General features: G+C 43.7%; 10 protein-coding genes and 2 non-coding genes across 16 annotated transcripts in view; 6 read left to right on the top strand and 6 right to left on the bottom strand.

The window, feature by feature from the left end:
• The window catches only part of cacng2a (calcium channel, voltage-dependent, gamma subunit 2a), a 53,720-nt gene extending 11,953 nt beyond the window's left edge, over positions 1-41,767 (top strand). Inside the window, exons 2-4 of the mRNA XM_071907602.1 lie at positions 22,192-22,275; positions 39,748-39,888; positions 41,232-41,767. Coding sequence (XP_071763703.1) covers positions 22,192-22,275; positions 39,748-39,888; positions 41,232-41,767 — 761 coding nt within the window. The remainder of the gene's footprint in view (positions 1-22,191; positions 22,276-39,747; positions 39,889-41,231) is intronic.
• A 10,019-nt stretch (positions 41,768-51,786) lies between these two features.
• rpl3 (ribosomal protein L3) lies at positions 51,787-56,049 on the bottom strand. Its single transcript, XM_071907588.2, has 10 exons — positions 56,018-56,049; positions 55,146-55,338; positions 54,714-54,882; positions 54,189-54,324; positions 53,765-53,951; positions 53,417-53,577; positions 53,215-53,316; positions 53,012-53,107; positions 52,491-52,610; positions 51,787-51,926 (listed from the first exon to the last, which is right to left on the bottom strand). Exons 1-10 carry the CDS (start codon positions 56,018-56,020, stop codon positions 51,882-51,884), a joined length of 1,212 nt encoding a protein of 403 aa, XP_071763689.1. The 5' UTR covers positions 56,021-56,049; the 3' UTR covers positions 51,787-51,881.
• Positions 52,018-52,149, bottom strand: LOC139918293 (small nucleolar RNA SNORA54). The gene has a single exon (XR_011784959.1). It is a non-coding gene; the product is annotated as a small nucleolar RNA SNORA54 (small nucleolar RNA).
• Positions 54,035-54,129, bottom strand: LOC139918294 (small nucleolar RNA U83B). Its single transcript, XR_011784960.1, has one exon. It is a non-coding gene; the product is annotated as a small nucleolar RNA U83B (small nucleolar RNA).
• A 1,047-nt stretch (positions 56,050-57,096) lies between the features above and the next one.
• slc25a39 (solute carrier family 25 member 39) lies at positions 57,097-66,419 on the bottom strand. Of its 3 annotated transcripts, none has more exons than XM_071907599.2 (12): positions 66,292-66,419; positions 63,997-64,102; positions 63,748-63,807; positions 63,320-63,370; positions 62,246-62,355; positions 62,062-62,129; positions 61,481-61,605; positions 61,136-61,309; positions 60,293-60,402; positions 59,613-59,694; positions 59,020-59,100; positions 57,097-58,919 (listed from the first exon to the last, which is right to left on the bottom strand). In XM_071907599.2, exons 2-12 carry the CDS (start codon positions 64,091-64,093, stop codon positions 58,801-58,803), a joined length of 1,077 nt encoding a protein of 358 aa, XP_071763700.1. In that variant the 5' UTR covers positions 64,094-64,102; positions 66,292-66,419; the 3' UTR covers positions 57,097-58,800. The 3 variants fall into 3 exon arrangements, with proteins under 3 accessions (XP_071763700.1, XP_078141028.1, XP_071763701.1); XM_078284902.1 differs by having other exon boundaries at positions 63,997-64,098; positions 66,292-66,410; XM_071907600.2 differs by lacking the exon at positions 63,320-63,370.
• A 514-nt stretch (positions 66,420-66,933) lies between these two features.
• grna (granulin a) lies at positions 66,934-76,595 on the top strand. The gene is made up of 14 exons (XM_071907594.2): positions 66,934-66,986; positions 67,807-67,947; positions 68,469-68,606; positions 69,199-69,327; positions 70,089-70,170; positions 70,259-70,365; positions 71,038-71,191; positions 71,297-71,428; positions 71,632-71,729; positions 71,880-72,116; positions 73,030-73,398; positions 73,890-74,126; positions 74,314-74,571; positions 75,539-76,595. The coding sequence occupies exons 2-14, from the start codon at positions 67,807-67,809 to the stop codon at positions 75,680-75,682; spliced, it is 2,226 nt and encodes a 741-aa protein (XP_071763695.2). The 5' UTR covers positions 66,934-66,986; the 3' UTR covers positions 75,683-76,595.
• Positions 76,596-77,739: 1,144 nt separating this feature from the next.
• On the top strand, positions 77,740-85,265 carry rundc1 (RUN domain containing 1). Its single transcript, XM_071907601.2, has 5 exons — positions 77,740-78,717; positions 80,214-80,372; positions 81,234-81,432; positions 81,540-81,632; positions 81,914-85,265. Exons 1-5 carry the CDS (start codon positions 78,325-78,327, stop codon positions 82,774-82,776), a joined length of 1,707 nt encoding a protein of 568 aa, XP_071763702.2. The 5' UTR covers positions 77,740-78,324; the 3' UTR covers positions 82,777-85,265.
• Positions 85,266-85,469: 204 nt separating this feature from the next.
• Positions 85,470-88,918, top strand: rpl27 (ribosomal protein L27). The gene is made up of 5 exons (XM_071907598.2): positions 85,470-85,543; positions 86,105-86,187; positions 86,521-86,690; positions 88,087-88,197; positions 88,828-88,918. The coding sequence occupies exons 2-5, from the start codon at positions 86,107-86,109 to the stop codon at positions 88,874-88,876; spliced, it is 411 nt and encodes a 136-aa protein (XP_071763699.1). The 5' UTR covers positions 85,470-85,543; positions 86,105-86,106; the 3' UTR covers positions 88,877-88,918.
• Positions 88,919-89,938: 1,020 nt separating this feature from the next.
• Positions 89,939-96,895, top strand: ifi35 (interferon-induced protein 35). The gene is made up of 10 exons (XM_071907603.2): positions 89,939-89,993; positions 90,327-90,356; positions 91,067-91,147; positions 92,025-92,183; positions 93,168-93,284; positions 93,397-93,541; positions 94,188-94,297; positions 94,396-94,579; positions 94,999-95,108; positions 96,151-96,895. The coding sequence occupies exons 2-10, from the start codon at positions 90,342-90,344 to the stop codon at positions 96,361-96,363; spliced, it is 1,134 nt and encodes a 377-aa protein (XP_071763704.2). The 5' UTR covers positions 89,939-89,993; positions 90,327-90,341; the 3' UTR covers positions 96,364-96,895.
• Positions 96,896-97,360: 465 nt separating this feature from the next.
• On the bottom strand, positions 97,361-118,377 carry bcat2 (branched chain amino-acid transaminase 2, mitochondrial). 3 transcript variants are annotated; one of them, XM_071907614.2, is made up of 18 exons: positions 118,018-118,377; positions 117,896-117,934; positions 117,554-117,651; positions 116,850-116,916; positions 116,647-116,738; positions 115,839-115,943; positions 115,680-115,747; positions 115,235-115,331; positions 110,716-110,787; positions 110,032-110,232; positions 109,378-109,488; positions 108,652-108,771; positions 108,268-108,431; positions 105,651-105,793; positions 104,809-104,894; positions 100,540-100,680; positions 99,811-99,885; positions 97,361-99,316 (listed from the first exon to the last, which is right to left on the bottom strand). In XM_071907614.2, the coding sequence occupies exons 1-18, from the start codon at positions 118,097-118,099 to the stop codon at positions 99,275-99,277; spliced, it is 1,803 nt and encodes a 600-aa protein (XP_071763715.1). In that variant the 5' UTR covers positions 118,100-118,377; the 3' UTR covers positions 97,361-99,274. The 3 variants fall into 3 exon arrangements, with proteins under 3 accessions (XP_071763715.1, XP_071763716.1, XP_071763717.1); XM_071907615.2 differs by lacking the exons at positions 115,235-115,331; positions 115,680-115,747; positions 115,839-115,943; ... (3 more) ...; positions 117,896-117,934; positions 118,018-118,377 and adding an exon at positions 112,117-112,439; XM_071907616.2 differs by lacking the exons at positions 97,361-99,316; positions 99,811-99,885; positions 100,540-100,680; ... (5 more) ...; positions 110,032-110,232; positions 110,716-110,787 and adding an exon at positions 112,677-113,038.
• A 2,830-nt stretch (positions 118,378-121,207) lies between these two features.
• On the top strand, positions 121,208-125,463 carry kcna7 (potassium voltage-gated channel, shaker-related subfamily, member 7). Its single transcript, XM_071907618.2, has 2 exons — positions 121,208-121,936; positions 124,525-125,463. Exons 1-2 carry the CDS (start codon positions 121,208-121,210, stop codon positions 125,461-125,463), a joined length of 1,668 nt encoding a protein of 555 aa, XP_071763719.2.
• An 11,481-nt stretch (positions 125,464-136,944) lies between these two features.
• Positions 136,945-141,695, bottom strand: part of slc1a9 (solute carrier family 1 member 9) — an 11,611-nt gene continuing 6,860 nt past the window's right edge. The window contains exons 6-10 of the mRNA XM_071907587.2: positions 141,296-141,529; positions 140,215-140,409; positions 138,747-138,881; positions 138,078-138,519; positions 136,945-137,127 (exon numbers count right to left, since the gene is read on the bottom strand). Of these exons, the coding sequence (XP_071763688.2) occupies positions 136,945-137,127; positions 138,078-138,519; positions 138,747-138,881; positions 140,215-140,409; positions 141,296-141,529 (1,189 nt within the window). The remainder of the gene's footprint in view (positions 137,128-138,077; positions 138,520-138,746; positions 138,882-140,214; positions 140,410-141,295; positions 141,530-141,695) is intronic.

The raw sequence follows: 141,695 nt of genomic DNA, 5'->3' as shown, positions 1-141,695 counted from the left end.
ATCATCGCTACATATTGATGTAGCCGAGGATAAGGTGTTGCTAAGTCCACTGAGGAGGATGATGCAATTTCCAATCGAGCATGCCGCCTTTGTCCTCCTCCTCTACTGTTGTGCGTGTGTGTGTGTGAGTGTGTGTGAGTGTGAGTGTGTGTGTGTGCGCACGTTCATTGCCTCTGTCTTTCTGAGTGCAGTAAGGAACAGGATGAATTTTTAATGAGGAGCAGCGTGGCTTCCCTTTGCTTTCTCAGATCACTTTCCAGGACAGGGAGTCTCTCATGATCATAGCAGCATGCACAGAGGCACACACACACACACACACACACACCAGCACACACACACACACACGCACATTTTCGCTTGCAAACGAGTGCAGACGTCATGCAGACCTGAGCCACACATGCATGTATTTATTTTTTTTTCTCCCAATGCCGTGGATTTGAGCGAGCCTGACAGCGGCGGTGCTGTGACCTTTCCCCAGCCTTACAGTTGTGTATGTGGAATATTGTGTGTATGTAATGTGTCATCACGCCGTTACGTCACCTCCGTGACGGGCGAACGCTGCGCCTGTCTTTAGGATGACAGCATGAACAACTCGTGAAAATGAATCTTTTATTTACCCACAGTGTTCCTCATACCGCTCGCTCCGGGGGAACCGGGCTGCTGGCGGACAAGGAGTCAGAACTCACCGCCGTCCGACTGCTGGACGAAACAAACAGGAAACAACTCACTAGTGGGGTTCACACTCACACACTCACACCCAAACCGTGTTTATTAGGGACGGGACGATATACCGAAACTTCAGTGTATTGCAATACACAAATGTGACAAAACGTATCGTGGGGCAGAAAAAATAATCAAGATATTAGCTCCATTTTTAAACTTGCCCATCACAATTTCACAAGCTCTCCATCTAAATTATCTGCACTTTGTAATGACATTTTAAAATTGTTGTTTACATTCTAGCAAGCCAATGCCATCGCTAGAAAGATGTGTGGCTAAGAAATAAACAGTCACACTTGTCGTTGAACTTTTATTGATTAAATATTATCGTGGTTGTATCAAATGGTGAACCCCATATTGCATATCGAATCGTAACGTGAGATAAGCAGAGGCCAGTTTGACCTCCATAGTCCACAGCCTGTAAAGTGGTGAGAATTAGCAACACAGTCTCACAACATTTTGTGAACTGAGCACAAACTCTGAAACGCAGATTACTGTTGCGGACACGAATAATGTGAAGATTTACGTTCCTCCACCACAAAACGATTATGTGACAATAGCACGGATTGGACAGCTTATTTCACCTGTTCAGCATGTGAAAAGTTTAGCTAAGGGATACGTTTAGGCAAGTCAACTAAAACAGTTTAAGGTTAAGGTGAGGTTTTAGTCATGGTTAAATAACAGAAACTTTAGCTGAAAATAAAAACTTCACTCACCGTAGAAAACTCCTTGTCATGATTTGGGAATTGAACCAGAGTTGAAGGTAAATCTCTCCGCCCATCCGCACCCAGACCTTCGTTTCCACTGCACTATTTCACTGTCAAGCTACTTCCTGTTTCTAGTCGTGTCTTCTTCACGTTATTTGCATTTGAAGACACCGTGCTCATTTCACCAAACTCCATGAGTCCAGCCTGGATTTAGTCAGTTTGTAGTGTCTGATGCTACAGCAGCAGACATGAAGAAAGACTGGCAGCATTTCTCACATCTTTGCTGTAATCCACAAGTTTCTGGACCTGCCAGTGTGCTTCTGTGGCTTTTCCAGCTCTCATCATGCAGCACGGGTTTGATGAAACACTGTAGCTGTCAGGCAGTTCTGTTTTATGGATCCTTTCAATAGATTTTTCAGCACAGAAAGTCCATAATAAAGAATAATTGGTCATTTTCTTGTACTTAGATTGTCGGCTATAATGTAATCGGCGGTGGGAGCGGTGACGACTGGTATGACATTCCTGTGGTTTGTTTGTTGATCTTTGTGAAGCCAGGTCAAAGAAACAAATACCAGCAGGGGCGTTGGTTATCCAAACCCCTGGAAGACTTCAGCTTTTTATTTTTTTAAGATTACTTTTTGGGCGTTTTTGCCTTTATTTGACAGTTGAAAGTAGAGACAGACAGGAAAGACTGGGAGGGAGAGAGGGATGACCCGGGTCGGATTCGAACACAGGACATCGTGTTTTCATGACGCGCGCCAGTCACCAGGACGCCCAAGACTTCAGCTTATTGAGAAAAATTGAAATTCCTGTATGACAAGTAAAAGTTCACACTGTAATGTTCCAAAATCCTGTAACATTCTAACATGTAAAACCACTACAAACTGAAGATAAGGCAAAAAGGAAACAATAATTGTTGAATTTTTGCATCTCCACACGTCTTGATTGTCTCGCCCATTTGGTGAACCCGTCAGTTTGCACGGCTGAGGCACAAATACATCTGTCGCACAAAATATATTCATTCCATCGACCATCACCACCACTGTACTTGCCCTTGAAATGTCACCTGACAAAATGGGCACTTGCTGATCACTGTACATATTTCATTTCTCTTATTAAGTATATGGAGTCTGGCGGGGGGCAGAGGGGGGATGTGGAATGTTAATTTGCGAACAGCGAATGTAGGTCGTACTCTTTTCCAAAACGTCATCTGTCAAAAATATGCAGAGAGGGAGAGAGAGACGGGCCAGTCACCGGAAACGCTAACCAGATCGAGGCTTAATTAAAATGATTACTCAACAGAATTAAGCGCCGATCATCACACGGCCTGTCATCTTGCCCCCCCCCATGCCTCCTTTCCTCTCCTTCCTTTATTTATTTTGTTATTTTTTTCTTATTTGAAGCCACCAGTAACAATATTAAATTTCTGTACAGGCTGCGTGGGGATTTAGTTGAAGAGAAAAGACAAGAGCGAAGGATGGTGAAGAGGAATCAAAAGAGGTGGCGAGGAATTGGCGGAGCTTTATCTGAGAGAACCGGCGGTTTTGTCTTATATCGGCCCGTGAAAAGAGGGCGGGGGGGGTGAGAGGGGGGGGTGCAAGGGGAGTTGGGGGGGGGGGGTACAAACACATAACCCGGCAGCATTTACATAGATGTAATGAAACAAGGAAAGGGATGAATACATGCCTCCATCCATCTGGCCGTCTTGCCCGCCTTTAACTGCCCTTCCTCCCTTCCTGCCCGCCTCCCCGCGCCTCGCTCCTCGCCGCTGCAGCAGGGCAAGAGATGACATGTGGACACTCAGTGAATTGCCAATCGCCACCGAGAGGAAGGGGGTGGGGGGCGGGGGGGGGGGAGAGAGAGAGAAAGAGAGAGAGAGAGAGAGAGAGAGAGAGAGAGAGAGAGAGACTGAGGGGAGGTGGTTTGACGCATCCAGACTGCAACCATTGGCTTTTTTTTTTTTCCTACATTAAAGATTAGAAAAAAAAGAACTGCAGAGAAGCACTACACTGAATACTGGATGTATCCCCCCCCCCCCCACCCCACCCCACCCCACCCCCAAACCACCCCCCGCTCCCCCATACACCCCCCCCCCCCCCCCCCTCGCCTGCTCTCTCTCCCTAACATATAGACACACCGACTCTCTCACCCTCTCTCTCTCTCTCCCTTCTCCTCCTCCTCTCTCTCCAAGTCTCACTTTCTCTCTCACACCCGTTTGCTCCTCTCTGACTCTCTCACACACTACCTCTCCCTCTCTCTCTCTCTCTCTCTCTCTCTCTCTTCATCTCTCTCTCTCTCCCTCTCTCTCTCTCTCTCTCACATACTTTCAGCTCAGGAAGAGAAATCAATAGCCACAAATTAATCATTCTGCCTCGGGCGGTCCAAGAGAGAGGGGGGAGGGGAGGAGTGGGGGCGCCAGAGAGTGGGGCGTTTAGAGAGCTACAGAAAGGTATTAAGAGCGATTTCTCGAGACGTTAAGAATTTGGGGATTTTGGGACCACACACACACACACACACACACACACACACACGTCTCCACACTGTTGGAGGAGAGTATCTTGAAACACTGCGATTGGTGTTTTGAAACTAGGAAAAGCAGCAACAAAGCTGTGAACTGGTGTTTGGGGGCATTAAAGGGATAGCAGAGGAAACCCAAATACTTAATACTACATACATGTATTCTGCATTGGCTTCTTTTGGAAACTTGTTCTTTATTTCTTAGCAAGTAGGCTACATATGACCAAGTACACAGTTCATTCCACCTTACTTTTAGGTCATTAAGCCACATTAAGCTGCCATATTTAATGGATTTCGGGCAATTTACCACATTATTATGTAATTACAAGTATTTCTGCTTTATACCCAGTGTTTTCCTTAAGTAATTAGGATAAGAAGTCCCCAGTATTTATTTCAGATTTTTCTTCATCAGTTCAAATCTATGTTTAAAACTCAGAAGTAAAGAAATCAGAGTTTAATTTAGTGGGTTTTTTTTCAGGCTCACTGGTAGAGCCTTAGTCTTCTTCTTCTGTGGTGACCAGCAATATACATAAGAGAGTTTCCCAAGAAAACTGCTTGGTGGCAGCTCAGTTGTCACCACGTTTTGTGTTTTCAAGGCACTTTGCTTTTACAGCGCACAATTTGGTATATTTTAAGAAGACGGTTCAGACTTCATAAAAGAGAAGTGAATATGTTCAGATATGTTATAGGCCCTCATTTCGATTTGGATTTGTATTGGGCATAAAGCAGCTGTCTCTCAGTGCCACAGTTTGTCTCTCCTGCTGATCCGAGCGACAGCACGGCACCTTGGAGAACGACTGCAACTTGCAAAGATGGAGAAGGTGACTTTGACGGGATGAATCTTCCGGGGATGAGGCTGCGTTTTCTGATTCCTAGCCCTTTATCGCCGCTTTAAAAAAAAACGAAGCTCATTCTTGGTGGGAAAGCTCAAATGTCCGTTTCTCCACAAAGTCCACAAAGTCAGTCTGCCATTCGCTGTCGATGAAGTGGCTCCAGGCCGTACGTTTTGATGACATCAGAGTCTCTGGCTCGGAGAGAGAGAGAGAGAGAGAGAGAGAGAGAGAGAGGGAGAGACGTTCACGATCACAGCTATTGATTAGACTGTCCGAAGCCGTAGCAATCATGTGAATTTGTAAATTGAGCAGCGTTTCCCACTTGAGAGACATCCAATAGTATCAGGGACGGCACAAGATTTGTAATGTGGGTATGAGATATTGTGTTTACAGTAAACCAGCATTAGTCACTCACACAGGCTTATTTCCCCCAAGCTGCCTGAACTCCTGCCTTCATAAATTCATCACTACCCAGAATGTAACTGCATTTACCTCAGTTCACCTTATTGGAAATAGCTGCTCTCGGTCTGGCGCGCCTTTCGGTGGGTTTTGTCTTTTTTTTTGCAAAGACTTTGTTATCTCTCCTCAATAACCTTATCTCGCAAACTATTCAAGTGTTGCTGAGGTATGCGGTTTTTCGGGAACAAGAGGACGGTGATGGAATTATTTAAATTCAATGAGACCTCTATTCAAATCATTTTTTGACACAAGAGTATTAAGTGCTTAGGCAGAGCAGAACGCACCGGGCATAAACACCGATACACGTGTTCATGCAAGTGTGCATGCAGCAATACATAAGGGATCTCTCTCTTTTTCTCTCTCTCTCTCTCTCTCACACACACACACACACACAAACACAAATACACACAACTACTTGCTGTAATCACTATCTTTCGTCATATTTATAGAGTTTCCAGCCTCATGCTTTTTAGGAAATTACACTGATTTTTCTCCTCGAATTCTCCTAAGATGTAGGATCCTAAGATGCTAGGATCCTGTAGGATCCTAAGATGCTATCCTAAGATTCTCCTAAGATGTAGGATCAAAATGAGAAGGGAAGGCATTATTAGGATTATGTTTTTGTGTTGTTAAGTCTGTTTAGGCCTTTATTCGTTTTTTAGATAATTTAGTGCGTAGGCAACATTGTTCAGCGTATGTGTTTGATATCTGAAGTTATGTCACTTGAAGGTTTGGTCTTGCCTGTGTACAGCCAGCAGTTTTAGTGAGGATATGTCACATGGCAGTGGTTTCAAATGCTAAAAAAAACAAAATAACAAAACACAAAACAAACCAAAAAAAAAACGCCTCTCAAGATGTAAGTCAATCAGCTGAAAATTTCCACAACTAGACCTTAAGCCTGCGTTAAAAAAGGGAGTATGTTCCCCATCTGCCAGTTCTCACTCCACTCAAAACGACAAGTACTTCATTTGCCTGAGGAAACGCCTCTCTCTCTCTTTCTCTCTCTCTCTCTCTCTCTCTCTCTCTCTCGCTCTCTCTCCCTCACACACACACACATGCAGACACAGTGGTGGTGGGAGTGATCTTTTACCAGACGCTTTTGAGAAAGGAAAAGGAGACGAGGGCATTGTACAAGAGAAGTGGGGGGTGTAGATTAATATCATATGCTAGGAGAAAGGGATATCAGAGACCAGGCGAAAGCAAAGAGAGCAGAGACACAAGGAAAACCTTACGGACAGTTCCAGTTATGAGCTTGAGGTACCATATGTGCTTAAATGCTGAATAAAATACCACCGCAGGTGAAGAGTAACTAAGTATTTTACTCGACTGCTGTACTTCGGTACATTATTTTAGAGTTGGAGCCAGCCTGCTGACAGATGAGGCAAACAGAGCCGACATCAGCGGACCAAAACCTCTTCAACGTGACCTTCAGAGGGCAAAGCATTAAAGAAATACACCAAGTTTTGGAGAGATTGGCCCGTTGGTCAACAAATCATCCATGTGTCCCCGGTAGATCATTGGTGCTCCATGCTAACACTTTAGCATTCACCATGTTGAGTGATAGCAGCTACTAGCATTATCCAAAGAAAGAAGACTGACCTTTTTAGTAATAAAAAGTTGGTTATCATTATATGGCCGGTTGTCTCATATATTCTAACAATGAGTTAACTCAATGCAGCTGATGTAGCCAGGTTTATTTTTGAAACAGGGAAAATAGTCCCTTGTAATTCAAAACTGTTTGTTATCTTTCATATTTTGTGTAAATTTGATCAATATCCAACACAAACTGCCAGATTTAGCTGCTTATCATTTAGGATTACTTACCATTTAGCTGTAGCGCTGCTACAAGTTCTCATTTTCTCACTTTTGAGATAATGCTAGTCGCCTAATCACTCTACATAGTGTCTGCTAAAGTGTTAGCATGGAGGCCCAGAGCCAAAGATCTACCAGGGACACATGGATGATTTGAGTGTCTATGTTCTCATTGCTTAACGGGTAGTCAAATAAAATCAAGTCCAAGGCACTCACATGACTTACAAAGCCTTGGTTTCATTAGGGCTCATTCATGAAAATCCTCCTCGCTGTGACCCACATGTTACGGCTACCGAAGCTTTCATCTGGGTAAGTTGACTAACAGGCCAATCTCCCAAAAACTTGGGCTATTACTTTCAGGACTAAATTCTCCCAAGCAATGAAATCATAGAATGCCATGTAGAATGCATACTTTTATTTTATTTTTTTATACTGTTACAATCACTTGTAATATACAATACCAAGTAGAATTTCTAATGCAGGACTTACTTTTATGAGAGAATATTCTATTGGGGTGTTTCTGCCCTTACTTAACCACTATAACAGATTTGTTTATTTCTTCCGTCTCTGAGCCCATAAAGGATACAAAGCTCATTCTTGAAATTTAGAAATCTTGCTCAAGACCCTTTAACATGCAGTTACGATGTAGCTCTCCATCTCTCTGGAGGAGTTGGCAGCACGCCGCTCCTTTGCGAGATCTCCTTCAGAGGATGTGATGTAATTGAGCCATTTCCAGATGATGATGACTTATTGTTCCATGTGTTATTAGCGAGGGATGGAATACAAAACATCCTATTTCACTGCCACGAAAGACTGACATATGAACATAGAGTGAGTCATAATCACGGCGAATGTAGCCAACTGTAAAACTGTATATCTCTCACTCCCCCACTCAGAGAATATGATTACGGCTCTAATATTCAGGAGTGTTTCAACAATGGATGGATGGATGGATGGATGGGTGGATGGATGGATGGATGGATGCCCTGCATAATATTTCCAGCCCTTATCATCTGTCCTAGATAGACATCATTCTAACCGAGACCTCGGCACGGAGGCTCTTCTCAAGCCTTCCTTGTTATGGAAATCATTTGGTTTTATTCCATCAAATAGCCGCTGTGCGCTCTACACCCGTAATGAGCTAAGCACCTAAACGCCTCTCCTTCCTTGTGCGGCGTCTCCCGACACTGAGCTGTGTGTTATCCAACCCCGAAGCCGTCCGCAGGAGCAATATCAACAGCGACCACAAATCAGCGTAGCGTGGCGTGGCGATAGTCCTATCAGGTAGAGAGAGGCTTGGCTCTGGGAGCGGTGTGGGTATAACCTGATACGCTGTTGGTACTGCTGCTGGCAGAGGCCCGACTGAGCCCGAGGTACAGTGGGAATGTACTGTAAGACTTCCTGACACGGCTGGAGAGAAGAGCAAATGCTATACGACTATACGTACTCTAGTACTATACATTTACAATTTATGGCTAACTAGGGTTTGACCAACATGGGGTTTTCAAGACACATAGGGCTAGTGATGATTTTGGATTTGAAGCTGCCCAAAACTCATATTTTGTGCCGATATTCACTATTTCACTGTTTTTGGGTTTTTTTTCACTGTGTTTTTTGTTTTTTTTTGGGGGGGGGGGGGGGATTTTTGGGGGGAGCATTTTTTTTAGAAAGGGGAGAGAGACAGGAGAGACCGGGGTAGAGAGAGAGGGGGATGACATGCGACAAAGGTTTCTAAAATTTGACTGTTTTCATGCCAAACAATGCCAAAAAATAAATGACTTAAGTGTTTCCACCACAAATGTATCCATGGCAAGGTGGAAAAGCCTCCAAAACCACATTTAGACCTGTGACACTTCCATTGAAACTCAGGATAATCATAATTAAATCACAGTATTCATGCATACTTGTGTGGCATCCAATCAAAAAAATGGATCAAAAATGTATCAATGCTAAATAAAATATATAATCAATCAAACTGCATCATATCCATCATATGAGAGGTGAACGACACTGACTGGCTGATATATGTTTTTTAATAAAAGGCCAATATCAGCCTGATACATCGCCAAATGGATGAATGTGAAGGCTGAATGATACTTCACCAATATTGCAGAAATTGCAGAAGTTCATATTGTTTTCGATTAATCGTTCAGCTCTACTATACAGCTGAGGACTAAACATTTGTGCATTTGGTGACTTTCATGCCTGTGTGCGATGGCAAAGCGCTGTGTGGGCGGCCGGCCGGATATACAGCATATTTGGGTCGAGCGCGTGTCGCTGGGAGCGCTGCTGAAGTGTGTTTAACAGGCCGGGAGGGCGACCAGGACCCCAAAGTCCCACAAGCACCAGAGTGAGTCACCCTGCACTATAAGCCCATGGACCTAATCATGTCTCAGGACTCACACACACACACACACACACACACACACACAGGCGTTTCAGCACAGAAACACATACAGTTCAGAGACTGTACACACAAGTCTGCAGCATGCAAACATACTAACAAACAGACCATGGACATACACATACATGCACACACACAAACACACTCAAAGATATCATATGACCATGCTGTCTATGGAAATATTGTTGTGACACCCTTGTAGCAACTGATAAAGTAATAACAAAACGTTATCAAATGTCTAAGTAAGTCAGAGAAGTAATAAAGCCTGATATTGTATTATCTTTTCCTCATAATGTGATACATTATTATATGAACCAGGAAATGCACAGGTTTTATAACATTTCTGACCCATTCAGAGAGACATTTTATCACATTTTGACAGGTTATTGCATTATCCAGCAGTTATTACATGATCACAGGTTTGTACTGTATTGTTGCGGTTGTGTTCCTCCTGGTTTTATGTTAGAAGCAATATTGCTGCACTGATGCAGCCCGCAGAGCGGCGATGCTGTGTGTAATATACAAGCAGCAAGGTGGACAGATTGTTCGACCGCCCTGACAGCAGACCGACCCCACACTTCCTGCTGCTGCATTACCCAGCATGCTCTGCTCTCTCTCTCTCTCTCTCTCTGTGCCTTGTCCTCTTTCTCTCTCAGTGTCTCTCCGCCTCTCTCTCCATTTACATCCAGGCTTTTAATTGACACTCTTATCCAAAGTGACTTCCACTGACTGAGCAGGGAGGGCTCAGCGTCTTGGTGAAGGACACTTTGATATGATGCATGCATGTTGCAGGGATTGAACGGGTGACAGTTTCCTCCAGCTACACTGACACCCAGTTCAGTTCAGTTCAGTTCAGTTCAGTTCAGTTCAGTTCAATTCATTATTTACATTTTTCCCCAATAGCACCTACTGTCCATAACAGTATGTTGGAAAATTCCTTTAAAATTACACCTAAAATATAGAAATCCCCCCCCTCCATCTCTATCAAGCCATATACTATATATGCCCGCTCCCCCCCCCCCTCTCTCTCTCTCTCTCCCCCTCTCTCTCTCCATTGCTATATTCTTGCAGCTCTCTATCATTGCTTCTCTGCCTCTGTCTCACTGTGTGTGGGTCACTGCTCATACAGTAATCTTTATAATCTAGTGAAACAGCTGCATCGACCGCCTTTGATTTGTGATCTTTTATAGTCGCTAGTAAAAGTAACCCCCCCCCCTCTCCCCAGATCTATCCTCAAGTGTTCCCACTGTTATTAATGGTGGTTGGGAATCCAATTGATTTAAATAAGAGTGCGGCACGCTCATAAGATCAATGGGCAGCTGTTTTAAGAGGGAATTTATGATGCCCAGCCACTGTCCCACTGTGCTCACTGTGCAGATTTTGCGCTGATACCATGAGCTCACTTCCAGGGCCCGTGATGTAAATCATATGAAAAGGGCGGCGGAGGGGTCAAATCATTTATGTTTTCATCACAGAGCATGAGCACCAGCTACAGCTTCATCACCAGCAGAGGCTGCAGGGGAACAATCCACCATGCAGATGCCACAGTGATGCTGCCAGTTTACTGAACTGAACTGAACTGAACTGACCTGAGCGTGATGTTTTCCAGGCTGTGGATGTAAACCAACCTGAAGCTCTGAGGCCGTGATCAGATAGGACGCTTTGTTCTCCAAACACAACGCATCGCTAGAAACACAGAGCAAGAGGTCAAAGGGCGTTATAAAGTCTTATCTTAACTTATCATATGACAGCAACTTGCAAACTATCTAGTTAGCATTAGCTAGCTAACCTGAAGTAACAAAGGGGATAACATTGTTGTTGAAAATAAAAATAATAAGAACTTTGTTTGTGTAGCACTTTTCTAAAAAACAGTGTTTACAAAGTGCTTTACATACAATACATCCCAAAGAGACAGTGATGTAAAAGTACCACAATTAAATAAATAAAATAAAGTTGAATAAAAAAAGAATAAAAAAAATAGGAATAAAGGGTAATACAAGAGAAACACGGATACAACTAGAAAACAGAGATAAAACAGATGGAACTTTACATAAGTGTTTGCCAAAGCACATGAATGCCCAGACAATACAAGTTGTCCCCAAAAGAGACAGTAATAAATAAATAAATAAATAAAAAAACAAGTAATAAAATGAGAAACACAATTACAAAATGAAAGATAAAATGGAGATACAAGTATAATGGACAAGAGAAAGTTAGTGATTTGCTCTGCTGACGGTTGAACTTACTTCAACCGTCTGAAAGTATTAGTTTGCATGCTGTATCCCGTACGGGAGATTGGAGAGAAAATTCAAATTCCTATTTATTGATAACATCTCCAACAGTTAGTGTCCCTTTGGTGCGTGATGCAGAGTGAAAAGTCTGTTTCATTTTGTGTCTTTACTGTTCCTCCTCATACCAAATGAGGATGAAACTGGAATCCCCAGATCCATTTGGTTGAGGCTGTGGTGGGTAAGCCAGGGGTGAGGCAACAGGGTGCAGAATACATATATTTACCTGTGTAAATAAAAATAATAAATAAAAGTTGAGATGATGTTTATAGTCGTCCATGGCTGCTACCTGCATCGTTTTGTGAAATCAGGACATAAATATTTTTCTGGCATCAGTTCAAAACAGTTTATAAAGCTGTTTTTATTATGAATCTTTACTGTGCCTAAATATCATATTGTGAAAGGATTCACGTTGAACTTAGCCGCCTCCTGCATGACGCCGTCTGTCAGATGCATGCTGGGTAGCTCAGTTTGGACAGAAAAATACAAACTATTAAGGATCGCTTCCCAGTAAGATTTGTTTTTCCACTGTAAAGGGTGTTTGTCCGGCTACAGTCAGTGTGTTGTATTGTAAAGTATGCTGGATGAAGCTTCTCAAATCCATGCCAGTCCATTAATTCAGGGCTAAAGGATTAAGCTGGGTTTGTTTGAGTGTGGCGCTGTGCTGCAGGCAGGAGTCGGCCCGGTCCTGCAGAGAGGACGGTTTAGGTCCTATAGCGGCGTGGCGAGCGGGCCTAACGGTTAGTTTAGCCCCGTCCTGGAGCTCTGTCTCCTGCCCACGGAAACAAATACTGTACAAACTATTACTGCTGATCCTTCTTCTTCATTCTCTTTGTCTCCTCACCCTGGACAGCAGTTTTTTTTAGAAAGCCCCAAAGTCGCTATTGACTGTATGTTCCTTTCTCTATCTCTCTCTTTGTCTCTCTCTCTCTCTCTCTCTCTCTCTCTCTCTCTCAGTTCTTCAACTCTCTCTCCTAAATGTGTTGGAGGTGAGAAATGAATGAGGAGTAACCCCCAAAAAAGTTTATTCTCACCTGGGATGAACATTATTGTAGTTGTTCGATATTTAATTATTCTGCCAGCTCCGCCATTCTACTCAGGTCTGGAAATGACTAAGGCAGAGGACACACTACAAGACTTTTATTCTGATTATTGCCACGATTTGGCCGTCATGACTGATTTTCAAGATCAGACCGGGTTGGTGCTAGTTTTGGCCGGTCGTACAGATGATTTTGTAGAGTGTTAGGGTTCAGGACCTAATCTCTTGCCTCCTGATCTGATTATTTCAAACATATTTGAGTATTAGAACTTGAATGAGTCTTGACGTGCTCCTGTAGTGTGAACTGGTCCAGTGAGTCAACTGACCAGTCCAAGTTGTTCCACCTCCATGTTTATTTTGTTGTCATGTTGTAGAGCCAAGAGCTTGTGTTTTCTCCACATTTGGGGGGTTTGTGTGGCATTAGGACACGGGTAGTGTGTGCACCCGGTGTTCAGCTCGTCATTAAGTGTGTGTTCCCAAAATCCAACTTGTCGTCAAGTGTGTGCGCCTCTACTGTCGAAAAATATCTAGTGGTTGATGTCCAGTCTGTTCAGTGGTGTAGTGTGTCGCCATACCAAACCTTCAATATGAACATGTAACTGTACGCTCACACAGGATTTGCATTTGAATCCTTTCACACCAGGCTTGGCAGCAGCACCTGTTCTCATTGGTCAGTGTTATTGATCACAAACCAGTGAGCATTTATACTAGTTACTACTTTACTTGTACTTTTCAGTTCTAGACAGGGGAAACAAACACTTGGCCAGTCTTCCTTGTCCCCCTTAAAGCTGATTGGCTTTCTCTTTACTGTATCAGGGGATTTTCTGACTCAAGATTTCAACTGGAGTGAATGTCTGTGCCACCTGAAGCAAAACTGCATCCATCTCGCTCCATTCGCCTTGTTCTATTGACTTTCTTTTCTTGGTTGGTCGTTGTAAGAATTACATCGTCACTATGGAGAATGAATGCCATACTGATACTTAATTTTATCGTGTCCATAGACCATGAGGCTGATCGCACATCCGGCTGTTATCCTATTAGGCCGTGGGCTAATAAATATAAAGGCTCAGAGCAAAGGATCGCAAATAGATGCAAACAAGTGTTCCCCTGCAGCGCTGATTACTTGATTGTGTTTGGTGTAGGTGAGCTGTTGTTGCGGTTGCTGTTATTAGTGAGAGGTGTTTACTTGGACTTGTGTTCTGGGAATGCCTTTCCTCTGTGGGCGCTGAGGGACTCTTCTGAGAATTGGATGGCTTTTGCCTCGTCTGACCAGAAGGCAGTGACGCACTCCACTTAGACACCGGTGACTCACCGGCTCCCTGTTCCTGGATCTGTGAAATCTCATCCCTCCCCTTCCTCGCAGTCCCTGCCCTGCCCCGTGACCTCGCCTCTGCCGGCGTGTCCACGCGTCTCGGCTCGGGTCACATCGCCGGTCCGCAGGCAGGAGAAATCCCTCCCACTCCCTCTGACTTCCCCGAAGCCCTCTGCCAGCGCGCAGGAGGTGTTGCTCGTCTCGTCTTTCTTCGTAATATTACAGCAGGTACTTGATACCGTGCAGAAGCAGGGGTGAAGGAGAGCTGTTGCGAAAAGAATCGAAAGCATAGGTGGGAGAACTTTTTGAGAGGTGGGAAACGGAGAAACAGAGCAGGGGAGCAAACGTAGGAAAACAAAGAGACTATAAATAAAGAGCGGGTTGAGTGTCAGGAAGCTGAGAAGAGAGGAGTCAAAGAAGCAGTGGGGGGAAACGAATATGATGGAGAGGGTCTGGCCTCCCCGCAGGATCCCGGCTCCTTTGGTAGCGGATCACAGGAGATCTCTGCCTCCCTTCCCGGATTTTACTTCCGTCAAACACACAATCGTCAGGAATAAACAGACCCGCGCAGCGCTGCCACAGGCCGCCGTGCCCGCTCTCCGCCTCTCAGCTCACGGCCAGCTGAGAGAGAGAGAGAGAGATGTAGATGTGGCGAGCGGCGCGTTTCACATCAGAAACAGCGGGCGTCCCACAGCCGAGGGCAGAGAGGAGCGGCTTTTGTTGGACTCGCGTTTCGGAGCCGAGCCGCGGGAGGTCAAATGACTGTCCAACATCTGTCAGTCATCCTCCAACGAGCCGAACCTGACGGCACCTCGCTGCCTCCATTAGTCTGCCTCCCACATCACCTACAGCTAGAGCTGCTGCGTTACCTGCCAGCTTCACCGGGGCCCGGAAGATGCATCTTTATATGGAAAAATGCTAATATTGCGTTCTTCTCGCTCCCTGGCGTTCTCTTTCACTCTGCATTTACATTTACAGATATGACGCGGCTACATTCGCCCGAATAAGCTCTCGCACGCACACACACACACACATATACCTGTATTGCTCTAGCACTGACATGGAAAAAGGCATGTTTTCACACCCTGAGATGCCTTAGTACATCTGTGCTTTATATGTGTGTGTATGAGACAGAGAGAGAGAGAGAGAGAGAGAGAGAGCGAGAGAGACGGCATGCATGGGCCTCCCTGCCTTAGCGGGGTCATTATCAAGATGAATATAGTGATTATAAGGACGAATAAGGTGTGATTATGAAGATGAATAAGGCGATTAGGGCTCTTGTCCCCGCTGCTCGGGCTGCTGTTCATTAGGAGGGAGAAGATGTCAGTGTGTAACATGCGTGAACCCATTACCTTTTCATCCGCGAGGGATACACACACACACACCCACACACACACATACATACATACACATCAGACCAAGGGAGACCATTTGTGTTCACTAGTGCGGTTAAATGACCTATGTGTGTGATATATGTCTTTCCTCTGGTGTTCAGTGGTATGATCCCCCCTCCACGTTTCTACCAGTCAAAAGTTTGGACACACGCATGTTTCTTTATTTTTACTATTTTCCACATGTTAGAATAATAGTAAAGACATCAAAACTATGAAATAACACAAGTGGAATTATGCAGTGACCAAAAAAGTGTTAAACAAATCAAAACTATCTTATATTTTAGATTCTTTAAAGTAGCCACCCTTTGCCTTGATGGAAAGGCAAAGGCTCTGGAAAGAAATTCATACATAGGCATTAACTTCACTATTTATATTTGTCTTAGAAACTAATTTCAAGCATTTAAGCATATCAAAATGGCTTTAAGATGATGAAAAACATAGTGCATTCAATCAGGTGTGTCCAAACTTTTGACTGGTAGTGTATTTGACCCAAAAGGACACACACATACCTGACTATGTTTGCAGGTTGCTATGTGGGACTCCCTGCTAGCTCCTGGGCTGCTGTGCTGCTACTGTAGCGTCTGACTAATGCGAGCGCCGTGTCACTGAAGCCGCCGCTGTGTGTCCAGGGGTTAAAGACACCTCACCGGCTCCGGCCATGTGATCTTCCCCCTCGCAGGGACCCAGATAACTATATCCATGGCAACCGAAGCGAACGGTTCTGATGTCCACATGGCAACGGCTGCCGTAGGGACCGAGGAGGGAGGTGGGAGGAGGGGGAGGAGGAGGGAGGGAGGGAGGGGGAGAGGGGGAGAGGGGGAGGGGGGGGGGGGAGTTGTTCTGGATGCTGACGCACTCGGTGGCTGCCTGGAAAGTTTTTTGAGAACGCCGCCCACCGGCACATCAGAAGTGGGCACTCTCGGGCTTGAATCCGGTGCGAAGCCACGCTTACTCTCTCTCTCTCTCTCTCTCACTCTCTTTATCTCTCTCTCTCTTAAACAGCACCTCCTACTCAGTCGAGAGTCCTTCTGACCCCCCTCCCCCTCCCCCCTCCCATCATACACCTCCTCCGTGTTTGTGTCTCATCAAACCTTTGTCTCTGTCTGTAGAGCTGTGGCAACTGTGATTGTGTTTGATTACCGCTGGAGGGTTTAGTGTGTGGGCAGGTCCGACCCGGATGTCTGTCTCCTTGGGCAGCCGGTATGGATTGACCGGTTCTCCTTGCTTCCTTCCTGCTCTTTTCCTCTCTGCAGAGAAGATTTGAATGCAGGTACAATCTGATGATAGCCAATGCAAATATAATGCACTGCAGGAAACGTCCATGTTAGCAGGTCACTTATTCTCATATTCAACCTTCAAATCTTAATTTTCTTAAACCAAGAGAAAAATAACTCCACTTGTTTCCAATACAGTTTCACTTGTTTCAGGAATTTTCTAGAAAGTAAAAAAAAAAGGCAGATCAATGCATTACTATCAAGAAAATGACACTAGATTCTACAAAATTCTGGAAACAAGTTGATTTGCTTTGGAAACAAATGAAATTATCGAACCCCATTGGCAAATTTTTTCACTTGTTTTGATTAAATGACTTGTTAAGATGGAGATTTTTTTGCAGTGTGGGGAAAGAGGAGGAAGGTTTGCCCTGGACCCTTGAATGTGCTTGTGATGCTAGGTTATGCATACAGAAACATCTGAGGCACAGTAAGAGTGTGACACGACAGTGACAATAACGATGCCTAACAGGGGCAATAATAGCAGATTTCAAATGAGTTAGAGAAAAAGTCTTAAGGGGGGGGATGGCAATTGAACGCTCCCAATTATCTCCAATAATCCCTCAGTAATCTCTGGATGTGTGTGAATAGAAATTTTGTAAAAAAAAAAAGAAAAATGTGCTGGAAATCAAACATTGCAATTAAATAAAACTCTAAAAAATGATTATGCTTCAGTCAGTCTGCCTCTGTTGGACCTACCTGGCAGCTCCTAGGTTCGTTGCATGGCCTCTTCCATCAACTGGGCAGTGAGAGAGAAGAGTGTGTGTGTGTGTGTGTGTGTGTGTGTGTGTGTGGGGTGCAGTGAAGAGGAGAATAATAGAGCGGGAGTCAAGGAGAGAGAGAGGGGCTGTAGTCGGTGTGAGAGAGCAACAGCAGCCTCAAAACCTGCAGAAAATCCTCAGCAGCCCCGGCCACAAAATCCTCTTGCTGCTTGAGGAAAGAGGGATAGAAAGACAATGAAGGTGTTTTTTTTTTTCCTCTCTTCCTATCTTGTAGCGATGACCAGGAGGCAGGGGTTGTGTTTGCGGTATCAATAGCATGGGGAAAAATCCTCTCAGCAGCACGATAGACCTCTTTTAACCGGTCAACACCCGAAACCTCGGAGTGCTTTCACATTACGCAAAGCGTTGCCTGGGCTGGAGCCGGTCCAGAACCGCCGTAGCCCCCGTGTGTGTGAACATCAGCCTGGGAAGCTTCACAGTGCGGAGCGCTCTCTCTAAAAAAACAAGAATAACGAACAACACGATGACGTCAGAGGCCCAGGAATAGATTCTCCTTGTGGTAATGTGGCTCGCCGCTGACCAGATAAACCTCAGTCCCTACGGAAGAGTATTAGGGCCATTGTAGGTGATTTTTTTTTTTTTTTTAATCACAGCTGGGGGGAGGGGAGGTAATATTATGAGAAAAAACTCTGAAATTCTGAGATTAAAGTCAGAAATTTATAAGAAAAAAAAAATCTCAGAATTAGAGAGAGAATCAGAGTTTTTTCTCACAAGTTTCGGAGGGTTTTTTCTCGCAAATGTCTAGCCCTAATAGACCGCCCGTAAGACCCGGAGCCTCCCTGAGTTGGGCAACTATAAATCTACCCCCCCCCCCCCCCTCTCTTTGCCACAACAACCCCTCCACTCCATCCCACTCCGCTGTTGAGTGGTTCTCCGTCTCGCTGGGCTCGGTGGTAATGAAGTGCTTTATGGCTGCGGAGGACAGGAGGGGACGCAGGGGGCGTGAGGTGAACCCATAGCTCATTCCCACTGTAGGGGGGCATGGTGGCCGGCGGTGACTGTGGTGATTGAGTAAGTCTGGAGATTAACACCCCCCCCCCCCCCCCCACCTCCCCAAAAAGAGGCCGGGGGGCGCTCAGTGATGGGTCAATCCCAGCAGGGGAATCCCGGATAACACTGCTCCGTCTTTTAATGATAGCAGCTCTGCACATGATTAGCGCTTGATTTATACCGTTCAGTCAGGCTGAGTGGGCTACAGTTACCGGCTGGATGGCAACCTGAGACTGCTACCTACTCGAAGGTTGGAGGAGAGGGGGGGGGGGGGGGGTTGTCATTTTTTTCTTTTGCTCTGTTAAAGCGTGGGCGTGTGAAGCCCTGTGAGACTGTAACTGTGATTAAGGTTTACACAAATAAACTTGACTTGACTTACTGCCCTTAAAGTCACAGTGAAATGCAAAATGACTTTTTCACCTTGTTAGCTAATTCTCCCTCTCATAACGGACACCTATTTATGCCTCAAAATGTACAAAACTTTTACTTTCTTGTATTTTTATATTAAAATCCTATTAGTTTTCGTTCCTGGAAAGCATACAGGTGGGCGTACATGACCCCGCCCCCCCCTGCTTCCCATCTGCAACTTTACAACTTTCAGCGTGACATGAGCAGCATCATGGTATAGCGGCGTATTTTTGTTTGTTCACCCTCAAAAACCCTGTTTCCATGGTTGTGTCCCGGTGGCTGGAATTCATTCATTTTGAAGAATTCAGAATTTGTGTCAAGATGATGCACAAAGCAGTTTTTAACACTTTTGAACACTTTTGAACAGTCCCTCCCCGCGTTATGTCCCGCCCCAACATCCTGTTTCAACCGGGAATAATATGTCGAATTACGGAAGCGAGGCACCATCGAAATGCTGTTTCCTTGTGACTTTAAAAACAGAGCCAGCCTCTTGCACTTGCTCAGTGAATACAGGTGTTTCTAGGTGTTGCGACCCAGCACACACCTGAGCCTCAGGCAGCACCTCTCCATCCAGCAGTGTCTCCCCCTGCCGAGGCTCTTAATGTCCAGGCGGGTCTCTCCGTCCCGCCGCCCCGCGCTCACACTCTCGTGGGGAGGTCTCAGAAATGAAAATGCCATTATAAAACATTTACCAGCCTGCTGAGTTTACATGTCTTACAAGAAAAGGACCGTTTGGAGCGGTTAAGTGTCACATAAATCTTTCAGCGCGCTAATTGAAGTGGTTCCCCCAATAGGCCGCTCTCCACAGCTGCTATTACAAATCGCACAACTGCGGACGGGACGGGCCAGCTGCAAACCAAATCTACACCCACACGGTAACGCTGTTAAGACACACACACGGCGCTCTGTGGGCTGCTGCTGCTGCTAGTTTGTTCAGACATCTCCGCTGGGAGCGCGCTATGTAGTCATATGTAAACACAAGTCATCTTTCAGTGAAATTATGCTCCAAGTGAAAGGCACAAGTGCGCTCTCCCCACCCTCTAAACGCCTCTTATTTAAAGTTTATTTAACCGGGCAAGTTGACGAAGAACACGCTGTTATTTCCAGCAGCAACCTGGGGGAGTAGCTGCACCTATCTATGCACCGGCTCACATCTGAAAGCCGGAGCGCTGCAGTCTGGTGCCGCCGGCTGGTCGGGCGTCTCCACTGAAGCAAGCTGAGGATTAGGCGCCTTGAGCTTTTCGCTGCCATGGTAGTTAAGGGTGGGGGGAGAGCACTTTCCAACGTCCAGCTGATTGGAACAAGCCCAACTCTGACCTTCAGTCTGCCGCTGAAAGAGGAACTTTATGTCGTATATCAAAAGCATCGAGTTCAAAACTGTGCAGGTCCATTGAACTTTGGAGGGCTTTTTCATGGCTCAGCAATTACCGGGGCCTAAACTGTGACACTCAAACTTGATGTATTCCACCTCCCACTCCATCTTCTCCCTCTGTCCTTCAAAATCTCTCTCTGTTCCCTGCCCGTCCTATATTTATCTCTCTTTCTTTCCCATTACGTTCTCTTTCTCCCTGCTTCTCTCTGTCTCTCCCTCCCTCTCCCTTTCCTTAATTGCCACAGAGCTTGTTGATGGAAATCAATAAGTGTTTTTTGATTATGGGCCAGAACTGAGAAGGTGAGAGGAAGGAGTGGACACACACACACACACACACACACACACGTACACACACACACGCACACACACACAGTCAGTCAGTCAGCACATTGGACTCTGTCCACCAAGGATTAGTGGGTATTTCATGCTGAGGTTCCCACACTCGCCCACCTCCACTGCTGAAAAAACCCTCCTGTTTGCCATCCAATTCTCTGGCTCTAAACTCAATGACATTGAGACAATCAAAACAAAGATTTTCCCCCTCTAAATACAGCTATCCTGAGCCGAGTCTGCTGCCAGCCGGCAGGAAGCCCCGACACAAACACTGTGCACAGGAGGGAGAGCCGATCCACGACTCTTTGATCGCTCTTTCTTCAGATGACACTCTCTCTAATGTCTGACTGGTCATCACCGGGGGGTCCCTCTCTCTCTCCGTTGCATGCGATCCGTTCACAAAGTAATGACCGCACCCCACCGTTCCCATCATGCCTCGCTGCCAAGACCCCCCCCGGCAACACCTGGCGCCACGGTAACAAACACCTGTTCACCTAATTAGAGGGACACTGGAGGGAGACGAGATGAAGAAGTTAATGAAACGCTAATCTGGTCCAATCACACGCCCAGGCATCTGCCTCCTCGTTGCGGCAGCCGGCCGCCGTAATGGCCGCCTTATGGGGGCGCCTCCCCCGCCATGTGACCTTCAGTGACCTCATCAACGCCAAAACTCCTTTGAGGGTCCACGGCTAGAGGAGAGGAGACAGGAGGACGTGGGAGGGATGAGAGGCAGAGGAGAGAGAAGCCAGCAGGCTGCTTCCTGGACGGACAGAGTGGTCGGACAGCAAGGTGTCAGCCAAATGAATGAGCATTAAGAGATGAGGTTCCCATCGCACAGCAGTTGGAGCGGCTCCAGGTCTCACCAGCTGCGCCGCTCTTGTTTACAAGCCGCCACCTGCTGCTGAAGAAGCCTGGTGCTCAGGCCTTTCTGAAGAGCTTCCTCTGGTCTGTATGAGCAACATAACCAGGCCAGCGCTCGCATCACTGCCTGTCATGTGGGGCTGAAGGCAAATGCTGATGTTTTGAAACTGCCAATAGCCACTTTTTCAATATTCAATATCTTTGAATTTGACCGTTTGACTGTTTGACCGAAAAAAAAAAATTCAAAAACTGTATTTAGTGTTCCTCAATTTATTCTAAGCAGGGTAGGAAAGCCTCTGAAACAGCATTTAGACCATGGGACACCAAAACTCTCCATTGAAACCCAGGATAATAAAACATATTCATGTGTGTATGGAATCCAATCAAAATATTGCATCAGAATCAATTCAGGTCAAGGGCTTCCAATACATACCTACCTTCCAATATAACCAATACTACAATAAATATGTAATCAAACTGCATTATATCCATCATATTGAGGGTGGACGACACTGACTGGACGATATTGAACTTGGCCTGCATGAGTGTGACTGGGTTAGGAAGGTCTGTCAATACCTGTGATCAGGGTTGGAGAACTTGGAGAAGTTCACCTGATATCGTCTGTTTCCGTCTTCTGCAGCCTCTTCTCTGAGCTTCTGTGAACTCTGTTTCTGTTTTCTCCCCAACAGGAAACTTCAAAGGGATGTGTAAACAGATAGACCACTTTCCTGAAGACACGGATTACGAAGCGGACCCCTCTGAGTACTTCTTACGTGAGTAGCTTCTTTCCCCGATTACCACATAGACAAAACACATGACGGCTGTGGTGTGTGTGTGACGTTGAATTGGTGATCTATTGCCGCTCTAGTGTGTCAAAGTCTATTTTGTAGAAAATAACCTTAAGGAAAAATCACATTAGACAAATCTCCCCCATGCTCACTTGACATTTACTCAGAATATTTTGAGTTTTGGTTTTGTCCCACTTTCCTCCCTCTCAGACTCGAGCGCGGTGCCAGTAAGCGCTGTTGGCCCGCGTGTCACTGCCGTCTCTGAGCTGTAGCCCGCTTTTAGCGAGCGCCTGGCCAGGCCGAGCCCTGCCAAGCAGCTCGTCTGTTTTTACTGCTTGGCTGTGTGTAACATAACGTGCAGTGTTACAGTCGGCTGTGTACCCTGTAAACACAGCCCATTGATTTCTGCTCTCTTTTCCTCTGTGCAAGCAAGACAGAGATGGTTGTCAAAGTAGCTCGCCTGCTAATCCTAAGAATCACAACAATGACTCGGAGCTCAGGATGTAGTATGAGTGTCGCTAACTCCAGATAATATCTACTTCATTGTTTTTGCATGGTTTTCATTAATTCTGCATCAATGGCAAACTGTCAAAATAACTGTTTGGTAAAAAAATTAAAAAAAAGGCAATAGTGCTGTATTACTATATTATATAGTTCTTAATGGCTTTGCTGAGGTTATTTCTGAATGACAGAATTCACTCCACAGTCAAGAAGTCCAGTCCATTTTGATGATTTCTAATCAAATTTACTAGCAACACCTTGTGCCAAAAAGACATTACTCCTTTGTTACTGCAGACAAACACTCAGCTAACCCTGAGTGGAAACTTGGAAGATTTTTACTTATATATTACTCAGATTATTCAGAGAGCAGAAAACTTTTGATTGCTGGTTAGAGGCTGAACAGCAGTCTTGCTGGATTTGTTTACCTTTCTATGGTTACAGTTCTGTTACAGTGTAGCCATGCATGCTAGCTAAAGATGTTTCTATGGTTACAGTTCTGTTACAGTGTAGCCTGCAGATGCTAGCTAAAGATGTTTCTATGGTTACAGTTCTGTTACAGTGTAGCCTGCGGATGCTAGCTAAAGATGTTTGTAGGTGACAGTAGCCTACTGCTTAACTAGTTTTTGGCAAAAGCTTTTAAATTACTTTAAAATCATTTTAAATCAGTGTTTTGTGTCAGATGATAATGTGTTTGGTAAGCAGCCGTGTAATAAGCAGGATCATGTACAGGAGCCTCCGCTTCATGTCGGGGTTTTGATTCACCCTTTGTCAGCTTGCTGTACATTATCCCTTACATAATAGCAGTTTAGTGCTATAATAACAGTACCAATACCAAACTATTATAATAACCATATGTATAATAACAGTTGTGCTAAATTACAGTAATACAGAAACTTTAAATCACTGGTAGTCTACAGCTGACAGTGGACTATTGCCAGCGGCGGTCATTGGTGCAAGACACTCATTCTGCCATTTATTATTATAAAATATATATTTTTTGGCATATTGGATTAAGAGCATGGCACATTAGCATTAACTGATCTGTCATGCCTCATAAACACACCATTGTCTCAAGTCCCTCTTGACCCATGGTGTAGTGACCCCCCCACCCCCCACACACACACACACACACACACACTCGCTGCAGCCTGCAGTGGTTTGAATCTAGAAGTCAGAGTGTGTCCATCTCCTCGTCTCCATCAGGACGGACAGTAATTGAGGCCTCTCAGAGCGCCGAGCAGTGCGTGCCAGTGCTGGAGATTAAGCCCGGCCAATTAGGCTGTTTGACTTAGCGCTCTGAGCGGTTGTTCCCGTCCGTATGTGCCAGAGAGAACGGTTATGATAACAGCTCTGGTAATGATTCTAACGATGCCGGAGCCTTAGCGAAGGCAGATCGCTCTCGACGCGGCGTCTCTCTCGCTGGGGATGACAGGGTCGCGGGGCAGAGGGCGGCGCGCGGACCCTCGGCCCGTACGACGAGTGCGCGGGCCCGTGCGGCACGAGCGTGTTAACCTCTTCCCAGACTGTGATTGGAGGAGAAGGCCGCAGTGCTCCCAGTGGCTTGCCAATTAGGACACTCACATCCATAAATATTTCAGCCTCCTTCCTATATAGGTCAGGCCTCTCTCTATCATTCTCTCTCTCTCTCGCTCGCTCTCTGCCTCTCTTTCCCCTCACACCCGTAATATTTTGTGTCAGGAGTTGTACAGTACCTAATGTGAAGATTGTAATGGAGAAAGTGAGCCACGCTGATTCAGGGCAGTAAGCGCCTCTGTCTCTTATACTTGCGTGTTGCTTTTCCTGCATGGTTGTGTGTGTGTGTAAGTACTGTAGAGTATGGAGGAGGTCGTAGGGGACGAAGTATAAGGCCGGGTGTCATCTGTGTAATCTGTAGCGTCTGCCCTCAGTGTTACACCAGGTAATGCATTTACACATGAATCCATTTTCGTTTTAGCGGACACACACACACACACACACCTGGTATTTCCATAATGAGGAGTTTCACGGCGCCTCCGGCTGGCTGGAGACGGAGGAGAGCCGCCTGCCTCTCACACCGAGGAGAGGGGGAGAGAGAGAGGGAGAGGGGGGGGATAGTTATGCAATAGAAATGATGTCACTCCAGGTGAAAGCCGGGCCGGAAGTGACGTCACCGGGGAGCTCGCACTCCAAAATTGGGGGTGGGGGGACACACCGGTGATGTCATCATAGCGGGAGATATTGGGCGCTTTGGTTGCTGAGCAAAAAAAAAAAATGGGGAAGCGTTTTCACTAAAGCTGACTATACTGCACCGAATGCACCCCCGCCCCATCACACACACACACACACACACACACACACACAAACCGACATTGATACACTGTCCTTATGCACACGCGCACACACACACACACACACACACACGCCACATATCAGTAGCTGCTTGGCTGTGTGTGTGTCTGTGCCGTGAGTCCTCAGCTTCTCCCAATAGCAAGGCAGTTCGCAGATCCACACAGGGTTATATAAGCCAGCTGAGGCACACTAAAAGCGCCAGTGGGTTTTTAGATCATGCCGTGTCGGAGCTCCCATCATCCACTGCTCTACTGGGCGCTAAGCAGCTGAGAGAGGAGAGAGAGAGAGAGAGAGAGAGAGAGAGGGGAAGAAAACGCCCAGTTATGCAAGCTACTAATACACTAGAAGCTGAAACGCATCTATTCACTGTAACAGAGATGGGTGTGTGTCAGTGTGCGTGTGTCAGTGTGTGTGTGTGCGTGTGTGTGTGTGTGTGTGTGTGTGTATGTGTAGGCGTGCAGGCGCCCATGGGGGTATGCCAGGGTAAGAAATGAACTTTTTTTTTTTTTCACAGGGCATTTTTTTTGCCCTCTTGATCTGATTTTTAGGGGCATTTCGATGACGTCGTTTCCCTTCTCTGTCCCGAACCAGTCCATCTCCATTGTTGATTTTTTTATTGATGCAGTGGTTTGTGTGGGGTCGGCATTTTCTTCTACCGCTGGCTGCGTGGCGACAACATCTTCTCCTGCTTCAGGCTGTGTGCTCGGTCGTTTTCTGATCAAAAACCGCTCTGATTTTCTTTCCCACAACACACTGGGAAGAATGGCCCGGTCACAGGCTCCCATGAATCTCCTACGGTGGCCCACGGGGGACAGTACCTGCATTCACATGTGAACATTTCACACCTCAACAGAAAAAAGATGAAAAAAAGGGGTATTCCTAATTATCGGGGGGCACTTTTTGCCCCACTTCACAGCCGTTCTCTGAACTTTGAAGGGCATTTTCCTTCATTTCTGATCCTGGTGTTTTGCCTGCGTTGATCTGAGAGTATCCACTGACATTGATGACAGAAGCGCAGGCCTGTCGCTGTTGGAGGATCACAGTCTGTGTCACCCTGGGGCCTGGCTGCAGACTGGACGCTGTACTGAACGGGCTTTGGCCTCGCCCGATAAAATCAATGGGTCTGGGGCAGGGACACGCGGGGGCTTGTGGGGCAGCGGGGGGCGGGGCGGAGCAGGGGGGTGAGATCGCTGGTTTGTCGCCCGGCATGGAGTCTCCAGTACCAGCCTGTATCTGAAGTTAGAGGGGGGGGGGGGGCGGGGGATGTGGTTGAAATGGCCTGAGTGGAGCCGTGGAGCTGAAGCGTAACACCAGAGGGCTTTAATGTGATCACATGACCTCAGAGGGCTTGACATAACCTGTTAGCACCGGGTGACAAGGTTGACGTTAATCTATGAACGTTTTAAATCCACTGCCCCAGTATTTTCCTTTGCAGGTGTCCCGGTCGGTCGAGATGCCATTGAGAGAGACTTGAATTGCAGCGGTAGCCTAGGCAACAAATAAGGAATCCATCGACTGATACATAAAACACACAGCACACAGACACGGCCAATAAATTAAAAGCCAATCATTTTTGTCCTGGTTGACCGAGTGAGTGCTAGCACTCTAACTTTATATCTTATTAACGGGGAATATAGAGGCGATGCAGCTTGTAAAACACAGAGGTGACAGAATGTGTCCTCGTATTAAAGTGAGATTAGAGTCTGCAGGACGAGCCGCAGTGTTTGACTGGGACCAGGATGTCATTAAAAGAGAGCGTCGCCCTCTCAGGTGTGTTTCTCTACATGACACACACCATACAGCTACAGGCTCAGGAGCAATAAACACCAGCGTTTCCCCTGCAGGTATTCATCGATGCTTGGCTACCACAGCAAGACAATTCCCAGTAGAGGGACAATTTTGACATTTTGTGAGCTCAGAATTATAAGGTTCTATCTGGGTAGAGATATTGAGCATCAAAGATTTGACAAAACTATTATGTATTTTCTATTTTTTTATGTCGGACCCCAAAAGGTTCTTTACAAAAAAGTGCATAAAGTAACATTCAAAGATCATGAATATGTAGATAACTCAAAATTTTGATTAAAAGGACAAAAAGGTCAGATAGAACCTCGTCATTCTGAGCTCACAAGTTGGTGCTTTTTTTTTAATAAATATCAAAATAAGTTTTGGTATTGCAAGCTAGAAACAAAACTGGACCCATGTGCAACCAAAACCAAATGACCCCCAGCCACTACTGCTGCACAAAGCTATAGGGGAAACAACTGCTGTACATAATATACAGCTGGATAGTTGAATTCTCTCTGGGAAACAGCACGGAGCTGCGCTTTGTGCTTCGTGTGCCTATTTCTAGGTCACAGACAATCAAAGGTTGTATTCCAGTGACACTGTGCATATTTGAGAAAGGCACAAAGGATTTTTTTTGGCTGATTTACTCTTTGGTTTTTCACTGTAGAGGAAGATCAAAACGCTTCTTGTGCAGTGTAACCAGATACAGTTGTAAGCGTCCTAGAGACGTGCGTGATTTTACCCTCTGTGACCGGGCCAGCGCTTTTATGGCAAAGCTAAAAAATACAGCGCTGGACTCGGCCTGCGGTGCGATGTGTGTCTGTGTGCAGATGTAACGGAGCGCAATGATAACACCAAGGCTGGATTGATAGATTGGTTTGCCGCAGGGGTGGAGCTTGCCTTTCATGCGTATGGGTGCAAGCTAAGTTATGATCTCTGTCTACTCAACCATGTTATAGGTCTAAAAGGGCAAAAATAATAGCTTATCAGCAAACTGAAATTACAGTTACAATTCACAGCTATTATAATACAGAAAATCCAATGCTAATACCCAGTGAGCTGTCAAAACAACAACAGGAGCGTTTAGACGGAATTTGGTGTATTTATTTGCCAGTTCACATTAAAAGAGCCTCAACATCACAACATCTTTTTTTCCAAATCTGCCTTATTGCACCAACCATACAAATTCATTCTTCTAGATTTCGTCTAGATTTTGTGTTGATAAAGGTTATGAGAGTGAATTAGCAATGGAAGATAGTTGATGATTGTTCATAATATGTTTATTCAACTTGAGTCATTTTTACCAGTATTACTATTCCAAGCGATTCCCCCAGAATTGTATTGTTGTCAGGGTGGAAAAGCCTCTGAAACAGCTTTTAAACCATCATGTTAATATTAAAATCATATTCCTCATATTCCTGGGGGACGACACTGACTGGCCGATATCTGATTTTTATTAAAAAGTCAGTATCGTCTGAATCACAGTCTTTAGCACTTTCTGAATTTGCATGGCGATTCATAGCAGACACAATCCTATTTTAGGCATTTCCAGATTACATCAATCTGCTTTGCTGCTGTGATTGGTCAAAGATTTTGATAACTGACACCAACAAATCGGTTGGGACGAGAAATTTCCTCAGTGAAGTCGTGGATAGGCTTGACCAGACCGCTATGAATCGTCATGCAAATTCAAAAAGTGCTAAAGACTGCGATTCATGGGAGCCGGACACCAGGCAAGACCATGTTGACTTTTTAATAAAAATCAGATATCGGCCAGTCAATGTCGTCCCCCGCTGATATGATGGAGGTGAGGAATATGATTTTACTCAACAGCTTCAGGGGGGGTCAGTCTGTCAGTCTGTAAAACCTGCAGTGAAACCCGCCTCGCCTCGCCTCGCCCCAAGGAGCTGCTAACACACCTAACAGAATTTCATAAGCTTTCAGTGGAGTTTTAATATTAACATGACGGTTTAAATGCTGCTTCAGAGGCTTTTCCACCCTGACAAGAATACAATTCTGCGGGAAAGTCTGAATCCTTGTCTTATTTTTTGACTATTTGCAGCTTCAGTCCAAAAATATCAGTAATATCAGGCCTTCAAAAACCCATATCAGTCGAACCCTGGATACAGAAATGACTAAACCTGCACCTTACAATATGTAGAGCACTCTAATGATGTGTGATATGATATGATATGATATGATATGATATGATATGATATGATATGATATGTTGTCCTGTTGTTGCGGTCAGGCGGTAGTGCTGTTGTTGTTGTTGCTGTCATTCTAGTTGTCTATTTGTCTGAATTGCTGTACGGCACACGTCAAATTTCCGAAAGGACCAATAAATATCTATCTATGTAATACCTGTGCTAAGGCGGATGAGTGTGTTGGTGTGTGTTGGTGTGTGTTGGTGTGTGTTGGTGTGTGTCGCCGGCCACGCGAAGCTGCGGCAGCTAGTGGAGAGCAGGGCACAGCGCTGTCACGCAGACGGGCCGGCTTGATCTATGGGGACATCAGCAGTGGAGTGGAGGGTAATTACAGTAATTGAAATGCGGTCTGCGGGGGGAACTTTAATTGTCTGAGCGGGCCTGTCATGTGAAGTGACTTCAGTGTGAGGGAATTCTTTCACAAAGTGTTCCACTGACCCGTCTGTGTGCTGCGTGAGTGTGTGTGTGTGTGTGTGTGTGTGTGTGTTGATGTGAGGGAAATGGGGGGCAGTGGTGCCGTGTGATATGTTATGTTAATATGACAGGACAGTTTTCAGTGGCAGGACTGCTGCGCTGTTCTCTAATGGGAGCTGTGTGTGTGTATATATGCAAGGATTAGCCATTTACACCTTTACATGTACAGGCTGGGGTTTATGTTTGTGTGTGTGTGGGCGGATGGATAAATGAGTAGCGTGTGTAAAGTGTGGGTTGGTGTCAGATCCTAGCCTAGCCAATGGTTTCAATCACTTCCCCTTAGACTCTAGGGATGGGACAATATATCGAAATTCAATATATCGCAATATAAAAATGTGACAATACGTATCGTGGGGCAGAAAAATGAATCGTGGTATTAGCTCCATTTTATTCTGCAGTAGTAATCACAGATGAGACGCTTGACCATCACAATTTCACAAGCTCTCCATCCAAATTATATTATCTGCACTTTGTAATGACATTTTTAAATGGTTGTTTACATTCTAGCAAGACAATGCCATCGCTAGAAAGATTTATGGCTCAGAAATAAACATAATTCTGCACAGTCAGACTTTGTTGTAACTGAACTTTTATTTATCACATCGTATCGTGGTTGTCGAATCGTGAACCCCATATTGCGTATCGAATCGTGTCATGAGATAAACATATCGTCCCATCTCTAATAGACTGATATTGAGAGATTTATTATCAGCGATGAACGTAAGCTGGTGAAAACTGAGTCTGAGTTTGAGTCCTCTTCCCGTTTTTCTAGTGATTTTTCCTCCCTAGCTTCCACGGATATCACAGCAGCCATATTATTTCTGGGTATACACTAAACATCATAATATGAGTCTTTACCTTGAGTATAGAAACTGGCGTTAAATAGGCTTTTTCTGGCCTTGAAGTTCTTAAAAGATGATTACCTGATTTGGACAAATCAATGTAGGCTCAGGTACTGAGTCTAGAAAGTTTTTGAGTGGGAGAATATTTCCAAGGTATCTTGTTTTTTAGGTGTAAAATTAGGTGTAAATTTTGAACATTTTGACCAAAAAGGCCTAATTAGAAATGTAGAAACCTGCAGAGAAATTGCCATCTTCACCATGAGCCTAAAACCTGGGGAAACAGCGGCCATTCTCAACAGTGAATGGTTGAATAGCTTAAATCAATAATTCTTGTATAGAGGTAGATTGTAAGGTAAATGTTTTGAATCGTGTCACACTTAACAGTAGGTTTATGCAGTTGTACCGCATGATTTGGAGTATTCCCAGGTGGATCAGTAGATTTTTATATTGAACTTCTACGAACATGAACCTTTAACATCAGTCTGGCCTTGAATATCTAATCTAAAATGACGGGAAAAGGAACGCAAAGTGGAAATTATCCCCCAGACAAGATGATAGAAATGGTCAAAATGGGTGAAAAAATCACCAAACTAGCACCATTATTTACTAAGAAACACCAAATAACTCACTATAGGGCTGTTGAGAGGCTTGGGGGCAAATTAAATATTTCTTACCATTTTTTCCCCCACATCAGCTATTTACACATAATAACACCAGCACCGATTTGAATAGATGATGCGATCTATCTCAGGTGTATGAATGCCAGTCAGGACGCAGAAACAGACGGGGAAGAAGAGAAGGAAATCATCCCCGGTATTTATTTTCCAATCAGTTCAAAGTCAAACTGTATTTTGTCTTTACGGTGCGTTGTCGGGACACATAAGCCCTTAGATACGGGGCTGAGCGCTGTGTAAGCATCCTTGCACATTTTGAATTTTACACACCAACGCTAATTTCCTCTGTATATGCGCGTTATGTTTCACACTGCTTACCTTTAAAACAGGGCTTGTCCACTCTGTAGCCATTCCCACTGTTTTGTTTTTTTCTAGAGCAGTGTTGGATCTGATGCCAGGGCTGCTGGGTACTGTGTGTGTGTGTGTGTGTGTGTGTGTGTGTGGGGTGGGGTGTCGGGGGTAACAAGCCTCTTGGTCAGGACGAGGACGGAGCAAGGGCTCAGTATTGGGGAGGACGAGGCGGAGGAGCCGGCGTGGAGGGGATTAATAAGCGTTTGTAGTATTAAATCAATGTGCCTGGGAGCTGAGGCACCTGATTAGCATGACCCCGTCCTGCACATCAGCACATTCAGGGCTGGGGGAGGCTGATTAAGAGCCAATGCTAATTTCCTCTCAACCCTGTCAATGAAAGAGAGAGAGAGAGAAAGCAAGAGAGAGAGGAAGAGAGAGGAGAAAGGGAAAGAAGGAGAGAAGGTTCAAAGAGACGCCTTTGTGAGGAGAACGCTGTGCATATTTATTCTCGTGTCTCTGTGTGTGTGTGTGTGTTTGTAGTGTCAATGTGAATACTCATGCCTTAGCACTAACTCAGCCCAAATTTGATCTTGTAGTTTTTGTCAATATAATGGAGAGCAAAGATCTTGCAAAAATCATCAGAAATGTATTTTGAAAAAAAAATCACATCAGGGGAGAATTCACGACCAATGTTCCCTCTGAGCTGATCGTTTAGTTGCCTACAGTATGTCTAATAATTTATCACATTGACCAAATAATGAGTGTGTGTGTGTGTGTGTGTGTGTGTGTGTGTGTGTGTGTGTGTGTGTGTTTCTGGGATATTAAACTGACTGCTGTTCAGTGTGATCCTCCATTGTGTGGTGTGTTAATGCATGAAAGTGATCAGCTGCATCCTTTGAGGCGGCTCAGTTGCACCCAGACTCAAGCTGAGCGAGATTCAGGTCGCAAACACGCGGCGGCGATGAGGACCGGCTTAAAGGTTTTGGGTGTCGAGTCTCATTAAGCTGTGTTTGTGTAAGAGCGTTGTCAGCCAATAGCGTTGAAGAGTGCCAGTGCCTCGGACACCGGCGCCGAGCTGCAGTCGTGCCAATCGATACAGTAACACAGCATCCTGCGTCTCTGCGAGCGGGCTGGCACGCATACTGGCAGGACAGCGGGGCCGGGCGGCACTAATGAGCCTCCATCACTCATTACCACACAGCGCCCGTCCCGTCCCGGTGCAGCCACCGGCAGGCCGGGGCGCAGGGAGACACCCACATGTGTGTCCGTCTGCACGCGCTCATACACACCTGGGAGAGGTGGTAGAAGTACACAGATTCCTTCCTCAAGTAAAAGTGCAAATACTCCTCTAAAAATATACTCTGGTAAAAGTTGAAGTACCATTTGAAATTCTATTCTTAAATTTACTTAAAGCAATATTCCACTTGGTTTTAACATGGGGGTTATCTGGCTCCTGACCGCCATGAAAACCAGAATATAAACTACTCAAGATCAGATGCAGCTGGACGAGTTTGTAGCATCCTGATTTTTACTTCCCATTCATTTGAATGAGGCCAAGAAAATAGACTGAAAACTGACATTTAACACGTTTGTGAACAGATTCAACAACAGATCCCGCTACTGCGATTTTCAACTGACTGTGGGTCCAACGTTTTAGAACAGAATCTTACTTAAGTACAGTAACGAAATATTTTCACTTTGTTACTTCCCATCTGGGGAAAAAAAGACAGAGTGGACACAGTGTTACTGTGGCTAATCAATGGCAAGGATAGGGCTAGTGTGTGTGTCCAGACTGGTAGACTCAGCTCATTCCCAGCATTTGGCTAAAAAAAAACTGCAGCAATATATGACTTGTTACTTTTCCATTACTCATCTTCTCTTATTTTCCAAAATCAGGGTAACTCAATCGCCTCGCCTCTTTGTCTCTATGCGAATGATCAGGGAAACCAAATAGCAGCGATATCCAGTGTTCTTGCTCAATAAAATCAAAGTAGTGAGAAAGTACTTCTGTTTGGAGAAAGTAAACTACTACTGCAAAACTATCGTGATCATCACAAGGCGAACAACCACTGATGTAAATAAAAATCAGCTATATTTTCAAAAAAGCTTGAATTTGAAGTTTGTTCGTTTTTTATTATTATTGCATCCAATACCGACAGACGGTTAGGGCACACCATGTGCCACCAACTTACAGATAGCATTAGTTTATGCTTTTCTTTCCCTTTTTCATATAACTCAGTGGTTCTCAAACTAGGGGTCGGGACCCCCCAGAGGGTCTTAAGATAATTTTGGGGGGTCATTATCATGTGTCATTTTTCTGATTTTTCTCTAATTTTTACGTTTTTCTTGTGAAATACTGAATAGTTTTCAGCCTCTAGGCCTTCTCTCATAGTCAAATGAAACAAGGGAAATATTTTTTTGGGTAAACTGTTCACCAGTCTTCATATGCAGCCTGTGACGGGGTCTGAGACTATAGGCATGGCTTTGTTTTAACCACTGATATAACTTACAGTACATCAGTTTGGTGCTACTTCCTATGATGAACACTGTGAATTTAACTCATCAAGATGTCTCTCAGCCTAAAAATGCAGGTAAACTCTTTTCTGCAAATAAAAAGGAGGGAAAACTGAGACTAGGTGTGTTCCCTGGGTGTTTAGAGCTTAACTGGGTGCTGGGTGGCACGGGGGACGCGGGTGTCGTGGGGGGAAGAAGAAGAAGAAGAAGAAGAAGAAGAAGATGCGGCGCTCTTTGTGACGGTGACCTCGACCCAAATCAAAACGCCGACCTTGGTGCTAATCACAGGCCTCCCAAGCGCATCCCTGATTAGCGGCGAGCCTTTGATGCGGGCCGCGGCGAGGACTTCAGAAACACGAGACGCCGTGGAGGTCGCCGCTGTCGTTAGCTATTAGCAGGGAGGTCAAAGCTTTCATTTGGACGGGGTCGTCGTTCTCCGGCAGCAGATTGACAGCTTTTTACCAGACAGGAGAGCCGCTGCAGCGCTCTCCCAGGACCGCGGCCGTCCCAGCAGCCCTCCGTCAGAATAATGTCATCCTGGCTGAGATAACAGCCGCTCTCCGGCCCTCCGTACGCTGTGCGAACCGTTTTAGTGACTTCTTCTGTTCTATAGGCCGTCAGTTTGAAAAGATGATGATTATGAGGATGGTGATGATGATAATTCAATTTCCAGCATACAGCACAGTATACATACACACATACAGTAATCACACACTACAGGACTTAAGGTTCAAGCAATATGGATTTTTGAAGGCCAATACTAGACACTATTTTGTGAAGATATTTTGTGCCAATATTCAATATCTTTAAATTTGACTATTTTCACACCAAAAAATGACAAAGATTCAGTGTTTACACCCAGAATTGTGTTCTTGTCAGGGTGGAAAAGCCTCTGAAGCAGCATTTAGACCATCATGACACACTAAAACTCTCCATTGAAATCCAGGATATATTAAATTCTTTTGCGGTTAGCAGTTTCTTAACGGCAGGGGGACGCGCCACACCTCTTCAATAGCAGGGGAAACTCTGGGACACATAAGGCCTTTAAATGAAGAATTAAGTTTGGGTTTGTTAAGGTTTGATGTCAGGTTTTCCAGACTGTTTTTCTGTAGCTGTGGTCAGGGAGGAAGCTCCATCATATCATCTGATATTTAATAAAAGGCCAATATCGGCCTGATATATCAGCAAACCGATACATCTGTCTAGCCCCATACAGGACGCCTGAACATGGCGTATCATAGCCCGGTCCTTTTCCCTGCGCTAACCTCTCCACACAGAGCCTCGTCCCTGTCTATCTGTCAGCCTGTCAGTCTCCCCTCCCCCCGGGGGGCCGCTGCCACGCTTAAACATCCCTCCGGGCAGGATCCAAAACTCTGACAGGGCCTCAGCCGCATCCTTAAAAGATGGAAAGTGAAGACGTGAAACCTCCCGGTATTTGGTATAAGGAAGGATCGGTTTTTAAATGGGTGGACTCTCAGATAGGAGCCGGAGCCGGCCCTCGCCGCCTTGGGGCAAAGCGATCGCCCCGTCTCTCCCTTCGACGACTCCCGTCTCCCGGCCCTCACCGCGGGAAACGAGACGCGGCTATCTGAGTCTCGTACGTACGCTATGTGAACGCTGACAGACTCGATATTAGGAGTAGAGCAGAGTGCGTTCTGCCGTGAAAAATCTGCAGGGACTTCAGCCTTTTCTTCCGAGGTGGAGCGCGGCTATAGCCAAACCCAGGGGCACTTTGGCGCAGCGAACTGCAGCCCGATCCCGGGGAAGGCACGATGCATGCTGGGAGGTCACTGTGAAGGTCACTGCACTTTGGAGTGCGCTGCTAAGCATGGATGTTAACACAGAGAAAATGTATAGGGCTGGAGAAGCCACTCGCGATCCTCGCAGCCATGCAAACTCTCGCTCAGGTCTCTCGCCCTGGAAAGCTCCTCCATCAGAAGTCTGATCGTTGCTTTCAAGATTTCACTTTCAAGATCCACTGCTCTGCAGACCTGAAGGGGTTTTGCCATATAGAGATGCACTGCTGTACAGTTCAGTACACAGTTCTTATATCTTTCACTTGGATTTGAAGGCGGCTTGAAGTGGGGTTCAAGCAATATGGGTTTTTCAAGGCTGATACAGATACATACAGTATATTTTTGTATTAAAGCTGCCAGTAGCTGATGTTTTATGCCAATATTCAGTATCTTTAAATCACTTTTGGGCCAAAAAAATTCAGTGTTTCCCCCAGAATTGTATCCCTGTCAGGGTGTAAAAGCCTCTGAATCAGCATTTAGACCATCATGGGACACTAAAACTCTCCATTGAAACCCAAGAAAATGAAAGTATTTTAGGGTTAACAGCTCTAATGACCCAAGCCTCCTATTCAATGTTAGGGCAAACTCCAGTAAGAAAAATGAAACATGAAGAATTCATTTACAAAAAAAACATAATTAAACAATTCAATAACATGCAAGGAAAATAGTTATGTTACTCTGTTAAGGGAGGAACAGACCGTGACTTGGCGATATCTGATATTTAATAAAAAGCCAATATCAGCCCAGTGTATCAGCAAACTGATAACCCTAGTTTTAAGTCATATGTTTGAAATTAAACATGGTTTTTACTGCTAAACCCTCACGATCTGGACGATTGAACATGTTAAATCGTTTTTTTTTCACCCCTCTCTCTGTGGGCTGCATTAGCGAGCAGCCAGGCCTTTTTCCTGAGGTTTCTTCAACTTTCATGTCACCTTGAGCTCCTGCGCTATTAAACACCCCCACTGTCAACAATCAATAAATTTGGCTGGCCCTCTATCCCTCTTTTGTCTTTGCAAATGAAGCTGATGGATGAGAAAGAGCCCCGGTGCCCTCTCTCAGGTAATGTGCTGTGACTGGCCATGTCAATACCCTCAGGGTTAACGAGATGGAGGGATGGAGGGAGGAGGGGAGGGAGAGAGGGAGAGGGAGGAAGAGTGATGTGTTTAGAGGGGGACAGAGGAGCAGGGTCAACTCTCAGGACAACTTAATATTTAATCAACCCACCCCACCTGTAACCCTAAACCCCACAATCTCCAGCAAGGAGACAAGGAGGAGGGGGGGAAATGGAGAGGGGGAAGAAGGGGGGAGGAGGGAGGACGGGGGGGGGGGGGTGGCACTTTATCTCTCAAATTGTCTCGCGCTCAGACTGAGTGGGAATTAAGTGAGACAGAGAGAGAGAGAGAGAGAGAGAGAGAAGTGGAAAAGAGAGCGAGGAAAGACGAGATAGGGGAAGTTTGACAAAGGCGGTGAGATGACCATGTGCAGCAGACGGAGACAGACAGATGGAAGACGAATGGAAGGCGGTGAACAGCGGCGTCAAAGTATTCTTAATTCTCCAGGCTGTTTCACACGGGGTCGAAGGAGGCGTTAAGCACATCATGATGCCGAATCGTGACGTGATGGATGCAGGTGGGGTTTGGGACCCGGAAGACGTAACGGTGTCGGGTCATGACAAAAACACGTTCACACCAACTGTTCTCTCATTTCCATCCCACTGTTATAAACCACATAGGTCCGGTCCTGCGTTTTGATTGGCTGAGTCAGGTTCAACGCCGTTATACCCGATGAACACACAAACACGAATGCAAACGTTAATTTAAATATTAATGATATTATATAAATGCACCTTTAACCGCATAACAGTTCATTTAAATATTAATGCGCAAGCCAAAAATCATGACTCATTCGTTCACTGGTGCTTAAGTGTCGCTTAGCAACAACTTTGTTTAGCTTCTGTTGAAAAACTATATTGCTAGATTCAAAAATAACATTTAATGATTAATGATTAAAAAAATGCACAAAAGATTTCATTACAACGGAGTCTTATCGACATTTTATAAACTCCAGAGAAAGCCATTGAGGCCGTGATTTACAATGATTTTAGTACAGCTATAAGGTTTTAGGCCGAGGGTTTCATTGATATGGGTGTTTGAAGGCTGATACCAATACCAATATTGTTGGAGTGAAGCTGCTGATAGACGATATTTAGTGCAGGTATTCAATGTCTTTAAATCTGACCATTTTCATGCCATAAAATTACCCGAAAATTATAAGTATTAAGTATTTCCTCCAGAATTGTATTCTTGTCAGGAATGAAAAGCCTCTGAAACAGCATTTGCACCATGGGACACTAAAACTCTCCATCGATACCCAGGATGATGATAATAATGGTACCGAAACAGAGACATATCCATGCACACTGAGTGGAATCTGATCAAAATGTCACATCAGAATCAATTCAGGTTAAGAGCTTCCCATTCCCAACCAGACTAGTATTGATCAATCCTAAATATGTACTCAATAAATATGTACTCAAACAAACTGCATGGTATCCATCATATCAGAGGTGGACCACACTGACCGGCCAACATCAGACTTTTACTGTAATATTAGACAGAATTTGGCAAAAGCATCAATCTAACCCGACTAACAACACCTCAGTTGCTCTAAAATCACTGTAACCCACGGCCTCTTTCTCCCATCATGCCTAGTTTCGTCATGGTTGCAGCACGCAGCACAACAACAACGCTCTGTCTGAAGCAGCAGCAGCAGCAGCCTCATCTGTCGCCGGCCTTCCTGTAGTTACTGCTGAGAGTCCAGCGGCGGGCGAGTGGCCACCGCTCGCCGCTCTCCTCCGCTGCAGCTGTTGACTGCTGCCCGTCAGGCCGCCTGCGGGCTCAGGGTGGCTTCCCCACCGAGCCGGGCGCCGTGGGGCCTCAGGGTGCTGGGGGAGGGGAGGGGATGGAGGATAAGAGAGAGAGAGAGGGGGGGGGGGGAGTAGGGGTTGAACGGCAGCAGGTAGGCAGGCAGATGGGCCGCCAGGAGCCCCGGGTCCCCGCGGAGCTGCAGGCGGCCGAGTTCAGCGCCCAGCCCGGCGTCAGCACTTTGGGGGAGAAGCTGGGGGGGGGGGGGTGACGGAGAAAGTGCTGAGGCGGCAGCCGGCCGCGTGGAGAGACGAGGTGAAGTGGTGAAAATTTAACCAGCCTGATGAAAGTTTAAGTGTGCATGTTAAACAGGAGGAGAGAATTGAATGAGGGAGGAGGAGGAGAGGGATGAGGGGGAAACCGAAGGATGGCAGAAGGTGACCGGAAAAAAAAAAAGACTTCTGAGGGAGGAAGACCCCAGGCTTGACCTCGACGATAATATCATATAATATCCTTCCAGCTTCCAGTTCTGGCTTCCTGATAATTAGCTGCAAAGACGGCGGTTTGTTTCAAGGGCACCGGCTGCATCCCTCTGCACTGCGGCCGCTGCTGCTGCTGCTGCTGCTGCTGCTGCTGCTGCTGCACATGCCACAGCCCCGTAGCACTTGTGTTGACCGCCATTCACATGATGCTACACAATGCAGCCAGTTAGCTCTCCTCCGGTCTGCGAGTGCTGAGAGAGAGAGAGAGAGAGAGAGAGAGGGAGAGAGAGAGTCAGGCGGCGTGATTACATAAGGTTGGGTAACAGGCTCACTGTGGGGATACACACTCACTAGACAGTGTTGATGGAGTCTTTCACAAGCCTGATGGGGTGTTGATTAGGATGTGCTCACACAAAAGGAGCAGATGCTGAAATGGATTCTAATGTGCTTTTTTTTTTTTCCCTCTCTTTGTTTCTCACGCCCTCTTTCTTTATTTTCCAATCGCCGCTCTCGTCCCTCTGGTCGCCGCTGCCATTTCCCCTCTCTGTCACCCTCTTTCTTTGTTGCCCTTTCGGCTATTCCCCCCCCCCCCCCCCTCTCTCTCTCTCTCTGTATACACTACATCCCCCTCCCAACCTTCCTCCTCCCTCCTTCCCTCCCCCCTCTCTCTTTCTGTCCTCTGGTGGTTTCCAGGTGCGGTGCGAGCCTCCAGCATCTTCCCCATCCTCAGCGTCATCCTGCTCTTCATGGGAGGCCTGTGTATAGCTGCCAGTGAGTTCTACAAGTCACGCCACAACATCATCCTCAGCGCAGGGATCTTCTTCGTGTCCGCAGGTGAGTCGAACGCCCGCGAAGTTAAGAGGAGGAGGGAAATGGGGGGGGGGGGGAAGGGGAGCGCAGTATCTGGGATGTCGGGGATGTGAGCAGCAACGTCGATGTGCAATAAGCAGCGGAAGACCAAGAATGATAAATCCACCCTCAGATACTTTGTGATGAATGAATATGATGATGATGATAATGATGACGTCGGTTATTTTGTGACGAAGTGTTGAAATTAGCTTTTTTTTGCACCCTCAACCTGCCTCGTCTACTTCTACTTCAGTTAGTGATTTTCTGCATTTCCCAGAAGCCCAAGAGAAGGGGTGCGAACGTGTTGCACTCAGGCAAAAGTGGGTGTATGGGCATTTAAATATAGCTAGCTAGCCAACTAGTTTGTACTGTGGGTGGAGAAATTGGTCTCTCTCCTCTTCTACGATGGATTTCTGACACCAAAATCTGACGTTTGCCATTGAAGTTTTAGATCGCTGAAACATTTTCTGCAATCAAACCTCATTGTAGCTGCGTTGGAAATCTCTCGATGTGTCTTCACCTCGTCTAAGTTCGGTCAGTTATCCTCAGGAATAAGAAAAAGACACCACCAAATGACAAAATGGACCCAGAAATGCAAGGAATATCGCCAATAGCTGTTTTTTAAGAGTGTTAAAGTGTTTTAGGGTGGATTCGTTCTGTAAGTAATTTTTGCTATTCTCTATTTTTTTAGTTACAGCGTTACACCATCACATGAATCCAAAAGGCCTCTCGAGTCACTCATCCCATTCTTCCCTCCTTTCTCTTCCCTCCTTTCTCCTGATCCTGTTGCTAGGCTGAAAGCTACCCATTGGGATTCGTCTCTAAAAATACGGTGTCCCTGACATACTTTCCCAACCATCCGTCTTCCCGGATATACCACGTCAAACACTTCTCCGCGTGTGACTAAACTGAACAGTCAAAGCATATATGTGACTATACGATCGGCTCCACGGCAGAACGCGACCCCGGCGTGAATCATTTCATGCTCTGTCCCGTATGATCTGCGTCAAGACCTGAAGCCGAACTCTTTCTCGCTGCGAGGGCAAAGGCGAAGGCGACGAGTATCAGTCATGTTAGACGGAGAGTTGGACAGGATCCGTACGCGGTGTACAGAGCATGAATCAGCGCTCTAAAGATATCTGGCATGATGCTGCGTATTTTCAGTTTAGCAGACTCGTTAATGTTGTGGTCTATGAACTCATCCTGAATGATCTCTTGTTCTCTTGTCCTTTTCCTCCATCTCTTATCCCCATGAACCCATTACCCACAACCCACCCCTGTCCTCCTGCATGGCCCCCCTTGCCCCGCCGCCTCCCAACCCCCTCCAGGTCTGAGCAACATCATCGGGATCATCGTGTACATATCAGCCAACGCGGGGGACCCCTCCAAAAGCGACTCCAAGAAGAACAGCTACTCTTACGGCTGGTCCTTCTACTTCGGCGCCCTCTCCTTCATCATGGCCGAGATGGTGGGCGTCCTGGCCGTGCACATGTTCATCGACCGCCATCGACAGCTCCGGGTAGGGGCGCGCGCGGCCGACTACCTCCAAGGCTCGGCCATCACGCGGATCCCCAGCTACCGTTACCGATACCGGCGCCGCTCGCGCTCCTCCTCTCGCTCCACGGACCCATCGCACTCCCGCGACGCCTCGCCGGTGGGCCTCAAGGGCTTCAGCGCGCTGCCGTCCACGGAGATCTCCATGTACACGCTGCCCCGGGACACCCTCAAGTCCTCCGGCACGCCCACCGCCACCTACAACTCCGAGAGGGACCACAACTTCCTGCAAGTCCACAACTGCATCCAGAAGGACCTGAAAGACTCGGCCCACACCAACACAGCCAACCGCCGCACCACGCCCGTATGAGGGAGTCGACAGAGAGTGTGTGTGTGTGTGTGTGTGTGTGAGGGGGCCCGGACCGGCCCGGCGGAGAGGGGAGACCAGGAGACACGGGGGAACCCCTGTGGGTCTAATACACCACAGGAGAGGATGGCTTTCCATGTTTATAGACATTCATTTTTTTTGTTCAGCTGCATGACTTTTCCATTACCATTGTTGAGAGCGTTTCAACAGGTTTGCTGTGTTCCTGGAGTGAATGGCAGAAGAGTAAGAATGGGTCAGGCTGTCCAGAGAGAGTGAGATGTGTCTTTTTTGTTTTTGTTTTTTTTTTGGTTATGAGGTTTTTGGGGCACAGACGGGGAGGGGGGGCTATTTGTGAGATAAAGATTTGATTTCATGATTTCATAGCCCTTTGGTTTGACCGGTTTGCCCCACAGTTTGGCTGGAGCAACAGATCAAGCTCCCCCTCTCCCAGCCCACCGCTCAGACACACACCTCTTTTATTTATTGACATTATTCATTTGTTCATTTTTTTGCATTAAAACTGTGAATCGTTGCAGCTTGGGATTCAGTAAGAATTAGCCCAATCTGTAAACTCTAACAAAGGTACTATATATATGTATTACTTTTATAAATAAATTATTACGTTAATAATCAAGAGATACAGACTTTACTGAAGCAAAAAAAAAACAAACAAGTAAACTAAACCAAGTGCTGTTGGTAACATGAGAAAAGACTCTTTTAGTATCTGTTCGTGTGAAGGTTGAGAACAAGAGAAGGTGCTGTAGGTAGCCACACTACAGACGCAGACAGACAACAGTAGAAAAATATCTATTCTTTTAATAGAACCTTCTCGTCTTTTTCTCAGTCCCTGTTCGCTTTCTTTTTTGGGGGGTCGTAACGGGAGAGCTGAACCCCTTAACAGAAAGAGCCAACAAAGGGGTCAAAGTTCACAAAGAAAAGACTCCAAACACGACTTCTACAAAATAAAAAGGAAGGAGGAGAGGGGAAGGAAAAGAAGAGGACGCCAAACACAAAATAAAAACTTGCAAAAAAGGCAAGCAACAAGTTAAATATGAAATAGTACAAGAGAAGCTAAGTGACTCACAATTTCAGAAATTAAATGCATGCTATAAAATTACAGCAAATCTGCTCTTGAGAAACTTAAGTTTTACAGGTTAATAATTATAAGGGGAAAAAAGCAAAGACGCTAAAGTTTAAAGTATTAATGTTTTCATGTGTATTTTTTCTTATGTTTTTTTATTTTATTTATTAAGTTCATTTTATCTTATTGCTTTTGTGAGACAAACCAAACAATCTACATTGAACAAAACTGCTTTTTTAAATGGTTTGGTTGATTTCTTTATAAATATATAAATATATGTATGTATGTATTTTATTTTTAAAACTCACACAGCCTTAGTCATTTCTTTGTTTCTTTTGATTTTTAATGTGTTGTTCAAATTGAAAATGAAATCTTTAAAGGTGCCAAAACCGAATGATCCTATACTTGGATGCATCAAGTCCTGATGAATAAAATACGAACCCTAGGGGGAACAAATCACCCTGTTTCACTGCGTGTCTCTAACACACTTTACCGGTTGTTTCAGTACTAACATTTACTGTCTCTGTCTGTAACATGAATTCAGATCAAATGACACCTTTTCTTCCCTTGACCTCATCCTATCACTCTGCTGCGCTGCCTCCTTACCGCACATAGAGGGAAACAAAAAGATACTTCAACCTATTTGTGCATGTGAAGCTGTGGAATAGAGCACACATGGGTTGGTGTGTGTGTGTGTGTGTGTGGGTGTGGGTGTCTTAGGGTTAGACCGATGTATTGGTTTGCCAATATTTGCCTTTTATGGAAAATCAGATATCAGCCAGTCAGTGTCATCCACCTCTGATATGATGATATGATGCAGTTTGATTGATTACATATTGTAGAATTGATCAATACTAGACTGGTTGTCTATGGGAAGCCTTTAACCTGAATTGATTCTAATGAGACATTTTGATTGGATCTGACATAAGTATGGATGAATATGTTTTATTACTATTCTGGGTTTCAGTGGAGAGTTTTAGTGTCGAATGAAAGGCTTTTCCTCCCTGACAATAACATTCTGGGGGAAACACTGAATACTGAATGTTTTCAGGATTTTCTGGCAATGAAAATCTTGAATATCAGCTACTGGCAGCTTCAATCCAAAAATATCAGCATTGGTACTGGCCTTCGTAAACCCATATCTGTCAAAGCCAAGTTGTTGGGCCTCAAACCCTCTTAGCTGTTCTAAAGTCACTCGAGGGATTTCCTTGCTTTTATAAAACAGTAATAACACATTGCTGTAATCAGCTATCAGCAGCTGCAGTCCAAATACACTGGCATCAGTATCAGCCTTGAAAAACCCTATAGTGTGTACATGAGTGTGTGTATTACAACACACACATATTAACTCTCTCCCTCCCCTGGTTCCTCTCAAACATCACTCACCGTCCCACAGCTATCCAGATACGGGACAGAGTGCACATGGGTGTGATTGACAGGAACTGATGCCACCCCCCACCCTCCCCTCCCTGAGAGCTTCCCTGATTGGCTGGGTGAATCTCGCAGAGCAAGGAGGTTGGCCTGGACCGCCGATTTATCAAAAAACATTATTTTTATTCCTCGGAAAGGTAGCTTTGACTCTTAGCTCTTTTATACATCAGTAAGCCCATCCTCTCTCTCTCTCTCTCTCTCTCTCTCTCTCTCTCTCTCTCTCTCTCTCTCTCTCTCTCTCTCTGAGGTAAAGAGCCTTTGAGGAGACAGCATGTAAGACTTTCTAGGACATGACATTCCTGAAAAAAAGAAACACAGGTTTGCAATAACACCAGGTCTATCTCACCCGGAGGTTTCTCCTGTAAAGACTACATCCAACACCTTTCTACACCGCCGCCCTAAAAGCATTGCTTTCAGGGTCTAACATACTGCTGCGTGTGTGTGTGTATGTGTGTGTGTGTGTGTGTGTGTGTGTGTGTGTGTGTGTGTGTGAAGATGCCCACATGTGCTGTTCAAGCAGATATACAAAGCAAATCTATTTGTGAGACAAAAGGGATTCATTCTCCTTTACTGTGGTCCGTGTTTTATGTGTGTGTGTGTGTGTGTGTGTGTGTGTGTGTGGGAGTTGAGTGGGGAGAGAGGTCTTTGGTATAAAAAAAAACACCAGAAAAACAAGTGATTCACAGCACAAACAGAGTCCTGTGTGATATATGTTCTTCCTTAAATGTCCCCCCCCCCCCCCCCCCCCCCCCCCCCCAAGCTGTAGATGTATTCAGGTTTGGAGGCCAGCAGGTTCATCACAAAGGGGGGTAAAAAAAAAAAAAAAAAAAAGTTTCTATTAAACAAAGTGCAGAGATCCTGATTTGCCGTTATCTTGAGTTCACTGACACAAGCCGCTCTCCATAAATTTTAGGGGAAAATATGTCAACGAAGCACTCTTAATGAATAGGGGGCTTTTTTTTTTTTTATGTATCGCCGTCTTTATGCAGAATTCATAAGCAGCAGTCATTCTACAAGCCTGGCTTTCATTAAAGGGGGCGTGGGTGGGTGTGTTGGGCGGGTGGGGGTGTTGGGTGGGTGGGGGTGTTGGGGGGGGGGGGGGGGTGTTAGAGATGCTGTCTCTCTCATAAAGCAACACCTGAATGTGCAATTTTAATATGTTGTTAGGAATGGATTTGTCACTCTTTCGTCTCTTTCTGTCTCTCCTCACCTCCTCTTCTACATACCTACCAGTATATCTTTCAACCCTTCCTCATTTCTTTCTCTTACTTACTGCTTCTCTGTGTGTGTTTTACCAGATCTAACTCAAAGCAATGGGCATCACCCAAATGAAAAATCCCTATAATGTTGTTATAGGGACTTATAATGTGCCTGTGGCACTCAATAGTGAGTTTACAGTCACCTCATGATACTAAATGTATTTTTTTCTTTATCGTGTTATTGCTATAGGATTTTCTGTGGTGTAATTTTATTTTGGCCTATAGTATTTGCATATTTTAAGGTTTTGCTGTGATGTATGATTAGTATCCCTCTCCTATCAATGTTATGATAGGATTACTATAGTTCTTTTCATAAGGGGAGGAAGGGCTGTTTAACCGTCCCAAACTGATATTCTGTGGCTCTAAAAATCCTCTTTCTCATTATCACACATGACCTGACAAAGTGGCCTCTGCAGTGTGTCTTGTGTCATACTGGCCTGACAGGAGGCAGACAGAGGGTTGTGGACCTCTATGAACCAATAAGTACGACATCACAGGTTTAGCCCTCCCTTCTAGTTTTGGGAGAGACTCGTTCATGCTCTCCGGTCCAGACTGAGCTGTCCAGGTTCTTCTGGTTTTCCCTTTAAGTTACATTCCAATTAAAAAAAATACTTTAGATCAGGGTTTCTCAAATGTTTTCATGTCACTTTCATGCCCCCATTTGATAAATTTGATAAGATTTTGTCCCTGGGACCCCCATAATGGCAAGATTTTTGTTATTATTGTTGATTTAGTATTGAATTGTATTACTGTGTATACTGTATGTGGGGAGATAATAGACCTGAGAGTGAAACCTTGGATTAGAATAGTCATACACATCATTTCTAGTGAATTAAATTATAGTGATATTGAACTACTTAATTTTGCTGGGGACCCCTGCAGCCCTCTCAATGACCCCTGGGACTCCCTGGACCGCAGATTGAGACCCACTGGTTTAGAGTAACTACTGTAACTATTATTCAATGATGACAAAAACAGATTTTTTTAAAAATAGGTGTTTTTACAAGTGACTTTAGGCCATGTTATGGTACGGCCAACTCCTTGCAGGTTGATTCACTATGCAGCTGTGGGATGGAGACATCTGCCCATCTGCCCCTCCCCACCCCCCTCCCACACACACACACACACACACACACACACACACACCCCACACCCCACACCCCTCCCTCTCTCTTCTGACTCCTGTTTTCGCAGAGGGGAGCTAGAGTCTAGAGGAAGAGAGACATGCCCTTGAAGAGTCAAAACCTTGTTTTTTTTGGCAGGCTAACAGAGTTGGACGTTGCACGGTGATGTCAGGGAGGGTCAGGGCAAGAGAGGCTCGGCGCTGCTGCTAACGCAAGCTCCGCCCACCGCTGCAGCGTGCAGCCAGAGAGAGAGAGGGATGAGAGAGAGAGAGAGAGAGAGAGAGAGAGAGAGAGAGAGGATGGGGGAAATCTCTCTCCTCACACTCTTAAAGGTGTGTTTGTGCATGTATGGGTGTGTATGTGCGTGACCCCCCCCCTCATCCTCTGCTGCCCCTCCCATCACCACCACCCACCCACCAAACCACCCACCTCTCTCTCTCTTTCCAGTTGTCCCTTCCCTCGCTTCAGTCAGTATATCGGGGTTCGCTAGGCCTTGAAAATCTGTGAAAATTTGTGGATTTGAGAAACATAAGATAAGGCCTTAACAGCTTTTTCAAAATGAAATGATGGCCTTGAAAGTATTTGATTCATTTTTTTTTTTTATTAAAATATTGCATCCAAATTCATCAATATGCCTCAGCTCTCTGGACCTTTTTCCATCCAAGGATCGACACTTCACGTGCTGAGGAAAACCCTGTGATGGAGATTTTCTTTTAAAATGAAGGATTTCTTGACTTGACAAGATGAGTCTGTGATGTCTAATTTTGACCGGTGTCATGTCTTACCCCAAAACATGATCATTTTGCATCCTTCAATTTCACCAAACAAGAAAGCTTGAAAGTCGTGGAAAAGTCTTTGAATTTGATGTCTGAGTGAGTGCAGGGAACCCTGATATCTGCAATTCGGTGTGCAACGACATGGGAGGAATTAACCTCTCCTCTCCAGCATTTGACCTACACACACACACACACACACACACACACACACACACTGACTGCATCTTTCTCTCTGTCCCTCTCTCTCTCTCTCTCTCGTTCTCTCTCGTTCCTGGTGTGGTGATCAAAGTGCCTGGCGTGTCTCTCCGCAGTGCTGTGTGATCAGAGAAGTGGAGGGGAAAGAGGTGGTGGGTGGGTGGGGGGGTGAGGAGATGAGGCCCGAGGAACATGCTGTCCCCTTCTGGCTGGGAATATCAAGAGCACACACACACACACACACACACACACACACACACACACACACACACTCTCTCTGCCTGCCTAAGCCTGGCTTTGTGTCTCCAGCGAAGGCTGCAAGGTTACATAACCCCGCATCAAAACCGACCATGACCTTTCTCTGACTTTACCGGGCCGGCGTTCTGGGACAGAGCACCCATGGGAGCCGTGTGTGTGTGCGGGGGGTGGGTGGGGAGGGGCGCGTCACCTGAAGCCTCCGCTGCTACGGCCAACTTTTAAGACGAGAGGTTGGGAGGAGGCTGGACGGCCGCAGCAGCGTTCAGCGTCAGTGAACCAGCAGCAGCAGGCTGAGCTCTAGGTAGCTTACTGAGCTGGCAGCCAACTGCAGCCTCAAGTGTGTGTGGGCTGTTTGTACAGTGTGTGGAGATACTGCAGGGGGAATGTGTTGTACAGTTATATTGTTGCATGGAGACACGCTGCATCTGCATGTACGAGCCTGTGTGTGTGTGTGTGTGTGTGTGTGAGATGCGGCCTGTTGTTTGTGCTGACCAGAGAACAGTTGCTGACTGCGCTCACCCCGGGTTATTTTTGGGTCATGCAGAGTTGTGTGGCAACAGACAGCTATAAGCACAATCAACCAACCAAAAAAAAAAAATAATAATAATCATTGGAGCAAACATAGTCTGAAATGACACATTCACATCACCCCCACTGCAGATAAAACAAATATGAATGTGTTGTAATTTCCTGTAAAAAAAAAAAAAAAAAAGGATGAATCAAGCAGGATTCTGAGCTATGTTGTCACTATTTTCCAAATCATTTGAAGCTTTTAAATCCAACCCTGAATAGAGGGCAGTTTCAAGAAGAAAAAAAAAAACAGATGAAGAGGAGGAACCAAAGTAGGCTACGGCACACAAAGTGTTGAGAGATGCGTTAGAGGAAATGGAGCGCTGTGCTCTGCCCTCTGGTGGCGCGATGGGACGGTGGGTGCGGGCCGCCTCCGTCTGCCGGCTGAGGGAACGCCGTGTCCACGGACGGGCCTGGAATACTGATGGCACAGTGCAGGGGTGCAGGAGCTGCAGTCTGGCAGGCTCGGGAGAAACACTCCGACCGGCTGTCCTTTACACACAGCCGACAGAGGACTACTGCCTCTGCAAGCTGCTGCTCATTTTTCTGTCTGTGCTTTGGGCAAGTCTGACAGTGATATGGACGCACGCCAGTAGCCAAAAAATCAAAGCACACAAGGCTTGATGTCCAGCTGCAGAAAAAAAACAAAAAAACAGAAACAGCTTCTGTCACTGATTGTTGCCCATTTGGAAGTCAAGATTTGTGACTACAGGCTTTTTATTCCTGCTAAAATCTCAGTGTTACATTATTATTATTTTCACACACCCTACTGTTCAATGGCTGTCGGAGAGAGAGAGAGAGAGAGAGAGAGAGAGAGAGAGAGAGGGAGAGAGAGGGCATATACAGTATATAGCTTGATAGGGGGGGCAGGAGAGATTTATATATTTTAGAGGTAATTAGAGAGAGAGAGAGAGAGAGAGAGAGAGAGAGAGAGAGAGAGAGAGAGGTGTGTTTAGTGTTACCACCCGACACAAATAAGAATACAAACCATAAAACACACCAGTGTGCTAAAACCATTCAAACCTGGCAAAATAAAAATATATATATGAGTGCCTGTGATTTTTTTGTAGAGCTTTTTCAGCCTACATTTGTTTTTCTTATATATATATATATATTCCACCTAAAAATGAAGCACACACTCTCACCCTCCACCCAGCAGCAAACCGAGCTGCATTTTATTTCAGCGTCTAAAAAAATAAAGGAATTCATTTTTATTCGCCCATACCTTTTGCTGCTGCCGGGCCCGGCACCAACCCAAAGCAGCAGTCGGTCAGTCAAGTTAGTAGCCACCTTTGGGCCAGCAGTAGTCAAAACCTGTGGCCTCCATCCATGTGTAATAATCGTCCTATGTGTGTGGTCGTCCCCCCCGACAGTCTGTCCCCCTGTCAGACGCCACGCCACAGCGACACCCAGCCACTTCCCTCACTCTGCAGGACGGCCCAGCACTGACTCTGTGCCAGTCGACCGTGCCAGCACACACACACACTGCTGCGTCCTCACATGCATGGAAAGCGCACACACAGGGAATGCACACACCTGCTCACACGTGAAAAGGACACAAATTGCACAAGCACACACACACACACACACACACACTGTACCAAGACTGATACACACACACACTCTCTCTCTCTCACACACACACGCACACATAAATCAAATGCTTGGCCCTCCTCTCCGCTGTCCCAGCATGCACCTTGGTTACCTGGCTCTTGTCCCACTAGCAACAGCTGCTACCTCAGGACTGATGGAGGCTGGTCTGGAGGTTCCACAGTGTGAGACCACAGTGAACACACACACACACACACACACACACATGAACACACACAAGCACAGTCACATAGAGTCACATACAACACTGGCTTCTTTCACTCCTGGCACTGATGAGGTTATTTGAGACGATGCAGGATTGGACTTATACGGTGGAATGGTGCAGAGCGGCCTTTATAAAATGCACAGAGATGCTATTTTAACAGATGCAGAGGCTCATAAAGACAAAGCCATGCGGGACACCTAACCTCATCAGAAATGGGACTGAGGGAGCGATTCATACCGTAATTTTGGACACTTAACTGTCACATTTAGAAGATGGGGGGTGGGGATTGTGTAAAGCGGTGCTGTGGGTGTTGGGACTGCATCTCTGCTTGTGCTGCAGCGAGGCGAGGGTCAGCCCCTCTGGAGGTTATTATGTAACAGCGGGGCCCGTCTCCACGACCCTCCTCTGGACACGGTGACATGGTGCTTTATACCCCTTTTTACCCCGCTCCACTCTGGCCGAAGTCCTCCTCTTCTAGACATCGAGCCACATTCAAGATACAGTTCATCATAAGCGCCCTTTAAAAATGATACTTTCTCCTCTCCTCTGAAGAACTGCTTTGGTTGGGGAAAATGTCAGATTCTTGAAATGCTGCTCAACAGAGAACAATTGTCCTTCAGCTCTTAAGGCTTCAGGTTAATAGGAAACGGGTGGGGACCTTGGGAATCCTTACAGGAAATCCACTTTTTTGCAAAGAGTGCGAAATATTATGCAGAGAAGTGTCCGAGAGGGGTTCTGTGGGACATCTAAACGGCCTGCGCAGCCCTCTCAGGGTCTTCCTCATTACCTGCTGAAGCGGAAGTTTAAGTTTTGGCAGTGATGAGTCAGAGCGGACGGTGGGGCTTAATTACTGTACTGTGGGCTGGTGGAGTTCTGACTGATGTCAGCCAAATACAAGCCTTACAGCTCAAGGACGCATATAGCCAGTCAAACATGCAATGTTAGCTAAATGGGAGAGTCTTGCTGTCCATCAGTTCTGCATAGGTGGCTGCTCTCGTCAAAGCTGACACCAACCTTTTCACGTAGAGTATATGAAACATGGGTTAGAGGCTGATCAGTTTCAACAGGCTCAGTGGGACAAACAAAAATCCTTTAGGACTTCACCACAGTATGAGTATTTCCTGCCTATAGTCCTCCATGTAAAGGCACTCTCCTCCAATCACAAGTATTTCACACGTCTTTTATGACCAACTCACACTTCGACTTTGTCTTAGGCACATATTTGACCAAGACTGTTCTCCAAATGCCTGCTGCAACTTCACACCAATTAACTACTCCTGCTGAATTCATTATTGACTGACAAGTCATCTGCAGCTTCCCAACATGCTGACTCAAGTCAAGCGACAAGGTTAATACTGTTGCTTGACCGAATGCAAAAGATTTCCTCCCATCTCTGCCTCAGGGGAACAGCCAATACAGTCCTAAGAGTTTGAGTAAGCCAATACTAATCCATGTTGACCTTGTAAAATTTACCAAATAGTAAAGAGATTAAACAGCCATGACAACACCATGTTATTTTTTGGGGTTTTTGTTTTTTTATTAAAGAACTCTGCAGTACAGTATGATATAAATCAGTCCGGCACAGACAGAGCTTGAGGACAGCGGCTTCAAGCAGTCTCCTCCTTGGCAACGCGGTCCTTCTTGAGTGGTCCCTGTGGAAAGAGAAACAAGACAATCAGTCATATGCCAATACTGAATAGTCTACTGCTGGCTCGCAGTCTTGTGTGTTGGCCGAGGGTGGCAAGTTGTTCCCAGAGAGTGAACAGGGAGCTAGCACAAACAGGCACTGCTCCCCTGCCTCACTGGAACTTACTATGGCACTGGAATGGAACCCAAGTTCATACTGAGCGGTGAACCAGGTTACGAACAGTGCAGGCCAAGGAACACTCATGTAGGGACAGGTACTTACACAAAGTGTAAATATTAAGTACACGATTTGAGTTTGGCATGCAAATATCCCATTAACAAAAAAGGTGAGTAGGCTATGGTATATGGACAAAAGCCAGTTCAGCATGCTGGAGTTTTGTTTCCATAATAGGAATTCTACACACTACAAATGTGCTTTTCTAAAACTTATGCTTTGTGCTCAACTAGGATATGAGCTGTTATCAACATGTTTAAGCAAATGGCCATTTTGGATCTTCACTGACGGGGAAGCAGATCAGATGCAGCAAGAATGCTGGAGTATGAACATGACTGAAAGTACAAAGTCTTACCATGAACGCCTTCTTCTCCTCCACAGTCTGGAAGCGGCCATGGCCAAACTTGGAGGTGGTGTCGATGAACTTGAGGTCGATCTTCTCCAGGGCACGACGGCTTGTCTGCACCAGCAGAGACTGGAAGAGGAGCAAAAGGGGATTTTTTAAACACGAGACACTTGAAGTTGCTGTGAACACACGGTCCAGTTAAAATGCCATTAAAGATTTGAGGCAGTAAGTGTTCAAAATAGATCAATAATTTAAGTTCATCTGGGGTTCTACATAAAGTTTTCCAGCATCACCCAGTGCTCCCCATTTGCAAAATGTAGGAACACAATTACCTAAAAACCTTTTCTAGTAAATAGCCACTTCTACATTAAACCCATGCATATATGAGACCAGAGTCATAGTTAAGAAAAACAGCTGCCATTTCATATCCAGCCATGAAGGACATATGCACTTAGAATTTAACCTAATTTTCCAAAAACCTTAACCATCTGACGACAAGCATTAAGATTGGCCTTGCACTTTGTCCTCACCTTGCGCAGAGTGAGCACCCTCTTCCTGGTCCCAATCACGCAGCCCTTCAGCATGACAAAGTCATTGGTCACCTCTCCATAATGGACAAAGCCACCCTTTGAGGGAAGAAGGGACATCGATTAGTCACATTTGTTACAAGGCAGATATGCACCAATACAGAGCAACGGCTGCATCAATACAGGGTAAAGGCTGCGTCACTCACCAGGGGGTTGATGCTCTTGTTGGACAGGTCATACTCAGTGGAGGCATTGTTCTTCACCAGCTTTCCATCCTTGGTGTGATAGCCCTGGCCGATTTTGTAGATCTACAAAAGCAGAGGTGATTAGTACAACTGTCAGCTTACATCTGCACCACAAGCCATTTGCACTGAAGCAGCAGGGCTACGGTTTTGCTCCACAACCCACCTTCTTGTTGATCTCTGTGCGGTGGTGGTAGCCCTTCTGACCAGCACGGGCCACAGAGAAAGCCACACGGGCAGGATGCCAGGCACCGATACAGGCCACCTTGCGCAGACCACGATGGGTCTTGCGGGGAAGTTTCTTTGTGTGCCAACGGCTAGTGACACCTAGAAGGGAAAAAAGACATTAAGAATCAAGACTAGGTAGCATGGATTAAACTACAGAAGATGCAGAATTTGCTGACCAGTGTGTTCCATGAAACCTAAATATGCTACAAGCTATGTTTGTGCCCATGAGAGAAGCTTGTCAGATGTCTTTGCTATTTCCAAACACAAAACTATAGTGAAAACTTACCCTTGTATCCGTGACCCTTGGTGACACCAATGACGTCGATCATCTCGTCCTGGGTGAAGACTGTGTTGATGGGTACAGACTGCTCCAGCTTCTCACGGGCCCAGTCCACCTTATCGGCGATGGAGCCTCCGTTCAGCTGCACCTCCATGAGGTGGGCCTTCTTCTGCCTCAGGGGCAGCAGGCGCATCTGCAGGGATCAGACACAAGAGTCAGAATAGAAGAAAATGTCCCCAAAGTCATACCTAACAAGCACAATAAAATTTGATAGTTGTGCAGTCTCAGAAGGAAGGCAGCATGGAAGGTATCCTCATACGTGTCGGGCGCCATGCCTGACGCAAAGTTCCGTGGTCTCATCACCGACAGACAAGCAGGAAGCAAAAACACCAAGTATCACCTCAGTGGGCAAGTGAACAGACATACTAACCTGTGTGTGGGCAATGATGCGGATGACCTGGCAGTACTTCTTCATGGAAGCAAAGTCCTTCTCCAGCTGCTTCTTGCCCTCGTCATCCTGCCATTTCTTGCAGTACTTTGTGAAGGCCTTCTTCTTGGACTTGTACCTGCGAGCATGCAGCGTGACAGCAGGGCACAGGAGGGAAGAGGCACACACATGTTGGCACTGGTCCTTCATAGCCACAGGGGGCCAGCGGAAGAACACAGTGCACAGCTGCTTGCCCTCCCTCCACAAGGGGGGCTATAGCAGCTTGTAGGAAGGATTTTGGCTCATGGCGCGGTTTCTAAGAAGCCCTTTCCACCGGCCAGAGGAGCCCGGAGCTCATCAGGGCACGAGGCACCTGAGCGGAGCTGCCACCGGGGGCCACCGTACTGTTAGATTGCTCAGTGAAACATGGGATGTTTTACTCATCACACTGTGCAGCTAACATTTGCTTCAGTTACTTATAATAAATAATCTTGGGTTCCATTTCTCATTTTATGCACAATGTCTCACCAGTTCTTGTAGAAGCGACGCTTGCACTCATCACTGACATGCTCAGCGAAGATGGTCTTGAAGGAGCGCAGGCCGCGTGGAGTCTGGACGTAGCCCACAACACCAACCACCATCATGGGAGGAGTCTCCACAACGGTCACAGCCTCCACCACTTCCTTCTTGTTCACCTCTGCAAAGGAGAAGTCAATGGTTACGCCTCATGTTTCTCAAATCACCTTTGTATGTGTATATAATTTGTATAACTAATAAGGTAGACTGCACTCAGTGCTCGACATTCAGCAAGGGCTATAAACCCATTCTGTCCGCCCGTCGAGGGAATCATCACAGGCAGAACACCATATTCAGGTTACTGTCACTTCAGTTATTCAGCAAGGCATACATACACCTTAACCAATGTTTATGGTTTAACTCAAAATCCCTGTTTCAACTCACTTGAGCCGGGTCTGTCGACCTCACGGACAATGTGTGTCATGCCGGCCTTGTAGCCGAGGAAGGCCGTCAGGTGCACGGGCTTGCTGGGGTCATCCTTGGGGAAGCTCTTCACCTTGCCACGGTGACGACGACTCCTCTTACGGGGCAGAAAGCCCAGGGATCCGTGGCGCGGAGCCGAGAACTTACGGTGGGACTGTGGACGGGACAAACGGTTAACTAGCCGGCCATGGATACGCTAACAGCAGCACACGACATTCAAAAGATGGCTAATGTTACATATGGACTTCCATTTAGCTGATCGGCACCCACATGGAGTGAAGGCGCACGCGGTTTAGTCGTGCAAGTTTATCAGTTATCATATCGCTTAATTTTCAATTCTGTTAGAGTAACCACATGTCTGTAACGTCAAATTCGGGGTGATTTATTAGCCATGCAGTTAGCTAGATGACCAACGTGAGCCTGAATGATAGTCGCCACTGTCAAGATAGTCACTGCTAATAGGAGTTACATCTCGAATTTAGTATTTTTTAATACTGCCAGCCGAGTTAGGTAACCAGATAGTAACCACAGAGGTACTTTAATTCTACTGGAAACTATGGTTTGTGGTTTAAAACTGCCAAATCTGACAAGTAGCGGCCTACTTCTAGCAGCCATTTTGGACTGCGAGTAGCCGGTATGGCCAAGCATGCATCGGAAAAAACAATGTTAACGTTAAGGTTGAGAACACATAAACTATATCAATATCTACAGGAGAGTGTTAAGTATCAGTACAAAAGCAATTCACATGTCTAAAACAGGTCTAATGAAAAGGATGGCTGAGATGACAAACAGATTCCTGGCCAGGACATCAGCTCTGGTTGTAGCATGCTCACCATTTTGTGTCCGATCCGAATGAAAGAGGCCGAAGGAACAGGAATCCGGCAATATATGCAGAAGGAAATATCGCGAGATTCAGCGTGACTGTCCTCGGTGAAGATCCGCCTCCAGTACTTCACACTACAGCCACGAGATGTCAATGTTTGATTTTGCAAAAAGAACAGAGAAATCTTTATCACCCATTATAATTGAATTCAGCACATTTTTAAATCACTCATAAATATGAATAATATGACTTAAAAAGTAAAAAAAAAAAAAAAAGTACTTATCCAGGTTCCAGTTTCTTTTGACATTTTTTACATTTACATCGCCTTTACATGTAACTGCCTTGTACTTGTATTTTAATTATATTACTTACATTTACATTAATTGGTGGGGACTCGAGTCAGACTCGAGTCACATTTTTAATTGCTTGAGACTTCACTTGACTTGGGTTCCGGTGACTTGGGACTTTACTTTGACTTACGTACTTTGATGACTTGAAAAGGTTTCTAAAGTCTTTGTTCCAGCAGACGACTGAATTTAAATTCTGTTTTCTGAATTTGTATGGAATGATTGCATTTATTGAAGTTGAAACTGATTATAGAAATCAAACTCATGATGCTCTTACCAAGTTTTTATCCTATTAAAACCATATTGCATTGAAAAGTCCTAGATATTTATTTTTCTTTAACATATTAAATTGATACTGGACTCTTGATTTGTTCTGACTTGACTTGCTGTTCTACATTTAGACTTGAGACTTGACATTAATGACTTGGACTTGACTTGCTGTTCTACATTTAGACTTGAGACTTGACTTGAGACTTCTGTCTCAAGACTTGAGACTGACTTGGGACTTGAACAAAGTTGACTTGGTCACACCATATCTAGTATTCCATACCCTTTGTTCTGTTTATTGTTGGAAAATGTAGAATGTGGTGCTTTTGTACAGTATATTTGCTTAAATTTATTTTTGTTATTGGCCATTTTCCAAATTAGATACGACGTCTCGTATATGTCATGTATAATAATATGAATAATGACATATGAATAATATGTAATTTACACATTCCATAGAAAATAAACCACAGGATCAAGCTGTCATTTAATATTTATTACCCTATTAATTCAAGTAAAAAACAAAACTGACACATTCTACTTTTGAAGGCAACAATATTCCTTTTCACGATCCAGTGTTGTTACAAGTTGTGAAGTGACTCCACTGCAGGCATCAACTGCACATTTTCTTGAACCAATTTATCACTCAAATTGCAAGCCAGGAACGTTTGGAAAGCCTCTGACAACAACTGTGATAGAGGATATTTGGCCACATTCTATAATTTTTTTTGCATCAATTACGCTGTCCTGCAGAATTTCAGAGTATCTTTTTGGATTTGTGAGGTTTGTCTCAGTGGTTTTCACAGATGTTGAAATTTTGCTCTGATGGCAATGGTAATTAGTTCAATAATTCTTGTAGTGTAATTGTAGAATAAAATGTAAAATTCATGTACCAGTGTAATACAAATTCCAAGAGCCACATCAAGATTGCCATAATTTTGTTTAAGTGAGTGTACTGTCATAAATCTAAGCTTTTGTTATAAAATTATACTATGGCTTTCTTCCAATTATGAGAACAGAGAAGAGGCATACATTCAATCAACATAAGAACCTGTAATTATTATTATGACAGAATAGTTTCACAGCGCTTGTGTTGCGAGACTGAAGTGCTATGAAAGGTCAAACGTATTCATCATACAAAACAGATTTGTCAGTCATCCGCTCAAGTGTATGAAAAGTGTCCACTGCTCAGAAAGCAAACCAAAATCTGGTTTTCTTGACGGCAAATTATGGATCCACATCTCAAGTCTACCTCATCTGCCTCAACACATCTTCCAGCTCACCTGTAAGGAGAGCGACTACCTCATTCTGTAGACGTTTCATTAAATTTTATCATGAACTTGAATAAGTACAACCCAAAAAAAGTCATGCCTTACTGCTAACACAGGGTAATCCAGCCTATAATCTTGTAGGATTCTGTATGGGATGGGATTGTACACACCATGCAGTTTGCGAGGCATTACAAAGGCTGAGGAATGGGAACGTTTCTGCCCTCAAACGCATGCTACAGTACTCATGCAGTTGCAGTCTTTTTAGAGGGTTTCTGGATTTTTCCCATGAGGCATTTTACACCTTGCACCATTGTCCTTCACAGATCAAGAAATAGTCACGCCACATGTTGTGCATTCTGGAGAGTTCTGGTCACTCTGCTGCCCCAAGACTCGTCGTTATCATTTGAATGTGTGTTGCTATACATGGAGGTGAGATCTGTGTCAAAAGGATTTGGTATCATTCCCTTCTAAGGCATTAAAGTAATTATTTCCCGTCCCGTCGTTTACTTTCAAGATACCTGCAAGTAATTTACTGGAATATTCAGCACACAAAGTTTATGGTCCCAAGGTATCTCTCAGATTCCTGGTTCATCATTTAAGTGCCATATATAGACACTTATTTCACATTTAAGTTCAAAGATCTGATTGTGTCTCGTCACCTCGCAGTTTGTGTTTGTGCATGTAAAGAGAGCAGAGCTGTAGGGAGCGGCCTCGCTGAAATGTGGCTGAATAAAAAGGGCCAGAGATGGGGCAATAAGGGCCGTTCCTCATCTCTTCCGTTTACACAAGACCAATTCCAGTCCGTCTTGTTCCTCAAAAGCTTCTGTTTGGAGAGACTCCTGCATAGTGTTTTTGCATGTGTGCTGTGAGCAGTCTCTTCCCACTGAGACACCGACAGCGGCCGGCCCTCAGGACGCCCGCCGCTCGCGATCCAGGTTCATCTGCTGGAAGAAAGTCTTTCCAAACTCGTAGCTGCTGATCATGACAGCGCAGGCCGGGGCCACTTTGATCACCCTGGGCAGGAAACCTTGGGAGGACACAGACGCAGCTCACTTTTAGTTCCAGCCTTTAGCCAAGCAAACATTGCACTTTTAATTAATATGATAGAACGAGGAAAGAGTGTATACCTGCAAAGAGGCCCCTGTAGCCCGACTCGGCCCATATTTCCTTCATTATGTGCCAAGTGGATGTGGTTCTCTTTAAGGGAACTAGGAGGAATGGGAATAAGCTACCATTTAGAATTTGCTATACTGCATTGTACACATATGTTACCATAAGGAAATACGCTTCATACCATACGGAAACCATATTGCCTACATAGCCATGTACAGTGCCGTGCAAAAGTATTCACCCCCCTTGACTTTTTGCACATTTCGTTGTGCTATAAAGTTATTTCAAAATACATTTATCCAGGACTTTTTTTGTCTACGTTCTATGCAAAGCAATCTGTCCCATCAAAGTGAAAACAAATGTGTAGAAATGTTTGTTAAAGCATAAAAGTAAAAGAAAAGAGAAATCAGAATTATTTTATGCTTAAACATACATTTCTACACATTTGTTTTCACTTTGATGGACCAGATTGTTTTGCATAGAATTCAGACAAAAAATCCTGAATAAATGTATTTTGAAAAAATGTCATAGCACAACAAAATGTGCAAAAAGTCAAGGGGGGGTGAATGCTATTGCAAGGCGCTGTGTAACTGTAGAAGCAGAAACAGACCTCCCAGTGTCTCCATCTCTCCCAGCTGGATCTGCCTCCTTGTCTTCACCACATCAAAGGGCAGAGTCAGGATTGCAGCAACCTAGTCAGCATGACAGACATAAAAAATGAGTCATATCCTGGGCGATGCACAGGTGTTGGCACCTCAGAAGGTTAGATAGCATTCAGGGAGAATACTTATCCCTGAATCAAGGATATCAACGCATTATATCAACAGGATTGCTTATTATTGCTCAAGAAACAATTTGTGTGCCAAACACTGTCGTAAGTCTCAAGTCCACACATTTGGAAAAAGGCTGGGCTCATATTTATTAAGCTGCACACTATTACTCCTACTGTGGGGATCCAACTAAAGTATCCCTCCCTGTAACATCAATATTTGAAACAGGACCTGAAAGCTTGTTATCAAACGTTTTAGTCCTATGAAGCGATTTCGACATATTTTTACAATCACATTTCTCTTCAGAGAGTGAAACCCAAGCTCAGTGCAAATCATTTGAAGATTTCTGAAGGCTACCTTGATAAAATGCAATCAATGGGAATTCATATCCGATGGGGATATCAGACTGACTCTTATCAAGCCATACCATTCATAGTTTCTGCTGATAGATGGTAATAAAACGTCAATGCTGTAGTAAATAGTACCAAAGCGTAAACAAAACCAAACAAAGCGGACTCACAGCTCCAGAGACGGCTCCTGCAGTGAAGCTGATGGAGAAGGTGGACTGGGACGTCCGGGCCTGTTCACACAGCTGGGCCTTCACCAGTTCGTAGTTAAACCAGTACAGCGCTGCAAACACACACAAACAGGGACTTACTCGCATGACCGGTGAATGGTAACTTGTCGCTTAGTTCCGCATCTTATTATGTTTCCCAATAACCACTAGTGTGACAAATTACTATTTAACAAAAAAAAAAAGAGGGGTAGCTAACATAACACGACCAAAAATTACAACACTAGTTAGAACTATACAAATAAAAAGTAAACAGCAGTAGAGCATACTGAGACAAAGCAATAAGTGAAACATATGTACAGTATGAGAATATACAAAAATTATGACATATATTCAGCATGAAAATAAATGAAAAAATATAAAAATGAAGGCATGTGCGATATAAAACAGATGAGAAATGCAGGGGGAAAACAGGGGGGAATATGAAGAAATATTAAAAATATGAACAAATATGTGCATTTATAGCATATATACACAGGATGTGCAAAACTGTGCATCATGTTTGCATTACAGAAGGCCATACATATGTACAGAAAAGGTCTAGACGTGCAGACATGCACTGTAAAAATGAATCAACCAATGCATTCCCTTTGACGATGTAAATAACTCATTCTAAAATAATATAACAAGTGGAACCAGCTTACTTGTTTCCAGGGAGTAATGAGCAAAGTTATGATATTATTTTTGAAGCTAGTAATGACTCACTTTTTTGAGTGAGAAGTCCAACTCTGCTGACTGATTAACAGATCGATTTGTCATTACATTCAGACGGTGCGGTGCTGCTCTCACCAGAGAAGGGTACGTCCCTCAGCACGGTGGGTCCCCAGCCCCTCCACAGCGACAGCAGGCCGTCCTGGGCCACGGCAGAGCGGATACACACCCGCAGCTCGCCGTACGACAGCCGGCGGGACTGCATCTTCGTCCTGACCAGCTCCAGGGGGCTGATCACCGTCACGGCCCCCACTGCAACACACACACACACACACACACACACACACACACACACACACACACACACACACACACACACACACACACACACACACACACACACACAACAGCTGGAAGTCAAGAAAACTCTTAAATGGTACAGTTAGGTTGTGTGCATGCGTGTTTGTGTTTTCATACGCTTACATCTAGCGAGACCCCCAGCGACGAGGGGGATATGGTTGCCCTGGAAACCCAGACCGTATCTCAGGAAGTCCCGGAGTTGGTCGTAGCAGGTGAAGTAGATGACTGTGGCAGGTACCGCCATCACCCTACACACACACACACACACACACATATATATATAAAAACGAAAAGGTTAGAGAAAGGAAACTTTCAGTCCCAAGGGCCTACAGTTCATGCTATGACACACTGTGGTTCTAATCAGGATACTAATCAATGGAACCTGTAATGTCATATGAGTGGAAATCTGGGGGTTGCACCAAAATATCAGATTGCTGATTCCCATGATGGTCTAAATGCTGTTTCAGAGGTTTTTTCCACCCTGATAAGAATAACATTCTGGGGGAAACACTGAATCCTTGTAATTTTTGGCATAAAGAAAGAAACATTTTCAGACACTGAATAACAGCACAATACAGAACTATCGGTATCACATCAGACTTCAAAACCCATATCGGTCGCACCCTAATCTGTACATTAATTCTCACCCATTTGTTTTAGAAATATTTATATATTTTCTAGTTCCAAAGTGTGTTGACACTCACAGTGTTGGTGGCAGTCCGCTCCACAAAGACCTGAGTCCTTCGTGTCGTGTAATTTTCACAAAAGCATCCTGTGGCAAAAAAAAACAAATAGAATCAACACATTATTATTTACTTTTGTGGAACAGAAGTAGACTGTGGCAAAACCAAAGCAGTTAGTGTTTATAGATGCCATACTATTACTCACTAGAGTCCCACTGAAGTGTGTCGGTGTTTTGTACCAGCTGCTGCAGCTGGTTCCATTCTGACACACATAGATGTGATCCATCAGTCCATTACAATACAGGAAACACTTCCCTGTGAAAGATACACCACCAGGTCAGCACAACTTCACCATTTTGACTATATGATGCAATGCATACAGTAACTGTATGATCCCAGCCTTTGCAAAATTCCCAGGCAAACACCAGATAAGTAATTTAAGAGCCAGAATCTAAAAATGACACAGAGTGTATATGAGTATCTGATATTCTGTAGCATGTACTTGGTTTTTACTGCATCTAAGAGTCATTCTGTGATGTTTTGCTGTTCCTCGAAATTGAGTTGAAGCATCTGTTACAGAGGCGAGTAAAGGCAACCAATAACAAAGGCGATGGGAATGACCGCACAGCCACTTGATAACATCAAGGCTGACCTTGCCACTGCTTGCTCTGCCTGTTTATTTAGGGCTGTTTTTAGGTATTAGCAAAACCTTCACTGAAACGCTAAAAAAAGCATTATTTCACAACCAGGCTATTTTACCCTGTGGAAATATGGCTGAACATAAAAAGCATAACACCCCTATCAACAAGGGACAGGATCATAACTTAGCAGTAGTAAGGAAAATCTCCCAGAGACAAAGAATGTGGTTTTATTTTCAGTAATGAAATGTAGCTAGAGAACATTTCCAGTGTTGTTTTCTGTTTCTTGGAGCTATTACGCATTGTCTGTAAACCAAGAACAGGTAGAAGTGGGTCAAGGTAGAAGACTGCAGCCATATAACTAGCTTAGACATTCACTCATCAACTGAGAATGCCTTTGATAACAAGATACAGTGAGATTGAGGGCAAAGAAATGAAACAAAACATGCACATGTTTTGCAGTGACTGCTAATTTGACAGCAATTATGTGGATGTTTGTTAGGGGTTATTTTGTTTGCAAGGAGAAAAAACATTTTTTGTTAGTTGACCATGTGGCCACACTCAGAAAGCTGTGCCAGACCGGCACGTTGTCAAACAGCGGCCAAGTTTCAGCATGCAGTGACTGCTGGTCAGATACTCACACTTGGAGGGGCGGATGACGCCACCCCAGGGAGCAGATTCACTGGCTAAAGCTATGAAACAAAGCAAGAGGAAGAGAGATAGAAGAGACACAGAGAAGAAAGACACAGAGACAGAGAGAGTGCAAAAGACACAAAGAACAAGCGCAGTGCAGTTAGCAAAAGCATGGAGATACACATGGCATCCACAAAGAGCTGTCAAAGGCAAAGACTTCAAGAACCACACCCTTACCCGAGTTTGTGTTTCATTACCTAATCTAACTAGAGACGAGGTATAACCTAACACCACACAAGCAGACAAGCTATCTGAGGGCAACAGAAAAAGACAGTGTAGTCTGTTGTGATGACAGAGCAGCACCATGAATCCAGGTAAAATTAATCAACATCCATAGTAGATACTAAGAAGTAGCCAAAGTGCTCAGTGGTTCTACCTTGGGAGAACGGCGTCTGCTGAGCCTGCAGCCTTATCTTCACAACGTCCAGCGGTGTGACTGTCAACACACAAAAGAAAGACCGATTCAATTATAACAATGACTGTGAGAGTTTTGAAACACTGTACTTAGGGTGAGTGTGTGACGAAACATTAGGTGAAACTCTTTTGCAACAAAGAACTACTTTCAGAGACTGATAAAACATAAGTTGCACTTGCTGATCTTTATTTCCATGACCGCTGATCTCACCAAAAATAGACGTGAGGAGAGCTCCAGTGCCAGAAGCCAGCATCTGCTGCACTGGAGAGATCCCAGCCACGGGGGCGCTGGCAGTCCGCTCCCCCATCCCGGCTACCTGTCAGACCAAGAAAAATAGCATATCCCATCACATAGAGCACAGTATAACGTAACTAAACTTAACCGTCCAAGTTGTTCATTCACTTCTTTTAACACTGAGGTAGAGCGCTGCGTGCTACAGCCAGGTGTCTATGTCCCCCTGTAATGTAAAACAAATAAGGGAGAGTGGTGGTGTCACAGTGGATCAGCAACGCTACACTGAGTCTGAGGCAGGTCCAGTTAATTCAATCTGCTGAGTGGGTGATACATGGCCCTCAGATGCTGCAAATTAGCTTGTGCCACAGTAATACAAACTATGGGAGGACATCATTAACCAAAAACAAGATAGGACGTGTGTATTTGCGGTAACAGAACACAAACCTGGGTTTGACTATTGGCAAGTAAGTCTCTGCATGAAGCAATTCAGTGGAAGCATTCCAAGCTAGTACTCAAACAAACAAAAAAAAACCCTGCTGTGTTCATAATATTGTCTTTCAGAGGAATGAGCTACTTTACCAACAACAAAGACCAGTTATGGCTGATAAATAAAAAGCCAAACCACTCCTTCATTGATGTGAGTGGCCTCGGGTGAGGAGGAGTGTTATAATGGGCTGGTTGACACACTGAGATAGCTTATCTATTATATGCATGTCTCCAATCTCTCCATACAGCCAGTCAGAGCCTCTCCTCCTAACCCACACTGGCTCCCCACTATGGACTAACTGACAGATTAATATGGTTAGCAGCAAATAAATAGTGTTTAGAGCAGTCTTATTTTGATTAAGTAGTCATTATTGCTTTTGTGAAAGCATTAGGGATGGGACAATATGCTTATCTCATGATATAATTTGATAAAACCACGATATGATGTAATAAATAAAAGTTCAATGACACCAAAGTATGACTGTGCAGAATTATGCTTATTTCTGGGCCACAAATCTTTCTAGCAATGGCACAGGCTCACCAGAATGTAAATAACAATAAATGTCATTACAAAGTGCAAATAATATAATTTTGAAAGAGAGCTTGTGAAATTTTGACAGGCAAGCATCTCATTTATGATTACTACAGCAGAATAAAATGTTTTCTGCCCCACAATACATATAGTCACATTTTTGTGTTTTTCGATATATCATCCCATCCCTAGAAAGCATCCTCATTGCAGACAAATGCATCACTAGGAGCCAACATGAGAACGAAGAGCAGGGTTTGCCTATGACTTGCCTTGCCTGAATATGCAGAATTTAAGAAAATGTGTACTGTGGGGGATGAATGGTTTTGGATAATGAACAATCGTCTGGCTTACAGGCCAAGCCAACTGTCCTGTACCTTATTTGTCTTTCTCTCCCCTGGCTAGTCCTATTCCTGGAGTTAATTACACCATAGTGTCACAGTTATAGCCATTTGGCCCTCAACTTTTGCCAGGCCAATAAGCTGCTTTGCCAAAGCAAATCGTCTTCAAAAACCGTAGCTTAGTGTCAACTGACAAAAAAATATATAAATGTGTGGCCACCTACAATTTTTATATCTGATTGAATAATTAAATGACAAGTTTTGAGGTCGATAATTTGTCTCATTTCTCCTACACAACGTTGTGAGCAGTTTCATGTCCCATGCTGAAAGCGGGTACATTCAGTACCATTCAGACTCATGCAGACTGGACACAAGGTAATGGCTGACAAATTAAATAGAAATAACGTACTAATGAGCAAAACTAAAACTAAGGTCATTCTGATGACATTACCAATTTACTTGATTCAACAATTCAAAAACATCTCGTCGTAACTCAAAGTCAAAGATTTGACTTGGCTGTTGCCCCTTTTGTTTTAATTTATAAGTCTTTTTTCCCCCTTAACGTTACCCCCCTCTAATAAGGACCACCATTAGCTAACTGCCCCTTTTCTCCCCGAAATGGGTAGAATAAACCACACAAGAAGAGAAGCGCCATTGATTAATTAGCTAGCTACATGATGTTAGCTTGACAGTTTGGCTAACGGTTACGTGGGTTTTACCTGCTAACGTTAGCTGGCCTAGCCTGTCTCAAAACACCGACGTTAGCTTATAACTACAAACTAGCCGAGTAGCTAGCTGATTGAGAGGGGTCTGGCTGCAGACCTCCACTGTCAGGCCAACCTCCGCTGTCAGGCCAGCTCCACGCTCAGCTGATTAGGTAACAGTATGGCAGCATTAAACAGGTTTAGTACTCACCTCTGCTTTAGCTAAGAGTGTCGTTGTGAAACAGATGTGTTTTCATTCATTGTGGTTGAATTCACGTTACCACATTAAAGGGCTAACGTCAGATGACCTTTCCATGCTGCAACTTCCTCGGCGCCTCCATCGATAACCAGTAAACATGTTTTTCACCAGGAGGCCTGAACTTGCGTAGAGCGGGTTACAGGTGTGAAAAAATGTGCACGGAGATTTCACAAATGTCTACACAGCTAGACTACACGGTGGCCATATCTAATAAGTGAGAGAGGCTGGTGCATATGCTGTGAGATCAGTGATGAATGGCCAGGATTGTCAGACCGTCGTGACCACGCCCCCTCTTCTGTCACTACAGTCTGTCGCGCCTCGCGCGCCCCCTGGCGGAGCAGCACTCTGATACAGTGCAGCTGTCGCCTGAAAACAAAGTTTTCCAGTGAACCGTGTTGTCAAACAGAAGCCACTACATCGATGTTTTAAATTACATTTCATTGTATTATATACAACAGGGTGAAGTTAGTTGACAGCAATGTATTCAGAGCAAATGGGTCTCTCTCTCTCTCTCTCTCTCTCTCTCTCTCTCTCCCTCCCTCCCTCTTGGGGGCGCGGACAAGGTATATCATGTGTGATATTTTCTGTTGAGACACTCCTGAAACACCTGACAGTGCACACAACAGCGCTTCAAGTCATTGGCAGAGGTAAGTGCAAAATGCGTTATTCATTATAATGTAATAGAGTTACTAAAAGTTCTGGTATAATCGCACTCCTGGAGCGAGTATTACCAGTTACAAAAGTGCTTTTTGAGAAATGTAACTGAATTGTTTCACTTACACACTGATAAATCAACCTCAACCTGTATGTCAACCGTATGATTATACTTTATCAAGCTACTTTAGGTTTATATTGCTCAGTTTAACCCTTTTTTTATTTTTTATTTTTTATATGTTATTAAATAATAAAAGTCCTGTCTAAAATGTTCACAGGATTTACTGAGTAACCGAGATTTTAGAGGGGAAAACGGCAGTTTTCCCCCCCGAAAGGCATGCAAAACGAAACTGAAAGTTTGTGTAATTTCTCATGGAGTCCGGTTTAAGTTGCTTATTCATGGCGAAATGAAATAAAAACCACATCAGGAACGCATCCCAACAGTATTATTTCGACATAAGCCTGAGCAAATGCTTTAAAGCAAGTATTAGACTTCAGTAAATAAAGCAGACAGAGAAGACAGAGATTTGAGATTCAGGTATGATATATATTTGAGGTTATTTTTTAATATGTAGGCTATGACCTACCTCCAGTGAATATATGAAATTAAAGAAGAGGTGTTGTAAATAACCTGGTGGGGAGATACATTTGACCTCTATGAGGCAGTTACAAGTTCCTGAAAAGTCTAGTCAAGCTTTTTGCATTTGGGGAACGTTTCATCAGCCATGGATGTAAAAATGTCATCGATCTCACAGACACACACACACACACACACTCCCCTCTCTCACATCCCTCTTTCGTTGCCCTGTGCAGATGCAGAAGTGGGTTGTGATCTGTTGGGCATTGCTGGCCCTGGTTGCTGCTGACGAGTGTCCGGACGGAGGGGAGTGTGAGGACGGTCACACCTGCTGCAGCAGCCCGGCCAGCGGCTACCAGTGTTGCCCCTTCCACCAGGTACACACCGTTCTATTAGGCTAAATAGTCAAATTAATGTTCATCTCGTTGAACACTGGATAGTAATGTTAGGTGTGATGTCAAACAAAACTGAAATTGTCAACTAATATTCCTTTAAAATGTTTCATACCTCGTTTGTCAGAGTTTTTACATAAAATTTGCTTGTTATCATCAGTTTAGACAGCAGAACTGTGTGTCATGATATCCCAGATCACCTTATGGCCATATGATTCCACTGAAAGAGGAAGGGTTTTACTATACCTCTATGTGCTTTACTATCATCAGCCTGAGAACCACCTTTACCAAGCAGGCACATAGTAAAAAGACGTATCGTAATGTACATACCAGATAACCTTTCTCTCTTACTGTAAATTAAACAGACCTAAGGTTGTACACTGGCACTATTCATCCTCAGTGGCGTTTTTACTATTTTATGACTGATAGTGGCTCAGCCTTTATGATAGGACTTTCAAAACCACTTTGGTAGTCAAACTATTCCTACTATCCCCCTATCTCCGCAGGCTGAGTGCTGCGGGGATCACATGCACTGCTGTCCTGAGGGAACGTCCTGCGATGTGAAGGAGTCCAGCTGTGTGAACGCCACTGCGTCCGTCCCCTGGGCCGAGAGAGTCTCCGCCGATCAGCCCAGGCTTTCCAAAGTAAGAATAAAACCATGTCCAGCAAACTAAAGACATCAGTTGACTATGAACCACTAAACCCTTAAAATAACCATTCCGTTTTCATTAATTTACATTAATTCACCCCTTAATTCATGCAAAATCCACTTAAAATTAGTTAAGGGAGTTATTAATGGAGGAGACCTCATCAAACCCCCCCTTAAACACCACCTTAATTTTTGACTCCTTAGGCTACTTTCTAATATAATGAAAAATTCAGGGAGTCGGGAACTTTCCATTAATAACTCATTAATAACCCTGTAAACCATGCACAAAAGGTATTAAAAATCCTTTAATTACTAGTGTCTCCATGAATCAACCCTTGAATAGATAAAACCCATGATACTAACCCTTACTTTCATTAAAGCTATGTTATTTTTAATGGATAATTCATGAGATTAAGGACATTTCAGGGATAAAATGAAGGGGTTTGATGTCTTTAAGCCAGATGAAAAATGGAGTCAGAATTGGACTTGTTTGTTGAGGTGTTTTCCTGCTGTAAGACTGTTCCCCTGTCCCATCCCGTCCCGTCCCGTCCCGTCCCGTCCCGTCCCGTCCCGTCCCGTCCCTGCAGTCCTTCAGGATGATCAGGACGTACATGGTGGAGGAAGAACACAGCGTCTGTCCCGATCAGTCCCGCTGCCCGCCGGAGTTCTCCTGTCTGAAGGCCTTGACCAGGTTTGGCTGCTGTCCGCTAGCCCAGGTAATCCAGCCCCACCCCCCCAGCACTGTTACAGGTGCAACATGTAGCATTTCTAACCATCAATATGTCAGGGGATCTGGCCCAGAACCTTTGTCGCATGTTGGCTCTCTCTCTCTCTCTCTATAATAAATATAAAATAAAGGATAAAAAAGGAAACAAAGACCATGGTTGAGCCTCTATGTCATGCCAGTGGTTAGCTAGTGTTTCTCAACACTAAGACCACATTGCCCATAAACCCTGTTGCTTCCTGTCACAAAGAGGACCTTTGCTTCTTTGGTCAACAAGTTTTTCTCTTTTGCTGATTGAAGACGATAAATATGTTGAAAGTGATTTATTTATTATTTAGCCAGAAAATCTTTAGCTCCGTTTGCTCTGGAAGAACAGCGCTTCCTCTCTTCCTGTTTTGTGCTATAAAGCAATCCAGCAGATTTCCCACCGAATTCGACCCGGTGGTACACAGTGTTAAATGCAATCTTCTCAGTCTCATTTGTTAACAGTAATTAATGAGTTACTGTTGTTAAAATGCTACAGTAGCATTTTAACCTAAAGATCTAATTCCCACTACTGTATATTCTATAGAGTTCCATTTAACTTAATAGTCTCTTGTTTCTTGCAAAAATATGAATAAATTAGTAAAAAATAAGCCCAGAGGAGCATCCAAAAGTCATTGATCCAGAATTACGGTGGATTTGTTAAGATTTAATGAAAATAATTGAATGTGAATTGTTGCATTAAGTTCTGAGTGACTTCCCGACTCGCAGGGAATCCCGTGCTCCGACGGGAAACACTGCTGTCCCGAGGGCCACCAGTGCAGCGGGGACAGCCGCTCCTGCATCCAAAAAGGTTTGACTGATGCGCTCCCTCTCTCAAAAGTGGTTTCATTCTTAATCCCGAGGTTCCTTACTTATTGTTGGACACTTTCTTGTTGCAGATCTAGTCAGTGCAGTGCTGTGCAGCGATGGACAGTCAGAGTGTCCGGAGGAAACCACGTGCTGTGAGAATCCGGACGGGAGCTGGGGGTGTTGCCCCATGCCAAAGGTATGGATCGGCTGACGAGGTGATAGATCATGAAGAGAGATAGATCATGGACTCTAGTACTGGAACATGCAAATTGTAAAAATGTAAAAAATTCTCAAAAATGTGAAAAATACTAAAAAGCCTTTATTATATTGGCTTACTAATATAATAAGCCAATATAATAAATGCTTTTTAATATTTTTCACACTTTTCATACTTTTTTGGCTTACCAGTATAAGAAGCCAATGCAGTAAGCCAATATAATAAGGCCTTTTTATTATTTTTCACTGCAAAAAGTGTGCCTTGGTATTATTTTTTGAGAATGCCCCCTTTTTTTTTTTTTTTTTTTGCATTTTTGCATGTTCCAGTACTAGAGGCCATGATCTATCTCTGCTCATGATCTAACTCCTAACTGATCTAACTGGTTGCCAAGACAACCTTTTTTGACACCAGCAAATATTTGTTATGGACAGTGCAGCGCTCTTTGTATCTTCTCTTCTCCCATACACAAGGTGATAGTTTTGAAAGCCGATGCTACTCCATAGCGTACTGAACGTGAGATTACAGAATGATGAATGAAGTCAAATGATGGATTTGCATGCCCTGCTTCACCGTCAGGTTACGGCATCCTTATGGTTACTTATCGTATTCGGTTATGAGGTGATGCTCCGTGTGTCTGTATTATCTGAACAGGCTGTGTGCTGTGAGGATAAGACCCACTGCTGCCCTGAAGGAAGCAGCTGTGATGTCGAACAGTCCAAATGCATTTCCTCATCTACCAAAAAAGAGACGCCGATGTGGGCCAAGCTGCCTGCTAGGAGGAGAGCAGAGTGGGAGAACCAGAAAGGTTAGATTGAGTTTTTTCTCTCTCATAAAACCCCAGCTTACTTCCTTGTTTCGTTAAGTGGTTGGGTGTGTGTTCAACTGGTTCTGTGTGTGTTCCAACTTTCAGAAAGCGCAGGGGTCACAGCACGAGCTATTTCTGACAACGGCCACACAGAAAAAGTCCCTGAATTTACCACAACCAATACAGTTCCTCCTTTTGAGGGGGAAGTGTCCGTGTCACCTGTCACTAAGGCAAAAGGTCGGACATTTATCACGTATCATACTATGCATTGTAGCAGAATCTGGGTGTTATCTGGGCAAATTATACCTATATATACTGTATATATATATGTGTGTGTGTGTGTGTGTGTTTTTTTTTAAATGATTAGGAAACAAGTGTGGATTTTTGTAACCTAGTGAGTTACCAGTTTCAGTAACTGTAAAACCTTTTTTTTTTTCCAGGCAATAATGTTCCCTGCAATGATTCAGTGGCCTGTGAGGATGGAACCACATGCTGTAAAACCAAAGAGGGGGGGTGGGCTTGCTGTCCTCTACCAGAGGTACATTTATGACCTCTTTTTATTATTATTATTTTTTTAGAAAGACCTTCCTTCGTCGACACAAGGGATATAACATTTAAAACTGCAACGTGAAGTGCTTTGCTAACACAGTAATCGCTTTCCTTCTTGTCCGATCCTCACTTTTCGCAGGCTGTTTGTTGTGAAGACTTTATACACTGCTGCCCGCACGGTGAGACATGTAACCTGGCTGCCCAGACGTGTGACACCGGCTCGAGCTCGGCGCCCTGGGTGGAGAAAGTGCCAGCGATCCCCAGGAAGGGAGAAGCGGCGGGTGTCGTTCAGTGCGACCCCACCGCCAGCTGTCCGGACAAGACCACCTGCTGCAAGAACGTGCAAGGAAACTGGGCCTGTTGTCCTCTGCCACAGGTGAACACACAGAAATGTAGCAGAATACCAGAGGCAGGGACTCGAGTCACATGACTTGGACTCGAGTCACAATTTTAATTGCTTGAGACTTGACTTGATGCATGAAGAGAAGACTTGAGACTTGACTTGACTTGACTTGGGTTCTGGTGACTTGGGACTTGACTTTGACTTGTACTTGACAAAAGATCTCGTGCTTGTGTGAATGACTTACCACAGATCACTTGTCAATCAAACAGTGTGTTCAGTACTGTGACGTCTTTTTTCTTGGATTTTCTGTTGATGAAGTTTGAGTTTTTCTTTTCTTTGTCTGTTCAGCCATGGTGGCTATCGCTGCTCATGCTAACTACCCAGTTCTTCTTCTGTTTATTCCAAACAAACTGGAACCGCATAATTTCCTGTCTGCTGGAGGATTTTATCCAGGAAAGAGCTACCAGTTTAGAACAGCAAATGTAGCACATGTAAAAGCTGTTATGAACTGGCTATAGGTTGAATCACTATTGAGTTCTGTCAACTGGCAATAGAGGGTAACAAAATGGAAATTTATTTAAATGAAAATGCCACGCATTGTTGCTTTAAGCTTGATACTGGCCATTACCTCTTTTCTATTCTCCAGATGGTTAGATCATTTTGTAACTGAGCAACTTCCCAATATCATATCACTATTCAGCACCAATGTCTTCAGTATTTCTAACCTTAAGCGCATTACTTGGCTTTTGCTTTCACCAGTTCCCTTTTTTCCCTGTATCAGGGGGCCAGACAAGGACACTGAGGCATTCTTTACATTTCTAGAAGTGAAACACAAACCACACATGTGACACTACACACATATTCATGCACTCAGCAGTCTCTTACCAGTGTTTGTGACATTAAGCATCCTTGCCATCCCCCCCCCCCCCCCCCCCCCCCCCAACAGGCCGTGTGCTGTGACGATCACATACACTGCTGCCCCGAACACACTACCTGTGCCGGCGAAACCTGTCAGGGCCCCTCGGGGTCAGCACCCATGCTAGAGAAGCTGCCCGCATTTGCCACTGCGCCACCCAGTAAAGCGGAGGCTACGACCCAAGGCCAGGTAACAAGCACACAGGGAACGGAGCAGCAGACAGGGAAGGAAGACAGTGAAGACAATACGGTGGGGGAGGGAGAGGAGGAAGAAGAAGAAGAAGAGGAAGAGGAGGAGGAGGGCAGGATTCAGTGTGACCCCAACACCAGCTGCCCTGACCACACTACCTGTTGTTTCATGTCCTCAACTAAAAAGTGGGGCTGCTGCCCGCTGCCAGAGGTGAGTGTTATCTTCACAACCAATACCTTCCACACAAAATGATCATAATATATCTGCAGGGAATTGATAGGGTTGTTGATCAATACCAATGACTCAGCTATTACTGAGGGGCTGAGATTTATAGCTTTCAAACTCACTTTCCAGCCTGTACTATGTTTCAGAATAACACCCCCCCCCCCCCCCCATTGGAGTTTCAAGACACTCACAACCCTTTGAGCTGTCAGGGGGCGGGTGTGTGTGAGTGTGTGTGTGTGTGTGTGTGGGGGGTGTGGGGGTGGGGTGGGGGGGTGCAATTCATACTGGTCACTGCTATAGGTTGATAGAGATAGATAGATCATTTCACGCACCTTTACTTGCAGAATATCACCGTACCACTCATGTGTCTCTAACCCAAGTTAAATCATCTCACTGCTGATGAAAGAAGAACTGAAAAGTAGGACTGGTTCTGTTTTTTTTTGCATGACATTTCCTCTCTCACTTCTCTCACCCAGGCGGTGTGCTGCTCTGATGGAAATCACTGCTGTCCCACCCACTACAAATGTGACGATGCCTCAACTTCGTGCATCAAAGGAGAAGTGGTGATTCCGTGGTACACCAAGCTTCCAGCGAAGAAAAGCGTCCAGCCCGATCCCAGCTCTGTGGAGTGTGATGCCCAGAACAGATGCCCAGAACACTCCACCTGCTGCCAGCTCTCCACCGGCCAGTGGGGCTGCTGCCCTCTGCATAAGGTGTGCTGTGGTGTGTGTGTGTGTGTGTGTGTGTGTGTAGAGATGACTTTTATAACTGAAGCTAGTTTGACATGAAAATATAAGCGGCAGTATTGGTATAGATTAACCTTGTCAGGGCTTACTTATGTAAAATAGTAATTTATCCACTGTCCCGTCTCTGTTTGCTGTCCCTCCTGTCTCTCTGCAGGCGGTGTGCTGCCCGGACAGGGAGCACTGCTGTCCGCAGGGCTACAGCTGCAACATGGCCTCAGGATCCTGTCAGAAGCTCATCATGCTGCAGCTGCAGACAGTACCGCTGACTGAGGTTTACGTGCCGAAGCCTCAGTCCAAGCTGTCCGACCTAAAGCAAAGGGACATCCAGTGCGACAGCCAGTTCAGCTGTCAAGACGGGGAGACCTGCTGCAGGACGTCCGCCACTACATGGGCCTGTTGTCCCTCTCCTAATGTATGATATACAGTAACACCAACACCTTCCCTACTGCTGAACCTTTAAAGGATAAGTTCGGCGCAGAGAATACTGACTCCAGAGTCAGCTGTCAGTAGAAACAGTGAGCTCCGTTGCCTCTTGCTGCTAACAATGAGTCCAAATGGGGTTTGTCATAATATCTCCAAAAACAATATGGCGGGCAACTGATGTATTTATGTTCACAGCCCAGAAAGCAGCGGCACCGCACCATTTCCACTCACTTTACAATCTGACCTGATTGTCCACAAAAGTAGATCACTACGCCAGTAACACACTTGTCAGCACCCCACATCAGTATGTGCTGCGGCAACGAAAAATAGTTCTGTGATTTCCTGGTTAGTGAAAGTGTGCGTAATGATGGAACTGTGTCATGAAATCTGAGCTAATTTTAACTTAAGTACTACAACTTTTCCGTTTCCTCTCAACTCCCCTGTGGAGCCTACAAATGGCTTTTTGGAGATATTTTGACAAAGCTCATTTGGACTCATTGTTAGCAGCAAGACGCCTAGCAACAGAGCTCGCTGTTTCAACTGACAGCCAGGGAGTCAATATTGTCTGCAGGTCCAAGTACTGCAAGTGTGTAAGAGACAAATTACATATAGGTCCAAAATCGCTGAACTTATCCTTTAACCATCAGGCAGACCTAATGTCATTTGAAGCCAGTGACGAAGGCGGCTCTGAATGATGCCATTTTAATCATGTAACAGATTTTTAATTTAGTTTTTAGGCCTTTTTAATGTCGAGTATTAATCTAAAACTGTATGCATCCTAATTTAGCCATGTACACCTTTCCTCCACAATGAAAGAACATACAGTATCTGCAGAAGTAGTAATAGTAGGAGGAGGATAAGGAGGAACAAAGCAGTAGAGGTCATGTGTTCCTCAGTTGAAGGTGCAGTGTAACAGCCCGTGTCCCTCCCTCCCTCTCCCTCTCTCTCTCTCTCAGGCGGTGTGTTGCAGCGACATGATGCACTGCTGTCCTACCGGCTACACCTGCGATGAGACCGGCAACTGCACCCAGAACATGGGCCTCCGCTGGGACAACTGGCATGTGTTCCTCAACAAAAAGAAGAGAGCCCTGCTTGTGTGAAAAAAAACGAAACACATCATCTCCGTTTTGATTATCACTCTACCGTACTTTCATTTCCCGCACGCAGCGCACTAATAGAAGATAGAGGAAGTTTCACGATAACGGTCAGATGCTTTTGTTCTCAGGGGACAGAGGTAGATGCTGGTTAGGATTCTGTGAAATGAGACGCCTCTTGCACTCAGCTTTTGGGAGGAATCACGCTTTTACGATATTTTGTGAGCTTGGGATTATAAGCACAGCACAAGCATAACACCACACAAGCATAAAGTAACACTCAAATATCACAAATATGTGGATAACTCAATTTTGATCAAGAAAAAGTCAAATAAAACCTTGTAATTCCAAGCTCACGATTCGCTACTTGAAAGTCTAAGGCACAAAGAATTAAACTGAATTTGAAACACTCCAGGGCCAAGATGATTTTATCAGGTTCAAGAAACCTTTTAATAAAGTCACTCCAGTCTAATGGTCTCCAGTCATCATCTATTCAGGTTTTGCTTGTTTGAATCAAAACAACTTAGAGAGCTCCGCTTCAGCTGCCTTGTGCTGCAAAATGCACTTTTCTATAGCTAATCAGTCCCAATTTGGGCATCATCTTAATGCAGTGTGTCTTTTATAACCTTGAATGTGAAAAATGTGTGATGAATATATGAAAATTGTTGTGTGTCGCCACCTTGTGATAAATGAATGGTACTGCCTGCTGCAGTAAGCCTCTTGTTAGCCCACTTGTGACATTTTTCACACACATTCATAAACAAACGGCACAACTTCACCTCAGTTTTTCACTTCATGACATTTAACCTCTGATGTATAATTTTAGTTTGATCTTCATTTGTCATTTTCTTGTATGAAATTGAAAAAAAAACTGCTTTAATTGTGTGCATGTTTTATGAATTAAAACATTCTGCTGTGAGTTGTGTGTTTATTTGGATTTAGCACAGAATAGGAGACAAACAAGTCACACTTCCTGCTGCTCATGATGAACAGTTCAACCTCTTGATGGCTGAACAGTCAGATACATTTTTTTTTATAAACTTTGTTGAGTATATACTAAACAGCAAACGAAGCTAGATAAGAGTTATTTAAGTTTCAGATCAGAACAGTCAGATAAGTTTCTGCATTTTCCTTAAAGCTGATGACAAAAAATATACATCTTATTGTTAAAATTGGTCAAATCACTCCTGTAGAGGTTTTATAATGTGGCATCTGTTTCGATCTGAAGAAACGGAGGGCAAGGCAGACAGACACCATACCATAAAACTCATGCTTTCTGTTGTTTACTACTGAAGCTGTCAAAACTTTATTTATATAGCACCTTTGTTTACAAAGGGCTTTACAGAATAAAAAACACAATAGTAGAATAAACATACAATAGTAAAAGTCAAAAGAGAAAAGCCAACAACAATGAATGAATTAATGAATTAAAACTATAGGCAAGGTAAAATAAAATAAACAAATATATGATCAACTTGTCTTTCTCCTCACAACTATGCAACATAATTCCTGGTATTTCCTGGTTCCTGGTTCCTAGTATTTTGTAACCATGAATGACACTTTTTATGGCCATGTTGTTGTCTGGCAACAGAAACAGAATGACAACACCTGTATTATGTTAGCCTACATATCACACAAAACTAAAACTACGAAATCAAACCCCTTAATTTTATCCCTGAAATGTGCTTAAATTCTCCATTACATTAACATGAATTATCCATTAAAAATAACATAGCTTTAAAAAAAATAAGGTTATATCATGGGTTTATAAGGGATTTATTCATGGATTGATTCATAGACACTAGTAATTAAGGGCTTTTCATGCCTTTTGTGCAGGTTTACAGGGTTATTAAGTGGAAATTAATGGAAAAGTTCCTGTCTCCCCGAGTTTTTCATTAAATTAGAAAGTAAGGAGTCAAGATTAAGGGGGTGTTTAATGAGTTTTAAATGGAATCTCCTCCATTAATAACTCCCTTAATTAATTAAGGGGATTTTGCATGAATTAAGGGGGGATTAATGTAAATTAATGAATTGTTGTTGTTATTTTAAGGGATTACTGGTTAGTAAGTGATGACACGAAGTCACAGGTAGCAGAATATGGGATTCTTAACATTGCAAGAAATGGTGAGAACAACGTTAGTATTATATTATTGTGAGAACCCAAAGACCCAAACTCCCCTTCCCCTCGCTTCCGGGTTGGACCCCTACCTTTTACGTTGACGTCACACTGTTTGGGTCTTCTTTTACGTCAGGGTTTTTCAGGTTGTTACGTTGACGTTGCATTGTTTAGGGGGCCTCCCCCTTTTTGAGCAGTGTCAAGCTAACCAGAACAAAAAATATAACTTCTGAATAACGCTTTCAAAATAAAACCCATATCGACGAACATGCGCTGGAACCCCCCATCTTCTAATAGTGACGCTTTTATTTTGAAGACAGACGCGCATTACTTCCGGTCGTATTCTGGCTAGCTTGATACAGCTCTCTTTTTGACGTATGAATCATCCTTCCCAAGATGGCGATACACCTGTTTCATCGGCGATAATCCTTGTTATTGTCTGCGCAACATAAGTACTGGAAACAGGTGAAATTGTGCTATAATAAACTGGCCGGGTTTATTTACGAGCTGGCGTAAACACCGTCGTTCAAAAATGTCTACAGAGGAATTGTCAACCTCGGACAGCGAAGGTGTCTTCGCCGGTGCCGGGGAGCGATGGGCACCCGTGGGTGCTGTCGCCAGTCCCGAGGATGAGAGCGGGAGCGGGAGCGCTGCCCAGCCGAGGCAGAGGGGCTCGTCCTCCGCGGCCGAGGAAGACACGGCTGCCAGGATGAGGAAGCTGGAAGAGGAGCAGGACTTGCTGAACTCCTCTCTGCTCGCGCTCACGTCCCACTTCGCCCAGGTGCAGTTCAGGCTGAAGCAGATCGTGCACGCCCAGAGCGAGGAGAAGGAGAGGATGTTGGCGGACCTGGAGGAGTTCGCCTTCAAGGGCTGCCCGCATGTTGTGGGCTGCAGGGCGCAGGATGCACAGCAGCTGGAGAACTCGGTGAGTCTGCTGCCGATCATTTGATAGGGGAAGAGGGGAGACTCAGCATAAAATAAAGCCTCTATGATCCTTCACACTTTGCCACTGAAACACTCTGGTTATCCATCTTTACATCTCAAATGACAGTGAAGTATCATCCTCAGAAACATTTCCCTGAAATGCCAGGCGGAACCAAGATGCAGTTATTCCTGTTCTGCTGTGTCCTGCCACATTACAGCTTGATCTAGATTTAGCACTACAGTTATAGCTGCTTCCTTCAGTGATCACAGACGCCTGACTGACTTTGCCAGGCCGCCTGTCAACTCAGGGGAATAAGGTCTAATGATCCACCTTAGGGAAGAGAATAAGCTTCGTGGCTGCAGTGGCTTCACCTTCTGTGTCACCAGGCCATCAGTCAGCATCAGCCTGACAGCTGAAGATCCCCACTGAGACATTAATTAACACTCATACACGCAACACACACATTCATAGTTGGACACACTAGGCAGATACTCGTGTATACTCTCACATGAACAGATCTGAATGTACACACACACACACACACACAGTGAAGCCGTTAAACCCCGCTCACAGGAAATGAAATTATCCAGCTGGGTGGCTGCAAGGTTTTTTGATTAAAGCGTTTACCGCCTTGTTGCGTCACACTCGCCTCTGTTTTGTTCCCTGAGATCTCTTATCTCCGGGGGGAAAATGGTGCTAACTGACACAAGTGGGTGAGTCACAGCGCAGGCTCAATGAACATGCCTCCAGCAGATCAGTATCTATTTAATAACAGCCTCTGTGTGCACAGCGACGTTAAAGCAAACCACTTTGTCCCTGCCATTGTTTACTCCCTGCCTCTTTTCCATTTAGCCTGAACTGAGATTAGACCTACGCCTGGTTGTGTAATCATATGATATGTTTACTAATATTTCACTTAAGCTCCTTTTTTTTAAATCTTATTTCTTCCTTGTCCCATGCTTTACTTGTAGGGCGACCTGGTGAGTAGATGTCTCTGCAAGTTATTAGTTTGTGTATTGTTGTGTAAATGTCGTGATACTTGTGATATTTACTTGTGATCCGTCTGATAAAAGGTGATAAACTGCTTTATAGACTTAATCCCACCCATCCTGCCAAAGCATAAGTGCAACAAACAAGCAAACAAACATGTAGACAAATCATAAATGGTAATTATACCAAAGGGATAATTACATATAGGAAAAACATACAGGAAAATAATAGTCTGTGTGTGGCAAGTAGCTTCATATTGTGCTGCCAGGCTTGATATGTTAGATAGTAGATATTTTATTGTGCCACTCGCTGTTAAATGTTCAAACTCATTGTATTTTGTAGTAATTTTTGGAGAGATCTCTGCTCGTACACCTGTGTATGTGTCACAGTGTAGGCTCATGTGCGGCAGCTGCGTCTGTTTCTGTTTCTGTTTCTGTATATAGGCTGCGGTGACTCGGTCTGTAGAAGTGAAACCGTTGTGTCTGTGACTCTGTTTGCCCTGTCAGAGCGAGAGGGAGAAGAGGGAGCGCCTGGAGGCTCAGAGGGAGAAGCAGAAGGATCTTATTTTCCAGCTGAAGACCCAGCTGGACGACCTGGAGCGCTTCGCCTACCAGGAGGGCAGCTACGACTCCCTGCCCCAGTCCGTCGTGATGGAGAGACAGAAGGTGGGAACTAGGGATGCTACGGGTTGTCTGATCAACCTCTGATCCATTTTATTTATTTAGTTTGCCCCCTCCGATCCATTCAATGCAAACTGACGTAAAAAAAGTATTTGCCGTAAACAAGTATCGTCCACCTCTTACGGCAGTTTGAAAGCAGCTGGGTAGCAGTGATGTCTGCAGCCTGGATTTACTTGAAACTGGAGACAAAAAGAAGTCAGACAGCTAAGCGTAATGTTTGCAAGTGTTTCGATGGGTGGCAGCAGCAGAGCTAGTTACAATACTACTAACTGAATCAGGCACTTGAAGAAAGACCATTTGAAGAAGTGCAAGGAGTTCTTACAGATAATAGCTCTGCACCCAAGCAGCAAACATTAGAGGATGCGCTGAAAAAAACAGATACATTACCCCATGACAGTGAAAAAGCGAAAAGAAAAGGATTATTGAGTTTATTGCAGTGGATGACCGGCCCCCCTTGGTGGTGGAAAGCATGTCACTGCTGAGTTTGACTACAACAATATCGGACCGGTACTCGGTATCAGCTGATACTCAATATTTAATAACCTAAATCAGTATCAGAGACAAAAAAAATTGAGCGGGGACATCACCTAGTGGGAACCCAAACAATAGTCGACTTTCTTTAAAAAACATTTACAGGCTGATCTTAAATGTTAAACTGTCACAAAATGTCTGTATGTTTAGGTAAAATTCATAGTGTGCACAGAATGTGGTGTTATTTACCCGTTTCAGGCGTAACAAGTCACACGTCTCAGTTCTTGTTGACAGCTCAAAAATGCTCGAGGCTTCGCAGTGTGACAGTAACAACCTACAATAACCTTTATCCTTTATCTGCCTTTCATTTCTCAGGTCATCATCGATGAGCTGATTAAAAAGCTGGATGTGAACCTGAACGAGGACATCGGGAACTTGACGCCGGAGGAGCTGAGGCAGAGAGTAGACGCTGCCATCGCTCAGATCGTCAACCCAGCCAGGGTCAAAGAGCAGCTGGTGGACCAGCTCAAAACCCAGATCAGGGACCTGGAGATGTTCATCAACTTCATCCAGGGTATGCGGGAGCATTTGAGTTACTGTTAAAGCGGTTGTGAATTTCCTTTTTCATTTCAATGCCTGCTGACTGTTGTCGTCTCATACTGGTCTAATGATATCCAACAGATGAGGTGGGGAACCCTCTCCTGTCTGATGGTCACAGCCAGCAGCCTCAGGCAGCGGGAACCAACGCCAGAGCTCCAGGAGTGAAGAAGAAAGGTCAGTCAGCTTATATCAAGCCGTAACTGCAGTAAGCATGTGATGTTCATGCACTATTATTTTATGGTTTTATATTTATTTATTATATTACCTTTCCTGTATTATTTTTATTACCTTTCCTGTTCTTCCTTAGCATTGTTCCGCCACTTGCTGCTGTGGCACCTGAATTTCCCCCAGAGAATCAATAAAGTTCAATCTTATCTTATCTGATGTTCGTTATAATTGGCTGTCCGGTATAAGAAAATGTCTATATTCTGATGGTTGTCCTCTCGTCACCTCAGTGGACCCGGAGCAGGCCCAGAAGATGCGAGAGACGGGCTTGCAGCTGATCCAGAAGGCCCTCGCTGTGCTGCAGATCTTTGCCGTTAGCCAGTTCGGCTGCGCGGCGGGTCACGTTCCCCAGAGCATGTGGCCCCAGGGGGAGGCCGGCCAGGACTACGGGCCGCTGCTGCAGCACCTGGAGGCAGCTGTGGACAAGGTGCGAGTGCAGGCGTCGTGCAGGCAGCCCTCCCTCGAGCACGTCGTCAACTACACCAGTAACGCGGCCCTGGGGCCCCGAGACGAGCTGACGACGTCCGTGAGGAGGGGGCTGGCCATGGCCCTCAGAGACCTGCTGGCCCACGGCCTCTTCTCCCCCTCTCAGGCCATGAGCCTGGTGCTGGCACCCATCTCCTGCCTGCTGCCTTACAGACAAAGCCCACAGACCATGCACCCCTGGGAGCTCTTTGTCAAGTACTACCACTCCAAAAACGGGAAGGCCTTTGTGGAGTCTCCGGCCCGCCAGCTGTCACAGTCCTTCAGCCTGCCTGTGGGGGGCGGCCCGGTGACCATCACTCCCAAACAGTCGCTGCTGTGGGCCATTCACACCGTGCTGAAGGAGCACGGGCGCTACAAGCGAGGAGCGGACTCGGAGTTCAAGGCGCTGGTGTGCATGGCGCTGAACGAGCAGCGGCTGGTGTCCTGGCTCAACCTGCTGTGTAAGTCGGGGACTCTGATTCACCCGCACTACCAGCCCTGGAGCTACATGGCCCAGACCGGCTTTGAAGGAGCGCTGCGCATCCTGGGCCGCATCAGCCACCTCAAATTCAACCTCCCAGTGGACCTGGCTGTTAGACAGCTCAAGAACATCAAAGATGCTTTCTGAGAACGGACCAAAGAGGCAGCAAATCATGCATCCGTCAACAGGACAGAGCAGAGAAACATTATAAGTCTTGAATCTTGAAGTCTTTTATTGCCTATACTGCTCACATCTGGCATTCAGGACTGAAAGCATGACTTTGAGCTTCAAGTATTGCACCTTTGGTTGTTCCGCCCTCACCCCACCTCTTAAAAAAGGTTGTTTAAACAGCCAATCAACTAAAACAAAGTGCAAGTATCTAATGTCTGCAGCACATGCATGGATGATTCTAATGTATGTTGTGTGAGTCGGCTTCACGTATCTCCATGGTCTGCATATTTAGCATAACCCAACCATTTTAAGATGCCAAAAGGTCTAGATGACATAGCTACTTGTACTGTTAACATGCCTTAGAACAGAGATTGAGATTACCTCATCTTTAGTAAAGCCTTTCTGACCTTTGTGACCTGTGCTTATCGTACCATGCCCCTATGTACATGATGTTGCCCTGACCTATGCAACAAATGTTGTGGGAGAAGGTTGGTTTTTACAGTATTAAGTACTGTAACGATCACTTCAGTTAGACATTCCCTATACTGTCCAGAGGGTTAGGACTGACAGCAGCGACCGACAGAAGCAGTTCTCTACACAGTAAGCAAGAGCCTGTGACATATTCTGGTGCTTGTGTTGGTCCATTGTTGACGGAGACAGGTCCAGCGACTTCTATTATGGAATGAGTTTGTTTCTGTGGAAAGTCAGGCTTCGCATTTGTAGCAAATTGGTCGACCGTAAAGCTAAACGATGCACTCAGGTCAAATTGAGACGGAGCCGTCTTACGGTTCAAGGTACATTGGGGAAAATGTAAAGAAGAAAAGTGTAGTGTAACGTTGCCTAAGTGGATTACAAATATGCAGCTGTCAACCCCTGGCGAGTGATGCTTCTCCCTTGACTCCATCTTGAATCTCTAAAGCTTTTATCAGTTCTTGCACATTGTGTATCAGGGGTGTGGAAAACGTTTAGACCCTGTATCAACTGCTGCTTTTTTCCTATTCCAGATGTAGTTAAAATTGAATGATAATGATATTGTATGATAAGAATTTATTCCATTATGTCATTGCTTTGTACTTAATTATCCAATATGATTGTAGGATGTAAAATGTTTAGTTTCTTTTCCTCGTTTTTTTTCAAGGATGAGCAAGTGAAATGTTTTTATCTTCCTGTGACCGGCGAGTCACAACTAGTGTATCCTGAAATACTGAATGTACAACAAACCATAGATGCTGTTAAACTGACATTTGTTGAACCTATGTCACATACAGTAAGGTTTGCTCATATCTGCTGTATGTTTCCCCACTATTTTCCATGTGTTATGGGATGTAGACTACAGTGTTACCTGTGAACTGGACCTGCCAATCATTCCTCGGACCACATGTATCAAACTTGTGAGAGTAGACGTGCTGATAAAGGATCAATGAACAGGTTTCCTCAGCAGCGGTGGAAAGAACTAGAATGTCCTACTCAAGTAGAAGTATTGTTACTCTGCTGATATTTTACTTAAGTAGAAGTACTGGTGTAAAAATCTACTTAAGTAAAAGCAAAAAATTGCTAATTTAAAATGCACTCAGTAAAAGTTACTGAGTTACTTTTGTAGAAAAGAGAACGTTGTTAGCTGTGCTCCTAAAAAGACGAGAGGAGAGTTCAAACTCGAATCTTTTAATTGGAACAAATTTGAAATTACAAAAAGTGCACCAACAAAGTAAAGCCAGATTACTCTTCTCTTCTTTGCTGACTGACCGTTCACTGCAAATGGCTCTGAGTTTACGACCAGTCTGTTGCTTATGGAGAGCCACAAAATTTGTACTCTGTGATGGTGATTTAATATGTATCGAAGTACAATACTTCAGTAGAAACGTACTTCAGTAAAAGTACAATTACTGACAGTACTAAAATGAGTAAATGTAATGAGTTACTTCCACCACTGGTCCTCAGTATACATCACCTGAAATGAAAAACTGACGCTGTATCAGCACAGTTCGAGACACATTTTATCTTGTTTATGCTTTGTTACTGTGTTAATTGAGAAATTATGTTATGTTTCTGCTTGTGTGTGTGTAGTAAATATAATAATGCACTCTTTATTTTTACATTTTCTTTGTGTTTTGTTCCACTGTTGTGAAATATGGAAAGACACGTTTATTTATTGGACAGCATGTTTTTTGCTCAGTCTTAATGCTGAAATTATTTGAACATTTCAGAACACTATCTGAAAGTAGCTGGTGTACTGTAGTTATTCCATCTGGGGACAGTAGACACACACAGGCTCCTTTAAATTGTATTATTTATGTTGTTTTTATTTTATCAGAAATAAATATATTGGGAATTTATTGGAAAAAAATTGGAAATGTCCTGTTTCTTTTCCGAATTTTAAATAAAGCAAGTTAAGTTCATTGACGTGCATACCGTTGTTGCTACCGTATAACTGTAAACAAATTAAACATTAAATTATTAAATTAAACATTAAATGAATGTTGTACGACCCATAGACCGTAAAAAAAGATGATGCGAGTCTCCGTCATTTCAGTATTTTAAAAACATTTTTATAAAAATCGGTTGAAGAACAGTTTTTGTGGCCAAATGATTATTATTTGTAATAAAAACCATCGAGAAACAATAAAAAGCCAGAAGCTAGCGCAGAACATAAAACCCGGAAGTGACGTCTATTGGAGCGGTGTGAAAGGTCACAGAAACCTTTTCAACTTCCTTTCCTGCTAGCGGTGGCCGTAGAACAGCACCAGTGAGTGAAATTTCCCTTGGAACAATCTTCAATCATCGGTCCAAATCCAACCATTTATATAGTTTTTATTCTACCACATCTCCGACAAACAACCATAATTCTCAGATGTGTCCGTTATTTCCATGTATTTTATGTTTACAGTGGGTAAAAATGAACAATATTGGAGGGCTTCGTCTCTGTGGCGTTTGTTCCAACATGGCAGCTTCCTTGATGTGGACGCGCTGTGTCCGATAGAATAGGCGCTTTAATGCTATGTTGTTATGTATAGCTTGTGTAGTAAGAGATTTAATTTCATTTCTAATGAATACTTTGTGTAGCAGCTCCCTTGGCGTGTGTTAAAAGTAAGCTTGAGGCCAGTTTTATCCATTGAAACTGAACGCCATTCTCAAATGCTAGGCTAACGCTAGCTTAGCTGGCAAGTCTGGCAGACTATGACAGCAAACAAAACCTGAAGATAGTTTCTCACATGTTCACGTTTACTTTGTCCGGTCAATATCAGTGCTTCTTACGGCTAAATGTTTTAAGGTTACACATTACTTAACTGCGTTTTCTTCCTGCCAGAAATGGGCAAGTTCATGAAACCTGGGAAGGTGGTGATGGTCCTTGCTGGACGCTACGCTGGGCGCAAAGCCGTTATCGTCAAGGTAAAGCATTGTTGTAGATGGAGGATATCTAACTGTATAAGATACAAAATGATGGATGTCTGTGCTCGAATGACACACATTACTAACTTACAGAGAATCGATTGTCTTTGTCCTCGTTGACTGTTTGCATGAGGGACTAATAATCCACTGATATGTAATTACTGTTATGTACAATGTTCTGACATCTGAACACCTTAACAAGTACATTAACTTTGTTGATCAAATTGAAACGTCAAGGATTCAGTGCAGCAGCATGACTACTTTCCAGTGACTCTGATATAGATGGTCTATGGTCTCTTATACATATCGTCTCTGTTGTGTCTCTCTTTGCAGAACATTGACGATGGCACCGCCGACCGCCCCTACAGCCACGCTCTGGTCTCAGGCATCGACCGCTACCCCCGTAAGGTGACCACAACCATGGGCAAGAAGAAGATTGCCAAGAGGTCTAAGATCAAGGCCTTTGTGAAGGTGTACAACTACAATCACCTCATGCCCACCAGGTCAGTGCCAAGTGTTCAGGTCTAAAGTGGCTTGATTGGTCAGCAGTTTGAGCACAGTCAGCACTACCATTGTTTTGTCCTTGTGCTGTTTCATCTTAGCTTACATGATCGATTCAGTAGCGATCGGTGAGTTAACAGACACAACGTACTTCTGTGCTGTTGTGCAGCCAGAAATGTCCCATTTAATATTCTGGTTTTCATGCAGTCTAGAATTTATAGTGTTGATTTCAGTGTATAGGCTACAGACTGACTGATGTCATTTCCTTTATTTATAAACTGCAGTCATTCTTCCTCCTTGGTATTTCTGTTGCTTCAGTGGTTCCTATGGTGTACATTTGTTCAAATGACCCCCAGTGATGTTAGCATTACTGTTAGAATAGTAAGAAAAGAAATATAGCGACATTGTCTTGATAAACATTTGAATCAACAGTTCAAGTAAACGGGCTGGGAGAGTATCACTAGTTCTTTCGGACCTATGAAGCAGAAACCGTAACTCGCATGTGTAGTTATACCTGTCTTACCTGGAGCTGTTCCAGCAGATGATAGATTAAGGTTTGAACATTCAAATGAGGTTTATATTATAGTAATGCAATCAAACCTATTCTGCAAAATTTCTTCTGTGTGTATTTACATTTATGTGACATTACAGATTTGGGTTGCAGGATGAACTTCTCTTTATCTGGCTTTGGGAGCCTGTAGTGAATATTAAGACTGAACTGAGGGAGTAATGTATAGCAAACTACCAGCTGGGTGTCAGCGCTCAGTGCTCTTGGTGGTGTAGTCTAGACGTGGGACATGACTTCAATTTTAACGTCACATTTGATGGATGTGTTATTACAGGTCGCTGAAGTAATGTGATTTGTTGATCAAGCAAATTAGATGACAAGCTTGCTGTGAAAATGTAAATTTGGTGAATTTTCCTGGGCCAGTGGATGTGATGTTCAAGCTTCTTCTGTAACTGATAGAGGAATGGCGTTTTTGGCACAAATCAACAGGTGACATATTTAAGTCAATAGGCGATGTAACCCTCTCCAAAATCTATCAACATTAATTTCTACTCAGATGTCATTGTTTAATTTATGACAGACTACATTACATAAGGCTGCTCAGTTCAGTTTCTCTTTATGTAGCAGATTGTGAATCGCCAATAGTCACCGAAGTGTTTAAAGGGGACAATACACTTTTAAGGTTTTAGAAGCAGGCTTGTTGATCAGATTCCCACAATTGGTAATCCTGGTTCAGCTGAGAGAATGTGGGGAAAGTGATAAAGTAAAGCTCAGCTTCCTCAAATGCCACCAAAGTGCCCTTAAGCGAGGCACTGGATAAATAAAGGTGTTAAAAGTCCTTTTTAAACTGTAGTGTCGTTACCAACCTTGCTCTTTGTCTTTTCACCCAGATACTCTGTGGACATTCCTCTGGACAAAACCGTTGTCAACAAGGACGTCTTCAGGGATCCTGCTCTGAAGCGCAAAGCCAGGCGGGAGGCCAAGATCAAGTTTGAGGAGAGGTGAGTCTCCAGTCATACTAGTTGTTCTGCTGAAAGATCTGTGTCATAGATTGAGATTGTGTTAAAGGAATCAACTTCACCCGTTAAGCCTCATGGTCAAATAGTTTGAAAGGACATCTGAAATGACCAGTTCACTGTTTAAGGCATACCAAATGTGTGCGTGTGCATATCCTTATTGGACATTGAAAGGTCATTCAAAAGTTGACATTTCACTTCTAAGTAAAGTGTCCCTTTATGAATACAAATGTCAGCCAAGAATATTGTCTTCCCTAGACATTTTTAGTTGTGACTTGCTTTAATTTAGAAATTCTCTGGAAAAAATACTTGTAACGCATAGAAACTCTTGTAGTGTGAACCTTGATTTTGTCATTCATGCTTGTTATTTTTGGAGAGTGCCTGTTGACTATCAATAATGAGACTGAACAGCCTACGAATTGCTTCAGCAGTCAATATATGGTTGTTTATGAACTCGCTGTGTGCTCAAAATAAAAGCTTAGCAGGTTTCCATTAAAGCACCAACTTGTATTATCACAATTGTAGCAGATTTCACCGTCCAGGAGTATTTCAGTCATCAGTTCTGTGAAAGTGTTTGTGTCAAATGTTCTGAGATCTTGTTTCTTCTGTCCGCAGGTACAAGACAGGCAAGAACAAATGGTTCTTCCAGAAGCTCAGATTCTAGACTCCTTGGTTTCACAAATAAATGTTTAAAAAATGGATCAAATGACTGCTGTCTTTTTATTGACGTTTTGCCATGTGTTGAATTTGGTTTGAAGAAAAGGTTTATGTGAATAAAAATGAGTTTATTGTATTGGCAGTTCACTTGTTAATGTCCTTAATGATTTTTGCGTAGTGAGCTGTACTGTTACAACCCACTGACAGTTTCCCCAGTCTGGAAAAGCTGATGCATCTGGGAATAATGGAGGACATGCAGTAGGATTAGTGACCTGATTACAAAATTTCTAACCAAGTTCAATCAACCATAATCAGTTATTGTGAGAACTCACCATTGGGGAAAGACTAGTTCAGTGTTTTTCAAGGGAAGAAATAATGGATAATCCCGGTTGTGGAGCCCTTGAACTTCAAATGCTGAAGATTTGAGACAAAAGTAACAAGGTAAACAGTTTTGGAGAAATCTTTGGTTAGAACTTATGATTTGTAATGTAATCTGACATTAAATAATGAATGTAACATTACCAGCCCTTTGACAAAACCACATATATCCAGGAGGCCCCAACTGATTTTTTTTTTTTTAATGCTTTTCATTAAATGTTGGTGTCTGGACATGAACAGTGCAGGGGTGGTGATATCAATCAGCAACATTTAAAGGCTGACAATACCAGAATAATCTGCTTGTTTCTGTAAAAGGTAACTAAAAAAAAAAGTAAAAATGTTGGAATGGCAAAGCTTTGTATCAAAACTTGAATCATAATTTGCGCTTTAGAATGGAAATGTTTGTAATTTAAGAGATGGGAAATCCGTCTTGTTGATTTTGGTCGCTGGTAATATGACAAAATGGACATTGTACCACAAGTAGTGTTTTTGTTGGCTGTTTTAGTTTAGAAACCAAGCAGCAAAGAGCCAAAGTACCCTTTTCCCTAGTCGTGTTTACCACTTTGTTGGGTCGTCCACGTGTGCCCAAAATCATAGATGCCATATTTCCGACGGTACCTGAAGGCAGCATTAAACCCGGTTTGACACCCCCCTGCTGGAGAAAACTCAGACCTCCTGCAGGTTCATATTCGAGAAAAAGAAACTGAAAGAGAATGTGATTACAGCGCACAGACCGTCGACAGGAGGTAAGTTCATACCTCACTGTTTTTATTCATAAAACTGATAATAATCATAATAATCAAACCCTTTTATATAATATCAGTGGTGTAGCTTCTAGGGTTTTAATTCTAAGAAGTACTGGGGAGTGATGAGACTTATCTGAGTAAAATAAGACTGGTTGAAACTGGGCTGTTGATTTCAAAGCAGGGCCTAGATCTATAATTACTGAATCAGCTGTACTGTGTGTTTTTTCCTGTCTGACACCCAATCTTTGTTGTCCCATCTGCATCAGCATGTTTTGTAATATTGATTGAGAGAAACAGATTAAATAGCTACAACGCTTTTGTCAACTTTTCCAGATTGCAGTGTCAGCCATGTCGTCAGATGAGGTGAGACGGACATGACAGTTGTTTTCTTCTTCATATCCGGTGTTGTTTTGTTTTCTTTTTTTATATCCAGTGTTGTTGTGGTGGTAAATAAAGATATGGTCCAAACTACCTCGATGAAAAACGTCTAAAGTATTCCTATAATATTCCTTTCTGGTCTGTGTCTGTGATACTCAATAGTGAGTTTATAGTGACTATAGTGAGTATAGTACAGTGAGTATCTTACTTTATGGTATTTTAATCTGCTATGGCATCTCTATAATATTGCTATACGGTCTTATAGTGTGTCTGTGATACTCTATAGTGAGTTTATAGTGACTTTATCTTATGGTTTGTTTGTTTTTTTTTTAATCTCCTATGGCATCATTATAATATTCCTGTAGGATATTATAGATATAATTCATAGTTTTGCTTTGATATTCTTATAATATCCTTCTAAAATGTATTTAAGAATTCTTCTTTTTCATAAGGTTATGAACTACAGTTGATGATCAACACATCATCTTAAAAATGCCTTATTGTTATTTAACTTACAGCCTTGTAATTATTACATTGTATACTATGAGTTTAGATCATACAGGTTGATGTTAGTTGGAAAGCAGGTAAACAGACAAATAAAAGTGTGGGTAGGCGGAGCTCAGGTGTGTTTAACCTCCACCACTTTCCTGTTAGAGAGGCAATTAAGTGATAAAATGTTTGTGCATCTCTTTCAGGATTTTTCTCTTGTGACGGAAGTTAAACCGCCGTGTGAGGAGAACCTGGAGGGAGTCAAAAAGCTGATCATGGGCTGCCAGGTATGTTAACTTTTAACATAAAATAAGATGAAACTTTAATGGTCCACATGGGGAAATTAGGTCGTCACAGCAGCAAAAAGGGAAAAAAGAAAAAAACTAAACAAACAAAACAGTAGAATATAAGCGCACAGGTAGAATAAAATAATCACTAAAAACAATGAAGCAATAAAACAGAATGTAGATACTTGTGGTGTTAGTTAAATGAATGCAGGTGAGAATTTAATTCAATATATTGGCAGTTGTTACATGCATATAGATAACTAACTCAACTCAAATATGGATTACAAAATCAGAAGTATGTATAAACATAATGTAATGGAATATTAAAACATCAGTATTTCTACAGTAAGAAATAGTGGAACCGGTATGAAAATATCATTAATATCTGCAGAATATAACTGAAGAAGCGAGTATGTGAATTTACAGCGAACTACATGATGTGCAAATGTGCATCGTATTCACATTAACAGGTTCACACAAGGCCATAGGTATGTGCAGAAAGTGTCATGTTGTGTAGAGAAACGTTATAAAAACTAAACACCTTATAAATATTATTAACTTTAAAGATGTAGATCGCTTATGTGCAGAATGTGCAGTTTTGTGCACATTTTTGAAAGATACTGAATGGGAAAACCATTTACTATTTAATACTATTTAATCTATTTACCCGACGCCAAAGATGATAACAAACACACACACAGACACACACACACACACACAGAGACACACACACACACACACACACACACACAGACACACACACACAGGGAGGTCAGAGGTCAGGCTCAGCTGCAGAACAGACACCTTTCATTCCAGAAACTGGAGAACAATGATAAATGCAGATTTCAGGAGGAATAAAAAACGCGTGTCTCCACAGATCCAGCACGACCAGCTGCTGAGGGAGCAGCAGGATCTGGTTCAGTCCAGGGACGAGCAGCGGGACCTGGCTCAGCAGTTCAAACAGCGCTCAGACCGGCTGCACAAGTCTCTGGAGGAAGACCGGCGCACCTACGCCGAGAATGTCCAGTCTGAAAAGGTACGACTGACACAACAGACTCGTAACTGTTTGGTTCTAGTCATTGTAGCCGCTAATCAGAGCCTGTAAATGTTAGGGATGGGACGACATGCTTATGTCACGATACAAAGTCAATACGCAACATGGGGTTCACGATTCGATACGATAAAAGTTCAGTGACAACAAAGTCTGACTGTGCAGAATTATGTTTATTTCTGAGACAAATCTTTCTAGCGATGACGTTGTCTTGATAGAATGTAAACAACAATTTAAAAATGTCGTTACAGAGTGAAAATAATATAATTTGGATGGAGAGCTTGTGAAATTGTGATGGTCAAGCGTCTCATCTGTGATTACTACAGCAGAATAAAATGGAGCTAATATCACGATTCATTTTTCTGCCCCACGATACGTAGTGTCACTTTTTTGTATTGCGATATATTGAATTTCGATATATATCGTCCCATCCCTAGTAAATGTGGACAGAATATTAGATTTGAATACAACGGATCAGGTGAGGCTCACTGCACCGCCATGTTGGATTCGACTGATATGGGTTCTGAAGTCCGATACTGATACCGTTTTTGGATCGAAGCTGCCAGTAGCCGATATTTTGTGCTGACATTCAGTATCTTTAATCCAAAAAATTACATCTACTCAGTGTTTCTCCCAGAATTTTACTCTCTCAGGGTGGAAAAACCTCTGAAACAGCATTTAGACCATCATGGGACGCTAAAACTCTCCATTGAAACCCAGGATGATAATAGTAAAACTGGGTGTGGAATCTGAAAAAAATGCGTGAAAACTGATCACAAAGATTTTCCTCATTAGAATCGGTTCAGGCTAAGGCCTTCCTCTAGACAACCAGTGTAATATTGATCAATTCTACAATAAATATGTAATCAAACAGCATCATATCCATCAGATCAGAGGTGGACGACACTGACTGCACCAGATCTGGTTTTTAATATCGGTCTTCCCTTGGTGTTTTTCCTCCCACTGTAGGAGAAGCTGGTCCACCTGAAGCAGCAGGAGGACCAGCTGAGGCGGGAGATCCAGAGGGCAGAAGCAGCCATGAGGGAGATGGAGGCCGACAACGACGACCTCAAAAAGCAGACTAGCGTACGTCTCCCGCCACACACACACACACACACACACACACTCACACACACACACCCGGTATCTGTGGCGGTTCGCAGCTCGTCCGGTAAACCTGTACGCTTCCATTCCGCAGGTGTCCGCCGCCGTGCCGGAGAAGCGGGTCGTGTTCAAGGGGCTGACGGCCGGCGTGCCCGACATGCAGCTGTTTGACATGACTCTGCGTATCGTTTATCCCATGGAGGGGGGAACCGCGCTCATCACCTTTGAGGAAGAAATAGGTGAGGCTGTGGATGTGGATGTGAGGTTTCACTTGTTCCCACATATTTCACATTTCATTCCACAGCTGGAAATCAGAGATGGGAGTTAAAAGTGAACTTTCCAGAATTTGAATAGGAGCTAATAGGGATGGCAGCCAAATACTTCCATTCTTATTAGAAGTATTTATATAAGTATCTATGTGTTTATGTATCTTCAGGACAAGTGACAGTGTTTTAGTATGTTAGACTGGTTATGTTTATTATTTTAAAGTCATGCTGAAATGAAAAATTACTTTTTTTTTTTTGCCTTTTAACTCATTCTAACTATCATATCATTCACCTGTTTGACAATTTGTGCCAAAAAATATATATTTTCTTGTATTTTTATATCAAAATCTCACTACTTTTACTTCCTGGAAAACAGAAAATCTTCAGCGGTGACATCATCGTGTACCAGGAGGCGTAGATAAAAAATTCCAACCAATAAAACCATCACAGATTTTTGCACAGTCCCGCCCCTCCGCCCCTCGCATCAAATAAAACTGCTTTTCTCTCCCTAGCTGACACGATGACTGATACATCACATTAAAGGAAGCAGGATGCTCTCAAAATGCGGTTTCGCTGGGACTTTGAAGACCTGAATAACTCTGAATCGCTCTGTCCTCAGTGGCCAGGAAGATCCTGAGCCTGATGAAGCACGAGGTGAACCTGGGAGGAGAGTTCTGCATCACTGTGGAGGCCAAGCCGGTTCAGCTGATGATCCCCAGCCAGGTCGAGGTACAGCAAAGAAACACAAAGCAGCCTCCCTCGGTCCGACCGGTCTTTACCTCCTGTGAGTGACTTCTGTGTGTGTTTCGTCTCTACTCGTCTCGCAGATAGACACCCAGGTTTGTCCTCAGCGGATCTTAATCTCCAACCTGCCCACGATGGACAGCGAGACTCTGCTGAACAAGCTGGAGATCCACTTCTCCAAGACGCCTCACGGGGGCGGGGAGGTGCAGGAGTGCGACCTGCTGCACGACTCCGGCACCGTGGTCCTCACTTTTGTCCGGACAGACGGTGAGCGAGCTCTGACCTGAGTAATCATTATCCATATAGAGCTGAAATAAAGCGGCAGCGGGAGCTCATTCGTGGGGGAAATGGAGGTGATTTTGGAGGTGTGAATTGTTCAAACACATGAGTGAGTCAGGGAGTGTGTAGGACAAAGTTTACCCAAAAGATGAAACATGCATGCACGTATTTTGGAATACTTTGTACATTTGTTCCTGCAGATTAAGTGCTTGTAGTTGGATGCATCCAAAAGGAAATTCCAACAATTGCGCACAAGCAATAGTTTTTTTTATTTTTGCGGTGCAACATTTCTTTTTATGGACGTCCAGTGTGTCCGTCGGCACTGCAGTTCAGAAAAACGAGATTCTTGTATATTTATGTTTGTTTTTGCTCTAAATCCCAGCTGATGCTATTCTTTCCACCAACAGTTGCCAAAGGCTTGACAGAGACGCAGTACCATGATGTGAAATTAGAGAAAGGAAAGAAGCACAGAGTGAAGGTGACGCCTTTCCTGAATGGAAAGATCACAGACTTAAAGGTAAGCTTTATGTCAGGAGGTGGGAGTAAAGAGAAACTCCCTCAGATCTTCTTACACTGTTAAATATCAACAATCTGTCGTGTTCAATGCGTTCCAGGAGTTATTTTGTAATAAAGTGTTGTAATTTACTTTTTTGGTGAATCCATTTTCCCTCAACCTGCCTCGCCTACTTCTACTGAAGGCAGTTGAAGTGCCTCTTGTTTATTTAGCAGAGTTCAAGTGTTTTAAGGTGGATTTTTCCTTTAAGACAGGTGCAAAACCACACTGACATAAATACAATACATACAATACATCAGCATAGAACAAACCACAACGCCTGTATCTGTTACCCACCTGAAGCTCTCTGCCACCTGATCACCCCCCATGTTGTGTACCCCGTCTACTTTTTTGGCTACTTTGTCATCTATTTCTTTGCATTTAATCTCCCCCAATATTTTTTATTGTTACCTCTGATTCATTGTTATTATTGATGATTTGATGAATTTAATTATTTATTATTTTCTCCTTTTTCTTTCTGCACATGTTCAGTTGTAGGTTTGTAGGCATAATGTACGGAAGAGGATTAGGGCCACATGTGAACAATTTGAGTTCTGAGATTAATCTCAGAATTCTGAGAATAAAGTCAGAATTCTGAATTTAAAGTCAGTTCTGAGTTCTGAGTTTAAATTCTGAGAATAATCTCAGAATTTTGACTTTAAACTCTAAATTCTGACTTTATTATCAGAATTCTGACTTTATTAATCTCAGAACTCAAATTTTTCACACGGCCTTAATCCTCTTCCACACATATGTGTATATTTTGTGTCTATTTGTGTGTGTCCATTTATATGTGTATTGCTTTGTATGTATGTAATACATGTATGTTTATTTGCATAAAGTAAAAAAAAGATGGGTGCAAAACATTTGGGGATACTTTTGTGTTGGAAGTCAGTGCCTGCAGTCATTTTATTTAACCATTATTATAATTTAGTTAATGGCAAGAGTACAAGAGCACAAATGTGAGAATGTCAGTGTGTGTGTGTGTGTGTGTGTTCCCCGGCAGACGGAGCAGGTGGTGTGTCCTCGCACTGTGCTGCTGACGGGGATCCCCTCCATCATGGAGCAGGACAGCCTGCAGGACCTGCTGGAGATCCACTTCCAGAAGAGCAGCAGCGGCGGAGGGGAGGTGGACGCCTTCCTGTACAACCCGCTGGGCCAGCAGGCCTCGGCCCTGTTCCAGGAGGACTGTCCCAGCCACAGAGAGGGGGCGCTGTAGACCCGCCTCTCCTCAACCAGGCCTTCTCCCATGCTGCTCAAAAAGCCCCTCAGGATCCGGGTCTGATGGTCTGCCAGAACTGCCCAGCTAATACTTATATTAGTCACATTAATAGTTATAGTTATCTCTTATACTCTTTCGGTGACATTTGTTGAGACTTTTATGATGGAAGTCGGTGCCTTCGGTCATTTTATTTAACCATTTAGTTAATGGCAAGAATCCAATTTTCTTTTTAGTAATTCAGCACAAATGTGAGAATTTCTGTATGTTCATTCTGGAATTACAGATTTTTGGATAATGTTGGTTTTTGATTTGTCAAATTGCTGTTCATCTTTTCCGGAATAGGACAGCTGATGCCTGCAACTAATGGTGACGTTAATACAGAAAATTTTAAAAAGCAATTTATCGACGTAGAAAGTAGCCTGAGTGTCACCTGAGTGTTTTCTGTTCAGCGCTCTAAAAACCAATGGCACTGATACATATTTACAGTGTAATGAAGGTGATACAATAAATTTCTAACCTCTATATTCTGCATATTAATAACTGATCTATTCATTCAGTAAGTATGTGAATCCTTAAAAAGTCAGCAGTCACGCTCCATAGCTCTACAGTCATGACTTTGGACAAGAAATGACAAAGACTATGATGTTCAAGTGCAGTTTTGATACAAAGAATGATTAAAAAAAAATAAATTCCCCCCATAAAATCTAGATTGGTGCAAAACATGGCACTTTCAAATGAGGGAACCAGGAATTTAAAAGGGTTTCATTTGGCAAAACATATCCTCGCATTAAAACAGAAGAGTCTGATTATTAAAACCATCATCATGTTATCATTTGACATCCAAATTCACAAAAGCATGGAGCCAGAACCTCAAAACAACACGGCACTGCCCAAATGCTATAATGTTATAATATCACTATATAATGCTATAATATCACTGTATCTCATTTATTATGCTTCACAAGTTTGAAGGAAAAAGGCATGCGACAGTCAGTGAACACAGATCAGATTTATTGTAAAAACATAACAGCCAAGTAAAAGTAACAACACATTAAAAGTAACAACGTCCCACACAAAAACAAAAACTTGACCTCACATCACTTAAAGAATCCAGCAATATCCCCCTAGTGCAGACAGAAGAAAAATAAAACAAAAAGGTTGAAGATCCACAGGACACGCTAACACACTCAGGTCAGGCACTTAGACAGAGGAGAGGGACAGGTGTATGGAGTGTGAACCTCGTGTGAAAAAAAGGAAGAATACATTCAAAGAGAGGAAAACCAGCAAGGGAAGGACATGAAGCTGGAAGTACGGCAAACACAGGGTGACACAAACAGGTGCTTTGGAAGACAGTGGGCCTAAATCCACATCAACGCAAGGAAAGAAAATAATTTAAAAACCTACACAGAGGTCTCATTTAAAAACAAAACAAAAAAACTACTTGTTCCTATACATTGTTTAGATAATGATGACACGCAAACTAGTGCAGGAGTCCCTACCAGCCACATCTAAAACGTCTCAAGGCTACAGCATCTCGGCCGAGGCCTTCCGTTCGTGTTCGTTTGTGCGTGCTTAAGTTCACCCAGACCTCGCCTTTTAAATCTCTTTCTTTTCGCAAAACTTTGTCCACAGCAGCATCTTTACAATCAAAACCCACAGACATAAAAGCCACTCTCGTATTTCCTCTAAAAACCGAGTCACAACTCAGACTCGTACCTGACATCACCAAGGTCAGTGCAAACTCATTTCTATGACGCGGTTAAAAAAAAAAAAGCTCTGGTGTCGAAGTGACATGGCCCCGTGGAAACTAAAGCTATACTCTAACAGCTCTCTCAGGTCAGTATACATCCATACATATACAGGATATATACTGTACATATGACAGTAACAAAACATCCTATGGGTTTACAGCTTTCCTATTCATTTTCCAATTTGAACTTCAAATACTCACATGTAACAGTTAAACGTTTCCGAGAAAACATCACAAGTTGTTCCTAGTATTACAAGGTTATTATTATAATAAGTTGCGAATTGCACTTTTTAAATACAGCTGACGATTAATAACAGTACTTGTTGAACGCGTGCTGCCAAGAAGCTAACCGACTAACGCCAAGTCCTACACAAAAAAACAATTGGCTCCTTTTGTATTGCAAATATTTCAACTCCTACGTTTGAAATCCGTCAGTTTGTGCCTATTTGCCTGGATGACCGTCTTGGTCTGCTAATGTTTTGTGCTATCAGCTACGAGGAGCGCTGTCCTCATGATAGGAGTGAACACAATGACAAACATGATCGCTTTTTTTTTTTTTTTTTGAATGGAGCGTAGCCTTTTACAAAGCAGGACAATCTAGTCAGCTAATCAGCTAATCTTTTCTAAATATGATTAGATTTTTAAAAAAACCCACACAAAATGTTACTGAATCTTATCTTTATCACTACAGAAATCTTTCTCTGTCTTTGATCAACACTTTGTTTTATTTGGTTGGCTGTTTTTGCTTGTGTTTTACCCCAGTGACAGCTGGTTAACACTGGTCTTCCTGCTTTGCGGCGTACAGCTTGGTGTTAAGGGGAGTGAGACCGACGATGCACAGTCAAGATGTTGCATAATGTTGTTCGTATTGCTTTCGAATGCAAGCCGTTTACATTCAAAAGACTAACCTTATTCCTTTGAGAGTTCACAGAGAAACGGCTGTAAAAGTCGCCTGAGAAGACCGACGGAGAGAAAGAGAGCGTCCGTCTCCTCGGGCCAGTCAGTAAGCAGGAGTGCATTAGTGGGTGGAGGGGGGTAGTGGTGGAGGAGGAGGAGGGGGCGAGGCGGGGGGTGGGGGGGGGGGGGGGGGAGCGCTGGTCTTACAAAGTGGAATTATGGGACTTCTCTTGATACGACTGGCGTGTGCAAACGGCCGTTTTAAACGACCAGTGGAGCCCAGTCACTCTGTTGGCGTCCGTACTGGATGAAGAGGGGGAACAAGAGCAAAGAGGAAGGAGAGGAAAGGAAAAAATCAATTAAAAAAATAGATTTTTATGTACAAATACATCTGCCTAAATCACAAAGTGGATCACTAATTGAGACTCCATATATCCCACCGCCCAAATGAAATTCTGGCGTTGGGCATGAACACTTCTCCACCCACAGAAGTGACAAATCAAAACCTAAGAGTGAAATACACACTGAGAGATCTTTTCCTCTCTCATCCCTTTGGTTATCTTTGGCATGAAGCATCACAGAGCGGCCGGCTGGTAAACATGACTGAGCTGCGAGCAGTTTACTGACGTCACCTTGCAGGATTTCTGGGTATTGAAGTTGTGATTTTTCAAACAGTTCCCTCTCGCTGCCATTTGGAGCCGCCAACGTGCGAAGTTGCCCTGTGCAGCTTTAAGTAGCCGTTATGCGTCATGAGTATCAAAGCAGCAGCGAGCGTTGGTGCACTTCAGACCGCTTACCTGAATATCAGTAAGGTCTTTGTAGAACCGCTTGGCCAAGTCTGGACCGTTCTGCATAGTGGGGATCTGGTACGTCTGGCAGAGAGAGAGAGAGAGAGAGAGAGAGAGAGAGAGAGAGAGAGAGAGAGAGAGAGAGAGTGAGAGTGAGAGTGAGAGTGAGAGAGAGAGAGAGAGAGAGAGAGAGAGAGAGAGAGAGAGAGAGTGAGAGAGAGAGTGAGAGTGAGAGAGAGAGAGAGAGAGAGAGAGTGAGAGTGAGAGAGAGAGGGAGAGAGAGAGAGAGAGAGAGAGAGAGAACACACACATTTACGCTTTAGGCCTCTAGCTCTTATCCAGAGTGACTTGCAGTGAGTGCAACAGTAGAATGAGCTTCAATCCCTACATCAACAAAAACTACAAGCATCTAAACATAAGGAGGTCAAAGGTCAGGGGCTTAGTGGCATTACAGTATTCCTGTGACTGTACAACAATCATGTAAGAGCAAGTGCTAGGAAAAGAATAAGAGTTAGAAGAGATTTTTTAGAGAGGGGGAATCATTCATGATACTGTTCTTAAGATATCAGAACAATATCATCATAATATTATCAGATTTTTCACAAAGGACAGAACTGAAAATGGTTTATTCTCAGTTTGGGGAAGTTAAACGGAGACTCTAATCAAAGCCTGGACAGGGGTAAGATGGCACAAATATTGAGAAAGCGGAGTTTAGTGACACAGAAGGTAAACTCCTACCTTTCCTCTGTAGAGGAGGCTGCCGACGGGACAAACGACGCAGGCCGTCCCGGCTCCAAACACCTCCAGGACCCGCCCCGAGTCCAGAGCCCCCAGCAGCTCCTTCATCTCCATGGTGCGCTCCGTCACTTTGAACTCACCCTGACAGAAACCAGGGACACATTGAAAAGGAAAGATCAAACTTTAATGATCTGCCCAGGGAAACTGAATCACTGCAGCTGCAAAACAGTAATAGGATAAAGAACATGAAGACAAATATAGCAAATGCAGTTCCAACATTTCAAGAGGATATAAGTGGAAATGTATGAATGAAAAAAAAAGTCACAGTATCATGACTGTGCACAAAACAGCAGCAGGAAATACTGAGACAAAGAACAATGAATGAAAATATGTACAATATGTGGGCCAGTGGTGTCCAATTGCTTTTTACTAGACGTTTTTCCTTCTTTTGCAACCAGAGGGACAGGAATGCTCCCATCAACCGAGTTCAACCAGTCGGCATCAGCAGATATTCACACTAAATACTCTGCTAGGCTCATCTGAGTTTGTGAAGCATAAAATGTGAGCCGTTAACGTCATGCATTCGCCTAAAAAAAAAAGCGTGACATTAATGACTAAGAGAGACAGAGAGAGCATCAACGATGAGCTTAATCATGCAGCATATCCTGTTTTCATTTGACATTTGTTTGGACTGGATGAGGACCGATCAGGACAAAGGGAGGATCTCCTGCGCCATAAGCCGGCTGGGACCGGCTGGCTTTTCAGGTCAGTCGAGGTTCTGACGTGAATGCCTTGTTGTGAGTGAAGGATTGCTATAAAACAAATCGGGGTGTGTGACTTGAGTAGACGTTTTCCCCCCCCCCTCCAAAAACAACATGGAGAAAACCCGAGGATGTGAGCGCTCGCACAAGGTCTGTTTGAATTTCCTAGGTAGTATTGGTTCAGTTTTTATAATTTGTTAGAAGCTGATGCTGTTTATGTTTGTGGAGATCTGAACAGTCGAATAGGGCAGCTGGAAGACTGTGTTAGTGAGTCAGCTTGGATAATGTTGTAAATAAACAGGGTGAAATGTTGGTAGAATTTCTGAAGGACTCCAAATATTGTGTTTTGAATGGACGGATATCTGGAAATGATCATTTTACCTCATTATCTGCAAAAGGGAAAGCAGTTGTGGATTATATAATTACTCCTCACGATTATTTAAATACTTGTATTGAGTTGAACATCCGCAGTCCAAATGAGTTAATTGAGAGTGGGAGCATCAGTCTCAACCTGCTAGAGTACCTGATCACTCTATGTTGGTCTTGACCTTCCAAGCCGGTGGGGCTCTGCTGCTGATCATATGGTTTCAGACAATGCTCAACTTAGACGATATCCACAGAAGAATATTAGAAATGTTTCCCCTCACCTCTTCTCCTCCAGTGAGTGCCAAATTGGGCTTACTGAACTCGTAGATAAGCTCACTCAAGTACGACATCAAAAAGAAATTGATAAATGGTATGGTGAATTGTGTAAATATATCTGTAATGTGACTGGAGTCTGTAGAAGTCCATACTCCACCAGGAAAGGTGGATTTTCAAGGAAACGTAAACCTTACTGGAATGGACAGTTGAAAGTAATGTGGGAGGAAATGAGGATGGCGGCTGAGGAAAGATTTCTAAAGTGTGATGGTAAGGATATGAGGAAGCAACAGTTAAAAAATTAATTTAAGGCTAGACAACAGAATTTTGACAGAAAAATGCGGGCTTGCATAAGAAAATATGAGAGGGGGCAAGCATTAAAAATAGAGCATCTGCAAACCAATAACCCCCAGTTGTTTTGGAATATGATAAATAATTTGGGCCCAAAAAGAGCTAAAAACATCCCAATGGAACTGGTGTTGGAAAATGGATCCTCTGTCTTTGCTATTGATTGTGTTTTGAAAAAATGGGAAACAGATTTTGGTTCTTTATTTTCTGGAAGTAACTGCCCAGCTGAGTGGGATAATTGTTTTCTTGCAAGGATAGTTGATCTTAAAAATATTATGGAGGCTAATATGCAGCAGGATTCTTATTCCTTCAATCAGTACTTAAATGCTAGTATCACTGAAGAGGAAGTTAAAAGGGCAATTGGCAGACTTAAACTGAGAAAAGCAACTGGTCTTGATAACCTGCCCAGTGAACTATTGAAACTACCCTGTTTATCTCCAATTTTAGGTATTTTTCTCTACTTGCTTTGAGTACAGCTTGGTTCCCTCTGTTTGGCATAAATCTATCATAAAACCAATCCCTAAGTCCCAAAATAATGATCCTAGAGTTCCTTTGAATTATAGGGGGATAAGTCTTCTCAGTTGTGTTTCTAAACTCTATTCTAGTAATCTTAATGAGCGACTGTATTGTTATTTGGAAACATTTGGTCTGTTGGTAGACGAACAAAATGGCTTTCGAAAGAATAGAGCTTGTATTGACCACATATATTCTTTATCTACTATAGTTCATGCTAGAATACAAGAAGGGAGGCCTACTTTTAGTTGTTTCATAGATTTTCAGAAAGCTTTTGACTGCATAAACCATGACCTTCTCAGTTTCAAATTACTAAAATCTGGTATAGATGGTAAATTTTATGATGCCTTAAAAGTTCTTTACCAAACCCCAGTTGCATATGTGCAGGTCAATGACTATAGAACAGGTTCCAACCCCACTTGGTGTAAAACAGGGACATGCTCTCTCCCACGCTGTTTGCCATCTATATAAACGATCTAGTACTAGAAATTAAGCAAGCAGCTATTGGCGTCAGATTGGGCGATTTTACGGTTGGCACTCTTCTATACACAGATGATATAGTCCTCCTTGCAGAGACTGAAAATGATCTTCAAAGTTTGTTGAATACTGTGTACTGTTGGTGTAGTAAATGGAGATTGAAGATAAACAAAGATAAAACTCAGGTTATGCATTTCAGGAAGAAGGGAGAGTTACAGACTAAGTTTAAATTTCATTTTGGCTCAACACTTCTGTCATACACTGAGCATTACAAATACTTAGGACTTACTCTAGATGACCATCTTACCTTTGAAGAAGGAATAAAAGTCTTATCAGACTCTGCAGGAAGGGCACTGGGAGCTGTCCTTAATAAGGTTAAGCTATGTAGGGATCTTGGTTATAAAACCTATACACAGTTGTATAAATCTTGTGTCTGTCCTATTTTAGATGATGGTGCAGGGGTCTGGGGTTATTGTAAGCAAACAAAATGTGACGCAGTTTAGAACAGAGCTATGCGCTGTTTTCTGGGTGTGCATAAAATGGCCCCATAAAATGTGAAGTGCGGCATAAGGGTGACATGTTGCGACTGTGGAATAGATTAATCAACATGCCCGGTAACAGACTTACCAAACAAATTTTCTATTGGGATTTTTCAAATAATTATTCTTGGGCAAGGGAGCTTGCAAAAATATTTGGCAAGGCAGGTCTCCAATATATATATAGAAATAAATGATCTTGTAGTGTTAGTCAAATTAAAAAAAATACCATTTGAAAATTCTAAACAGAAATGGTCAGAAGAAGTTTTGTGTAAACCAAAATTGAGAACGTACAGTCTGAGTAAGTGTATTTACCATCCAGAGCACTATGTCACCCTTAACCTGACCAGAGCACACAGTCTGTCTGTGCCCAGGTGAGATGTGGTATCTTGCCTCTGGCGGTGGAAACCGGACGCTTTCACTCAATTCCAGAGGAGAATAGAAAGTGTCACCTGTGTGATCTGGGAGAGGTCGAAAATGAAATGCACTTTTTGTTCTATTGTCCATTATATCACAATCTTAGATATAGGCTTTTCCGTAAAATGTCTGCAGAATGTCCTGATTTGTTTTCTATGTCTGATGAATGTAGACTTCAGTACCTGTTTACAGACAAAGTGTTTCACCTAGCTCAGTCTACCAACAGCAGGAGGGCGCTTTATGTTTGATGTGTTAAAGGCACAGTCTGTGCCTCAGATGTGCCTAAGTTATGTTTTATAGCTGTAATGTCTAAGGAGCAGGATTGTGTTCATATTTGGTTTGACATTGTTTGACATGTATTATATTTGTTCTTTCGCTCTCACTATGTTATTGCTCTTGTTTGTCATGTTTGTAGTGTCTTGTAAGCCCATGCGGGCTGGGCACCTTTTGGTGCATGACACTTTGAAAAATAAATTACTTACTTACTTACTAGTATGCACTAATAAAACTGCTGCACTGTAGAACCCTGTCTGTCCATTTCTTTCATCTCCTTCCTTCCTCCTCCCTCCCCGTCTTACCCAAGTTCTGGCCAGGTCCAGCAGAGACTGTCTGGTGACTCCGGGGAGAATGATGCCATCCAGCGGAGGAGTCAACAACTCTCTCTCTGCAGACACACAAACACGACTGTCACACACACACACACACAGTAAACACCAGCATATACATGGTCGGTAAATTTATGTTTAATTTCCATGATCATTCCCGTTTTTTTGCTCCCAGATTTGGCTCAGTTGCGGGGTTGCAGCAGTTGAACTATTATTTGAATACTTTATGATAACAGCATGATTTCTGTACACTACACTAGTGCTGGTTTCTTTCCGTTTTGAGTGAAATAGAGCCAAATAGAGCCATTTTCTCTTAGTGGCACGTTTCTTACTGTGGGGGCCTACTGCTGCTACATTGACATAGAGAAAGTAACAAGACCTTTTTAAATCCAAATGATGGGATCACAATATTATCAAGGGCTAGATGATTGGGCCGATATTGGCCTTTTATTAATAATCAAAGATCAGACAGTCAATGTTGTCCCATGGTCTAAATGCTTTTTCACCTTGCCAGGAATAAAATTTCGAGGAGGAAAGGATACAGAATACCTTTAATTTTGTGGAATTTTTTGGTACGAAAATGGTCAAACCAAATTATTTAAAAAACATTTTAAAGATACTGAAATTTGGCACAAAATATCAGCTATCAGCAGCTTCAAATCCCCCAAAATATTAGTATCCGTATTGGCCTTCAAAAAGCTCTATCAGTCCAACCCAGGTTTATAGCCACACAAACATTAACAGCCAACAGGGGGAGACACTTCCCCATCAACAGACACTGAACAAGCTGAGACGACAGACGCAGACAGACAGACCTCCATTCTCATTGGTCCAGTAGATGAAGAGGTTCATGGTGCCGACCTCGGTGATCTCCTCCTGCTCTCCGTACAGCCACAGCACCTGCTGACAGCCCTGCTTCACCGCCTCGCTCTGCACCGCTATCGTGGGGCCGTAGTTACTGAAGGGGGGGGGGGGTGAAGAGGGGTGAAAATAAATTAGAGGATGGGTAGGGAGAGACCTTGGGATTTTTTCTCACCACAGAAAAGAGACTGAGAGGAATAGTCTTCTTTAATCCATGTTCTCTGAAACGGATTAAAATTGGCACCAAGAGCATGAACGAGGATCTGAATGTGGACTCTTCTGATCCACTCTAGTTTTCTGGTCAGGTGACTGTTGTCTGATCATGTGTCCACTTCATTATTTGTTTTTAATGTATCATTTCTGTTGGGTGGAGGGGGGGATGGATTATGGATTCTGGCAGGTTTGATCCTCTTGGTTCCGTTTACATTAACTGATGTGTTTACACTTTGCTTTCCTTGCCAACTCAGTGCTTTGGGATATTTACTGTAAGGGGGGCGGGGCTGTAGCCGAGTGATCTTCACCTCTGGCTGATGCATTAGGAAGAGTGAGGAAGTCTAAGTGACTCACCTGTTTTCTCATCTAATAAAGAGGTATCATCTTAATGGGAAATTTGTTGGCTCTCCATAGAGCACTGATGAAACATCTGCTCCTCTAGCCATATTATTTTTATTTTTTATTTCTTCTTTTTGTTTTTTGTTGATGCACTTGTACCTTTAAGTTTGTCACTATGCATTTGTGTTAATAAATTAAATATTTTGGCTAGACATTTGTTTTCATTTTTGGCAGTGTGCAGAATGTTTTGGACTTTTTTCCCCTCCATGTATTTTTTCCCATAGGGCATTTGCCTGTTTGCATTTTAACGATGTAGAGTTACCATGAGCTATCAGACTGTGAAATGACTACAGTATATATGTACGTTCCTATTCATATATATGTCAATCTGATTTCAACTTCATTGTTAAAAAACCCAGGTTCCTTGTGAAATACTACACCACCCACAAGTTTTAGTGAGTTCCCACCAATCACAGAGGCCGCTGTTACCATAGAAACGTTACCCGCTCCAAAGGTGCGCATGGCTGGGTAGGGAAACTAACAGGAAATTTACTTCAGGCCACTGAAAAAGGGAGCTGGCACGTTTCGGCTGTGATGGAAAGTGTAGATGAACGGAAACAGAGATGCGCTTCATGTCCCTTAAAAAAAATCCTTGTGCTGAGAGGGGAGGAAGCTCGTGAGAAATGTCTCCAATATGGCCGCCCAGAGGACACAGAGGAAAACATTCCAGCTGGTTAACTGAATCTACTCTGCCATTTAGCCTCTGTGGGAGAGAGCTGCAGCTGAAAGGAAGCCTCTCATTACATGGCCTGCATTTTCTGAATTCATTGCATAACTCCTGGCATTAAATCAAAATCGCGCCCTGAGAACTACGCCGCTCTACCAGACATTCTGCACTTATATATAATAATATATATATTTTATATATTATCTCCCTGTGACTGCAGAAATTTCAGAGCAATGCAATCCACAGTTACAAATCTCAAACTGAGTCTGGAAAGTAGTCTCTTCCCCAGCTCACACCTATTTCCACAGATTTTACTGACTATACTGCTCCTTCAGTGTGTCACAAATAACCAGGGACGGCCTGAGAAGAGCAGAGGATATAACCGACTCCCTCTAAAGCTTCTGATGGGAGAGAGATTTGTTGGCCTGGTGGTGTTTCAGCGGCGTTATGTAACCGCAGCTGAGCAGGCGCTGGTCTGGCATGATATAGAGTCATGTGGAGCCAGGCCTGTGATTAAAGGCTACGTGGACTGGGTGGGGATTAGAGAAGCGCTGACAGTATCTGTAGGACAGGAATCGGACAAAGCTGTGTCCTGATATCCATGCAGTTTGGTGTGAAATAAAACTTTACCGCCAGGAGGAAAATGAAAATGAGGAGATTCTGCCATTTGTGAAGTTCATTTTGTTTAGACTGAATACCATTGTGTTTTATTAGGCCTAACCCAACTACACTGTTCTTTATTGATTAACCTGTTCTGAATAAGCTGGTTTTGAGTTCATCAACAAGTTGTGTTTGAGCAGTTATTTTAAAAAATTTGCGTTTCCCATCCCGGTCCTCAAGCTCCCCCTGTCCTGCGACTTTGTGTTCCCCGATTCAATCTTTACTCTTTCACACCTGATCCAATTGCGGGCTACACACTTTCATGTTGGCCCTGTTCTGGTAGATCTGTTTCTACTGCTCAACCAATCAGCATTAAGCCATTAATTGGATCAGGTGTGCAAGAGAACCTACAGGACAGGGATTGAAGAAACACTGCTTTAGCCCATGTTATGTAGCCTCTTTGCTATTTTATTATTAGTGATCATTTTTTACATTTTGATTGACTATTGGTATTCAGAGCTTAATGGTTAATAAACGCAACTGATGCACTTGTTCCTGTTTTATAAATAGGCCAATACTGGATATCACTCGTATCCACTGATCCACACTATGCTCGTATTGGTTCTGAAAATTTAGTATGGGTTCACCTCTAGAGGGGATGGAATGGAAAAGAGGAAGGATAGCACACTCACCCTCCCATCTTGTATTCCCCGACGCCGCCCCTCCAGGCCCGGACGAAGGAAGGGTCTGCCAGCAGGGAAACGGGGTTGAAGGACCCGGTGGCAAAGTAGGGTCCCACAGGGCCGACGATGACAAAGATCATAGCATGTCCTGCGCGAGAAACCCCCAGGGAGGGCTGGGAGGAGGAGGAGGAGGAGGAGGAGGAGGAGGGGACGGGAACTCACTTAGTACGACTGTAATGTTATTTTGGAGGTACTGCAGTGGGTAAGGAGGCTTTGTTTGGTTGGAATGAAAACCTGTAAACTCCTGATGACTGAAAACCCCGGTGTTAAGAGTATTATGAATGTAACCCGTTTTTCTGCACTTTCAGTCAGTTGGGCGACACTAATGCTCACCTCAATTCCTATGAAGGTGGGTCTGATGTAGAGGCTGGCGTCCTGGGAGTAGGGAACCCACTCCTGGTCCACCTCCACCAGCTTCCTGATGCACTCCAGCAGTTCAGCTTTGTCAAACAACTAGAGAGACCAGAGAGAAGAGTGTCAGCTGCTGGCTCTTACTGTCTCTCTTTTTACTACTAATTTTGTTTGTTGGGAACTAGGGTTGAACTCTCTAAAACAGCCGATACTAACCGTTTTATAAATTGGATATCACCCCATCAGTGTCGTCCACCTCCGATATGATGGAGGTTCCTCCCTGACCTCCGCTAGTGAATGTTTCTTTTAAATTATTATTATTACTATTTCAAATAGCTGAGAAGAGAAAGTCATTCCAGTGTGGTGAGGGAGGAGCTTCAGTCTGTAAAACCTGCGAACCTGCCTCACTCATTTCATTATCCTGGGTTTCAGTGGTGAGTCTTAGTGTCCCATGATAGCATAAATGCATCCATCATGACAACAATACAGTTCTGGGGTAAACACTGAATCCTTGCCATTTTTGGGGGAACTTTTTTTGGCTGTGAAAATGGTCAAATCAAAAGATACTGAATACTGGTACAAAATATCGGCTATTTGCAGCTTCAATCCAAACATAATTATATCAGCCTTCATGAACCCATATGAGCGAGAGCCACCACTGACGGGGGGGTGGTGGGACTCTGAGGACCAGGTGGGATAAAGACTCACGGGGAGGCAGCTTCTGCCGGCGCTGCGGTGCATCCTGTTCATGTTCAACATGGGTCTGAAGAGGCGGATGTGGTTATCGACCCCGCGGAACGCCTTCATGCCTTCAAACAGCTGGACAGAGGACAGACAGAGACACACAACACATCGTCTATATTGGTTTCCCAGTATATCCGGCTGATATTGGCCTTTCAATTAAATAACAGACATCGGCCAGTCAGTGTCGTCTAATGCCTCCCTGACCACTGCTACAGAAAAACAGTCTGGAAAACCTGACATGAAAATTTGTTTTCTTTGCACATTTTATTTATTCATGTATTTAATGTAAATGAATTCATTTAAAGGCTTAATGTATCCTAGATTTTCCTCTGCTAACATTAAAAGAACTTCATTTGTATGGATTTCAATGGAGCGTTTTAGTGTTCCATGGTCTAAATGCTGTTTCAGGACATGGATACAATTTTGGGAGGAAACACTAAATCCTTGTAATTTAGTGGCATGAAAATGGTCCAATTTGAATATATTGACTATTGGTATCACTATCGGTTGAACCCTACTTCCATGACGAGTAGACTTGCTGCGCTCAGCGGGAATGCGATCACACAGGAATAGATCTGACTTGTATGTAGCGTGTTGGGGCGATCACTCCTCTCTCACCTCTATGGAGTAGTGCAGGGCGGAGCTGGCCGGGTGCAGCGACAGGTTCTGGAAGGGTTTGATCTGAGGCGCCTCCCAGCCGCCCTCCTCCGACCAGAGGACGGTCAGCATGTGGTCGGAGAACTGTTTGCCGAACACCAAGGTGGAAGGGTCGGGCCTCGGCTTGCCGGCCGTGTTGCGCTCAATGGTGAGATCTGCTGCCTGGGAGAGGGGAGGACAAGGCGGCCGGAAAGAGGCGGAGAGAAAGAAACAGATAGGACAAGAGCAGAGCGAGCCACGAATACAATGATTTTCTTCAGTATTATTGACAGAGCATGCTTTAAAAGGAGAATTAGTTGAGCACCAAACAGAGCCAGGATGTTGAGTCAATTAGACACAATTAATTAAACTGAATTAAATAATGACAGCGTGGAGACAGTTAGGGAAAGAAAAAGAGGGAGCAGAGTCACAATTACATTAAAAAAATGGACTTAGGTCAAGGTTGAGGAAATAAATCCACCTCTTGACACGCTGGAAAAATGTGACTTCCTTCCTCCCATAAACGTTTTAACACCTTGGGTTCTGTGATTAAACCACCAGGCAAGCACAGTCATGCTACAGTACACTAGTCAAATTCCAGAGGGTGGAGGTGACACAGGCCCTCGCTGCAGACGTCGACTCAGGCATTTATATTCTTTTCATTACCTTAAAGGAGCTGGCAGACCGCAACGACCCAAAGGAGAAGGGAAGGGCCTGAACAAACCGTCCATGGAGTGCCTGGGGATGACAGATGACAAAGCTCTATGCAAAACTGCAGACTCACTCTAGCGTTCTTCTACGCAAAATATCACAGAGGTTTTGATAAGCAGTTTATTGCAACAGTGAAAAAAGTTTGTCTTTCAGTCAAGGTGACACAGTCATTTCTCCAACAGCTGGGATACAAAGGGGCCAGTGCAAGGTGTGTGGCATTGTGTGTGTGTGTGTGTGTGTGTGTGTGTGTGTGTGTGTGAGAGAGAGAGAGAGAGTGTGTGTGTGTGTGTGTGTGTGTGTGTTCAGCACCTGCATTTTTTTTTGCAGGTTATGTGTGTAGGGGCACATGTCTGTAAGGGACAACTGGTGCCAACAGTGTGCTTTAAATAGTATCAGACAAGTGCACACACACATACGTGTACACACACACACACACACACACTGCTCTGATAAGTAAGAGCAAAATGAGGAAAGCATGGTCAACAGGTTAGTTAGGTCCTGCGTAGCTGACATAAAAGCTACGCAATGAATAAAACAGCCTGGGGGAGGCATGCAATTCTTCTAGTGAGGTACTGAAATTCAAGTTAATAACAACACCAACATTCCTACTAGGCTTATTATATAATATCTCTAAGGTTTTTGCGTCCGACGTCGAATTTTGAGTCAGCCGCTATTTCTCAATTTCAATTTGAATGTGAAACACCTAGTGAAAGTGTAGGGTAATAACAACTTTACACAACAGCATACACATATAACGTCAGCAGCCGACCAGATTAGTGCTGGGGGAGAGCATCACGCCAAACCCCATTCAAAAATCGGACAATTTAATGGGGACTTGCTTACGGGGAAACATACACACGGCATATAAGTTTGACTCAAGACCTGCTGCTTCGTTGGGAACCACTCTTCACTTCGGCATACATTTAATCCACCAATCCGCACTAATTTAAATTAAATTTCGTTTATTTTTTTGAATTGGTTCGGATCTTCTCCCACCAAAATACACAGTGGAAGGTGATGAGCGCAGCAGGCCAGTTGGAACAGATCATATGTCTTGTTTTAGGAGGTGTGTACCTTTGCTGATATGCGAGGTCAAACAAAATAGCCAGATTTCTGAATGGAGTTTAGCGAGGTGTTGTCGGCACGTTTCACGGCTAAATGCTGCCTTGTTTTGCCCCTTTCTCCCGTGTTGGCGGGACAAGCACATCAGTCCGAGTCAACCAGCCGACTTTAAAGACTCATTATCTAACTTAGCCATTATCGATTGACTAATTGGTTGTTTTAAGTGAATCATTCACCGAGACAGTCAACACAAACAGACAATAATAGGAGATAAACATTGGTCTTTGGACTCACCGTTCTGAGTGCTGCCATCGCCGCTACGTAATGACGAAAAACGGTAAATCTGTTCGTGTAGCAACAAATTCTGCGAGCCAAAGTCAACTTGAGTTCCGCTCTGAAATGTGAGACTCTGCTCAGCTGAGGCGAAGCCTGAACCTCTCAACCAACAAATGCCCTTCACTAGTGTTAGGGTTATTACCACTTTTTTTTTTTTTTTTGCACTTTTCTGAATAGTCTGATTTATTTTCAGATCCGTTTGAGACCTCTCCGACAGAAAAAAATATCCTATATCATGAATAATAATTTCACATTTGCTAGAGAGTTGTGTATCTCGAGAAAGAGTGCTAATGTACTATTTACACTAATTACAGTGATGTAATAATAATAATGTAGGCCTAGTTAAAATGACCGGTCTACTCAGCCAATAAAGGGTCAGTCAGGAAGTAAATGGTGGGCGTGACAAATGCGTGTCATCTGATTGGACAAAACCAGAAGGCATGAAAAAAAGGGAGGTTATTTGAGTTCAAAGAGAGCGATGCTGATTGGTCCGTGAGTGGGGAGTGGTACAGGTCGTGTTACTTGGTTGGTCATGGTGCCAAAACTATGAGCTCAATAAATGTCTAGCTGCAGAAACAAAATTTGCCCTCACAAATGTATGAAATGCCCCTTTATTTTATTGTACTAAATATAAGACAGCCTTCAGCATTTAAAACCATGCAGAAATTATTTTATAAATGCAATCAGCACACCTGAATATATGCTCTGTATTAAACAAAGGAGTCAGTTAGTTTTAGGACTGGATCTGACTCTTGAAGCCGTAGTTGAGCTCGGCCCCTCCGCTGAGCAGCAGGTCTATCCCGGTGCAGAAGGTGGCGTCAGCAGCCAGGAATAAAGCAGCCAGTCCGCTCTCTGCCTCTGTCCCCATACGACCTATCAGCTGTTTCACCAAAGAAGAAGAAAACCGCCATGAATTGTGGGAGTAGAGGCATTTCTCATCCTTTCACACACTCAGCTGCCAGTGCAAGATTGTTGCCGGTTGGGTTGCTCTGGGTAGTTCCTGTGTGTGTGTGTGTGTGTGTGTGTGTGTGTGTGTGTGTGTGTGTGTGCATGTGTGTGTTTGGCCCTCCTGTATTCTTATTCACCAAATGAAGATGCAATCTTGTACCAGGTCTAATTAGATAATTAAATGCAAAAAGATAATTGCAGATGTATTGGTTTTAACTCAATCAGAGCTTTCCAAGAGTTGCTCATGCCAGGTAGGCCTAATGTAGGTTTCCACATCCTCCATATTCCTCATATTCATTGCATAAATAAATAGAAAAGACTGAAGATTGTAGAATAACCTGTAATACCTCTAATAGCAGTGTTCACATTCACAAACTGCTGATGCAAATAACACAAGCAGCAGCTTTTTAATAGTCCAACTTCAGGAGACGCCCTGAGTCCTGACAAGTTGAAGGTTTATAAAACATAGGCAGAGAAGGAGAAAGACGCCATATTCTAGTAAACATTAACATCAAAGTGACTTCACATTGTCTTGTCAGCACTCAACAGTTGAATTATTTGAATATTAAATTGAATCCACAGGATGTACAGACCTTCCCTTAACTGAATTACAAATAAGCATACAAACAAGCAGACTTGTCTGAATTGAATTGTTATATTCCACAGCAAGTGGTTCTGCATGTTTCCCTCTGTATGTATAATTGGTCTGAAAAATCACCCAAAATTAGTATTAGAGGGCTGAGCCCTCTTCCCTGCCCAAGCATTGTAAGGGAACTTTTTTAATTTTTTCTGCAACTGATACTGTAACAGCTAATACTTGTGTAAAAGTAATACAATATCCAAATGGATTGAAAATGTAATACAAACTGTTAATGTCATAAATTCCCTGATAAAACCAGTGATTATTACCTCATAATGGGTCTAATATGTTTTTAGCTGATAATGTAGTAATAATACTGACTGTAAATGTAATACCTAATAAAGATAAGAACAATATGAAAACTTGGGTTATTACATTATGACTCATTATTATTATTACATCCTCAATTACAAAATGTTAAACCCCCTTATGAAGTAATAATCGCTGGTTAATGTAATAATGCGATGTAATTTATTACATGAATAGGTTTTATTACATTTTCTACCATTTAGAGGGACGTTTTATTACATTTTGACAAGTTATTACATTATCTGACAGTTATTACATTATCAGTTGCTACAAGAGAAATAGATATCTTTCTTCCCTCTTTACAGTATGAATAATGAAGTGCAAGCTGAGACTCTAACGGCCAGCAGACTTGTCTCTCCTCTCTGTAGTGAATAATAAACACCCTGCAAGGTTCAAAGGCCTTTCCCACCTCGGCCGGTTTGGACATAAAGCTACAATTTACAGAACAAAAGCGGTCTGATCCTCTTCCAGGGTGGATCCATCCCGACAGGACAGGAGAGAGAGGGTTTAACATTTACAACACAGCAGACAGAGCAGAGAGCGAGGCTGCGGGAGCGTTAACACAACAATGTAGCCGGGGCGGAAGGGTATTTCATAATGATTTACAGTAAAGCGCGGTGAAACATGGAGTCGTTTTCTGCCGTGTCACAGTTTAGTGGAGCAGAAATCAGAGTTTGTGTCCAGGTGTAAAGCGCTGAGCAGCTGCAGGAAGCAAAGCTGCTACGGGACAGAAGAGCTCTTCTTTTACAAAGTCACTTTACAGCTTGAATGTTGTTGTGTTGTGCCAAAGCCATGTATTTCCTACATTTACAGCTATTACATGCTGGTGAACACTCTTAATTTTGGACCAAAGTTGAACCTGGTAATAAAACTTAGCATTTAACAGCATTGATAAAGGTTTACAAGGTTTCCATTCTTTTCACTTTTAAAAATTCAATACTTTATTCAGACATTCTTGACTTGATTTGAAGGTTTTGGTCAGTATTCAGTATGCTGATAGTGACTGGGTAACATGACTGTCAACTAGGCCATACCAGATTCAGTATGTCAACAACCATGCTTTTCTTTTCATACATTTTGTGCAATTTCCAAACTTTTCAAGACCTGGAAATGATCAATTTCAATTCCCATACCTTTCCCCACCTTCCCAGGTGTGTAGGAAGCCGTGTGTGAACTTGCCTGAGAGTTTTCTCCCTCTTTAATGGCTGCTGCAGCATCTGTTGTCTGTCCTGCTAAATCTTCCCACAGAGGTGTCATCACATTACCAGGGGAGATGCTGCAACAAGGGTAGTGTCAAATTAGGAAGGAGTTAAACACCTGTAGATGTTATATTCTCTAAATCAGGGCTTCATGTCACAGTTTCCCCAAAATAGACACACATTAGAGGCCACTGACCCCCATTTGATAAGATTTTGTCCCAGGCTTTTGTTAATTTGAATTGTATAACCATCTGCACTGTACATGGGTAAATAATAGTGATGAGAGTGAAACCTATGATTGCAAAAGTCACTCTTATATATTCTCTAATTGGGATAATTTCTAGTGAATTAAATCATAGTGAAATTAAATGATTCCTCGTTTTGCTGTGGGACCCCATGAAGCTGTAGTTTGCAGTTTGGCTCACCAGTTGACTCTTACTTTGTAGCGACTCTCATCCACAGCCATTGCTTTTGTCATGGCAATTATCGCCCCCTTGTGGGAAAAAGATCACATGGCAGGACTCCTTTTTACCTCAGATGGCAGTAAAGGGATGATGAAGTTGTAGCCTGGGCTTGTAACTCACCTTAGTGGCAACATAAGGCGCAGCGTCTTTCTGGCCGATGGAGGCCACCAGACTGGACACATTGATGATGTTTCCTTGACGCTGCCGCAGGTGTGGCAGCGCATACTGTGGAGGCAGGGAGGAGGCCTATGAAATCAGACATCCTACATGCTTGTGTGTGTGTGTGTGTGTGTGTGTGTGTGTGTGTGTGTGTGTGTGTGTACATATACATACAGTACATATATGTGTTCATAAAAGCCTCTTTTGAAGGCTTTTATGCCCACGTGAAATTAATTGTGGGTCTGGGATCAGTATGAACCTCCAAAGCCATCAAAAAAGAGAAATCTACAATCAAATGGGTGGGTTCTGTTGTATATGTATTATGTTTTTTATAGTATTCATACAATTTTAATCGGAAGGGGGTATTGTCGTAATTGTATTATGTATGTATGTGTGTGAGTGTGTGTGTGTGTGTGTGTAAGCATATGTATATTTAGGTTGACCCCAGGAATAGTAGTTGTTGCCTTGGTAACAACTAATGGGGATTCAAGCAAACAATGAACAATAAATTTAGTGACATTTTCTAAACTTTCACACACGCACACACACACATTCATACACACTTAATACAAAATATGTCCAATTAATGCTATTATTTTAGGTTTAATTGTCTTTCAGTATAATTCCAGTACTTGTGTTTTAACAGATGCCTAGCCTATCCATTACAAAACAATGAATAATAATGAACAATAAATTCAGTGACATTTTCTGAACTTTCACACATGCACACACACATTCAAACACACTTTATATGAGTTTGAAACATTACTTTAGAGGCCAGGAAGTAGCTGATGAGGTTGAGGTTCAGCAGCTCTCTGAACTCCTCTGCACTAGTCTCATCAGTGGGTTTATGAGGTGGATCTGAACGGGCAGGGGGAGATCAATAAAAGAGAATTTAAGCGTAACACCAACACAAAATGTCTTCAAGACCTCAACATCAGTTCTCCTGGGAACAAGAGAGGAGACACTCACGCCACCCTGCATTGTTGACCAGGCAGTCTATTTGTCCGTAACGCTCGACCGTCACCGCAATCAGTCTCTGAGGAGAGATATACCGTATTTACATCTGAATTCAGCAGAGTGTGAACAAGGAGGGCAGAGAAACCAGTTAGACAGAAAGTCACAACAGAGCCACAATAGAGAAGCACAACACATCAGCCAGGTGAGCAAACAGCAGCACAATCAAACACACTGAACTGGTTACTGAACTGGTTGGAGTCAAGTGCAATGGCTATTTTTGCAAGCATCGACATCAGTGTGATCTGTTGCAATGGAAACAGAAAAAAACAGAAAAATCCTGAAGAAATGAGAGAGAGAGAGAGAGAGAGAGAGAGAGAGAGAGAGAGAGAGAGAGAGAGAGGTTTTGGGAGTTGTCTAAAATAAATTGGGGGAGCTGGAAAAATGGCTAAAGTTAAAGTTGCTGCAGGTGTAAACTTTGGCATCATCTTGATCTTTTGGTGGTAAAAAAAACCCATTTATTTTATATTAGTTACTGAATGTTTAGCTTGTCTGCCTCATCCCAGACTGGGAACGCTGTGCTCAAAATGGCCTTGAAGTCCGACCAGCTGATAAACACAATCTGAGCTGCAGGTCTTGTGATCAGGACCAGACTCTGTCTGTGTCATAAGGGAATCACAGGTCTATAACCAGACTGCAGTATTAAAGTAGCACTTCACCTTGATGTCTTCCTCTTTGGAGATGTCACATGGGACAAATTTGGATGAGCCTGGCCCTGCTTTGTTGAGCTCCGCCTCTAGAGCCTCACCTGCTGCAGCTGTGGAGAGAAGATTAAGACAAAATATATACAATTTATATCATCATTTTAGGTTTCATTGTCTTTCAGTATGGCTATAATTCCAGTATTGTGTTTTAGCAGATGCATAGCCTACTCATCCATTAGGCGTACTATTCATATAATTTACATTCACAATAAATGATGCACAAATGCTAGAGGTGATACAGTTATTATTCTGATAACAATAAGAATGTATGAGAAAAATGCAATAAAAATGACTCACCTCCTCTTGCGCAGAACACCACTTTGGCACCATTCTCCACTGAAACGGATAGAAGATGTTAAGTGCGCCTCTTCATGGTCACACACAGATCCACAAGCAAAAAGCAATAACAATTACCATACCAAACACTTTGACAATCCCTCTGCCAATGCCTTTGGATCCTCCAGTGACGATGGCAACTTTGTTGTGGTAACGGAGGGCCATCACGGTGCCAGCGGGGTGACGATGAATACTATTTGGGTGATAATCCAGTCGCAAATCGCTGCGCTGTTGGGGAATAGCGCTACTACCTGTTACTCTGCAGCAGGTGAGCAGTGTTTTTTTTTTTTTTTACTCTCTTTCCTCCTGATTTCCACAGCAGCTCCGTGTTTGTTCCACTTCATCCACTCACTCTCATCATCTAATTTTTTTTTTTTTTTACCACACTTTCTACTTCAAGTTCAAAGTTCCACAAAATCATGGGATTTGCTCTGCTGCATTCAAGTGCTGTCGGAAATATCGGAAGCTCGAAGTTTCCACATGGGCGACCCAGGCAAGAGGTAGCCTAAACTATGACAAGGTGTGACGTTTAGGGTCTGATGGTAAAAGGGTCATACAGAAACTTTAGCTGATAAATTAATTAAAACATGAAGCCTATACTTTATTTATTTAGTAGAAAACAAAAGTTACAAAGTGTTTAACAAACAGGCAGTAAGGTAAAAAAAACAAAAAAAAACCAGCAGTAGTAGGAAAATAAAATTCCAATAACGATACTCCAGACCATCAGGACCAACAGGACTAGACCATCACAGCTACAAAACAAAACCCTCAAATGTTATAGCAGACCCCATACTTCCAAACCGGCTTAACACCTTTTACTCAAGATTGGAAAAACAAAGGACTTCCACTCCACCCCCCCTCCCCCAGCCCAGACTATAGCCATTCTGAAACACTCTGCCTCTCTGCCACTCTTCACTCCCTCCCTTGGAAATACATGGCACCACCAGTCTTGGGGACCATCATCCAACAGGACCTCAAGTGGGACAGGAACATCACCACAGTAACCAAGAAGGCCCAACTGCTGGTCCAGTTCTACACAGCCATAATAGAATCAGCGATCACATCCTCCATCTCAGTCTGGTTCGGCTCTGCATCATCGCACTCTAAACAAAAACTACAGCGCATTGTGCGGTGTGCAGAGAAAATCTTTGGCTGTTTTACTTTTATTTGTATTGTATTGTATATACTTTTTACATTATTTTGTACATTTTTCTATTTTGCACATTTCTCTATTTTTTTTTTTACATTTTTCTTATATTTCTTACATTTTTCTTATTCTTATTTGTCTTTATGTTGACACCTGCACCAAGAGAAATTCCTTGTACATTGTACTTGGCGAATAAAAGTTTCTGATTCTGATTCTGATAATAATATGATAAAATTAAAACTCCTCATTTACCATTATACTACACAACACTCTTAAAGCCGCACAGCACATGATGCACAAAACCAACCATTTTCTTATTATACCAACTGAATGCACCTACCAGTCGTATTTATGACTTGTAATCTTAGAAATAGGAGCTTATGAGGAGCACTTGAAGGCAGCATTGGCAAAGTGACTATCATGACTATCTGGTATGGGAATTGTAGTTTTACTACACACATTAGCCTAAGTACGGATGCTTAAATATGCATGTGGTGTTCTAAAATAAGTCATAGTCATCCATATTTATTCTTAAGATAATATTGAAGCAGTGATGGATTGGATTTGTGTGACCAGCCTGACAGGTCAGGTTTCATGCCAGTTTTATACCTTCTCCATTAACCCAGAATCAAATTCATGGACAATTCTGCACAATCAATCAATTTTTGTAATTGACCATTTTATTTGTTTTAGCAGCAGTTAGTCATGGATGAGACCGAAAACAGGAGAAAAACACTGACCACATGTTTGTGTTAGCCTACTTACATTTTCATCCCTGTAAATCATTATTATCACCTACCATAACTCTTTCCTGTGCACGTCAGGTGCTTACTGCTAAGTGTGTGTGTGTGTGTGCATGTGTGTTCGCGTGCACGCTTGCATGTAGTACACGCATGCTCCAGAGAGAGGGGGTAAGAGGTTGACATTTGAGGGCGGGAAGGGCAGCGGCGCTCTTGGAGCGGAGAGGAGGCGGGAGATTGAATTTCGGCCTGCCAGCATTCCCCGGGGGCGTAGTGAGCGTGAGAGGGAGAGAGCAGCAGGGACCGACCGAAGACTGCGACCTACAAACAAGCTTAACTATCTGAACTTCACCCGGGCTGGGGGAACCAGGACGCAGATTAACACCGCAGGCCACGCTGCTCCCTCTGCGCTGTCTCCTCCCCCTCACACCCCCCCCGTCCCAAACTTGCGACATGAAGGTGGGACGGGATGGGGAGGGGGGGGGGGGGGGGGGGTCCTGACTCTGAACATTGTGATGAGGGAAGGGATAGACAAACGGCTTCAGAAGGAGGGGAGGGTCAGGCAGACAGGCTCCCTGCGGCGGAGGAGGTACAGTAGCAGAGTCACAGTCATTGTAATTAGTCTCAATCAGCAGCTGTGACAGGCAGGCGGAGGGGTGAGAGGAGCACACCGGCCTGCTTTAGGCTGTATGGGGCTTGTTGCATGGCGTGTCTGCATGATGGAATGTAAAATGTACTTGAAAATGGTGGGGGGCAAAGCTCAGCTCAGAGTTCTCTAAATAATCTACTAATAATTGCCAAAACATGGAGATTCTGCTAAACATTCGGACATCTTTTTTTACTGTGGGTATTAGAATTTTATTCAATGTCTTCAGGAACTTTGCCTTCGTCATTTCTAATATAACTCACACTCCTACTCACTCCTAACATCACACAATTAGCTAATGCTGATTTCTAAATGAGTTACCAAAACTGTGTTTCTCTGTGATGTGCAGAAAATTGCTCCACTGAATTCTGCAAGAACATTCAGGTGAGATTCTGATTTTCTAATTTTATCGATCAGTATTCGTTTAATAAATATGTATGAGGTGATGCTATTTAACTGCTTGGTGGATGTTTTAGCAAAATCAAAGGCCTGAAAGACAATTTATGACATATTATTATCTAATCTTAATCAAAGATTCCAAATGATTTCCATGTTAAATAAATCAGTGAAGAGGTGAATATTACATTTTCATACTTATTTTGTCTTTCTCGACTTATTCTGACACTCTGTTGCGTCTACATTACCAGGTTAACCTTGATTATCCCTGATTCGTTTTCTGCAGAAAGAAGCGACAACCTAGCAAGAAAGAAGAGAAGATCAGCAAAAACGAAAGCTAAGAGATGGATAATCATGACAAGGGAGGAGGAGGAGATGGAGGAGGAGGAGGAGGAGGAGGAGGAGGAGAGACAAAAGACAAACAGCAGACAGCAGAGGAGATTAGTGAGAATGACAAACGGACCAAGGACCAGCGCAACAAGGTGGAGAAGGGGGAGAAGGAGTACAGCGAGAAGGAGCGAAGTGGAGATGGAAAGAAGGAGAGCCGCCGCTCGCTGTGGAGGGGCGGCTGGGCGCTGACCGAGCGCCTGGCCATCAACGTGTCCGGGATGCGCTATGAAACCCAGCTCCGCACCCTCGCCCAGTTCCCCGACTCCCTGCTGGGCGACCCCCACCGACGCCTTCGCTACTTCGACCCCCTGCGGAACGAACTCTTCCTGGACCGGAGCCGCGTCTGCTTCGACGCCATCCTCTACTTCTACCAGTCCGGCGGGAGGCTGCGGCGGCCCGCCAACGTCCCGCTGGACGTGTTCATGGAGGAGCTGCGCTTCTACGAGCTGGGAGAGGAGATCATAGACCGCTTCAAGGGGGACGAAGGCTTCCCCAAGGAGGAGGAGAGGCCGCTGCCCACCAACGAGCTGCAGAGGCGCCTCTGGATGCTGTTCGAGCACCCGGAGTCCTCCAGCGGAGCCCGCATCATCGCCATCATCAGTGTCTTGGTCATCGTGGTTTCCATTCTCATCTTCTGCCTGGAGACGCTGCCCGAGTTCAGGGCGGAGAAGGAAATGAGGGAGGTGAGAGGAGGCTGTGTGACGGGGAAATGGTGTGGTATCTGTGATGGGACTGATAACCGATAGAGAGAGAAACAGGGAGGATTCACAAGCCTGAAGGTAGAGGTTGGTCAGTGGAAATGCAAGCAATGCCCGAGTAAAGGGATGGGAAAGCGGCTGACAGGGTGCTAAGAGAACAGAGGTTAACACAGCGAGGAGCTGATGAGGTGAACATAGAAGGGCGACAGGTGCTGACAGGTGTCACCTTGCCAAACATAAACGCCGTCTGACCAAACCGACTCTATCAGCACAGGGTTAAAACGCCACGGAGGATAAAACAAGATCGAAAAGGCTGAGCACAAACACCAGGAGTCGGGAATTTGGGGGTTCGAGTTCGTTATGCCAACAATCTCAAGATGGGGGAAAGGGAGAGCAAAGGGCGATAGATGGAGGGAGAAGGGGAAACCGAGTTATTCCTGAGATTATTTTCGACTTGTCGTTAAATCTGAGCCACTCAGATTTGAGGGGAAGGAATGAGGAGAGCAGTTCAGCCGCTGCTGGGAAAAAGAAGGGGGAAGATGTGAGAAAAGAAACAAGAGTAAAGCAGAGAGAGGGAGGGAGGGAGGGAGGGAGGGAGGAGGGGAAATAGAGAGGCAGCAGGGGAGAAAGTGAGACAGAGCAGGTGGGATGGAGGGATGAGGTTTACCGTTCGAGGAAAGTTATGTCGCGGCGATGCTATCCCCCATTGGCCGCTGACTACCAGAGCCAGCGAGTACATTTGGACGGAGCGGAGAGTTCGAAAGGGTTGAAGAGAGAGAGAGAGAGAGAGAGAGAGAGAGAGAGAGTGGAGCGGACGGGAGTTAGGCGGAGAGGGAAATGTGAAGGCAAATGAAAGGGAAGGAGATGAGCTTGTCTCACGTTACCCCTTGGAGATCTAAGGGGCTATATATAGAGGAAGGACAACCCTAAGAGCACATCAACACATAAACGAATGTCTGTATTAATAAACACTGTGACTCATGCACGCTGAAAGCGGCATGGAAAGAGGCTTGCAGATCACCGTTTCTGATGACTGGCGCAAAATGAAATTAGCCTCACGCACACTTTGATAGCGTGGTGACAAGGTGGATCTGGAGCATCGAGACGCGAGGCTTGCTGGGTTTACATTACCCCCCTCCACCACCGCCACCGCCACCGCCACCACCACTGAAAAACATCTCTAACTCCCATACATAGACACACGCACGTGATCGGAGCACTTGAAGCCTTCGGCGCTACACAAACAAACCCAAACACACACTTCCTCACTCAATCACTCACACACATGATGGTGAAAATGTAACCCGAAAAGGAGAGGTTGTGCGTACGCTGACATCAGATCATGACGCCTACATGTTACGGTCCTGTGACAAGACCTGAGACATAAGCCTGACATATGCCTGTGAACTTAAAGTGTGAGGAGAACCTAAACTGAGATGTGTCTCTCTAAGAATCTACTTTTGCAAGCTGTTCAGGTCAAAAATGTGGACACAGCTGATTGAATGTACTATGTTTTTCATTCTCTTAAAGCCATTTTGATCTAAAGGCTTAGGCTTAATATACAAATCTTAGACAAATATAAATAGTGAAGTTGATGCTTATGTATGAATTTCTTTCCAAAACCTTTCCGTCAAGGCAAAGGGCGGCTACTTTAAAGAATCTAAAATATAAGATAGTTTGATTTGTTAACACTTTTTTGATCACTGCATAATTCCACTTGTGTTATTTCATAGTTTTGATGTCTTTACTATTACTCTAAAATGTGAGAAAAATAGTAAAAATAAAGAAAAGTCCAAACTTTTGGCTATAGCGAAAGAGACATAAGGAAAGACAGACAGGCTGGTGGACAGAGAGAAACATCAAAAGACAAATAAATATATGGTATTATGTATAATGTGCTGAAAGGCCGTCAAAAGCTAAGAGTAAAGGATCTCTATCTAACGTGACAAAACCACTAATGCCTAGGCTACTCATTTTAAACCCATAACTACTACTCAGGAAAAAAAAGACAGCAGTCGGGTTAAATTAAGTGTCGGATTCCTCGGCCATGACGGTGTCTGGGGTGTAACGTAACCCGCCGTCACATGCGCTTAATGTTTTTTTTTGTGTGCGTTTAAATATAGAGAAACATATTTATATAAAAGTCTTTGACGAAAAAATAGAGAGGGGGCGTGAAAAGGGAGAGGAGAGAGAACGTTAACACGGTATCAGAGATCTCACAGTCTCAATCAGAACGTGATGACAGATGCATTTTCCAAATGTGCTGAGGACCAAGTTTGCCACTTTTATAATAATCGCGTCTTCTCACTTATCCTCGCTCGCCCTCCCTCCCTGTCCTGTTTACTCTCTCCTTGTTTTCACTCCTGTTACCCTGCTGTAACCCTCGTCTCCATGGAGCTATTTATTATTACCCCACCTTTCCCCTTTATTCTCCTATTTCTCTTTCCCGCGCCTGTTTGACAGATAGGCGACAGATGACAGATGATAGAAAGTGAGTGCTATCTGTTAGACAGAATAGCTTATGTGCTTTGGGTGCAACTGTAACCACTTTTCCCTCTCCCTGTGTTTCCCAGCAATTCATCACCATGCCCCACCCCACCATAGAGAACGAAACCATCTTGGTTCCACCTGGCTTCACTCCCTTCCAGGACCCCTTCTTCATCGTAGAGACGATTTGCATCTGCTGGTTCTCCTTTGAACTCATCATGCGCTTCCTCTGCGCTCCCAGCAAGATACACTTCTTCAAAGACGTGATGAACACCATCGACTTCTTCGCCATCATTCCCTATTTCGTCACCCTGGGCACGGAGCTGGCCAAGGACAAAGGCGCCCCGCCGTCCGTGTCCCTGGCCTTAATCCGGGTCATCAGGCTGGTGAGGGTGTTCAGGATCTTCAAGCTGTCCCGTCACTCCAAGGGCCTCCAGATCCTGGGCCAGACGCTGAAGGCCAGCCTGCGGGAGCTCGCCCTGCTCATCTTCTTCCTGTTCATCGGAGTCATCCTCTTCTCCAGCGCCGCCTACTTCGCCGAGGTGGACAACCCCGACACGGCGTTCACCAGCATCCCCGAGGCCTTCTGGTGGGCCGTGGTGTCCATGACTACAGTGGGCTACGGGGACATGTACCCGGAGACGGTCGGGGGGAAGCTGGTGGGCTCCATGTGCGCCATCGCCGGCGTGCTCACCATCTCGCTGCCGGTGCCCGTCATCGTGTCCAACTTCAGCTACTTCTACCACCGCGAGACGGAGTGCGAGGTCAGCACGGAGTTCAACCACATCCCCACGTTGCTCTGGGAGGAGGACAGGGAGAAGGACGAGGAGGAGGACGACGAGGACGGAGCAGACGAGGGGCCCGAAGGCATGGGGGACTACGCGCCCCTGTACGGGGGCGACAGCAGGGGGATCTGCCCTCCCCTCAACGGGACTCTGCTGGCGGGGCTGTGCGCAGGGCAGGCGGCCGGCGATCAGAGAGGCGTGAACTTCTTCCTCAGAGAACCTCTGGTCACTCAGGTTTGATGGAGAACGGGATGGACGGAGTATTTTCAGATTGAACGCTGCCTCGCATCACGAGAAGGAGAGAGCAAAAGATGGAAAGATGCTGTAGAAATGATACAAAGAGACGAAATGGGTGGAAGAGTGAAACAGGAATGAGAAAACTATATTAAGCTATATTTACTGACTTGCACTGACACATTATATACTAACAGAACTGATGAAACTACCACAGTACAGCTATGGAAGAGAGACAGATAATCAAGAACGCCTGCTGTTTACTGATGTCACTGAATGTTTCCAGCATGTTGCCGTAATCTGACGACAAAGACGACTCAAATGCTGCATGCTGGATATCCATTCATTGCATATTTATCAGATCGTGTTGGTTAGTGTATATTACTATGGAAGAAGTGGGCCGCAGTGCCATTAATCGTTGCTGTGCACATAGCTAAACGCACAGCGAGTGTATACAGGAGTCGACGCCCCACCCTTGTGAGAGCTATGGCAGGAATGCGGTACCGTAATCTTGTGCTGACGTGGAACACAAAGAGATTGGTCATCGGCCGGCGGTGGTGCAGACAGAGTTCACGCCTACGAGTTGGTCCAGGGCCAGTTTACATGTTACACAGTGTAATGGATATGGCCAGGATAGGTGCGTGGGGAAAGCTGATCCTGGGTCAGAGACGTTATGGCTGTAGGGCCTCCAGTTGACATTTCTGTCCCAGTGGCAAGGCAGAGAGTATGGCGCCTACTGGCTAAAGCCATGCTGTACTCTGAGTTGAACTAGATACTAACACTACTACTACTACTACTACTACTACCAGTGGTGGAAAGAGTAGTAGAGTGTCCTACTCAAGTAGAAGTACTGTTACTTTGCTAATATTTTTCTTAAGTAGAAGTAAAAAGTAGCTCATTTAAATCTATGTACTCAGAGTAAAAGTTGCTGAGTTACATTTTAGAAAAGAGAACGTTGTTAGATGTGATTTGTTTTTCCATGCAATTCTAAAAGGAGAGAGGACAGAGTTCAAACTAGATTCTTTTAATTGGAAAATTTGGAAATTGCAAAATAAAGTGCACAAACAAAGTAAAGGCAGATTACTCTTCTCTTCTTTGCTGACTGATCGTTCACTGTGAATGGCTCTCACTATTTGCCAATTAACGATTGCCCAGTTTCTGATGCTTATGGAGAGCCGCAATATCTGAACTCTGTAATGGATGTGATTTAAAATGGAACCAAGTACAATACTGCAGTAAAAACGTACTTGAGTAAAAGTAAAGTTACTGACTTTAAAAAATACTCAAAAAAGTACAAGTACACAAAAAAGCTACTCAATTACAGTAATGTGAGTAAATATAATTAGTTAACTTCCACCCTTGACTGCTACTGCTATTAACTACTAAACTAAAAACTGAAACTTCTGAGCTGCTGTTACTGCTTGAGTGAGAGAAGGAGTGTTGTTTTGACTGTGTGGATGTAGTGTGACCTGTATATATATTCTGATGAGAAGCGACTGAGGAGGAGCTGTCTATATGTCTTACTTTATTTAATAAAGATTGTATTTTATCACTCCTGTCGGGGATTTCTGAATTCCTTCCACATGATCCTCTCCCTGCAGTGACTCAGGGAGAAAGTGACGCTATTTAAATCTAAACAACTTTGTCAAAACAACACAAGGCATGCTTTATTTTCAGATGGGTTACACATACATACTAGATATAGCTAAGATCGAGTTTTACGGTCGGAAAAGCTCTGAAAAATGCTCTTAATCACTGAGATGTGTCGACACAGATTCTATGGTAAACTCTACCGGTCCGCCATGTGATGACCGGTCCAGCCTCTAGATGTCAGAGTGTGTTTTAAAACCTCGACATCTGTCTGACTCCTGCTGCCGGTGGATTTGATTTACAGTCATATGACTTGGAAGCCCTCAAACAAGCATAACGCAACATGTCTTTCCTCTTGAAATGATCATGTTCATTTATTCCATATGGTCTAAATCATTTACATATTGCCATTTTCATGCCCAAACATTCAGTTTTATCCAGCAGAGGACTTTGTTTAGTTGACTGGGCCGAGAGGACAAAATTAAAATGGGCTGTTGAATGACTTAACCTGGTAGACGTTCCAACAAAATGCATTGAATTAACTTATTATAATCAGATGACATGAGAAGAAACTTCAGTGACCCCTGAGGATAATAATAGTGACAAGTATTTAATTGTGTTGGGTATTTTAATTTACTACTGCCTGTAATGTCATGCCAGGCCAATATTTCACAGTTTTTCAGTATACAATGTGTTGTTCAGTGAATGCAGCACAGTAAACTTTAATTGAATAGCAATAACCAACTGAATGACTTTGAAACACTATTGTTGTTGCAATGTTATGCTCAGTTACAAACCTATTGTCTATTGTGAGTTCTCCAAGGTGGATAAGCCCTGGGAAGCTCTACTAAAAACATTCAAATCTAATTCAAATATATCCACTAGCAGCAATGGCAAGTCAAGTCAGTACAGCAGCCAACTTGGGCTGGATCTGCCAACTTTGATCGGATCTGCATGAAAATTGCTAAGCAAGTTCCTAATGGAGGTTCAAACACAATTACCAAGTTTCATAGTGATAAGTAAAATTGTCTTTGAGTTATAAGATGTAGAATCCAAACCAATTTTTGGATTCTGTCTAATACATGTCAATTAATCGATTCAGAGATACTAATGTTTGGTATTTGTGGCTGATCATATAATGGCGTTGCACACATGGTTATTCAACGTAAGTGTTTGAAGGAGTTGAAGCAGTAGTTTCAGTAGTAGTAGTAGTTGAAGTAGTAGTAGTAGTAGTAGTAGTAGTAGTAGCATTTGTAGGCCTAGTAGCAGCACCAACTACTTGTAATTAATAAATAAATAAATAGTTGTGTATGAAGGTAACCCCTCCCACTCACCTCTCCCTTCTGATATTTCTTAGTATATACAGTGTAATAAAGATTAGATTATGTTATGCACATTTTGAAATGTCATTTGTAGTTCATGTTTGAGGAGTGGCTGCATCTATGTAATTGATATGCGTACTTATAACTGTTCCTCCATCTTTAATGTAGACATGATCAAGCAAAGTACCCTTTTCAGTTGTTGCAGTGGCTACATGCTAAATGTTTTTTTTTTTTTAATAAAATTCACGATTTTATATTGTATTTTCATTAAAATCTCCAAATATATTTTTTCTCCAAGGATATTCATTGATTATTTGGATGAGTTCTTTTACCTTTTGACAAAAAATAGAACAAGTTGTTGGCTTGTACAGAACGACAGCTGTTAAATTAACACTTGAGACTTGAAATTTTGATTTGATTTGATTTGATTTGCGTTCTACATTATAGCATGTTGGTGTCCATATGGTCACATCTTTATGTAGTGACTGGTAAACTTCAACTCCACCATGTCTTTCTTTTTTAAGCGTAGCTAGTTCTGGCTGACTGTGAGGGACGTGTGTAAAGCTGAAACCATCAAGACCTGGTTGGTTTTGTGCATCCTGTGCTGTTAGCAAGGGCGGATATTTCATTTCACTGTTGGGGGGGACAATAAACAGAAAAATTTCTCAAGAGCAATTCCTGAAGGGGACACCAAAGGTGCCTCTAAAAGTACTGTTGTATTAAATGTATATAGAGGTCCATTATGAAACATTTCCATAAGCACTTCATTCCTTTCTTATGAAGATTTTATCAAATTGCCTTTGATATTACTGGGGTCTTTCTACTTGGCGTTTCGGTGCACTGAAAAATGATCGGATGTCTGTTTTTCTTTTCTCTGCCATTTTAACTGACTGGCTGACAAATAGACACACACACACACACACACACGCACACACACACACACACCCCACACACACACACAGCATGCAGGTTATTTACAGTAGTAGGTGAGCTGCAACACCCATTAACTGAACTAAAGCTAATATATGCCTAATTAGATTTAGTTTTCCCGAAAAAGCAGATCTCTAATGTTTTGCTGTCAGTGTGTAAAAGTCCAGAACGCTATGAAGCCTGCCAGAAACTTACTTATATTTTAACATAATGTTTGTTGTAATTATGTCTTTTTTATTAATTAAGTCTTCATTTATTTCCAAAATTATGAACAAAATAACATAGTGGCAGCCATTTTACATGCAGTAAGAAAAAAATAATATACTTAGAACCTAATTACATAGGGTAAGTTAATCTTAAATATTATATTATAGAAATATTACTGTTACCATCTACAAAAGATAAAGTATTTTGGTATGAAAACCCGCATTTTAATTTAACCAAGTATCCTGTATCATAAATACATGTCTGGCATTTGTAACAAACCAAACCGCTTGAAAATCGGTCGAAAATTCAGTGAGTTATGATGATTTTAATTGTGGATAGACCTCCTGCCTCCATAGACATACATGCATTAGGAGACGCGGCTCGTGCCAACACGCTGACGCACAAGATTCAACCGCGAGGTAACGGAACAAAATGTAGTCTGGTTACAGTTGTGAATGTGTTTTATTCTATTGAGTGGTAGAAGTAAAGAAAAATGTCTGACACATCCTTTGTTTTAAGTTAACCTTTGCAAAGTAGCTTCTTACTGGAGGTCTGCCACCACTGACACACTTCCAGAGATCCTCCACACACACTCGTACCGAGGGCTAATGTGTGTGTGTGGGGGGGGTTCATGTGTGTGTGTGGGGGTTCGGGGAGGCAGGTAGGCAGTGGACCAAATCACTGTGAGGCGTATTAGGGGGGACGCAATCTTTCGAAACTTAAAAACGCATTGTTTTGCGTCTATAATTAGCACAAGTGCTTTCAATGCATATTATTATATTATTTAAAATTATATAGTTATGTTTACAATGATATATTGAGGGGGACAACTCTCTGTTAGTCCCAGGAAGGGGGGGTCCGGACCCCCCTGTCCCCCCCGTAATTTCCGCCCCTGGCTGTTAGCCAACTTTCAGTAAAACAACCCACAATCTGCACTTTTCATAATATTGGCTTTTAAATCAAGGTAATGGCCTTTAAGACTTTGAGTGTTGTGCAGTGTAATGGTGATGAGGAGTTTGTTTGTGAAATGAACTACAATATATAGCTGATTCTTTAAAGTCTAACTGTTAATCCACCAAGACTGGTGACACGACTAACAGCAACATAAGCTTGTCCTGATGAAAAAATCTTCAGAGAAACAACAGCTTTGTCTGCTGTTAATCCCTGTGCTGTGTGGACAGTGCAGGCCCATGCCCAGTCTTACTGGAAACTGTCTCCACAAACCTCCACTGTTTGTAACTTTATCTTCCTCTGGTTTAATGATCGTAATGTTTCCTCCTTCAGAATCAACTGTGTGTCTTTTAGATCGTTGATTTTCTCCAACTGTGGGGTTTTCAAATGCCACATAAATGGAAGAAGGGGAATTTTCATTTTCATTTTAGTGTCATTGATTATATTAACTACAGTATCAAAAGCACCGTTCACAAGGCCATCTGACACGTCAATATTTTTCAGCAACACAAAACGAGCTCCAATTGAATTCATGATTTAATTGTGTTTGCAGACATGAATCGTAAACTTTTTTATGATGTCAAACTTTGAGTTCTAATCCACCATTTCTCAGAGATTTCTCTCATAATCGAGTGCTTTAATTGTGATGGGATGTAGACAAATTTCATATAACCTATGCAGGTTAAAGTCATCAACCTCACTGTTCGTAGCATATATGTGTAATGCATCTGTTTGTTCCCCAGTTTCATTGCTTTTTAGCAACATCTTCACCCAGCAGAGGTTCATCCTTTTTATTAGTTTGTAAACGATTGTTGTCTCACTATTTGAGTAAGTTCAGCTATTTCAAATTCACCATCTCATATTATGTCTTTGGGATCGTTATATAATGCAGCTCCCTTTACTGGTGGGAACTGGTAAAAGTCTCCAACTCCAGTAACCAGTAACACACACCTTTCTAAATGGAGTATCATCACCTGGCTGTTTGTTTTCAGTCTGCTGTGAATGTTTGCCATATGATCAACCATTGATATTTCATCCTAATTCTGCTCGTAGATAATTAATCTAATCATCAGTTAAACCTTTGACTGGTTGAGACAAATCTGTTCCAATTGAAAACACACTGTGTATAGAGCTTGCATTAATATTAATATTCCAGGCAGCTACAGCTGTTGGAGCTGTCAGTGCAGCAGTGTTAGCATCTGGTCGGTCTGGGTGAAGCTGTTTCAGGATCCTATAGCTGACTCATAATATACGGCTTTGATTAAGTGACTCTTTCCTGTGATAAATGCTTTTATTGGCTTTTTACCACTGGCTTTCTCTAAGCACCGGTTTCTGATTTGGTGGAAAATATCTGACTGTTTCTCATTGAAAGATCTTAACAGTTCTAAAGCGTCTTCTCTTGGCATCTGCACTTCATCAGACTCAGTGGAGTAGACAGATTGTTTAGTTTCCTGCAAATCTGGGATGCTTTTATTGTTACAATGATCCCCATTTGTGTCTTTAATGGAGTTCTTACATTGCAATTGTTCAAGCTCTATTTCGGGACAGATTTGTGCTTCCAGTGTCTTTTCAACTTCTTCAATTTTTCTCAAACTGGGCTCTATTTAAGTCAACGATGGATTTGACTGGTTCCAGTGTGTTGTTTTCACTTGACGTTTTCATAGAAATCTGCATAATTTTTTGTAATGAATCATGTTTCAGCTGACAGTCCAAACACTGTGGCAGAGAGAGCTGTATTATACTGTGATGATAGTTCTTCAGGGTGTCTCGTAGGTGGCAGTCTAGCATATCGTATCACAGCAAGTGTTGTACAGACAAAGCCAAAGTTATTTTTCAGTTGAAGTACGTCGGCGTCATCACCGTCTGGTATTTGTGAGCTTGCCAGGATTTTGCACTCTGAGCAGAATGTGGCAAGGCTCCTGTTTTTAAATGTTTCTGTGTCTGGTGTGGTTTTGTACCGGGCTGCCAAAATTTCCATTCATGCTCTTCATCTATCTCATTGTGATCTGGTTTTCTATGCAGTAGATCCATTCTGACTGAACTGGGGTTTGCATGAGCAATGTTTGTGGCATGCAGCATGCCAGTCAATCTGTAAATACACTCTTGGGCTTTGCAGGAATGTAACTTTTTAACTTTGTACATTTCCATTCATTGCTTCCCTTTGAGCATGATCAAGCAAAAAACCCATTTCACGTTCACTCTTTAAGGCGTATGAAATTAAGCACACCACGCAAGAATATGCATCTAAAATAAATTGCATATCCATATTTGCTTTCCAACAGTGAAGTAAATCCTTGTGTTGATTTATTCAAACATCTGTGGGATTCCTCTGCAGCACAACACTTGATTTATTGAATTTATAGAATTTGTTCTCAAAGATTTCTTGTGATATATTGAAACAGTTGAAGAATTAATTAGCATTGAGGAACTTGATAATACAGATTTCATCTCTTCAAACAATTTCATAAAAATGTCTCTTTTCGTACCGCTCATATCAACATTTTCAGAAGTGTCACTTTCATTGTTTTGCTTGTTTTCAGAGGCTGCGCTCATACCACCTTCCTTACCAGCAGTTCATTCATTGTTTTTCTTGTTTGACTTTCTCTTGAATTCTCCAGTTCCTGGTCTGCTAATAAATGCCTCGGCTCTTCTTGGAAAATTGAATCAATACTTTCCTTTCTCTCTCTTCTCACATGTTTTTGCATGGTGTTCACCGTGTTTTTGGACTGCAGTTATTTCCTGCAATCCTGGATCATCATCTGAAGGCATTTTAGTTGTGACATAGTTGTCTTTCCAGTTTACAGTGTCTGCATCAGAACCATTGTCTTTGTTTAGGTTGACACAAACTAGATGGATCAGGTTGAAAGTGTTTGGGACAAATAACTCACTTCAAATGTTATTTGTTCAACTCACATTGATATCAGCAGATGGCGATTCCTATGGCTAGAGGCTCACTTACTATGAACACACTGATGCTCTGGTTTGATTTAAGCAGCGTAGGTGGAGCTAATATTCCAGAAACTACAGCAGGGCTTCACTATTACTTAGTTTAACCCTAATGTAATAGGAATTCCTGCAATAATCATATGAAGTTACAGTTATGCAGTTTTTCAGCATGTCAGTGAGCCACAGCTGATCTGCTTCACATCATACCAATTCCTCGTCCAAAAGTTCAAAACATTGAACACGTAAACATTGAACAGAATATGAAAACACATGGAACATACACTATGACTAGGGTTCCTGGAAATGTGGAGTCATTCCCTGCGTTTCATTAGTCATTTATCAGGCCCTCCTTCACTTCCCCTCGGCACTTGGTAATACACGGCACCATGCGTCATGTGAGTGGCCACTTGTAGAGTGTGTGTGTGTGTGTGTGTGGGGGGGGGGGGGGGTCCGAGGGGGAGCAGAATATTTGAAAGGGAACACACTTGCCCTTAAGCAGACCTAATAATTAATAATAATAAATAATAAAAATTGCACAGAATAACTAATACTATATTGCAGATGAGTTAATTTCAAAAATAAGTCTAAATCCTCAAAATATTGTTTGTTTACTTACACTTATATATCACTTATTCCACCATGGTGGGTCATGCACAGGAAATAACGACCGATCACAATGAATTCTGGGTAAAATTCGCTCCTGGAGCCTACATCGTGGATGACTCGCTCCCTTGGCCCTCAAAGGGTCGATCTCAGAAAGTTCACTGGTGTTATCAGAGTAATAAAACAGCACTGAAGATGGAGGAGGGGATTCCCCCGAGGTGCAACACACCGGTTGTTCAAATCATGTTATCTCTGTGCCACATAGGACAAAATATTTCCAATCCATACTACCACTCACTGATGCTATCATTGCACCTGTCTGCTATCAGCACAAGCTCCCATCACGTCCGCATTCAGAAAGCATTCATTGCATGTAACGTTTCAATACACAACAGCTGATCAATAGCCACTGTTTGTGTGGTTGGGAAGGGACAGGCGAAACAATGAACATCCCCATATTACAGCGTTGCTAGCTACCGTTATCACTTATATGCATCCGACTTTGGGATCACAATGCAGTGAATGGTAAATACATGCAGGATGGAAGGCCAGGATTTGAACCAAAAACCCTATCAAGCAGCATAAACATTCATTACTCACTTAAACGCACCAAGGCAAGCTGTGGTAATCTGAAACATTGGCTTCCTATAAAGTAAAGTAATTAACACACTTCTGCCTTGTTCATTGGGCTACTTTAGGTGTAACCTGATTTTCTGATGATGTCACATTCAAGATTCCTTGAAAACTTGACACAAAGTGCAGTCCTTATGAATTTGAATGCTATTTAAATAGTTCATTCAGCACAATAATTAGTAAGCAATTCCCAATTTTTTTGTCAGATATTTTTTGCATTTTCAAAAAACATTACAGCAGTACAAATGAACATGAGACTACTATAAAGCTTTCTATCTGATGGAGGCGATAGCCAGCTGATGATCTGTGTGTGTGTTTTACTTGCATCGTCTTAGCCTTTAGTGGATCCTCAGTGAGTTGCAATTACACCTCAGGGATTGTAATTTCAAACAATTAAATTAATTAACTATAATCTTGGCCTTAAACACCCATTGTCTGACATAGATAACAACAGCTAAAGACTCAAGAATGTGTTCAAGTTGAGTTGAGCCAAATATAAAATTGGAGCAGATGATGCTCCTCGTACCCCCCCCCCCCCAGATGGTGTGATATCCCTATCATGTGTTGGAGGGACAGTTCTCTCATGCTATGAACCAGATTAATGCTTCATTTCCCATCAGCTGTAACTTTGGTCAGTCTTCGGAAATTGTAATTTTCCCCATTTGTGGACAAATTTCAGTATAATTTCTTATTTCTGTTAAGACGGACTAAGGTAGCGGCCTGTTTCCTTCTCTGTGCTCCTCTCTGACATTCAGGGAACACTAACGTCAGTCCTGCCTGCAATTACCCACAGTGCCCTTATGCTGTCTGGGAAGAATGAGAAGGATTGACGTCTTTCTGGCCATCTGCCGTCCTCCTATTCCTCTCCCATCACTCACTCTCTCCAGCCTCGCCCATCTCTAACTCTTCTTTGAGAGGATTAAGTGTGTTGGTATCTCTGTGTGTCTTTCTCTCATCAGCGTGTAAATGTGGCCTTGTGTGTGTTTTGGCGTGTGTAATCGCTGCTGTGTGTCTGCTGCAACTCCAACATCCAGTAATATCTTTGTTCGCAGGATTTTTCCTCCGTCTTTAGTCACCAAACACTGACGTGTGTCCCCCTTTTTACTGCAAATCCCCTTCCACAGTTGGCACAAGTTACTTAAGCAGCAGAGAAAATACAAAAGGATTGCCATTATTTTAAATAAATCTCTAAGATTTTATTACATACAATATACACACAATCTGGACCTGTAACTCTGAATTAAGACTTGAGGATGCGGGGAGGCAGTTGATGATCTTCAGTTTGAAATGAAAGGCAGTTCAGTGGGACGGAGGAATGTTGTTTTAAAACAATTAAGTACTCAAATAAATGAATGAGAATGAAAGTAAAATAACTAATAAATTAAAACATACAACAAAATGTGGTGCATTTGAGCAAAGACACCTAATAACCATCATTTCAGACACCAGACCACAACAAAAAAAACATACAAACCAAAGATAAATTGCAGTAATAACAATATTAACATCACTAGTGTCATGATTCCTGATGGGGGAAAAAATGAGGTGCAAGTGTGCAAGTGGAGGATGAGAACTTCTGAGAGATGCAAGAAGGTAGAGAATAGTATAAAAAATAATGTCTGCTGGTAGTATATGGCTCTCAATACAGTTGGTATTCTTGAGGTCATTTCACTGAGTTTTATTATTTCCACTTCCAGGGAAGTACAGGGAGAGATTCATGGCACCATACTAACAGGTGAGAGAGGACAAAGGAGCAGCTAATAATGGTTCATGGTTGTGCGTTAAGTGGCTGATACTCAAATAAGACTGACGAGAGACCTTCCTCATCAGGAGCAGGCTCACAATTCGCTGGTATCAGGCAAAGGACTGGAGGTTTAGGCCCACAGGAGGTTTTTACATTTGGTCATGAAAAGATATCAGACAACGATGGAGTTATCAAAAGGAATGAGCTGAGTAAACTAGGGAAACAACTCTCCATTAAAGCTCGCTTTTGCAGCCAACCACAGCGCAAAAGTGTCAGGCCGGGTTTTAAAGGCCCTTGTCAGGACTGTTAAAGTGTGTTGCCATCGCAACATAATAATATCTATGAATATTACGCTCAATGTAAGCTTATCAAGACTCATACCGACCGAGATCATTGAGCTCAAATGAGAATACTAAGAAGTAGCCATGTAATGAGCCAGAAATCCACAGTGGATTCTCTGCTCATCACCTCGCTACGCAGTGGAGAAGTGCGCTAAAGTGGGGAAAGCTGTTGCAAAACGGAAGCGAATCTATGGAGAAGCTATTTCACGGTGAAATCCAATCATGGCAGGTCACTCAGTGGGATGGCATGCCTCCTATCATAAGCAGTGTCATCACTCTCGTCTCCATCGCTCACTTCGCCCAAACCCCTGTCTCTCTCCTCCTCCTCTTCCGTTTCACTCTCTCGCCTCAGTCGCTCCTTTTCCCTGTCTTTCTCTCTGTAGGAGCGAGGCAGCGTGGGAACCTGAGTGTGCAAAGAGAGTTGAGTGGGATCAGAGTACAAGTGGTAACTGACAAAAAAAAGTGAATTTTACAAATGCACACATTGTAAATGTTAAAGGATTACAGCAAGTTTTTGGGATATTGGCATACTGGTCAACTAAGTGACAAGAACATAGACACCAAAATCATGCATAGGTCCCCGGTAGATCACTGGCTCTGGTGCTCCATGCTAACACTTTTTTAGCATACATTATGTTGAGTGATAGGAAGCTACAAAAAAAAACTGACCTCTTAATAATAAAAAGTTCTTAGTGTTTTTTATTTTTTTATAAATTCTTTTTATAAATAAATAAAATGAATAGTTCCTAAATTTTAAAAATAAAATCAATTTACTTTTATTTAATTTACCTCTCATTTACTTCAATTTACTGTACTTCAAACCACGTTTTTATCTGCTGTGCAGTGATTTTTAGCTGTACACAGTCTCCCATCGCCCACCACCTTCACTTCCTATGGAAACGAAGCAAGTCACGCTCCAAGTCTCACGGGAACAGGGACCTTTCCACAGAGAAAGTAGTCCCTGGTAGTTCAAAACAGTGTGCTATTTTCGTACGTGTTGTGTAAATTTTTACCAGCCACATATCATTTAAAATGACTCAACATTTAGCTTTAAAGCTGCTATATGTTCTCAGTTTCTCACCTTGAAGATAATGCTAGTCGCCTACTCTCACTCAACACAGTGTTAGCATGGAGCAGCGGAGGGAATAATCTCCCAGGGACACATGGATGATTTTAATGTCTATGTTCTCATCACTTATCAGGCAAGTTGACCAACAGGCCAACCTCCTAAAAATATAGTGTATGTCTTTAACTTATCTGCCAAAGCAAGTTTAAAGTAGCATTCTATCAGAAAGGAACATACAGAATATCACTATAGCAGTAGAACCAGAAGAGGCAGCAGTAGGTTGATACCTGGTTGTCGTGGCTGGGCAGGGCGCAGTAGCCCGGCTCCGCCCGGCGGAGGAGGCAAGGCGAGTGGGTGCGGAAAGGCCGGGGGGAGCAGACGGAGCAGACGGAGCGCGGGGAGGGAGAGCGGATGGAGCGCGGCGATGGAGATCGGATAGAACGGGCCGGAGAGTATGTGATGGAGTGGGACTGGGAGAGGGCGGGGCCGTGGTGGTTCTGTTTGGGCGGGCGAGGGGAGCGAGGGGGCAGATCGGGCGGTTTGAGAGGTTCCATCAGGTCCATCTCCGTGAGGATGGGGGGCGGGGGGATGAAATCCAGCTCCTCCTCCGGCTGGAGCATTTCCATTTCTGCGGCGTCGAGCTCGGCGAGCTCCGCCTTCGACAAGTGGTCCACGATGCCGGCGCCGAACGAGTCGCCCACCACGTTGATGGAGGTACGCATTCTGTCGCTGAGTGGACAAAGAGTATCAGAGTCAGCGTGTGAAATGGACGGATGTGAAAATGTGAACCACCTTGCTCACATACTGTTTATCCTGAAAAGACACTTGAGCAGAAGCAGAATGCATCACTGCCATAACATGAAGCTCCGAGCGGCCATTCCTTATTCACCGCTCCCCAATCCCCCGTTATTCACCGCTCTTACCCCCCCCCAACACTCCTCAGACACCTGACTCACAGCAGCCAGTCGACAGCGATGAGCAGACTGATGTCCTGAGTGGGCAGACCCACGGCCGTCAGGATCAGCAGCATGGTCACCAGTCCGGCACTGGGAATACTGGCCGCTCCGACACTGGCCAGGGTGGCGGTCATACTGGGGAGAAGAGAGGAGACGATCAGAGGAGGAAAGAGGCCTGCTGCCAAGTGGTAAAATCACTTATGTTTCATTTTTTCTGATCTGACTGAAATCTGTGTGAGACAAATGTTGACTGTCTGTGCCATGTTTGTGTTTAGAGGGATTATCAGTTCTCGCTGGTCTCAGATGTGACTGTAGACCCCTTTCACACATGCAGCCTTTTTCCGTAAATTTACCGGCACAGGGCTCCTGTGTGAAAAGGAGCCGCTGTCGAAATGCTGGTAAGTTGTGTGAACGATGCCGTAACATTAACGGCACAAGCAACGTTTGGACGCTCTATTGTCGAACTGTAGGAGGGAAATACAAACCACTAGACAACGGGCTGTAGCTTTACTTTTTTTCTTGAAAATGTTGAATTGGACTGAAGATAATTGGAAATAAGAGAGATCCTCTGAGTCCGGGCGGACGGGGAGATTAACCCGCCGTGTTTTCAAACTACAGTGACTCCGGTGGTTATTGCCAGTATTGTGTGAATGGCAGCATTACGTTAAAAAAGCGGAAAGGCCCGTCGTGTGTGAACAACAGAAACTGCTACATTTACCGGAAAAAAAAATAAAACGGCAATTTTCCAGGTTTCATGTGTGAAAAGGGCTTGTGACAAAACATGATATATACTGCATGATGCTATAGCCACATCTCAGAAAACCGCATTACATCTCATCTGTTTTACATGTCGGCCTACAACGCTAATTACCATTACCATACCAGCGTGACAGCGAGTATTAGCAGCAGACTGTAGAGATTTATTCCACATATGGATCTGATTTTATAACAGTGTCGCCACAGATGATTCAATATTCATACTTTTGAACAATTACGCTGTGGAATTTCATGGCAAACCCCCGGTGATGAAACGCATACGACAAACATCTTCAAAAGGTTCTGAACATCGTCTGCAACCCGCAGCCGCGACACGCAGAGCCTCGTCCAAATAGACTGGTTCCAATCAGACTTAAATGTTTTGCTAAAACCCCAAATATGAGCAACACAATTGTGGAGGATAAACCGCCAAACCCCAAAAGAGTTTAACCAGTTGTCGTAAAACAACTACTGAGTTAAATAAAGAGTCTTTTATACGAAAAACATAAATGGATGCCTTTCTGAAAATAGAATTCATTTTTGTTTTGTTATATTGGTGGTTGTTGCCTTGACTGGATGTCATAATTCCTTTTGTTAATTCACCACTACATTACTGTTCTCATGACTCCCTGAAAACTCACCCACGCAGCCAGAGCAAGATCAAGAGCAAGAGCGAGATAGGGAAATCTGACCAGGTGTGTAGGAGCTTTACCTGACAGTGACAATCTGTCCGGCATCCAGGGAAATGTCGTTCATCTGGGCAATAAAGATGGCCGCCACGGCCTCGTACAGCGCGGTGCCGTCCATGTTAATGGTGGCGCCTATGGGCAGCACGAACCGAGTCACGCGCTTATCGACCTTCAGATTCTCCTCCAGACAGCGGAAGGTGACCGGCAGCGTCCCTGCACTGAGAGAGGGAAACCCCGTACAGAGGGTGAAGCAGAGAGAAGACCAGGAGAGAAGTAGGTTTTGAAGGACATAAAATAGGTAGACAGGTTGGGGAAAGACAAAGAAAAAAAACAAACAGTAGGGTGGAGAAAAAAAGTGCAGAGGTGAGGAAGGGGGTGGGGGGTAAAGTCGGGGTGGAGGCAAAACAAACAAGAAGAGAAAAATGGAGTAGAGTAAGAGAAATTTGAGTCGAGTGAGCGCCTCCTCCGAACAGCTGGTGTCGGCCACTGTTGCAATCCTCCAACATGTGAATTAAAGGAATTTGATTCCCGGCCCTGCTAAGCCCGGGTCATAATATAATTAGAGAAAAAGTTGATAGGATTACCCATATTCACTAAAGCCTCAGTAATGTGCCAAAATGACAGTTGGTTTCAGCAGCGCCGCAGAATCCCGGGCGGGCCGAGCCAAGCCGAGCCGGGCGGGATGCAGCGGGGCCAGTTTGGCTGCTGACGATTAATCCAGAGCTTAGACGTTTACAACACAGGATCTGTCTGACATGGACTCGTCTATCATAACCCGTATTCACACACATTTGGCTCCGCTGGCCTGATTTGTCAGTTCAGTTGCATTAATGCAGAATTTAGCGCTTTGCCCTCTCCAATTTGACCCAAATAGCTGAAAAGCGAGTAGCCAGCTATACCGATCAATCATAATAACTACAGCAGCTGCTCACGGAATAGATGTTGTAAAAGAAACATGTGACACACACATGCTAACACATGCCCCCAGACAGAACATCCATGCACACACACCTGCTCACATGCACTCACACGCACTCACTCTCTCACACACACTCACACACACACACACACACACACACACACGCTCCCCGCAGGCTGCCCTACCTGCTGGCAGTGCCCAAAGCGGTGATCCAGGCCTGGAAGATCCCAGAGTAGAAAGTGAAGGGGCTTTTCCTGGTGGTAGCGAAGAATATGGCAGGCAGGATGATGCCGCCGTGGATCATCAGGCCCACGATGACGGTGACCATGTACATGCCCAGCTGCCTGGCCACCACCTCCAGGTCCCCGATGGCCGCGATCTTCCCCGCAATCAGAGAGGCGATGCCAACGGGAGAATACCTGGACACACAGTTAGCGAGAGTCATCGAAGCTGAGATGAGCAGAAATGAGCTGGATGACATTGACTGTGGTTATTCTTGCTAGAGGATGCTCAAGAAAAAACAAATTACTATCATGTAGTTCTCAACAAACCTCAAAATGGAAGGTGAGAGAAGACTGTCACTGA

The sequence above is a fragment of the Centroberyx gerrardi genome, chromosome 7 (assembly GCF_048128805.1).
Source record: "Centroberyx gerrardi isolate f3 chromosome 7, fCenGer3.hap1.cur.20231027, whole genome shotgun sequence".
Lineage (NCBI taxonomy): Eukaryota > Metazoa > Chordata > Actinopteri > Beryciformes > Berycidae > Centroberyx > Centroberyx gerrardi.
This window is presented reverse-complemented; position numbering and strand designations above follow the sequence as displayed.

Bases quoted from the DNA above. Each gene is read 5' to 3' on its own strand.
- rpl3 (XM_071907588.2), bottom strand. The intron at 52,611-53,011 runs GTGAGGACAAAG...CTCCTCTTCCAG, and splicing joins GGGTGCTCACTCTGCGCAAG to TCTCTGCTGGTGCAGACAAG. The intron at 51,927-52,490 runs GTAAGACTTTGT...CTCTTTCCACAG, and splicing joins AGGAGAAGAAGGCGTTCATG to GGACCACTCAAGAAGGACCG.
- rpl27 (XM_071907598.2), top strand. From the start codon at position 86,107: ATGGGCAAGTTCATGAAACCTGGGAAGGTGGTGATGGTCCTTGCTGGA. The intron at 86,188-86,520 runs GTAAAGCATTGT...CTCTCTTTGCAG, and splicing joins GCAAAGCCGTTATCGTCAAG to AACATTGACGATGGCACCGC. The intron at 86,691-88,086 runs GTCAGTGCCAAG...CTTTTCACCCAG, and splicing joins AATCACCTCATGCCCACCAG to ATACTCTGTGGACATTCCTC.
- grna (XM_071907594.2), top strand. From the start codon at position 67,807: ATGCAGAAGTGGGTTGTGATCTGTTGGGCATTGCTGGCCCTGGTTGCT. The intron at 67,948-68,468 runs GTACACACCGTT...CTATCTCCGCAG, and splicing joins AGTGTTGCCCCTTCCACCAG to GCTGAGTGCTGCGGGGATCA. The intron at 74,127-74,313 runs GTGTGCTGTGGT...GTCTCTCTGCAG, and splicing joins GCTGCTGCCCTCTGCATAAG to GCGGTGTGCTGCCCGGACAG.
- slc25a39 (XM_071907599.2), bottom strand. From the start codon at position 64,093: ATGGGGGAGCGGACTGCCAGCGCCCCCGTGGCTGGGATCTCTCCAGTG. The intron at 61,606-62,061 runs GTGAGTGTCAAC...GTGTGTGTGTAG, and splicing joins AGCGGACTGCCACCAACACT to GGTGATGGCGGTACCTGCCA. The intron at 61,310-61,480 runs GTAAGCGTATGA...TGTGTGTTGCAG, and splicing joins CGCTGGGGGTCTCGCTAGAT to TGGGGGCCGTGACGGTGATC.
- ifi35 (XM_071907603.2), top strand. The intron at 92,184-93,167 runs GTACGACTGACA...CTCCCACTGTAG, and splicing joins AGAATGTCCAGTCTGAAAAG to GAGAAGCTGGTCCACCTGAA. The intron at 93,285-93,396 runs GTACGTCTCCCG...TCCATTCCGCAG, and splicing joins ACCTCAAAAAGCAGACTAGC to GTGTCCGCCGCCGTGCCGGA.
- rundc1 (XM_071907601.2), top strand. From the start codon at position 78,325: ATGTCTACAGAGGAATTGTCAACCTCGGACAGCGAAGGTGTCTTCGCC. The intron at 81,433-81,539 runs GTATGCGGGAGC...GATATCCAACAG, and splicing joins GTTCATCAACTTCATCCAGG to ATGAGGTGGGGAACCCTCTC. The intron at 81,633-81,913 runs GTCAGTCAGCTT...TCGTCACCTCAG, and splicing joins TCCAGGAGTGAAGAAGAAAG to TGGACCCGGAGCAGGCCCAG.
- kcna7 (XM_071907618.2), top strand. From the start codon at position 121,208: ATGGATAATCATGACAAGGGAGGAGGAGGAGATGGAGGAGGAGGAGGA. The intron at 121,937-124,524 runs GTGAGAGGAGGC...TGTGTTTCCCAG, and splicing joins CGGAGAAGGAAATGAGGGAG to CAATTCATCACCATGCCCCA.
- bcat2 (XM_071907614.2), bottom strand. From the start codon at position 118,099: ATGGCCCTCCGTTACCACAACAAAGTTGCCATCGTCACTGGAGGATCC. The intron at 115,944-116,646 runs GTAATGTTTCAA...CTGCCTCCACAG, and splicing joins GCTACTTCCTGGCCTCTAAA to TATGCGCTGCCACACCTGCG. The intron at 105,794-108,267 runs GTGAGTGTGCTA...CCCCCCCTTCAG, and splicing joins GGGGAATACAAGATGGGAGG to TAACTACGGCCCCACGATAG.